We start from the raw sequence: 144,179 nt of genomic DNA, 5'->3' as shown, positions 1-144,179 counted from the left end.
TTAAAATAGAGGAAGATCTATGCACACACTCCTGTGATCGCTATAAAACTCTCTGATGTATACTAACTAATCAAGGGGGCAGACCTGCATCTGTGGCACTGACTGAGACAGATTGCTGCCGTTAATGTGAAGAGCAGATACTAATGCACCAACGTCACTGTCAAGCTGTTTAAAAAACACCTCCGACAGACATGAGTCACTGCCTCCGCTGAAAGATGGAAATGTGTCTCGTCTCTCTTAAAAGCATGGCTCGATCTGAAATGGCATCCTATTCCCTATACTGTGCACTGCTTTTGACTGGAGCAATCTATTATTATAGGGTGTTATACTATGAAAGACAGACAACGTCATCATTGTCTTCCAGTCTGAGTGTTTCTTCAGTGAACTGGGTGATGATGTTTTATTATGCAAGTGGGTCTCCAGCTTCTACACCCTGTGATTATAAACTGCTTATTCACAATTCAATCGTGTGTTTGTATAGCTGCATCAGTGAATGTGAACCCCGAATTTTAATTGGGTTCAGTCACTGGAGCTGTTGTTGATTTCAACGGACCTGCCTTCCACAAGACCAGTTGTCTCGGAAAAGAGACATAATTGTTATTTTCTATAGAAATATGTTTTCAAATGTGCGTGTGTTTGTGTGCGAATGCTAATGCATGTGTATATGCAAGTGTGTGTGCATGTCTGCATAGGTGCATACTGTCTGAGTGTACCATAGGACAGTGTGCCTGCTGGGTCCTTCTCCAGTTTCCAGTCTCTGCTCAGTTTCTGCCTTTTTCAAAGCTGCCTAATTAATCATGCATTATTAAGACAGAGCTGAGCTGGGGAGCGTAATAGCCTTCACTGCAGTCCCAGCACAACACAGGTCCTAATGACTGCTCTGTGTGTGTGCGTGTGTGTCGGTGTGTTGGTGTGTGTGTGTCGGTGTGTGTGTGTTGGTGTGTGTGCGTGCGTGCGTGCGCATGACTTGAAGGGCATCAGCGGTCAGAGAGATAACTTGTAGCAGTACTTGTTACTGCTCTCAGGGGTGAAGCGCTTGAAACCTGCGGTACTTCTCAATGAGCCTCAAATCCATTTTAAATTGCACCATCTGTTATTGGATACACCAGGACACGACCTTAGCTCATCTTTACATTGGTCTCATCATTAGGATGATATATCTCTGTCAACTGAAAAGCAAGGGACATTTGCATATTGAGTGTTCAATTAGGTTACTCTACACTATTCTATTCTATTCCAAACCTAACAGTGGTTCTAAAGCGGAATATAATAGAGGTAAAAATAAGGTAATATTTGTGGTTGTATGGCCTGTCGGTGTGTGTCCATCTCTGACCTGGCTTCTCTCCCCTGACCCAGATGCCAGGGTGTGTGTTAGGGTTAGGGTTGAACCAGGATGTGAATTTGTAAGTCGCTCTGGATAAGAGCGTCTGCTAAATGACTTAAATGTAAATGTAAATGTAAGCTAGGGTTAGGTTTAGGTTTAAGAGGGTTTCTGTTTGTATCAAACCTTGGGTTGCACGGGCCTATTGCAACTTCCTGCTATGTCTGCATATGTATATGGCAGGTCAGTCTGGTCTGGAGAGGATGGGGGAACATGGGCTGGTTATTTGCCTGAGGCATCAATGGAGGCCGAGAGCTCAGAGGGGTCACCTGCGATGGTTCAATGAGAGAAAGACAAGGGTTGATTAAGTGCTGAGGGTAAACAAGTAAAACACATTAGAATAATAAATTATGCAAGCTGGAACAGTAAATTCATAGATAAATCATTGAAAAAGTAAATAATATAGTAAAACTATATTAAAATAAAGGGGTTAAGGGATTAAGTGCTGCAAAAATAAGTGCTTAATATAATAAATAAAAAATATAAAAGACAAAATGTGGAAAACCTGTAACGGTTTTCTTCCGTTGGTGAAGGAGAGGACCAAAATGCAGCACGGCTAGTGTTCAACATGTTTAATAAACAAAGGGACGATGACGATAACGTGAACACTATACAAAATACAAAATAACAAACGTGAAAACCGAGACAGTCCTATCTGGTAAAGAACACAAAGACAGAAAACAACCACCCACAAACCCCAACACAAAACAAGCCACCTAAATATGATTCCCAATCAGAGACAACACAAAACACCTGCCTCTGATTGAGAACCATATTAGGCCAAACATAGAAACAGACAAACTAGACACACAACATAGAATGCCCACCCAGCTCACGTCCTGACCAACACTAAAACAAGTAAAACACACAAGAACTATGGTCAGAACGTGACAAAACCACTGTTTGGAGCGTCAGTCACGCCCCACAACCAGCATTGTAGGCTGCAGCAAGCTAGGCTGCAGGGCTACACCCACACCTGAGGCCACATGGCCTTGTTAGGCTGCAACGCACCTGAGGAAATCTAAGGGGCTGCTTTTGTTCAGTACAGGGGAGCTCCTGGCTGGACGCCGGAGGCTGACTGCTACAGACATTTGTTTAAAGCCCTGGACACTGTGTTTTTCACTGGAAGAAGGGACTGGACCTCAATGTAAGCTGGGTAGCTGTCCAGCAAATGTTCTTTAAAGTTAAGGCTAACTCTAGGTTAGGTTAAGTAGAGTGGGAGAGTGTTTTGTTTTCAGTTAATGTTTGAGAACCAGCTTTGTGAACTTTTTATTTTGAATAATTATGCCAGCCTAGCCTGGTTTAAGCTGTGCCCCTGTGTGTTGGACTTCTGTCATTGTTCCTCCTCGATGCCTTCCTACCAGGCATACCTAGCGAGTCGTTGCAAAAACTGGAGACAAAACAAGGCAGGGAAAATAAATACTTAATTTTTTCCTGATCTTACTCCTGGTGTTGGTGGCCCCTCTGGATCTCCTAATTTGTCCCTGACCGACCCCTACAGGTCAAGGTTAGATATTCTTATTTATTTCCCATTCAAGCCAAGTGGAGCTAAGGTCTTGAGTTTGGCTTTCCACCTGGATTCGGAAGTTCTTCTCTGGGCTATGGTCCAGGAGGCGTTCATCTCCAGACCGGTGATGCTGACAGAGGTCGTGGGGTTGAAAGTTAGGGTTAGGATTTAGGCTCTCTGGCTCTCTCTTCTTCTGTCAGCCTACCTACTCATCAGACACCCTGTCTGGCTGCCAATGTTCTGCCATGCCCCTCTCCTGTTCCTTGTAGAGGCCTTCACGGGTCCAAAAAGTTAGACCCGTTCTGAAATGGATCTAGGGCTTTCCCACCCAGACCCAATAAAGAATTGTTTTAAATATAGCGACCAGTTCCGAAACGGACCCGAGGAAAACTAGACTCGTTACGTATAGAGCTGGTCAGATCAAGACCCGGGCAGATTAGAGCTAACCGCAATTTTTAAAGCGCAAGGGAGAGGAGGTAGAGATAGGTCTCTCTAGCAGGGTCCGTGCTATGTGTGTAGGCTGTGTGTGAGTGTGAACGAGTGACATGGGGAGCAGGGAGGAGGGAGAGGCGTGCGACAGCAACCAACCAAGCAGTGTCTCGACACAATCCTGTCTCAGAGCTCAACGGACAAATCCTTCGACCTCGTGGCTTGGTTTTTGCTCTGACATGTACTGTCAACTGTGAGACCTTATATAGACAGGTGTGTACCTTTCCAAATTATGTCCAATCAATTGAATTTACCACAGGTGGACTCCAATCAAGTTGTAGAAACATCTCAAGGATGATCAATGAAAACAGGATGCACCTGAGCTCAATTTCGAGTCTCACAGCAAAGAGTCTGAATACTTATATAAATAAGGTATTTCTATTTGCAAAAAATTCTAAAAACCTGTTTTCACTTCATCATTACGGGGTATTGTATGTAGATTGATGTCGAAAAATTCAAGGGTTCTGAATACTTTCCGAATGCACTGTAGGTGTGGTGTTAGTTGGTGCAATTTTTTCCTTTCCCCCTTCCTTTTGATTTTTATATTACAAAATGTAACATGATCGACCACACACTCCTGCACATTAGGTGGCAGCATGCACAAACAAAATGTGCCAACATCATGATACCAAAGAAGAAAAAGAAAAAGAAGAAGACGTGGTCCATCAATCCATGTAGCCTATCATGTCTGCCAGTAGCTCTCGAACTCTCTAGGTCGGCATTCTGCCTTCTCCCTACAGCTTTCGGCCATTAGCTTAGCCCACGACTACCCCGTGTGAACTACAATCCTGACGCTGTGTTTTAAAGTTTAGAAACCTCAATAACCATCACTTGTGAAACAGCTTATCTTTCATCAGCGAGAAATAATCCTTAAAATAAAAAACATACACTTACTGTAGCAGTTTTGAACAGATCCATACAGCTATGGTATGGGTGCCTCCATCTGACAAAACTACATTTACGCTACACTTGCCGAGTTACGCTTACACACAGGTGTTTGGACCATGCTAGATAGCTAATTAGCATAGGTGGTTGCCTCTTGTCCTCCGTAAACAAGCACTGTAACATGGAGATATGGCCGTGTGGGAACACTAATCCTATCAAGGTGTGTATCAATTTCATTTTTTGGTTTTTGAAAAAGATTTCACGCTGATATAAAATATAAGCTCCTTATGTTTCCAAAACAGTACCGCAAGCGATGCGTGTTAATGTTCAGACCAAACTTCAAAAAGCCCAGCTTAAAAAATATACTATCGTCAATAGGCGCTAAAGCAGTTAGCATCTATGAATGGGGTATTCTGTCAAAAACAATGTTGAAAGGGGGATAATGTTAGCTACAGTAACTTCGTTAGGTAGGCCTACGTTGGTTGGAGAAAAAAGTACATTAGGTCTTCTTACCCTTATGTTTAGCCAACTGTACAAAGTTTCTATCGGCAAATGCGCCCTTCTGCTGCTTGACTGGCAGAGCCACTATAACCACTATAGTTATTTTGAATTTTTTTGTCAGGTATAGTTAACTTTTATTTTATATCAAATGGCCCGAGTTGCTCGCCTCCTAAGAAAAACACTCAACCCCTCTGACGTCAGAAATTACAGACCAGAACCCTTTTTTATGTTCTTTCCAAAACACTTGACCAACTATCTCGCTCTCTCTCTCTTGACCCTAACCAGTCCTGCTTCACAGCGGGTCACCCAACCGAGACTGCTCTTCTCTGTCAGAGAGTCTCTCCGCACAGCAAAAGCTGACTCTCTCTCCTCTGCTCTCATTCTCTGAGATCTATCCGCTGCCTTCGACACCGTGAACTATCAGATCCTCCTCTCCACCCTCTCACGGCTGGGTGTCTCATGCCCTGCACATTCTTGGATTGCATCCTACCTGGCAGGCCGCTCCTACCAGGTGACGTGGAGAGGATCTGTGTCTGCATCACGTACTCTCACTACTGGTGTCCCCCAGGGCACAGTTCTAGGTACTCTCCTCTTCTCCATATACACCAAGTCACTCGGCTCCGTCATATCCTCACATGGTTTCTCCTATCATTGCTATGCGGATGACACTCAACTACTTTCTCCTTCCCCTCTTCTGACACCCAGGTGACAACATGCATCTCGGAGTGCCTGGCAGATATCCCAGCTTGGATGTCTACCCTCAAGCTCAACGTCAACAAGATGGAGCTGTTCTTCCTCCCGGGGAGGGACTTCCCGCTTCAAGACCTCTCCATCACGGTTGACATCTCCATGGTGTCCCTCTCCCAGAGTGCTAAGAACCTTGGCGTGACGCTGGACAACACCGCGTCATTCTCTGCAAACAACAAAGAAGTGACTCGCTTCTGCAGGTTCATGTTCTACACAACATCCGTAAAGTACGACCCTACCCCACACAGGAAGTGGCGCAGGTCCTAATCCAGGCACTGGTCATCTCCAGTCTAGACTACTGCAACTCACTGTTGGCTGGTATCCCCGCTTGTGCCATCAAACCCCTGCAACTTATCCAGAACGCTGCAGCCTGCCTAGTGTTCGAACTTCTCAAGTTCTCCCACGTCACCCCGCTCCACTGGCTTCCAGTCAAAGCTCACATCCACTACAAGACTATGTTACATGCCTATGGTGCAGCAAGAGGAACTGTCCCTCCCTAACTTTAGGCTATGCTCAACCCTACACTCCAACCTCTGGTTTCTTAGCCCAGTCCAAGCTCTTTTCTGTCCTGGCACCCCAATGCTGGAACCAGCTTCCCCCTGAAACTAGAACAGCATAGTCCTTGCCCATCTTCCAAAAACAACGAAAGCCTACCCTTTCAAAGAGAATCTTAAATAATCCCACAGCACCCCCCCCCCCCCCAAAAAAAAATGTTTTGCCTTTTGTGAACTAACACCTGTACGTTACTTTTTTAATCCCCTTACTAGCTCGGACTTTACTGATAGCTACTTTATTGAGGAAAAATGTACTTACTGTGATATGTGGTTGTCTTAAGATTAATGCACTAAGTGTAAATTGCTCTGGATAAGAGTGTCTGCTAAATGACTAAATGTAAATATCACTCAAATATGCAATTAATGGTGGTTAATATTGAGCAATATATAGAGGCTACCCTCACGCATCTGAAATTATATGCTTAATTGATGTTTACCGATCATGAAAATCATGCAGTTACTTGCTGTATAACTCTGATGGTAGAGCTAAATGTGCACATTTGCTTTTCATGGAATAATTGGACATTTGTAGTTCTGACTATGTGTAATTGGGCGGCAGGTAGCCTAGTGGTTAGAGCGTTGGGCCAGTAACCGAAAGGATGCTAGATCGAGTCCCCTAGCTGACAAGGTAAAAATCAGTCGTTCTGCCCCTGAACAAGGAAGTTAACCCAGTAGGCCATCATTGTAAATAAGAATTTGTTCTTAACAGACATGCCTAGTTAATTAAATAAAAAAATGTATACGCTGCAAGTCAGTAAGCAGGTGCAGAATGTGAGTTTAAGAATAAGACAGATTAACTAAACAGTAGAACGTTTAGCGTACTGAACGTGACCAAAACCAATACTGACTGAGGCTACTGAGGGCTAAATAAAGGCAGAGTAATAAAGAAGATGAGGTCGAGGTGTACATAACGATGGGGACCAGGTGTGTGTAATGATGGTTGCCTGGACTGGTGGTTAGTAGACCGGCGACGTCGAACGCTGGAGCGAGTGAGTGACTGGGAGTAGGCATGACACTATGCTCTTCAAGAACAGATAATATCACAACCAAATATTTATTTAACAATCCCTTGAAAGTGGTACGCAGTTGTCAATGGTTCTCCTTGCCCCCCAGCAGGCAAATCAAACTCTTTGCACCTTATTGTGACGTTTTATTGATAACAATCTATTGCCGTTTGATGACGTTTTTTATTTAATTAATTTAACCTTTATTTAACTGGACAAGTCAGTTAAGAAGAAATTCTCATTTACAATGATGACATATGATTGGCCAACAACAAGCTAAACGCGCCACTCTCGTGAAAAGCAAGAGCAGAAGTATCATACTGTCATGGTTCCTCCTGGCACCAGAGGGCGGCAGTGACCGCCCTAGAGACTTTTATTGGACTGTGTGTGTCTTATTATTTCATGGTTGTGTCCCTGTTAAAAGAGGTGTGTTTTCTGTGGTCCTTTGCAGAAACTTGAATTGTTTACTGTGTGCTTCGGTGCTGCGGCTACCGTATCTTAGTAAAGTATTATGTTTATTCTTAACCACTGATTCCTCGTCTGGTCTCTTCTCTGCACCTGGGTCCAACCTTACCACATCACAGCAAGCTTCTGCCACAACATGGACCCAGCAGAGATCACCCAGATCTGGAATGTGGTAGCCCACCAAGGAGCACTGTTAGGATGGCAGCAAGAGCAGCTCTCACAAATCTCCAGGACCCTTCGGGCACTTACCGAGTCCCTCCAACCACGACACGCCCGAGGAGGAGCCAACGCCCAGGTCTCATCGCCCAGTGCTACAGATGTCGCCGTTGTTCCTCCAGGGAAACTGTACCGGGAACCCAAGATCCCAGCCCCCGAGCGGTATGACGGCCACCCGGGAGGATGCAAGGGGTTCCTCACTCAGTGTTCTCTGGTGTTTGAGCTACAGTCCTCCTCGTTCCACACCGATTGGCCATGATCACCTACATCATCTCTCTACTCTCGGGCAAGGCCCCGGCGTGGGCAACGGCGGTGTGGGAACAGCAGCCACCATCTTGCAGATCCATAGTAGCCTTCACTGATGAGTCTTCGACCACCCAGTCGGCGGACGAGAAGCGGCCAGCCGACTGTTCAACCTCCGCCAAGGGGCCAGACCAGTGCCTGACTTAGCCATTGATTTCCGCACCCTTGCCGCTGAGAGTGGGTGGAATACAGAGGCACTGGTTACTACTTTCCACCATGGTCTGTCTAACTCCATCAAAGATGAACTGGCCGCACGGGAACTGAGAGAGGACCTCGAGTCCATAATAATGCTGGCAATCAGGTTGGACAACCGCATCCGGGAAGGGATGAGACAGCGCTCTTTTGACACCACTCCAGCATTCTGGTTTCCTGAGCACCCCAAGCCCACCGAGCCCAGCATGGAGGATCCCATACAGCTGCGTTACACACGTCTGAGCCCACAGGAGTGTGCCAGGCAAATGAGCGAAGGCTTCTGCCTCTATGGCGGAGGTCTTGGCCTTCTGCTTGCTACCTGCCCAGAGCTGACGGGAAACACCAGGGCTCGCCAGGACAGAAGGAGACTCTGACGAGCTGTGCAGTTACCTCCCGGCTACCCAGTCACCGTCTCTTACTACCCGCAACCCTCCACTGGGACAACCGTCAGCACGAGATTCAAGCCATTGTGGACTCCGGGGCTGCAGATAATTTTATTGATCAATACTTCGCAGGAGAGTTACAGATCCCCTTGCTTGAAATGTCCCATCCCTCTACAGCTTCAAGCCCTCAATTGATGCCCCATTGGCTCCGGTCAGGTGGAATATCCGACCAAGCCCATTCTACTGCAGGTTGGGCTGAACCACTCAGAGACTCTTAGTTTTCAGTTGATAGTTTTCTTATCCTAGGGTACCCCTGGCTAGCGCTACATAACCCACTAGTTTCCTGGTCCATGGGGTAAGGACTGCCAGACTAAATGTCTAAGACCCCCACCAAGAGCCTCGCCATGTCCTCCTGCATCCATTGAAGACCAAGACTTTCCCGCTCTCCCTCCCGAAGACTTCGACCTCCGGGAGGCCTTCAGTAAGAGGCTGGAGGCAGGATTCATTCACCCCTCTACATCCCATGCTGGTGCAGGCTTCTTCTGTTGTAGGTAAGAAGGATGGAGGCCTGCGTCCCTGCATCAACTACAGAGGGCTGAACCAGATTACGATCAAGAATCGCTACCCCCTACCCCTGATGTCCTCTGCATTGGAGTTGGTCCAAGGGGCCCAATTCTTCACCAAACTGGACCTCCGCAACCCTTACAATCTGGTGAGAATCAGGGAGGGAGATGAGTGGAAGACTGCCTTTGACACCCCTAGTGGCCACTATGAGTATTTAGTCATGCCCTTCAGATTATTTAACTCACCGGCAGTCTTTCAAGCATTGGTAAATGACACCCTGAGGGATATATTGAATCGGTTCATCTTTGTTTACCTCAACGACATCTTGATCTTCTCCAAGACCCTTCTGGAACACATACTGCACATCTGCCAAGTCCTAAGATGCCTCCTGCAGAGTCAACTATATGTCAAGATAGAGAAGTGTGAGTTCCACGTATCCCAGGTTTCCTTCCTGGGTCGCATTACCTCTACCACAGGCATCCAAATGGACCCCGTAAAGATGCGGTTGCTGACTGACCCCGTCCCACCTAACGCAAGCAGGTCCAGTATTTCCTCGGGTTTGCCAATTTTTACAGGCGTTTAATAAGCAACTTTGGTGCGGTGTCAGCGCCTCTCACGGTCCTAACCTGCATGTCCCAAACCCGTTTTTGCTGGACCCCCGAGGCTGACAGGGCATTCATGGAGCTCAAGGATTGTTTCACTTCTGGACCCATCCTTGTTCATCCTGATCCGACTCATCCCTTTGTGATGGATGTGGACGCCTCGTGGATGCCTCGGACACCGGAGCAGGGGCGGTCATTTCACAGCAGAACGAGGAGAACAAGAAACTGCACTCGTGCGCCTTTCTCTCCAAGCGGTTCTCGCCAGCGGAACGCAACTGCAATATAGGCAACCTGGAGCTCTTGTCAGTTAAGTGGGCTGTTAAGGGGTGGAGACACTGGTTGGAGGGTGCACCTCATCCTTTCGTGATCTGGACGGACCATGAGAACTTGGTCTCCATTCAAGAAGCCAAGAGCTTGAATGCTCGCCAGGCTAGGTGGGCTCTGTTTTTTATCGGGTTCGATTTCATACTTGCCTATCACCTGGGATCCAAGATTCAGAAGGCAGATGCCCTGACCTGCCAACACAATGTCTCTAACGAGGAGAGGGACCCCGAGCCCATCATCCTCAGCTCACGCATTGTGGCCCCTGTGATATGGAGTATTGAGACCATGGCCCGACAATCACAGTTCCGAGAACCTGACCCCAAGTACTACAATGAGGACACTCTACCCACACTCTAAATTAACTGGGCGTCCAGGTGGAAATTCTGGTGGCCCAACATGATGGAGGATGTGAGATCCTTTGTTGCGGCCTGTTCCATCTGTGCCCAAAGCAAGTCTTCACATCAGCGGCCCTGGTCTCATCTGTCTGTAGACTTTGTCACAGGGTTAACTCCATCTCAAGGGCTTACCACGAGCCTAGTGGTCGTCGATCGGTTTTCCAAGGCAGCCCATTTCATCGCCTTACCCAAGTTGTCTTCAGCGAAGGAGACCGCTGATCTAATGATTATCCATGTCTTTCGACTACACAAACTTCCCCAGGACATTGTCTCAGATTGTGGGCCCCAGTTTTTTGCATGGTATTGGAAGGCATTATGTTCCCTGTTGGGGGCATCGATGAGTCTCTCCTCGGGGTTCCACCCTCAGTCGAATGGGCAAACTGAGCAGGCCAACTAGAAGCTGGAGAAGTTCCCCCGCAGGCCAGCAAACTGGAGCAAATTCCTCGTCTGGGCGGAGTATGCTCATAACACACTGCCGAACTCGTTCACTGGACTGTCACCGTTTGAGTGTCAGTTCGGGTTCACCCCCCCCCCCCCCCCAAAGTGGGGGTGCCATCAGCCGATGCGTTCATTCGACGATGTCGCCACACCTGGATCAGAGCCCTACCCTCCTTGCTCTGCTCCTCTGCCCGACACCAACATTAGGAAAACCGTCACCGAAGACCTCTTCGACTCCTCCAACCAGGCCAATGGGTGTGTCTGTCCATCTGTGATCTTCCCTTAAAGGTGGACTCGTGGAAGCTCACTCCTCGCTACATAGGACCATTCAAGATCCTGAGTCGCATCAATCCGGTCACCTATCATCTCCAGCTTCCCAGGTCCATGAGGGTCTGTTCGTCCTTTCATGTCTCCCGTCTCAACCTGGTAAGGACCAGTCCATTCTCTCCCCCCACACCTGCTCCTCCGCCCCCTCGACTTGTGGATGGCCGCCTGACCTACACAGTCCGGCGTCTGTTGGAGGCTTGTCGGGTCCGAGGAACCGAGCAGTACCACGTGGACTGGGAGGGCTACAGTCCCGAGGAGCGGGTGTGGGTGCCTGCCCAGGACATCCTGGATCTGGGTCTTGTTAGAGACTTCAAACAACAACGTGGTGGTTGGCTGGAGCCGCTCCAAGGGGGGGGGGGGGGGCTGTCATGGTTCCTCCTGGCCCCTAGAGACTTTTTATTATTTCATGATTGTGTCCCTTTGCAGAAGCGTGAATTGTTTACGGTGTTTACGGTGAATTGTTTGTGTTTGTTGTTTTTCAAGTGTACTGTGATCCTGGGCTTTCATATCTTAGTCAAGTATTATGTTTATCCTTACCCACTGATTCCTCGTCTGGTCTCTTCTCTGCACCTGGGTCCAACCTTACTACTTCACACATACAATTTATATCTCTCTCTCTACTGCAGCAGTCACATTCAGATCTGTACAGCTCCTTCCGGACTAGTCAGTTAATAAAATTACACATACCCGAGTCAATCATATCAGATCCAACCCAGTCCCATGACATTATTTAGAATTCTGGATCTGGACCCGCTTGGGTCCCAGATCAGGTCTCGATATTCGAGTACAGATGGATCCGTGAAGAGCTTAAGTTCATTGCTCCCTCCTTTTGAATGTAAAAAAAAGGTCAAATAGGGGGGGCTTATATTTGTATGTAACCTGTACAGTGTAGTGATTTTGCATATCCCACTCCCCCTGAGACACCCTCAGAGAGTGGAGTTACTGCAAACGTACTGTATTTAATGGTGCTATTTCTCGTAAGTTTTCACTACCTTTAATAGTTTAGCCTCCCCCTTGCCCCACCCAGACCAGAAAAAAAGTACCTGTCAGATGTCTTGCTTTCTCTACTGTCTCTGGTATTACTCCCTAAGCTGTATAATAAACATTAATAATGACAAAATTCTTATTTTAGATGAGAACTATTGACCGTTCTTATTTTGCAAAAGGATCTTCTATTGCAGGGGTGTGTGAGTGTTTTTCTTATTAGTGTTTTTCAGACCTTTTCAGACCTTCAGACCCGCATATACAGTCTTTTTATAGGCAGGTGGTCTGGAGAATCCTTGCCTCAGCAGCGGTCTACTTGCTGTCCCTGGTCTCTTTAACCGGCAATAGACGTCTAGTGACATGATAAAAAGCTGGTGAACATCAACAAACTCAACTACGCCTGCAGGAGGCGGGAGCCCCCATTTTTTCGCAAGGCCTATACACAGAATCATACGAACTTAAATGATAACAATCATCACCAATTTTCGATTTTTCCGACAATTTTCCAGAGAACATTCCTTCCCTCCAGAACCATTTATTGAATGGCCCAGGAACACCTTACATCTTCAACATTTCTGTCTGAGCCAATATTTCCTCATTATTTCATCACAATTGATTTGCCTGTGACATTTGAGTGAGACAAAGAACAAAGTATGCCTTTGTGTTTCTTATTTACACAACAACTGAGTATGAACCCTGAGTGAGAGTACGATTCCTTGCTGGAGAAACAGTCTGTACAATAAAGTATAGTGATGAATGCTCCAGACAATAATGAGAATATGATTGATCACAGGAAAGATAATTGAAATGGATTAATAATTTGTGTTTGGAACTTAATCCTTTCAGTCCCTTCGAGTTATTGTGTGTGTGTGTGTGTGTGTGTGTGTTTGTGCGTGTGTGTGTGTTCGTGCATGTGTGTCCGTGTGACTTATAGAAGTGATAGGGGAGAGAGGTAATAACATTCTGAATATCAGCCATGCCCCAGGCCCTCTGATCTTGCTGTGATCAATACCACTACAAAGCTCTCCACATCCAATGATTTGATGGGAAACGTGTTGCTATCCTACCAATCCACCAACAGATATCTTCAACACATCCCAACACTAAGGAAAAATCTGAATTCACACGTTGGCTGTTTTAAACTGTTGTTTGAGTGTCATTTATTTGTGTGTTTTTCCCATCATAGAAACCTGACACATTGCAGAGCATCATGCAGCAGAGTACAGGCCTACCATCGCAGAGCTCTAAGGCTTACAGTCCTTCTGTTGCTCCACTTAGCGGTTCTGATATTAGGCAGGCACACAACACTTTTACCATAAAGATAAATACTTCCCAATTTGGCGGCAGCTGGAGAATCTCTTTAACCTTCAGCTGGTATCATATTTGCTTCAAGAGATGTACAATTCAAGGAGATAGTGGGAGAGTCAGTGTGTATGTGCATGTGTGAGTCCATGCACAAGTGTTAGAGAGATAAGGTCAGAGTGTAAAAAAGGGAGACACTTGTTTACAGGATGTAATATATGTAATATATAGTTATCATGTCCTCTGGCAGGTCAGGGAGACACAGTGACTATGCTTTGTCATCATACATAGACCCCTACAGCATGTTTCTCTTACATGTGTCCCCCTGCCCTTTCAAACTCTGTTAACACCAGGGATGTTGTCACGCCCTGACCATAGATTGCTTTGTATGTTTCTATGTTTTGTTTGGTCAGGGTGTGATGTGGGTGGGCATTCTATGTTGTATGTCTAGGTTGTCTATTTCTATGTGTTTGGCCTAGTATGATTCTCAATCAGAGGCAGGTGTCAGTCGTTGTCTCTGATTGGGAGCCATATTAAGGTAGCCTGTTTTTCATTGTGTTTTGTGGGTGATTATTTTCTGTTCAGTGTTTTTTTGTATTCACCGTTCAGGACTGTTTCGTTTCGTTTCGTTCTCGTTATTTTGTTTTGTGTTCATGATAATAAATTATCAATATGGACACTTACCACGCTGCGCATTGGTCCTCCTCTTCTCATTCCAACGACGAGCGTTACAGATGTTTTTGAGATAAATATAATGTAACATGACTCACAGAGCATAAAGCCGCTGTACTATGTGGTTTAAAATATAGTAAACATTATACCGTTTACAGCCTTCTGACCCTTGCCTGTTTTTTTTTTTATACCCAAAATGTATTGTACTGGTAAGCTCAGTAAGGCGTGGAATGTAGAGTATCTAGGATATTGTCAGAACTAACTGTTGGTAAACAACAGTGCTGTTGCCAAGGCAGTTACAGACCAGTGGAGGCTGCTGAGGGGAGGACGGCTCATGATAATGAATAGAATGGCATAAAACACATAGAAATCATGTGTTTGATGTATTTGATACCATTCCACCTATTCCACTCCCACCATTACCACAAGCCCGTCCTCCCCAATTAAGGAGCCACCAACCTCCTGTGTTACAGACAGACCACTCTGCTCTGTCAAATATTGATCAACAACGAGTGGAGTCAGAAATGTGACAGGGCTATGTTAGGACTTTCGGAATGAGAAATGAAATGCCAACCTGTCTCGATTTCGCTTGCTTTTTTTCAAACTTGTCCTTTAGATGCTGCTATGATAGAAAGAACGAATGCTGTTCAAGAGATTATTTCACAAAAGACCCATTGAGGATTAGATCACAAAGATGTCGGACATATGATCCAGCCTACAGATCAGTCTGTAGATGGCGTAGTCAGCAGTGTGATGTGACTCAGGGGCCAGTACCCCACTGACCCAGATGTCCCCCACCTTGCTGACACTGCTTGGCTTTAGAAGTAGATCAGAGTAATTTTGAGGCCAACAGATGATCCACCTTCAGACCCTCAACCTCCTGAATGACCCCTGACCCCGTGACATGACAGTCACCTAGTGAGAAACCACTATATTTCTGACCTACATATTTAAAAAATTGTAAAACGATCAGCCTGTGCATACATGTGTGTGTGAATGAGTGAGTTTGTTTGTTTACAAAACAACTCTGTGCTGTTAATTGAGCTGTCAGCAGCTGTTTCCAAACAAGCTCTTTCGGACAAGCAAAAATGATTTGCAATTAAGAGGCACCTTACAGCAGGGGTAGGCAACGAGAGTCAGCCGCGGGCTGATTGTTGTCGGAGCGGATGGTCGGGGGGTCCGGAACATAATTAGAATCATTTGTACACTGCAAATGAATCACAACTAAGCCCAAAAATATTTCAGACCTTGAATCACACGATCACATATGTTTCTAGCGAATGGATGTCCTAAATTAAACACATTCTTAGCTGAATTCCTGGTGATTTTACAGTCTTTTTTTTACCACCACAAAAAATGTAAATATAGATTTTTGTTTTTTTTTACTTTGGAAGGGAGGGGGGAGGGGTGGGGTGGGGTCAAAACAAATCATTTGCGGTCTTGTTACCGATCCCTGTTGCCACCCCTGCCTTACAGGCACAAACATACCCACACCTGTTTTCGTAAACACCCACATCAACAAGGAGGCATTATATGAACTATAAAAGACTTACATTATCATATGAATTGAAACCATAAGAGATTAATTAATGCACCATTGTGCTTTCAACCATTTTCCTCTTTTCTTTTCTTTTCTCTTACATCCGTGAGCTGAAGGACCTCTCAATATCTCCATCTCTATTTCGCTCTGTGTGTGAGATAAAAGGATGAAAGGATGTGGATGAAGAAAGGGAGCGACTGCTATTCCTGGCCCACTAGAGAAGTGTACGTCTCAATTAAAGACCAGAGACGTGCATCACAGGTGTGTGTGTGTGTGTGTGTGTGTGTGTGTGTGTGTGTGTGTGTGTGTGTGTGTGTGTGTGTGTGTGTGTGTGTGTGTGCGTGCGTGCGTGCGTGCGTGCGTGCGTGCGTGCGTGCGTGCGTGCGTGCGTGCGTGCGTGCGCACGCGTGTGTGTGTGTGTGCGTGTGCACGTGTGCATGTTTGTAAATGTGAGAGATTTGACTTAGTTTTTCTTTTTTTTCTCGTCATTAGTATAACAAGTGCACTGTAATTGAACTAACCTTCCTCTAAGGAAGAAGAGAGAGAGAGGGAGAGAGAGAGCAGAGAGAGCAGAGGGTGGAGAGAGAGGGACGGAGAGAGAAAAGAGAGAAGAGAAAGAGCTACAGTAGAGAAAGAGAGTGAGGAAGAGAGAAAAGAGAGAGGCAGGGGAGCGAGGTAAATGCGAACATTAATCATCTGTGAGATATACGGCCTGTAAACAGAATTATCCTCTGAATCTCACCATCAGCAACTTAGCATGGCCAGTGGTCATAGCAATACAATTATGGTGGCTGAGATACTGTACTGTATTAAAATATATCTCTGCTACTGATGACTCCTTAGATTGCCTGATGGAAGACAGAGAGAGGGAGAGGGAGGGAGAAAAAGAGAGAGAGAGGGCATTAGTATTGACCTCCAAGTCTGCAGTATTCTAAAAGAGAGAAAGAGGGAAGGAAGAGAGACAAGTCTGAGAGTAGGACAAGTCTGTACAATATGTACACTGAACAAAAATATAAACGCATCATGCAACAATTTCAAAGATTTGACTGAGTTACAGTTCATATAAGGAAATCAGTCAATTTAAATAGATTCATTAGGCCCCAATCTATAGATTTCACGAGTGGGAATACAGATATGCATCTGTCTGTCACAGACACCTTAAAAAAAAAGTAGAGGTATGGATCAGAAAACCAGTCAGTATCTGGGTCGGGTGACCACCAATTTTGCTTCATGCAGTGCGACACATCTCCTTCACATAGATTTGATCAGGTTGTTTATTGTGGCCTGTGGAATGTTGTCCTACTCTTCAATGGCTGTACGAAGTTGCTGGATATTGCAGGAAACTGGAACACGCTGTCATACAAGTCGATCCAGAGCATCCAAAACATGCTCAATGGTCGACATGTCTGGTGAGAATGCAGGTCATGGAAGAACTGGGACATGTTCAGCTTCCAGGAATTGTGTACAGATCCTTGCAACATGGGGCCGTGCATTATCATGCTGAAACATGAGGTGATGGCGACGGATGAATGGCACGACAACGGGCAGTTATGCCTGTCCATACCATAACCCCACCGCCACCATGGGGCACTGTTCACAACGTTGACATCAGCAAATCTGCCCGGTACAGTTGAAACCAGGATTCATCCATGAAGAGGACACTTCTCCAGCGTGCCAGTGGCAAATCAAAGAGGAGCATTTGCCCACTGAAGTCGGTTACAACGCTGATCTGCAGTCAGGTCAGGACCCTAGAGAGGACAATGAGCACGCAGATGAGCTTCCCTGAGACGTTTCTGACAGTTTGTGCAGAAATTCTTCAGTTGTGCAAACCCACAGTTTCATCAGCTGTCTGGGTAGCTGGTCTCAGACGCTCCCACAGGTGAAGAAGCCGTATGTGGAGGTCCTGGGCTGGCGTGGTTACACGTGGTCTGCGGTTGTGAGGCCAGTTGGACATACTGCCAAATTCTCTAAAACGACGTTGGAGGTGGCTTATGGTAGAGAAATGAACATTCAATTCTTTGGCAACAGCTCTGGTGGACATTCCTGCAGTCATCATGCCAATTGGACGCTCCCTCAAAACTTGAGACATCTGTGGCATTGTGTTGTGTGACAAAACTAAAAATTTTAGAGTGGCCTTTTATTGTCCACAGCACAATGTGCACCTGTGTAATGATCATGCTGTTTAATCAGCTTTATATGGCACATCTGTCAGGTGGATGGATTATCTTGGCAAAGGAGAAATGCTCACTAATAGGGATATAAACAAATTTGTGCACACGATTTGAAAGAAATAAGCTTTTTGTGAGCATGGAACATTTCTGGGATCTTTTATTTCAGCTCATGTAACATGGGACTAACACTTTACATGTTGCGTTTATATTTTTGTTCAGTGTAAGTACCCTAACTACAGGAATCAAAGTACTGCTGTTAGAGCTTGGAGCAGAGAGAGAAGTGTTATTGTAATCCTCCGGCAAGAAAACATTGCCCAAGGGTTGTGTAAGAGATATAGAAACACACAGACACACACAGACACACAGACACACACAGTCCGTCATTCAGAGGGACAGCAGGTGGACCAAAGGGCATAGAAAGGTAAGCCAAGGACAGCAAAGCTTCAACCACTCTTAAGGCCAGGATTCAATCAGATCAGCAGTAACCCGCATTAGCCAACATAATGCATAGATTTTCATTGCTTTTGTTTAGGCTGCGAGCGGCTGCTATTGTGGTTATTGTCATGAAATAACACCCCTCTTATATCCCACTGGGGTGAGAAGTTCAGAACACGAAAGTCTATGCTATATAGAAATGATGACCCATTTTTTTTATTTATTATCATAAACAAAATAATAGTGCTTTATATCACCCTAATCGAGGTGTAAATTACATCACATTCCAGGGTTCGAACTTGTAATGCGGCTGTATGGGATATTTATTTGTGGCCTGCTAGAGGTCATTTTGCAGGGCTCTGGCAGTGCTCCTTCTTGCACAAAGGCAGAGGTAGCGGTCCTGCTGCTGGGTTGTTGCCCTCCTACGGCCTCCTCCACGTCTCCTGATGTACTGGCCTGTCTCCTGGTAGCGCCTCCATGCTCTGGACACTACCCTGACAGACACAGCAAACCTTCTTGCCACAGCTCGCATTGATGTGCCATCCTGGATGAGCTGCACTACCTGAGCCACTTGTGTGGGTTGTAGACTCCGTCTCATGCTACCACTAGAGTGAAAGCACCGCCAGCATTCAAAAGTGATCAAAACATCAGCCAGGAAGCATAGGAACTGAGAAGTGGTCTGTGGTCACCACCTGCAGAACCACTCCTTTATTGGGGGTGTCTTGCTAATTGCCTATAATTCCCACCTTTTGTCTATTCCATTTGCACAACAGCATGTGAAATTTATTGTCAATCAGTGTTGCTTCCTAAGTGGACAGTTTGATTTCACAGAAGTGTGATTGACTTGGAGTTACATTGTGTTGTTTAAGTGTTCCCTTTATTTTTTTGAGCAGTGTATATTATACTACTACTGATATTCATTACTGCATTGTTGGGAAAGAGCAAGCAAGAAAAGCATTTCACTGTAGGCCTACTTGTGCAAGTGACAATATCAAATTGAAACATGATACATAAGCCTACTTCAACGTAAAAGAACAGCTGTTAAATTCGACTGTACACTGAGTATACAAAACATTTAGGACACCTGCTCTTTCCATGACATAGACTGACCAGGAGAAAGCTATGATCCCTTGTTGGTGTCACTTGTTAAATCCACTTCAATCAGTGTAGATGAAGAGGAGGAGACAGGTTAAAGAAGGATTTTTAAGCCTTGAGACAATTGAGAGATGGATTGTGCATGTGAATGGTGAATGGGAAAGACAAATATTTAAGTGCCTTTGAACGGGGTATGATAGTAGGTGCCAGGCGCACCGGTGTCAAGAACTGCACCGCTGCTGGGTTTTTCACGCTCAACAGGTTCCCGTGTGTATCAAGAATGGTCCACACCACCCAAAGGACATCCAGCCAACTTGACACAACAGTGGGAAGCATTGGAGTCAACATGAGCCAGCATCCCTGTGGAACACTTTTGAACCCTTGTATTTGCTATTTGATTAGGATCCCCATTGACTGTTGCTAAAGCAGCAGCTACTCTTCCTGGGGTCCACACAAAACATAGAACATGACATAATACAGAACATTACAAGAACAGCTCAAGGACAGAACTACATACATTTAAAAACAGAACATATAGTCAACATATCAGTACATACACATAAAATATCTAGGTCAAATAAGGGAGAGGTGTTGTGCCATGAGACGTTGCCTTATCTCTTTTTTGAAACCAAGTCTGCTGTTAATTTGAGCGTTTGCGATGGAAGTGAGTTCAATGCAATAATGGCTCTATATAATACTGTACGCTTTCTTGAATTTATTCTGGATTTGGGAACTGTGAAAAGACCCCTGGTGGTATGTCTGGTGGGGTAAGTGTGTGTGTCAGAGCTGTGTGTAAGTTGACCTGTAGAGTCCATGCCCCGATTAATTGAGGCTGTTCTGAGGGCAAAATGGTGGGATGCAACTCAATATTAGGAATGTGTACCTAGTGTTTGGTATACTCAGTGTATACCGGTATTATAATCCACGTTGCCTATGATATTGCAGTACTTGAAATACATAGCCTATAGGCTATCTATTTAGGCCTACTAGGCTACTAGGTCTTATTAGATGAGAGATACGCATGGAATTTGTTATATGGCTCCTTCGTGAATATGAACCCATCATGGCCAGCAAAGGTGAGGAATATATTCTGCAATGGTTATGAAAATAAAACAGGAAAAATCAAATGAAATGTATTTAATGTATAAAATTGACCTATGTCTAATTATAATATTCCTATGTCTAATTATAATTTACATATGTCTAATTATAATATTCCTATGTCTAATTATAAGATTCCTATGTCTAATTATAATATTCCTATGTCTAATTATAATATGCCTATGTCTAATTATAAGATTCCTATGTCTAATTATAATATTTCTATGTCTAATTATAATATTCCTATGTCTAATTATAAGATTCCTATGTCTAATTATAATATTCCTATGTCTAATTATAAGATTCCTATGTATAATTATTTTAGATTTTAAAAAATAAAACACAGATTTTCTCTCTTCTCACTAATGGCAAATAATTTATTTCTTGTTAATATGTTTTTCGTTTTTTATGAATAAGCTTTTCATCACATCCCCATTTGCACAAAATACTTACTTGACAGCTTGCAATACAATATCTCAACCACTAGCAGATGTGTGTATGCATGGTCTTAAGTTTGCTGGGAGGTGAGCACATTCTCACTTCAAGTACATGTTTTATAAATGCCAACTTTTGCATGAAAACTGGCGCATACACATTTTGGGCTATATTTGTAAGTAAGCACAGTTCATTAATGAGGCCCCAGGAGCCGCTTGTGGATTTGGCAGCTCTAACACCTCTGACACCGCCTAAACAAAAGCAATGAAAAGCTCTGCGTTTTTATCGACTATCGTGTTAGTACTAATTTGATTGAATCCTGGCCTAACAGTACCTCAGACCAGGGCCAGAGAGGCTCTACCACTATATCACTAGGGTGGTAATGCACTGAGCCTCTTACACACACAGACACACACAAACAGATGAGGTGTCTTCACACTGGGAGCTAAGTCACAGACCCACCCAGAGAACGGGGGAGAGGCACGCACGCACGCACGCACGCACGCACGCACGCACGCACGCACGCACGCACGCACGCACGCACGCACGCACGCACGCACGCACGCACGCACGCACGCACGCACGCACGCACGCACGCACGCACACACACACACACACACACACACACACACACACACACACACACACACACACACACACACACACACACACACACACACACACACACACACACACTGAGAGGGGAAATGCTTACAGGTTTTCCTGAGGCAGCTGAGATTGGCAGGGGCAGGGGAGAAGAGGTGACGAAAGTGGAGGAGAGAAGAGAAGAGAAGAGGAGTAGGAGAGGGTGAGGGGGGTCAGGTGGGGGCCTCCATCAAAGGGCAAAGTTGAGAGAGATGTCCCGACTGTGCAACACCCAGCCCAACCCCCACCCTCCGACCACTCCCACCAACAGCTGTGTGTCATAAACAAGCACACGATCTCTCCTGAACCTCTCCACTCCTCTCTCTCCAAGATCAGAGCAAAGGGTGCAGATCCAAAAACAGGAGGTAATGTAACACATATTTATTTCAAATCTTAATTACAACTGTGCTTTTCCATGAGACTGGACTGTGGGGGTGATTGAACTATGGTAGAACATGATGCATGTGTGTGCGTGTCAGCTTAGTGCCCTTGTTGTTGTGCAACCATGGTGTCATCCTGGTGTCACAGTGCCCTGTATGGCCAACATTTCTCAGTGTGCAGAAAGGCACACAACACCGTGGAGGATGCGATGACAGGGGCAGTGACCTCTCAACATGATTCCATGTTCCTCCGCTCACTTCAATCCGTGGCTGTAACATTTTATAGTGATAGGACCATATGATGATAAAAAACTACGCTCGCATGAACCTTCTGAGATCTGAAGACGGACTTGTGTTAGCTTCTTGAGCTAATGCCTAGGCAGTCTTGAGTTGTGCAACCCAAGTTTGAAAAGGTGATCGGTAACATCTGAGGGTGCTACTTTTAAAATTGGGAAATAATGTGAAGGAGAGATGACAGTATCTGCAGGTAGAAGTCACTAGGGTTGCAACATTCTGGAAACTTTCAATAAATTCCCTGGTTTTTCCAGAAATCCTTTTTATAATTACACACACACACATTTATAATAAAAAAAAAAAAATGAAATATCACATTTACATAAGCATTCAGACCCTTTATTCAGTACTTTGTTGAAGAACCTTTGGCAGCGATTACAGCCTCGAGTCTTCTTGGGTATGACGCTACAAGCTTGGCACACCTGTATTTGGGGAGTTTCTCCCATTCTTCTCTGCAGATCCTCTCAAACTCTGTCAGCTTGGAAGGAGAGAGTCGCTGCACAGCTATTTTCAGGTCTCTCCAGAGATGTTAGATCGGGTTCATGTCCGGGCTCCGGCTGGGCCACTCAAGGCCATTCAGAATCTTGCCCCGAAGCCACTCCTGCGTTGTCTTGGCTGTGTGCTTAGGGTCGTTGTCCTGTTGGAAGGTGAACCTTCGCCCCAGTCTGAGGTCCTAAGCGCTCTGGAGCAGGTTTTCATCAAGGACAACGTAACAATATGTAAAAATGGAAGAGGTCTGAATACTTTCCGAATGCACTGTATAGTATACATTTGTTATATCTGTGTCCATATTGTCCATTAGTTTCTAGAGATAGTTTAAGAGAAAATAGCCAAATTAATGAAAAAAGCATCTAATGTCACACCCTGATCTGTTTCACCTGTCCTTGTGCTTGTCTCCACCCCCCTCCAGGTGTTGCCCATGTTCGCCATTATCCCCTGTGTATTTATACCTGTGTTTTCTGTCTGTCTATGCCAGTTCATCTTGTTTTCCAAGTCAACTAGCGTTTTTTCTCTTAGCTCCTGGTTTTTCCAAGTCTCTGTTTTTCTCTGCCCTGTACCGTTTTGGACTCTGACCTGGTTATGAACTGAACTGTCCCCGACTTGCCTTTTTCCTACTCCTTGGATTATAATAAATATCAGAGCTCAAACCATCTGCCTCCCGCGTCTACATCTGGGTCTCGCCTTGTGTCGTTATATCTAATTAACAATGACATTCTTTTCAATTAACTCTGCAACTCTTCCAACCATTACATATTGGCAGTAAAATAAATAAAAGTATGTAAATATATATAAAGGATATTTCATGCTGCTGAAACATTCATATTAAACACCAATGGTATTCACTAAGTTTCTGGTTTATATTTAAGATGTTATACAGCTTTGGCATTCTATTTATTTTTAAATAATCTTATTTTATTAGTTCATATATTTTACGTGTGATTATGCCACACAGAGGGTCAGAGATAATTACAGACACCTGTGATCATCAGAAGTACCCCAAAAGGCCAATAAAATGCATTGTGATGGATTACAACAAATCCTTGAGAATCACCAAAATTCTGGTAGTTTACTGGTAAAATGTGAAAGTTTCAAGTAATATACCCTCCCTTTTCAAACGTAGTTGCTGATGAAGACCGGTCTGTCTGTAAATATCGGCTGGTGAGGCTATAAATCAGTTGTGTTAATGGGTCTGATCAGAGAGAGAGAGAGAGAGAGAGGAAGACATACATAACATAGTGACATAAGCTTGTTAGTGTAGAGGCTTTCCTTTCTGTATGGGAACATATGGTCCCATTGAGGATCAATGGCATATACAGGCCAGTCTTAGCACAGAGTCTAACATGGCTAATCGGCTAACTTTCTAAGATGTCCTCGCTGCAACAAACACACACGCACACGCACACACACACACACACACACACACACACACACACACACACACACACACACACACACACACACACACACACACACACACACACACACACACACACACACACACACACACACACACACTCTAAAATGACCCCAATCCTCCTGCTCTAGGCCGATGGGTCAGTGAACACTCTAACAGTGTGTAAATTTGTGCGTGCGTCTATTTTCAGTCATGTCTGGCACATTAGTACAACTATTAATACAGCAGCCAATATTTTCCTCTTGCTGCAAATCCATATGGCCAATATACCACGGCTAAGGGCTGTTTTTATGCACGACGCGAAGCAGAGTGCCTGACTACAGCCCTTAGCCGTGGTATATTGGCCATATACCAAAAAACCCTGAGGTGCCTTATTGCATTTCTTGGAGATTGCATTTCTAAATTGCAACATTGTCACTTAGGTTGGAGAGGCAGACAGCAAGGTTCATAAAAACCTCTTGCTTTTTAAGTATTTGTCCAGTAGGTTTCCTCAGGAGTGGGTGGGTCACTCCAGCCCCATCTCTCTCTTTTTCTCTTTCTCTCTCTCTAGTGATCTTCTCTGCAGCATCAGAAGACTCCTCTGGATTCTTACCAACACAGGAATGTGGCAGCAGTGACCCTATAGTCAGTCCTAACCTCCCCCTTCAACTACTCTCTTCTCTCTGGCCCCCTGTATTCCTATAGGCCTAATCACTCCCCTCCCTCAATCCCTCCACAACCTCTCTCTCTCCTTCCTACGATTCCTCTACACCTTCTCTCCTACCTTCATCCCTCTTTCTCTCTCTGGGCAAGGTGAAGAGCAGACAGAAGTGGATTAGGGAGAATCTGATCAGGAGAGAGAGAGTTACTCCTCACTATTCCTTACTCTGCCCACTTGTGGGGGTCAGGACCTCAGGCCTGTTAGGGGGACTAGCAGCCTTTGGCTCGGAAACAGCCATCACTGTCAGCATTGCTCCTAACCATGCCTACCTACTCCGATGTGTTTGAATATACAGTCATTGGTTGATGGTGGTTGGTTGATCAAAGCAACTTATTCACACACAGGTATCATTATCAAACGGTGACCATCTGGCTACTTTTAGGGTTTCGATGGTCTTTTTTGGATGGTTTGTATTCTGTTATGAACCATTACCCCCAGCTGTAAACGTAGTTTGAAATTCTACTACATATCACCATGAGTGTGCTAAATGCCTCGCTATCTGTGCTCACTGGTTCATTTTAGGAAGTAAACAACTTTCACAACCTTGTCTGGGGAAAACCCATGAAGAAAGTTTCAAGGAGTCTTGGTTCACTTTAGGTAACCTTGGTGTGTTAATAGGCGTAATATGTTGTTCAAACTCACTATGGGTTGCATGTTTCCTCACAATATTGTTTTGAACATTCGTTTTAGGACTGAGCATTCTACTCAATGCATTCTCAATGAGCACTGATGGAGATTTCATCAAAAGTGCAACACAGTGGCTTGGAACTACGATGACATTTCAAAAGGAGGCAAATAATTAGTAAGAAAACCTTTTGTCATCATTTTGATGTCGCCAGAGTGACTTTAGATGCAGTATAACGCTAGCTAGCTGGCTAAGATCGAGAGGAGACCACTGGATTTATCATGGTTAGCTATTTTTGACTAACTTTGCTAGCTAATGACGACATTGCCATTTGTCTAAAGTAAATTTGACCACATGATAATGATGGCAAAGTTGTTTCTTACTAAATATTTGCCTACTTTAGCAATGTCGTGGTTATTCCAGTCCACTATACTGTAAATCAGACGAAACAGTCATTAGCCTGCCTTCATAGAATGACTGGGTTTATCACGTAGAGATAGAGGACTCATCTTTATATCTGTGCCGTTATAGCGTCTGTGACAGCACGGGCATCGCCACTGAGGCTACAACCCATAGGAATCCCCACCCAGTTGACATCTTTGATTACTTTAAAATGACCGAAGCAGGGTGGGCGCCCTCAATGGTGCTGGTCATGCTAAAACTGCCAAGAGGCCTCTATCATTCAAATCAAATCAAATCCAACTTTGTCACATGCGCCGAATACAACAAGTGTAGACCTTACCATGAAATGCTTACTTACAAGCCCTTACAAACAGTGCAGTTCAAGAAAGAGTTAAGAAAATAATTAACACAAGTAAAAAATGATAAAAAGGGACACAGTAAAGTAACATTAAAGAGGCTACATACATTCTCTATGGTTATCACGACTTTTGGGCACCACAATGGCAGAGGGCAGCTGGAGAACGGTCATAACAATGGCATGACGCTACCGAGTGACGGAGGCGCAACCTATGAATATTGACCAATAGTTTCTCTGTAATCGTGAGGATTGCTGATGCTATGTAATGGTCAATGAGAGGCTTTGAATCCACCGGCTGCCATATTGGTACTCCTCAGAAGAAGCAGTACTCCATAGTAATGAATGGAATATTACATTATTTCAATAAAATGTTTCAATGACAAAATTACATGTTTTTTAGTATGTATTTGTTTTAGTGGGGCAGTAGCATTGGTACTCTACAAAAATACTTTCAGGAATATGTTTTATATATTTTTTGATGTTCAGTTTACATAATATAATTTAAAAGTATGCATTTAGTGGTAATAGGATATACTTGTCAAAATGTATACATTAATAAATTCAATTATATAGCTACCAAAATCAATTTATTTATTGTTTACTATGGAGGAATACCAAAATATACATATATTGGGTCATTGTGACTCAGCAGCACAGGTGGCAAAGCATTCTGAACATTTATTCTCAACTTTTGAAAGAGCTGTTCTGGAACATTCTCTCCTCAAGCATCATTTTTTGCATGGATTAAATTACATGAAATCGAAGCAATTTATCTTCAAGCTTCCTTATCTGATCATTGAATTTATGCAGATTATGTGTTCATGCTAATTTCCCCTAGTCATATGCTACTGAAAATAGTAGCTGCAAGCATGAAAAACACAAAAACAAACATACCTAAGTTCTATTATGAATAGTATCTAGCTTCTAGTCTCATTCAATGGTCCGTGTGGTACCTAGAGATCTAAGCAAATTCTTTCCATGATACCTTTTTTACAAATCCGTTGGAACATCTTTGAAGTGATTAATCAAAGACAGCATATTTGACTGTTACAGCCTTCTGCATAGTTACAGGGTCTGAAATTACACCTCCGGTAGCTCCTCCAACCTCGTGGCTATCTTCTCAGCTACTGTATCAGGGAAAACATCTATTTTTAGAGTTTTAAACTTATTTGCTCAAGGGCAGGGCAGCGTAAAAGACCTTGAAATAAGGACATGACAGCTGAAATTGGATACTGACTTCAGATGTTAGCATTATCTCAAACCACTGAGTCTGTGCAGCTTTGAGTGGCTTTAGGAGCCTCTTTCACAAATATCTGAGTGTATGGAAGAAAGGGTATTCTATTTCACAAACCCAGCAGAAGCAAATGGCAGGCAAACCAAACCTGAACTTCATCTGTCTATGGCATCCATTTTCAGGTCCAAATTTAGGAGTTGGTCAGCAACTGCTGATTCTCCACTACAGCAGAGGAAGGATGTTTTGGACAATGGATTCCATCACCCGACCTCTCCTTTCAAAATGTCCTGTGTATTCTATTCTGAAATGTTGGTGTTGTTGATTCTATTTTATTATTGTCTATTCTAAAAATCGGTTTTGTTCTCTGCCAGGTCTGAGTGTGTGCGTGTGTCTAGGCCGAGGGCGAGCAGCCTGCATTCTGAAGCTCATTCTCCCAGACACCGTCTCTAGCAGACCCTTTGATGTGCTGTGTCAGCGTGCGCACGCACGCACGCACGCACGCACGCACGCACGCACGCACGCACGCACACACACACACACACACACAGTAGCAAATCCCCTTTGGTGACAGAGCTGGAGAAGGAACACTCAGACATCAGAGGAGGAAGATAAACAGAGAGATGGAGAGAATAAGAAAGAGAGCGACTGCAGCTGTGTGTTTGGGTCCAGTGACACCTATGATCTGAAAGACCCGATGATGACTGTGACACTCAGACACAAACTGCACTCAGCAGAGGGACATAGCTAATGATGAATTGATATGGGTCCTATATGATAGGGTGAGAAACCAAGTCTTTCTCTTACTCCGACCAGTGTATTGTTTAATGAGAGGGTAATGTGGAGTATTTTCTGTGAGTATGATAATGACAACGAGTTATACCTTGTGGTAGAAATACACCATTCAACAGATTCAGCACTCACCTCATTGCACCCATCTGGCCCTGCAATGAAACATATGGGCAGACAACACAGACATGCATGCATGCACTGCAGCCAATGCAGGATTGTTTCAGGCACCTGAGATATTACCCTTTCCATAAAATAGAAAGAGTGATCCCCTCAGTGTTATTGGTTGGACCATAGACAGAGAGGCCTGGGCAGCGGGTAATGGTGTGTGCCTAGACATTCTAGTCATTTAGCAGACACGCTTATCCAGAGCGACTTACGGTAGTGAGTGCATTCATTTTCATACTGGTCCCCCGTGGGAATCGAACCCACAACCCTGGCGTTGCAAGCGTCATGGGGCCAAGGCCAAGCCAACCTCCCCTAGAGACACCAGCTGGCTCATTACATAACCGCTACACCCTGAGAGAGCAGGGAAGCAGGGAGAGGGAGGTGTGTATGTTCTACTGATATGGGTGGTGTAAATGTGTGGGCCAGGGGGGCAGGGGGGCAGCGCAGCAGGCCAGGCATGCGTGACCATTACTATCACCCCCTCCATGTGTCCTGTCCAAAGTCACCATCCATCCTCACACCCTAATACGCACTAACAGAAATGTTATGACATCGTTATTGTCTAGCGGCTAAGTTAAACAATTGTGGCTTTTGCGATAGAGGCACCAAATTTCACACATGGCTATAGTGCCATCGCAGATTTTGTACATTATTGGGATGGAATGGAACATTAAATACATAAATAGAACAGTTAAAAGCCAATTAGAGCAAAGGGAGAGGTGTTTCTATTGGCTTCTAGTAATGTCCCCTTCCAGACGCCACCAGACTGTGGGGCAACACTGACACCTGGTGGCAAGGAAGAAAATTGAATGTGTTTTCTTCAGTGAAGGATTATCTCTTTTCAGGAGTTCAAATAGATTCTGTCCTATTTTGACCTTTATTTAAATAGGCAAGTCAGTTAAGAACAAATTCTTATTTTCAACGACAGCCTAGGAACAGGGGTAAAACGACAGATTTGTACCATGTCAGCTCGGAGATTCAACCTTTTGGTTACTAGTCCAACGCTCTAACCACTAGGCTACCTGCCACCCCTCTATTGCAGTAGGCTAGGCTACAGGTGAGATATTATGGTATGATGCTATATGTAAAAAGTCAATAGTTAAACACTGCATTGAAATCAAGGTGTTTCATTGATTACAGGCACTCTGTCTGGCCTTGCAAGGTTATCATCTATCCAGTTAATGTAGACACACATACAGCAGAGAGATATTATTTCAGGGCAACATGAGACAGCGTTGTGCTAAATGTTGGTTTCTGCCTATCCAAAAGCAATCGATACTGTGGCAGAGCATTAGAGAGAAGAGAGAGCGAAATAGAGAGGGAGAGCGAGCGAGAACGAGAGAGGGTGTCTACCTTCACCAGGCAGCGCTCCACAGCCATAAAAGAAAACCAACCCTCTATCTCCCTGCAGAGTTAACCTCTGGTCATTCTCCAGGGTGCTGGCTACTGCTGAACATGGACAGCCATTGTGTTTGGTTTACACATATGTACGCTGAATGTTTGCTTATCTTTTAAGAGGTTGATTTTAAGTGTACCTCATGTATTGGAAAGAGCCATGTCTGGTAAAGTCAAGAGCACCTAGGAATGATTTCAATAAGTTGGAAAAAGCCAAATAACGAGAGGACACAAGAGTTTCCCCAAAAAAGTCAGTTTAATTGAATGCTAAAAGAACAAGGCTGAGATGCTGTATCAGTACATAGGTGATGCTTCACAGCAACACAACAGTTTTTTATGTGGGGGGGGGAGACACACGACTGTGACCTGTTCATCAACCTCCAGGTTAGAGAAAAAAATAAGCTGATCTTAGGCACTGATCTGTTTTACACATTTCACCTTAGCCGTAATGAAGGATTTTGTAAGGATAAGCTGTTCCTAGATCACTGCCCAATGACAACTCCTACCCAGAACACTCAACCTTCCCCTGTGGATGTAGTGCATAGCTCAGTAGTTTCTCTCTCTAATTCAACCACTCATGTATTGACCATTCCAATAACAATCCTTGTCAAAATAATATCTAATGTAAAAAACACAATTTCAAATTTGTCTACATAAGACCGAATCAAGTCGGTTGCTCACATATATGGTGATATTTCATATTGTACAAAGTTACATTCTGAACTGCAAATGCTCTTTCATAGAAATAAATACTGAAATGGCTAAACTGCAATATGAGGGATCTTCTCCTGGAGAGAAACACACACACACACTTTCACCCCTCAGGACAGACACCAGCTAAATCTGTTGATGCACAGACCAGAGAGACATGAAACCTTACCCCCTTTCTAGTGCACTTCTTTCAACTAGCCTGGCCAAAATAGTGTACTAGATGGGGAATCAATGTGTCATTTTAGATGTCTAAAAAGACTAAATGTACAAAAAGTTAATCAAAATAGGCTTAGTCTGAAAACTTCAGTATCATAGCAACCTATGGGGGGAGCCACCTTGCCCTCTAGTGTACAAAAGGTAGAAGAAAGAAGTTGTTCCTAGACGCTGATCTAAGGTCAGTGTTGAGTTGTTCCCCTTAATGTTTCATGTTGGGATTTAGAGAAGATAAACTGATCCTAGATCTGTGCCTATGGGTAACATCTACTCTCAGCGTACAAAGGATTTCAGAAGCAGAGAAGCCGGCTATTATACACCAACATCTCTGCTCTCGGAGAGTGCTCTTAGTTTATTTGCAGAGATGACAGCTTAAAAATATATCTCTATTCTATACACCATGATCATTTTAACAAAGACGGTCTGGCAAAATGTTATTGTATTTACAGAGAGACGGGGCTGAACATGCTGCTACAAGGCCACACATTACACATTTTCTTTATTTGGTAACCGGCCATGTAACATTCTTTCACATAGGAATAAATAAATCTGTCACACTTAAAGTCCATAATGTAGTTTTCAATATATTTTTTCTCAACTTTCAAACATAAGGCAGCCGTTGATTTTCGTAAAGTGTCTGCAAGCTCTAGCTGGTGGGAGGGAGGGAAGGCGGGAGAGCAGCGGCCCAGAAACTAAAGACGGAAGCCCTGTTCCAACACTCTTGCAATGCAACACTGCCTTCCTTCCGTGAGGTAATAAATGATTAATCTATATGTATCCATCCTATTTAAATCCTGTCAATCATCACCCCTAGAAAGAAAAGGTGCATTTCGAAAGTATTGAAACAAGGCGATTCTCTGCCCCAGCAGCTACGGACATGATTGATCAGAGATCTATTAGGTTAGCCTAAACATAAGCCCAGTAATGGAGGACAACACTGATCCCAGGTCCAGAAAACTCTTACAATTGATTAAAAACTGTCTTTCATACAATCAAGAGCCATGTTCTCACAAAATAAAATCGATCACGCAAGAGTACGTCTGTGTCATTCAGGACACACAGGATTGGCTCACTTGCTGGATTGTCCTGTAATCCCTTCTTTCTTATTGGACGATGTGAGACATCATGGGGTTGATTTGGATTTGCATTTCAAAACACATCATAACCAATAAACCATCATTATTCTCCTGTGAGCAGGTCTCTTATACAGTATTGTCTCCTCTCCGTCTATCTGAAAGAAAGCACAGAGGGGAGGCCAAAGACACACCCTGACCCTGCATTGATTCCACCAATCACCACACAGTATTTGGACAGAGGGGTTGGACCCTAAGCATCCAATAGAAAATCAAGTGCAAAATATGATCTAAGAAAATTAAAATCAATTTTTGTTTTGTTTTCACTAATAATCATTCTAGTAATAATAATAGTAATAATAATAATAATAATAATAATAATAGAAGCACGACAGGCTTGTATCAGATTTAAAATACAATACAATCAGTAAAATAAAACATTTAATTAAAAAAATGTAAAACAAAACAAAGATACAAAACCAAAATTAGAAGAAAATAAATAAACAAAAATAAACATGCAAAAGAGTGAATCTGACTGGACAGCTTGTTCCTGCTTTAAATAGGCTCCTCATCGCCGTGGCATGGTCAGAGGTTAAAGTTCAGTCCTGGCTGTCCATGACCTGCCAGACGATCAGGTGACTCCTCTCAGCTTTGGCCAGGAACGGCTGCAGCTTCAGAGTGGGCTCGTCCAGTGGCTCTTCAGTCTCATCACCTACACACGCACAAAGACACACACACAAAGACACAAAGACACAAAGACACACACACAAAGACACACACACACACACACACACACACACACACACACACACACACACACACACACACACACACACACACACACACACACACACACACACACACACACACACACACTAAGCCACTTCAACTCATACAAATATCTATGTTTTCATGCCCTGCCATATACTGACTGTACTTGTCAGTCTGATGTGATGGTCCATGCCAACTCACCCATCCTGAAGTCGATGTATCCCTCTCCTCCACTCATCACCAGAACAGACTTGCCCAACTGCTTTTGAGGGTTCTCCTCTGCCCCGTTGTCACCCCCCGCCTCCGCTGCTCCGCCTGCACCTGACGGGATCACCTGACCTGGGGGGACCTTCATCAGTTAAAAGGCAGGACGAGGAGGAGAAGAAGAGAGGGAAGAGAAGTGAAGTTACCTGGGACAGCGGTGAAGAACTTGACTGCGTCTCGGTGACCATGGAAACAGAGCTGAGCGTGCACCATGGAGCAGAAGGGTACGAAGGTTCCAGCCGTCACCTTGTCACTGTTCTCATCACCATACACACGGATCACTCCGCCAGGTTTACCTGGCCCTGCCATCACCTTATTGGCTAGAGAGAGAGATTAATCGTTAAATAGAGAGAGGGTGGATAGATGGAAGGATGGAGAGAGATTTTCATTAAATAGAGAATGGGAGGGGAAAGAGAAGGATGGAGAGAGAGATCTATCATTAAATAGAGATTGGGAGGGGAGAGAGAAGGATGGAGAGAGATGCATCATTAAATAGAGATTTGGGGAGAGAGTTGAGGGCATAGAGAGGGGGGTGGAGAGTGGGAGAGATACATAACTTCCCCTTACTGTCAGTGAGAGGTATAGAGATGATGACTCCATTGCCAGTGCCGACCCAAAGACGGTTACAGGACACCGTGAGAGCTGTGATCCTGACAAAGGAGAAGCCCAGCTTCCCCGTACCTGAGGGAGACCAACATGACACATTAAGAAAAGAGGAATAATGGGTCTGTATTTCCTGTATGTCACTTGGGCTTGCTAATGCTGTGAACCCCTGTCCCATATCAGTCAAAACTAGCTAACAACGAGGACACAAACACCACAATCAAGTTGCGTTAGAAGCATAGAACGTAGAACACACAATAACTACATGAAGAGCAACAGGTGTAAATGGCCTTGGTTCCTCACCCAGCATCTTGCTGACGTAGGGCTCTATGTCAACGTCCTGCAGGTGTTGGTGTGTGTGGGAATGGAACAGTCTCAGAGTAGAGTCCAGTCGGATGGACACCCAGATACCATCTCCTTCCCCTGCCAGCTGTCTCACCTGGCTCTCTTTACGGGGGTGGGCATCAAATGACTTCTACAGTGGAGGAGAGTGGGAGGGATGGAAAAGGAGAGGAGGATTACAACTATAATCTGTGGACTGAGCCTGTGTGGGTCCGTGTGTGTGTGTGTGGGTTCTTGTGCGTGCGTGCATCCATGAACGGGTCAGACGTACCTCTATCTTCATGGCTTTGGGCTGGACCACGTAGATCTTGTTCCTGTAGCCACACCAGACCTTGTCGTGAACCACGGTCATACAGCGGACAGAGTGGTGGGGTCTGCCCAGGTCTAGTAGGTGGTAGTTAGTCAGGTCCCACTGACCATCTGGAGAGAGGGAGTGTAAGAGCGGTGTGTAAGCACCAATGTAGGAATCCTTTAATGGATACAGTCACATAAGAAACTAAGAAAACCAATTCAAAGTCACACAAACGTGTAAGAAAACATATCAGCCTTACCCACTCCTCTGTGGAAGATAGCCAGTGTTCCATCAGCCAGAGCCACCAACACTCTCCCCTTCACATGGACAATGCCCAGGACAGAGTCCTTCAGCTTTATAGAGTGGAGACACTTCCTCCACTGGGCCACTGACGAGTGCACGTACACACTGGAACACACACACATTTGACTGATGAGGTCAATATGAGATTGATAAACTGATCTGATTGATTGATTAAATCGATCGGCGTCTCACCATCCGTTCTGTGCCCCAAGCCACATGGTTGGTAAAACACTGCTCATCTTCTGGGCTTCTTCTCTCATCAGGTCCTGTTCCTCCGGGTTAGGGTTGGAGCTAACTCCATCCTTCACCAGATCAGACTCCCTGAGAACAGAAACAGGATGTTAGTGTATGTGTGTGTGTGTGTGTGTGTGTGTGTGTGTGTGTGTGTGTGTGGTGTGTGTGCATCCCTGTATCCCATACCTCTGTGTGTAGTTGGCTGGCGTCTCCCCAGGACTAGTGCTCTGTACTCCCAGAGGGTCAGTGAAGACATGTTCAGTGTAGACTCCCCTCTGACTTAAGTCATGCTCCGGGCCTGCAGGACCCGCACTGGCCTCTGTAGCTTCAGTAGCCTCCTCTGCAGCCTTGGCGTCTACACAGAGAGGAGTGAAGGAGAAACTGTAGGTGTAAGAGCAGAGAATTCAATAGATAATCACTTTTGACTTAGGGAAGGACAGGAGAAGCAAATATTATAGCTTTTTTGCCATAATCACTGATCTGGTCTATGAAAACACCCTTTTTGTTACACACTTAACCAGAACCATGCAAAATGCTCATTCACTAATAAATGACTAACTTCTGGTAGCAGGCGTTAACAATCTCTCAAGCACAGGCCCACCTGCTAGTGAGTAGCCAGCTAATCTTTATATTTAAAGTCTAGCTTTACATGGATCTAGTTGCTTGCTAACAAGGTAGAACAGTCGATCTGTTATGAATGCACCCTCCTGTCCGTCTCCAACTGTTTGAACAGTTCACTTTCTTTAGGATGTTGAAATCCAGTGGCCTACCTGGATAAGAAGATGCTTATTTCGCAGAATGAGAACGAGTTGCCAATTCCGTATTTAAATGCGTATTTTTATGCTCTTTGCACATTTATAAAACACAGGCTAGACAGCTAGCATACAGTCTGGATAATATGCTGCTAGCTGTACATGGTGCCGCGCACGACAGAAACTGAGCATTCATTTTCCACAATCACTTTAATGGATACTCCCATCTTAGTAGGGTCTGCTCTGTTCTACATTTTGGGAGTTGAGACATAAAAGGGCATCGTTGCAAAGGTTACGTTCTCCTCTATTACAGTAAAATAATGTCTCAATGTGTTTCGGTGTCATATGAGTTGACTGCTTGTTGTAAGAGGGAGATGATCTTTCCTCGTTGTGGTGGTGAGTGACAGGGGGAGGGGCTTGGTGTCTGGAGCGAAGGATACGAGACCAAAAATACAAACACACAAACAAACAAAAGGATACATGTGTGTATGTATGTACAGTTGAAGTCAGAGGTTTACATACACCTTAGCCAAATATATTTAAACTCAGTTTCACAATTCCCGACATTTAATCCAAGTAAAAATTCCCTGTCTTAGGATCACCACTTTATTTAAAAAATTTGAAATGTCAGAATAATAACAGAGAGAATGATTTATTTCAGCTTTTATTTCTTTCCTCACATTGCCAGTGGGTCAGAAGTTTACATACACTCAATAAGTATTTGCTAGCATTGCCATTAAATTGTTTAACTTGGGTCAAACATTTTGGGTAGTCTTCCACAAGCTTCCCACAATAAGTTGGGTGAATTCTGGCCCATTGCTCCTGACAGAGCTGGTGTAACTGAGTCAGGTTTGTAGGCCTCCTTGCTCACACACGCTTTTTCAGTTCTGCCCACACATTTTCTATAGGACTGAGGTCAGGGCTTTGTGATGGCCACTCCAATACCTTGACTTTGTCCTTAAGCCATTTTGCCACAACTTTGGAAGAATGCTTGGGGTCATTGTCCATTTAAAAGACCCATTTGCTTCCAAGCTTTAACTTCCTGACTGATGTCTTGAGATGTTGCTTCAATATATCTACATACATTTTCCTACCTCATGATGCCATCTATTTTGTGAAGTGCACCAGTCCCTCCTGCAGCAAAGCACCCCCACAACATGATGCTGCCACCACCGTGCTTCACGGTTGGGATGGTGTTCTTCGGCTTGCAAGCATCCCCCTTTTTCCTCCAAACATAACGATGGTCATTATGGCCAAGCAGTTCTATTTTTGTTTCATCAGACCAGAGGACATTTCTCCAAAAAGTACGATCTTTGTCCCCATGTGCAGTTGCAAAACGTAATCTGGCTTTTTAAAGGCGGTTTTGGAGCAGTGGCTTCTTCCTTGCAGAGCGGCCTTTAAGGTTACGTCGATATAGGACTCGTTTTACTGTGGATATAGATACTTTTGTACCCGTTTCCTCCAGCATCTTCACAAGGTCCTTTGCTGTTATTCTGGGATTGATTTGCACATTTCGCACCAAAGTACGCTCATCTCTAGGAGACAGAACGCGTCTCCTTCCTGAGCGGTATGACGGCTGCGTGGTCCCATGGTGTTTATACTTGTGTACTATTGTTTGTACAGATGAACGTGGTACCTTCAGGCATTTGGAAATTGCTCCCAAGGATGAGCCAGACTTGTGGAGGTCTTGGCTGATCTCTTTTGATTTTCCCATGATGTCAAGCAAAGAGGCACTGAGTTTGAAGGTAGGCCTTGAAATGCATCCACAGGTACACCTCCAATTGACTCAAATGATGTCAATTAGCCTATCAGAAGCTTCTAAAGCCATGACATCATTTTCAGGAATTTTCCAAGCTGTTTAACGGCACAGTCAACTTAGTGTATGTAAACTTCTGACCCACTGGAATTGTGATACAGTGAATTATAAGTGAAATAATCTGTAATCTTGTTGGAAAAATTACTTGTGTCATGCACAAAGTAGATGTCCAAACCGACTTGCCAAAACTATAGTCTGTTAACAAGAAATGTGTGGAGTGGTTGAAAAACGAGTTTTAATGACTCCAACCTAAGTGTATGTAAACTTCCGACTTAGTTTACTTGTATGTAAACTTCCAACTGTATGCCTGCATGGGTGTACTAATCTTACCTGTGTCGGTGTCATTCTCTGCTCCTGCTGTCTGGGGGGTAGCCACTGCCCCCTCTGTAGAGCAGCCAACCACATTGATCCCTGCCAGCACTCCAGCTTCGCCCATTGAGCAACTACTGGTTGTGCTGGCTTGCAAAGTCCCGCCCTCAGCACCCGATCCCGACTCCGCGTCATGGGGCACCTCCTCCCCTGCCGGATAGTCTGTCTCTCTGGCACCTGACACACACACATGTCATATATAAACATGTATAAACAAACATGGTATGATTAGCTGCAATCAAAACAAAAACATTTTGCCTTGTCTTCAGTTTACATCACACAAACGAACACACGCAGACCTGGCACACTGGCGATGCAGAGAACATGGGAGTTGCAGACAAAGAAATTCTCCAGGACGTTCCCAGGCTGGTTGGCATCGATGACGATGACCTTAGTGGTGGCCTGAGTACTGGTACAGATCCACACCAGAGAGGACAGCTCCTCCTGGTGGAGCAGCTCCTTCTCCTGCTCCTACACACACACAATGGAAAAGGATGTATGAGTGTGTGTGTGTCTTTACTGTACGTACACACGTGTGTCTTATGAGCCCGTCTGTCTGTCTATTGTATGAGTGCAAGCATGTGTGTGCTGTATGACCATGTGACTGTGTGTGATGTATATGTACCTTTAGGTCCTGGTCCAGTTTGTCCAGACTGCTCTGTGATCCTGTCTTCCTGAGAGGGCTCTCAGGACCAGTGCTGGTCAGGTCATTGTAGAACACACTGGCACCTACTATAGACCCGCCGTCACGAGTCTTACCCCCCGACAGGTTCACACCCGCAGCACACCACAACTACAGGAGATAAATACACACAGTTACCAATACGCAACATATACAGTGCATTCAGAAAGTAGTCAGACCCCTTGACCTTTTCCACATTTTGTTACGTTACAACCTTATTCTAAAATTGATTAAATATGTTTTTTTCCTCAATCTACACACAATACCCTATAATGACAAAGCAAAAACAGGTTTAGAAATTTTGGCTAATTTATAAAAAATTAAATAAATGAAATATCAAAATGTACATATGTATTCAGACCCTCTACTCAGTACTTTGTTGAAGCACCTTTGGCAGAAATTACAGCCTTGAACCTTCTTGGGTATTTTTCTCATTCTTGGGTTTCTCCCATTATTTTCTGCAGATCCTGTCAAGCTCTGTCAGGTTACATGGGGAACATCGCTGCACGGCTATTTTCAGGTCTCTCCAGAGATGTTTGATCTGGTTCAAGTCTGGGCTCTGGTTGGGACACAAGGACATTCAGAGACTTGTCCCGAAGCCACTCCTGCGTTGTCTTGGCTGTGTGCTTAGGGTCGTTGTCCTTTTGGAAGGTGAACCTTTGCCCCAGTCTGAGGTGCTGAGCACTCTGGAGCAGGTTTTCATCAAGGATCTCTCTGTACTTTGCGCCATTCATCTTTCCCTCGATCCTGACTAGTCTTCCAGTCCCTGCCGCTGAAAAACATCCCCACAGCATGATGCTGCCACCCCCATACTTCACTGCAGGGATGGTGCCAGGTTTCCTCCAGACGTGAGGCTTGCCATTCAGGCAAAGGAGTTAAAGCTTGGTTTCATCAGACCAGAGAATCTTGTTTCTCATGGTCTGAGAGTCCTTTAGGTGCCTTTCGGCAAACTCCAAGTGGGCTGTCGTGCATTTTACTGAGGAGTGGCTTCTGTCTGGCCACTCTACCATAAAGGCCTGATTGGTGGAGTGCTGCAGAATTGTTGTTCTTCTGGAAGGTCTCCCATCTTCACAGAGGAACTCTGGAGCTCTGTCAGAGTGACCATCGGGTTCTTGGTCACCTCCCTGACCAAGGCCCTTCTCCCACCGTTTGCTCAGTTTGGCCGGGCGGCCAGCTCTAGGAAGTGTTAACTCGAAATGATACAACGACAAGGTTCCAGTTTAACAAAGTTTACTCTACTATATGAACACACTACAAGGTAGCCATTACACTCAAGGCTAGGTCCAACAACGAACAAACTTCCTGCGCATGCGCACTCTTGACTGAGTGATAGCCCCGTAATAACAGAAATATAGGGATACTTAAAACATGAACTTAACAATCTCCCCCTTTTCTTTAAAGACAAAAAAAACATCAACAACATAATTAAATGTCCAAGTATTATTCAAGATCCCCATTACAAATGGGTTGTGTGACAGTTTTTATTTGTATTACTCAAGCTGCCACTTTCCATTACTGAGAGCCTGTAGGAGCGAGAGCCTGTAGGAGCACAAGAACGGATGCTCCCTTTTTAGTCAGACAGTCAGCAAGCTGTTCCTTTGTGGTCGACCACAGAATCCGCTGGATTCTCTGTGCTTGAATAAGTTCCTTGATGCTGCTAATCTCAAAGTCTTTTCTCTGTGACAGACTTGGTTGACTTCACAGCATCAACTAATGAGTAGTTGTCAGTGACACAAACTACAGGTAGGAAGTGCCATTTTGTCCCACCAGTGATAACCTAGCGAAGCATCACTGAAGACAACCAGTTTTCAAAGAGTCATCTTTTCCAACATGCTGAAACATTAAAGTCACTTGTTGTGATTTCAGTTTACGAACAACTTTGTTTGCCTCATGAATGGTTTGTACAGTGGCGTGTTTTGTGTTAGATGCCAAGTTGCAACCATCAAACCAGGTCTACTATGTCTCGCAGCCCATAAAATGTGTCCTATCTTTGACCTCAATTGACCAGCTTCAATTCCACATAGAGGGGAATTCCTTTGTACGGCTCTTGAAGAATCCATGTGGATGGGTTGAAGATTCTTGATATAGCTCTCCTGTTGCATCAGTATTTTTCCATCAACTGTAATAAACTCTATGCCAACATAACAAAAATGATCATGCTCCTCACGGCCAACCTAGAAAACAGCTTTGAGGTGTGGAATCACAGTCGAAGCAAAGGTCTGTGAGCCACCCCAGATAAAGTCATCAACATGACAGGCAAGTACTCCAGTCACATTGCAGTCTTGATCAAGCCAATAGAAGACTGCAGGATCCACTTGTGACATTTTTCCACCTGTATTCAGCATTGTTGCCTTGACTTTGTTGTACCAGTAGTGACGCATCTGCCAGTCCATACACACACTTTTTTAGTTTCCAGTGTTCCTTCGCTTTTAGCTTCGGGCGGAGGTCGGATGTGAATGTCCCTTGACAGCTCTGTTCCCTGCAAAAATCCAGATTTGATGTCTATGGAATTAAGTTTCCATTTTTTCTGGCAGATCACTGACATCAGCAATCTGAATGACTCTGATGTCGGTGTGTCTTTTGGGAGTTCTTTAGCAGCCAGCCCCTCAAAACCTCTAGCCACTAGACGTGCTTTGGGCACTATTCCAGTTAAGGATTCTTTAAGGGTACACACCCACCTTGTTGATACGCACTTTTGGCCAATGTCTTTGACTTCCTCAAACACTCCATTTTTCCTCCAATTACTGAGCTCATCTAGCTTAGCTGAGTCAAATGACACGTCCTTTGTTTCAAGTACATCATCATTTTGAATGTCATTCTGTTTTTCTCGATTTTCCATTGATTCAATTCTGATATTATCTACAAGTGACAGGTCAGCTGACCCTGTTGTACCAGAAAGTGTAGCTGGTTCAGAGTACTGCAAGTTGTACCAGTTCTTGTGTTTTACTTTTCCTGCTCGTCCAATGACGGTTGCTGTATGTGGAATACCACTTTCTCTGTCCATGTATTTAACAGTTTGTCCTGTTTTCAGATTGGAACAACCATGTTCTCTTAACACATATGGCTGTTGTTGAATGTTTTCCTCATTTGAACGCTCAATAGTATTACCTGTGGCATGGTTAAAGGTCTCTGCTCCATTTCCTGTGTCAGTTTCAGTGTCCATATCATTGGATGTGACATCTGGTAGGTTTGTGTCTGTTACTGTGTCCTTTTTGTCATTTTCATTAGGAGACTGATTCTCAGCTACAGCCCCTCTATCTTGTTGATCATTTACTTTCCGCAATCTTGAGTGATGCACCCTGACAATCATGCCTTCGTGCCTCACAAATATCACCACACCATCTTGACCAATGACTACTCCCGGTCCTTTCCACTCTTGACAGTCAACTCGTTTGTAGTACACTTTGTTTCCAGTTTCGTACTTCTCATCATCATTATTCCCTGAACTGCTGAGTAACTTCTGAAGTCTGTCAACTGTATCATGTCCAAACTGTTTGTAAAGCTTTTGCAATACTTTGTGTTTTTCTTTAGTGCTCATGTTCTCTGTGACTGTCAGAATCTCCATGTGCTCTGTGTCTGTCAGAATTTCATTTTTGCATGGACTCTGTGAGATGTCTTTGTCTAAAATGTTTACACAATAGTGGCCTGAGGTAGTAAGTTCAAGAGTCACTGGTTGTTTAAACATCACTGCCTTGTCATTTTTTATGTCTAGTACAGCCTCTGCCTTCTTGAGGGAAGCTTTGCTTAATAGTAAGGGGATATCTGTAGGGACCACCTCTGTTTCAATGTGACACTTAGTCTGACCAATTTTTGCTGGTATCTTAACTCTCTTGGTAGAATGGACAATTCTCCCATCTCCAAATTTGAAAGCTCTTTTGCTTGGTGTGTCAATCATATTTTGTACTTCTTTCATATTTAGTTCACTGACATAGCTATCAAGCCATTTTGCGCCACACACTGTCCGTGTACATGCAGTATCAATCACAGCAGATCCTAAGGATTCAACTATAAAAATCTCAGTATCAGATTCATTTGAAAACAGTGTAATGTTACACTGCTCTATCTCTGTGTTTACATTTTCCTCTGTTAGTTTAACTTGTTAATTTTTATGAGGACAGTCTTTAACCCAATGGTAAGTGCTTTGACAAATTGCACGTTTTGATCTCCTTCCATATGTGTCCAGTGGATTTGTGCCGGGAAATGGCGCCCTCTTCTGGTTGTCTTGAGAACGTGACTTGTTAGCGCCTTTTCTGTGCTGCTCGGTGTAATATGCTGCGTCACTCACTTGCATTCCATCTGTTATTGGCGCGACAGACGTCTTCTCACCAAATATTATTTTTAGTGCCGACTTCATAGATGCAAAAGTCAGCACAGTACAAGCAGTCAAAGCCAACTGTTTCTCCCTACCATCTAGACAGGCAGTATCTAGCAACTTGAAAGCTAACACTGCATCTGGGAGAACCATGTCGTACTTGCGCATTCTATTGTACCTCTGTTCTAAATCAATGATGTAGTCCGCCATTGCAACCGAAATATCTCTCGTAACACTGTCAAAGTTTGAATATGCCTCATAGGCACGGTCTTTCTCTTCTTTAAGAAATACAGAATCCAGTGCTGTGATCAAAGTTCCCATACCGTCATCCTTGTTCAAATCCTCAACGGATAGTTCCAGTGCTGTATCTCTCGCTCTTCCCTCGAGCGATAATACCACCGCAAGTGCTTGCTTTTTCGCGTCCAGATTAGTAACGCGTGTCCAGATTCCCAGTTCATTTTTCCAACTTTCGTACGACCTCTTCTCGTCGAAGCGAGGTGGCACGTTGTAGTTAGAAGACATTCTCTGCTACCAATGTTAACTCGAAATGATACAACGACAAGGTTCCAGTTTAACAAAGTTTACTCTACTATATGAACACACTACAAGGTAGCCATTACACTCAAGGCTAGGTCCAACAACGAACAAACTTCCTGCGCATGCGCACTCTTGACTGAGTGATAGCCCCGTAATAACAGAAATATAGGGATACTTAAAACATGAACTTAACAGGAAGAGTCTTGGTGATTCCTAACTTCTTCCATTTAAGAATGATGTAGGCCACTGTGTTCTTGGGGACCTTCAAAGCTGCAGAAATGTTTGGGTACCCTTCCCCAGATCTGTGCCTCGACACAATCCTGTCTCGGAGCTCTACGGACAATTCCTTCAACCTCATGGCTTGGTTTTTGCTCCGACATGCAGTCAACTGTGGGACCTTATATAGACAGGTGTGTGCCTTTCCAAATCATGTCCAATCAATTGAATTTACCACAGGTGGACTCTAATGAAGTTGTAGAAACATCTCAAGGATGATCAATGGAAACCGGATGCACCTAAGCTCAATTTTGAGTCTCATAGCAAAGGTTCTGAATACTTATGTAAATAAGGTATCTGTTTTATATACGTCAAGGGGTCTGAATACTTTCCGAATGTACTGCATGGAGAGAAATACAAGGTAAGGTACACACACACACACACACACACCTTCATGGTAGCATCTTTCTCATCCAGTGGTCGGAGGTAGACAGGTACAGGTAGATTCTTCATCTTGTTCTCTAACGTCTGACCACCGTTGGCCACCTGTAATATAACACAGTGGTCAGCATACCTAGAGTCACTGAACCTAACTTAACACGCAGCCCTCGTCTAGAAAAAGTCTAGTATAAAGTAATGCACTAAGACACTTGTCCTACCTTGAATTTCTGCGGCAGGCTCCACCCGTAGGCCTGTACCCTGCCGTCGTCCTCCTTCTGAACGTGGGCTTTCACCTGTCTGTATTGGGCTCTCTTCTGCTCCCTGCGAGACACCATGTTGCCTGACTCAGACCTGAATTGGGGGAGAAAAAAACCATCTAATCTATTTTGGACATACTGTCCAGTGTAGATGGGTAAATGAATTGAAGAATGGATGGTGGCATGGAGGTGGGGCCAAAGGACGATTGAATCCTTGATGTGTGAAAGACTGGTTGGATCATGAGTGAAATGGACAGATGGGTAGACGTCTCCAACACTCACTCCTCATTGAGGAAGTCGAAAGCCTTGCTCTTGTCGCTGGGTAGCTGTTGCAGAGCTGCGCTCCTCTTCTTCACAGAGGGCTGGACCTGGGAGGAGGGGGCGTTGTACTTCACATTCACTGGCGCAGCCTCCGCAGGCTTCTTAGCCGCTCCTCCACTCGAACTGAACAACCGACTGAAACTGGAGGACGGAGGGAGGGATGGAGGGAGAAGGAAGGAGGGAGAAGGATGGAGGGAGAAGGAAGGAGGAGGTGGAAAGAAAGAACACACAGACACATATAGAGGGGCAGACAAAGCAGCAGCAGCAGGGTTTAAGGGATAAATAATCTAATTAAAGGTTTGATTACCCCCCCGCCCCCCCAAATCACACCTTCAGTACCCATTTCAGTTCCAAAATCACGGCAAAAATCAGAACCATACAGAGCTTGGCAAACTTTCAAAAAGGTCAGAACAATGTTTGTTGTTCCAGTGCCATGATGCAAAGAGACCTTTCTCAATCAGATTGGTTAGATCACACTACACCGACCAAAAGCAGCGAGCGAGTCTCCACTCTGTGATTTTACAGGGGATGGGAGAGCAGGGAATGCATTGGTTAGTACTGTAACACGAACCAGGCAGTTAGTAATTCAACACAGAACACAACACAGTTACAGACTATTGCTGCTTATTCCGGCTCTAGAGACGATGCTTGTTTAGTAACAGAGTGAGATGAAAAGACTAGGTCCATAAATATCAGGATTCTTTCAGTTGAAGATCAAATAGCTACAGACCATCAGGTCAAAACGTATAGATGACTGTATGACCCTCTCCATATAGCAGAAAGTAGCCTCAAGACTAAACTCAGTGTATCAGTTTAGAAATCTGTCCAACCACAGATGACATTCTGATTACAGTATCTGACTCTAGAATACAACTATCCTTTCCACTAGTTATACCCTCTTTCTCCACGCCCATCACCCATCCCAACCACTCCCAACACACCTCCTGCATACAGATAGGACAACAACAACATCAGGCAGGATACAACAGAGAGAGGGACCAAAGGAGCAGAGGGTAACAGGAGACAGAGGATTTCTTCATAAATAAACATGCATTCAATACACACAACCCCTCTCCAACAGCTTAATGCTTTAACCCCTGCCCCAAATAAAAATTCAGCATTAGTCAGATGCATTACACACCATAACCATTCCTGCTGAAACCCAACAGGGGAGCCTAGATCAGGAAATGGCAATTTATAAGACATTTCAGTAAAATAGATGTAATATGTGTACTAAGCTGAAGCACACTGATACGCGTGCACGCTCACAAACACACTTCTGTCTTCCATTTGTAGGTGAATAGTTTTTGAAACGTTTTAAAGCAGATGAAAAGTGTTGGTTTCCCTTGGGAGATTTCACTCAATTTGAACTCACTCCGACTTACAACAAAAACAAAATGACACTTCAACTAAAAAGCCATTCCCTGATCAGGCAGACACTCCCTGGTTTGTTGATTTGTTTGTTAAGAACCAAAATCAAAAAGACCCATTAGCCTATCAAAGGTTTACCTACACACTGGAGATCAAAACGTGAAAAAAAATGAAAAAAAAGAGGGGAAATCAGATTAAATGATCATCAACAATCTTACAGTGGTTTTAGCTATAAGTGTGGTATGACAGCTCCTAGATGTGGAGTGTAAAGAGAAAAGGAGAGCACGCAAAAAAGGAGAGATGTGTGGTAAAGGGGAAGGATTGCATTGAAGGAGTGAAGAAAAGGAGTGATAAAAGGAGTGACTGTAGGAAAGGAGAGACGGTAGGAAAGGAGAGACGGTAGGAAAGGAGAGACGGTAGGAAAGGAGAGACGGTAGCAAAGGAGAGACGGTAGCAAAGGAGAGACGGTAGGAAAGGAGAGACGGTAGGAAAGGAGTGACGGTAGGTAGGAAAGGAGTGACGGTAGGAAAGGAGTGAAGCTTACAACTGCCAGATGCTGGATTTCTTCTTGTCTGCGGTGGCTGGATTCTCTCTCGATGCTCTGAGGGGAAGATTACAACACATTTAATGACTTATCACTATTCAGCTGAGACAAAAACGATCTTGTTACTCAACTAGCTAGAATCGCCCAGGAGAGAAAACACAAAAACACAAACTAGAAGGGGTGCATGTTTATCAGTAAGCACATTGTGTGGTTGGAATACAAAAAGACAAAAACTCTTCAATATGCATAATTTTGTTTTGGACTAGCTGAGCTTGTCACATGATTCCTCTCCCTACCGTATCATCTCTGTCCATCGTACAGCTTCCTGTAGCTCCATCAGTCTCTCTTTGTACTGGTTCCTCTCCATCAGGACTCTGGCCATCTCTACCCTGGTGAACCTCTTCCTCTGGGCCGTGGGAACATCCGCCTGCAATAAATGGTATCAGCAACCTCAGACACACACACACACACACCTCAGAAAACACACACACCTACATACAGTTGAAGTCGGAAGTTTACATACACCTTAGCCAAATACATTTCAACTCAGTTTTCACAATTTAATCCTAGTAGAAATAACCCGTTTTAGGTCAGTTAGGATCACCACTTTATTTTAAGAATGTGAAATGTCAGAATAATAGTAGAGAAAATGAATTATTTCAGCTTTTATTTCTTTCATCACATTCCCAGTGGGTCAGAAGTTTGCATACACACAATAAGTATTTGCTAGCATTGCCTTTAAATTGTTTAACTTGGGTCAAACATTTTGTGTAGCCTTCCACAAGCTTCCCACAATAAGTTGGGTGAATTGTGGTCCATTCCTCCTGACAGAGCTGGTGTAACTGAGTCAGGTTTGTAGGCCTCCTTGCTCACACACGCTTTTTCAGTTCTGCCCACAAATTTTCTATGGGATTGAGGTCAGGGCTTTGTGATGGCCACTCCAAAACCTTGACTTTGTTGTCCTTTAGCCATAACTTTGGAAGTATGCTTGGGGTCATTGTCCATTTGGAAGACCCATTTGCATCCAAGCTTTAACTTCCTGACTGATGTCTTGAGATGTTGCTTCAATATATCCACATAATTTTCCTACCTCATGATGCCATCTATTTTGTGAAGTTCACCAGTCCCTCCTGCAGCAAAGCACACCCACAACATGATGCTTCCACCCCCGTGCTACAGGGTTGGGATGGTGTTCTTCGGCTTGCAAGCGTTCCCCTTTTTCCTCCAAACATAACGATGGTCATTATGGCCAAGCAGTTCCATTTTTGTTTCATCAGACCAGAGGACATTTCTCCAAAAAGTACGATCTTTGTCCCCATGTGCAGTTTCAAACCATAGTCTGGCTTTTTAATGGCAGGTTTTGGAGCAGTGGCTTCTTCCTTGCTGAACGGCCTTTCAGGTTATGTCGATATAGGACTCATTTTACTGTGGATATAGATACTTTTGTACCCGTTTCCTCCAGCATCTTCACAAGGTCCTTTGCTGTTGTTCTGGTATTGATTTGCACTTTTCGCACCAAAGTACGTTCATCTCTAGGAGACAGAATGCGTCTCTTTCCTGAGCGGTATGACGACTGCGTGGTCCCATGGTGTTTATACTTGCGTATTATTGTTTGTACAGTTGAATGTGGTACCTTCAGGTGTTTGGAAATTGCGCCCAAGGATGAACCAGACTTGTGGAGGTCTACAATTTTTTTTCTGGGCTCTTGGCTGATTTCTTTTGATTTTCCCATGATGTCAAGCAAAGAGGCACTGAGTTTGAAGGTAGGCATTGAAATGCATCCACAGGTACACCTCCAATTGACTCAAATTATGTCAATTAGCCTATCAGAAGCTTCTAAAGCCATGACATAATTTTCAGGAATTTTCCAAGCTGTTTAACGGCAGAGTCAACTTAGTGTATGTAAACTTCTGACCCACTGGAATTGTGATACATTGAATTATAAATGAAATAATCTGTCTGTAAACAATTGTTGGAAAAATGACTTGTGTCATGCACAAAGTAGATGTCCTAACCGACTTGCCAAAACTATAGTTTGTTAACAAGAAATTTGTTGAGTGGTTGAAAAATTTGTTTATGACTCGAACCTAAGTGTATGTAAACTTCCGACTTCAACTGTATATCTCAGCAAACACATACACACACATACCTCAGCAAACACATGCACACACTCACAGAACTCACATCTTCCTCATTGTTCTCACTCTTCGTCTTTGTTTTGGCCTCCTCCGCCTCAGCCCGAACCCTACGAGAAACACACACACACACTAGAGATGCCTGGGGATCCTATATTCATCTAAACAGGGAAAGAAAACAGACAGAAGGGTAGAGTAGAGACTGACTTCTTGAGTTCCTCCTCCAGTTCCTTGCTCTTCTCCTCCAGTCTGGTCTTGGCCTGAGTCACAGCCTCCAGCTCTCCCTGCAGCACCTCCTTCTCACACGACAGCTCATCCACACGCGCCATCAGGTCATTCTTCACCAGGTTCAATGCATTTCTGACGAGACGGAGGACAAAGATTAGACGGCGTGATCATCAGGCCCTACACATACTTCCTCTGGGACCTGGGTGAACTCTCTCTGATGAAAGCTAAACCCCTCCGTGAACAACAGGTGGCAGTAGTGTGCTGTCTACTGCACAACGTGGAACATTGTTGCGCTTGATAAATTCATGTTTCGTTGATTTCGTGAGCATGGACGCAGGTGATTTGAAAACACAACTTACTTGGTCTCCAGCAGCTGAGTGTTCTCGTGGATGAGATGCTCCACTTCACGGCCCATACCTTAGGAGGAGAAAGGAGGGATGAAAAGGAAAAAGGAAAAAAAGAGAAGAAATGGAAATTCCTCCTGTCTAAAATGGAATGATATGACACACACACACTCCTTCAGTCTTACCCAGGAAGTTAAGGTCTGAGACCCATGCTGGCAATGTGAGGTGGAAAACAAAACAGATTATCTTGACGATCACCTAACAGTTTAGTTGATTTCGTGAGCATGGACGCATGCTCATAGAATCGCGGGGACTCCAACAGGTCTATACGCAGCCTAAAGAACACTGAACCTACAACCTCACCAAGAGGGAGATCCCACTGTATATTTTAGACATCATTTGGGAGTTTGGGAGCTAAAAGGGGAGAACTAGAGGGAGGGTGGGAGTGTCTTACCCAGCAGGTCAGCCCCCTCGTCCATGTCTGCTATGTCTATTTCCATGTCGGGTCCTGCCGAGGACAGCTCCGCAAACAGAGACTCAGTGTTCCTGTCGAACGCCATGTTCTCTATACCTACTCCTTCAGTAGGAGTACTGGAGAGGGATGTGAGGAGGGAGAAAGGGATGGGGGAGGAGGGGGGGAAGAGATGGATGTGAGGAGGGAGAAAGGGATGGGGGAGGAGGGGGGGAAGGAGAGAGGTCATCTGAGTGAACACAGCTACAATACATTCCATCATAAAATACAATTTGTATAGATTTGTTTTATATATCCGGCTCAAAAGGAACCAAGCTGGAAGGGATTTTCTGTACAGTTTGACACAAATGGAGATTGAGTGTTCAGGATAGAGATGCAGAGATCGAGATAGAAACACTACTTCCTGTTGACCCTACCTGGCGTCTCTGTAGCCGCTAAGGTCCATGTCCAGTTCAGGAGTGGACTCTATGATGGCCTGCACCTCCAATGACTCAGTGTTATCATCTGCTGCGTGTGGAGAGGAAAGAGAACATGTTAGATTACTGTTCTTGTGGGATGCCAAACACATTTTTGGTAGGTTTTACAATACAACTAATCCAAGTCCCCAACATAGCCAATCCCCATGTTATCCCAGTTTATGCCCTGGAGCTGCAGTACTGACCTGTGCGAGGTCCTGACCCTCCTCTCAGTTCTAAGTTTTGTCTTTCTGGACCCTCCTGATCCTCTGGTACTGTGGTGTTCTTACTGCCGATGTTCTCTGGCTTCCTGTTGCTTCTGTCCAGGTTCCTGTTCTTGCCCACTTTCTCAAACTCTTCCTGGAGTGGCGTGCTCACCGATGCCATGGCAACGTCAGACTCGGAAGTAGACATGGGACTGGCCGACATAGACCCGCCCCCTTGAGAAGACAGTGGAATGACCAAATTAGAGCCACCGTTTTGCGTGGACAATGGGGTAAGCGACTTTGAGTCCCCTCCTTGAGATGATATGGGGGTACCCGATTTGGACCCTCGTTGAGAAGACATGGGGGTGCCTGATTTAGAGCCACCTTGTTGTGTGGACATTTTGGAACCTCCTTGAGCGGGAGCCCCAAATGAGGTCCCCGACTTGGAGCCCCCTTTAGGAGACATGGGCGTGTTGGACTTGGAGCCCCCTATAGGAGACATGGGGGTCCCCGACTTGGAGCCCCCTTTAGGAGACATGGGCATGTTGGACTTGGAGCCTCCACGGTTCGCATTAGACATCTCATCCTACAGAAGAGAAAGAAGAGGAAGAGGAAGAGGAGGAATATAAATGAGATCCTGACAGATGGTCAAGGACACAAGGGCCATATTCTAACAGTCTTAGCATCTTTCCCTCAAAAAGGAACAAGGATGTTTGAAAAAAGGTTAGCCAATCCAACACAACCATTAATACCCAGTCAAAATCATCCCTGAACACTCAAACATTCACAAGGCAATGGTATAAAGTGCATAAAACAAAATCAACAAAAACACAAAGTCCCCCCCAAACTCAGTAAATACAATATCTTCCACTGAAACAAAAGGCGAAGTGAAAACCAACCGGAAAAACCACCTCAATTCACATCAAAGTTGTTAGAGCACACAACAAATCAGTTTTAGTCAATTCTACAGCTAAGGCTAGTTGATTAGGTTGAAGTAGAGAGAATTCTACAGCTAAGGCTAGTTGATTAGGTTGAAGTAAAGAGAATTCTACAGCTAAGGCTAGTTGATTAGGTTGAAGTAGAGAGAACGCTCTATGCATTAGTAATCCTAGCAAGCCGACTAACCCTGAAAGGCTGGGTTGCATCTGAAATGGCACCCTACTCCCTATATAGTGCACTACTTTAGGTCAGAGCCCCACAGGGCCGAAAGTAATGCACTACATAGGGAATAGGGGTCATTTTAGATTCAGCCCCACAGTCACACCATTGGCGTCCAGGTGAGTAAGCAGCTTGGGTGGCATACAGCTGGCAGTGAACTGTGTTCTAATGGTGACACAAAGGCTAGATGAAGCTTTTATGGAGACTACATGGTCAACAACACAGCAACTACAGGCCTTAACAACAACAACAACGCGGTAGTTTGGACCTGGTTCTGTTCAGCCTGCTGATTGGCCGAAAGCCTCTGCCCTCTGCTCTGGGAGTCTGGCGCCCCCAACTGGTTTAGAGAAAAATTACAGTGAAGGCCCGTTTTAGAGCAGTGATCACAACTGGAAAGGGGGAGGGGGAGGGAGGAGGGGGGGGGGGGGGGGGGGGGGTGGAGCAGCAGCAGATTTATGTTGAAAAAAAGTATTGCAAATCATGAATTAAGTATAAAGACAGTTGATCAAGTGAAAGGGCCGGTGGAGTCAGACGTGTTGGACTGAAGGTGACAAACGGGTTAGACGTTCTGATGAGCAGCCACTTCCAGAGGTCGTCTACCCAGGCTTTCTACTGCAGTCAACCATTCAACTGATTGCATTACATACTTTATATGGCTTTTTAGAATAGCCTCGGACAAGAGCATTGGCAAAACACTGGCTGACATCCACTACACCAGAGTTTCTCATGTTCTGTCCTTCACTCTCCCCGCCTCTCTTTTCCCTTCTACTTCTTCCTTTACCCTTGGGTGTACTCCCCCGCTTTCCCTCGCTGGCGTTATCCTCTCTGCCGTTGCCATAGTATCACCTGTCAGCCATTCAGAGCCTAGCTTCTCTTCTGTCCATCAGACTGATAAAGCTGACGCTTTCCATGACAAAAAACTCTAAGCTCTGCTGACACAGTGTGTGTCTGTATACAAACCTGAGATAGAGAGAGATATAATTGGCGGGGGTGAGAGAGAAAGAGAGAGAAAGTGGGAGGGGGGACTGTAACCGAAAACTATAAATCTTTGGGAAATGTCGAGTCAGAGGCTGTAACAAAGGCGTCCCTGTGAGTCTGAACTGTGTGTGTGTGTGTGTGTGTGTGTGTGTGTGTGTGTGTGTGTGTGTGTGTGTGTGTGTGTGTGTGTGTGTGTGTGTGTGTGTGTTTAAAAGTCAGCTTAAGAGATCCACCGTGAAAGTGAGAAAGGGATGGTTTAGTGGGATATGGGATAGAGAAAGAAAAGAGGTTTGATAGAGATGAGGATTAAGTAAAAAGATGATTTAGTAGTAGCCAGGGCTGAGCTGAAACGTCGGCAGTTGAGTTTCATCTACTGGTCTCATATGTTATGTCAAATGTTGTCTTGTAACTTCTGACATGAAGCCCCCTCTTCCTGGTATCTGAATCCTTTCTATCTGACCACGAGGAGTAAAATATCACAACAAATGAATACTTAAATCAGCCGATCACTCATTAATATTCATGACGGAACCTTGCTCGCGGCAACCATGGTGAGGTTCTCGTGTGGCCCCAGCAGAAAGCGTCCCTTTGGTCTGCTCAGACACTATGTCCTGTTCCTCTGTTCTCTCCTCTGTTCCCCTCTTCCCCTGCTCCCGGCCCCGAATGGTACCACTTCCATGGGCCCTCAGACAGACACACAAGCCCCCCTGCCCTCCCTCGATGCCTTCTTAGGCATTCTGGGCACACTGATCCAAGTTAACCTCTCAATCGTGCTTTGGTACACACTGAATCAAACTTCCTTCTCAATAAGCCTTCCCGTCCTCTGGCAGAGTGAACGGTTGAAAGTGTCTGTTTCCACACAAGACTATCTCCTCTGGGCCAAATGACCCATCTTATGTCGCCCTTCAGATTCCTGGGAAAAGCTAAGAGGCATGGGGGGTGGGGTCCAGATTCAAACCACCGAGTTCACTTTGTACTCACACAGTGAATTCCTGAAAAGTATGTCCAAAACAGTCAGCGAATGTTAGAATAACGTCTGCATCCGTTTAAAGTGACTGGCAGGTGAGGAGCATATTGATACCTTGAGGCTGGTGTTGGAGCGAGGGTGGCTCAGGTCCTTACATCTCCAGGCTTCAGACGGCGTTTCAACAGCTTCCCTCTGCGAGTCACTGGTCAAATCATATCCTGGTAATGGGAATAACCCCATTGAGATGGGACGCTCCTTCCTGGATTCAGAAAGATAAAAAGAGTGTGAGGTGAAATCCACAGAGAAAGGTGTGACAGTGTTGGATAGTGTAAGAGGGTGAGGTGAAATCCACAGAGAAAGGTGTGACAGTGCTGGATAGTGTAAGAGGGTGAGGTGAAATCCACAGAGAAAGGTGTGACAGTGTTGGATAGTGTAAGAGGGTGAGGTGAAATCCACAGAGAAAGGTGTGACAGTGTTGGATAGTGTAAGAGGGTGAGGTGAAATCCACAGAGAAAGGTGTGACAGTGTTGGATAGTGTAAGAGGGTGAGGTGAAATCCACAGAGAAAGGTGTGACAGTGCTGGATAGTGTAAGAGGGTGAGGTGAAATCCACAGAGAAAGGTGTGACAGTGTTGGATAGTGTAAGAGGGTGAGGTGAAATCCACAGAGAAAGGTGTGACAGTGTTGGATAGTGTAAGAGGGTGAGGTGTGCCCTGTAATAAAGGAGTCACTGAGCTGATTTATAAGCCTTACAGAGGCTGGTCAATGTGTTGTGAGTCAATACTTCTGCTGCAGGCATGAAAGCTGAACATCATGAAGAAATTTCACACCCAAAACATGGCAACAAAAAACAAGACATTAATCATTTGAGACTTTGCAAGGAGGGACTACAGCCGTTTCTATTTGGTGCTTTAGTACGAGGGGTGACATCCCTCTGATCCATTGGTCTCTCAGTAACCTCTGCGTCTCTATATCAGGCCAGTGACTGAAGAGCTGGTAGATTCCCACAGTGGTGGTTCTTCTTTTCCACACATTGCGTCCTCTCTCTAGCTCCCCTCTAATGACAAAACTAATCCTTCATGCACAGCGTACACACTCACCTGCTAGCTTCCACACTTCCATGCTCTCTTTCAGCACCCACAGTTCTCTGATGACCCAATACATCACACACTTTCAAGGATTTTCAAAGTCACATGTTCCATAGACCCTATAGGTCTCTGAAGTGAACAAATATTCCCTTGCTTTAAGCATCAAACATGATCAGCCTCTGAACATCAATGGAAGTGGAGCACAATATCACCCCACCCACATCAATGAGGATCTATCAAAAAGGTACAGTAGGCAGAAACAAAGGCTTCCATGTTGAAAAGAGCAGGCTGTATGGAATGGTAGCAGTCCATAGACAACACACACCACTATAGGCTGATTCCCAAAGAGAGAGAATCAGAGAGTTTCCCATGCCAATAAAGCCCCTTAAATTTAACTGAGAGAAAGAGAGAATAACATTTTTGTTTATTTCACTTCTGTTTATTATCTACTTCACTTGCTTTGGCAATGTTAACATATGTTTCCCATGCCAATAAAGCCCTTAAATTGAAATTGAGGGACAGACAGAGAGCGAGAGAGGGACAGACAGCGAGTGAGATCAGCGAGCGGGACAGAGCACGCGTGAGCGAGACAGAGAGCGAGCGAGATCGAGCGGGACAGACAGCGAGCGGGACAGAGTGCGCGAGAGCGAGACAGAGAGCGAGCGAGATCGAGCGGGACAGACAGCGAGCGGGACAGAGTGCGCGAGAGCGGGACAGACAGCAAGCGCGATCGAGTGGGACAGACAGCGAGCGGGACAGAGAGCGCGGGACCGAGAGCGCAGGACCGAGAGCGCAGGACCGAGAGCGGGGACAGAGAGCGAGCAGAGAGCGCGGGACAGAGAGCGCGGGACAGAGAGTGCGGGACAGAGAGCGCGGGACAGACAGACCGAGGGACCGAGCGAGCGACAGACAGACCAAGGGACCGAGCGAGCGACAGACAGACGGACCGAGTGACCGACAGACGGACCGACCGAGCGAGCGACAGACAGACGGACTGAGGGACCGAGCGAGCGACAGACAGACGGACCGAGCGACAGACAGACAGACGGACCGAGAGGCATGCAGGCAGGCAGGCAGGCAGACAGACAGACCGAGCGACAGACCGAGCGACAGACAGAGGGAGAGCAACAGACCGGGGGAGAGAGAGCGAGAGCACAGACTGCACAAGAGGGACAGAGAGAGAGAGAGACAGGGAGAGGCCTCAGAGGTCAAACTTAGGGCAACAATGTTCACTGTCAATGCCTGCCATTTTGACAAATTGGAGGGTAGCGGAACTAAAGTCAACTATTTTTTTCAACTCTCAAAGAAATATCCAAAACAACCAAAAATAGCATAAAGCTTTGACAGGTCCCTCTGGTATAGGATATTTTTTCCCCTCATTGGGAACAACTGCATAAATAAAGGATAAATTAAAGAAAGTGAGATGTCATGTTATCATGGATATGAGTATTGCTGTGATTTACTGGCTGAGAAGGCTCTTTCTCCTGACCTACTTTCAGCCTGCAGAACCATACTGCCTGGCTGTTTATCTCCAACACAGCAACAGCATGGTAACCACATGTTAAAAGCCTGGCAACTGGGCTTTACCCCACGGCAAGTAAACAAGCAAGGGGAAGAGGGATGAGACGGAGTCAATCGGAGGGGTAAGCAACCATATAAAATAACAAGTGATTGAAGCAGAGATTGGAAAGTGAAGAAAGGAGGAAATGAGAGATGTAGGAGGAGAGAGAGAAAGAGAAGAGACTGGAGAAGAGGACATGGATAAGAGAGAAAGAGAAGAGACTGGAGAAGAGGACATGGAGAAGAGAGAAAGAGAAGAGACTGGAGAAGAGGACATGGAGAAGAGAGAAAGAGAAGAGACTGGAGAAGAGGACAGGATATGTAGGAGAGAGAAAGAGAAGAGACTGGAGAAGAGGACATGGAGAAGAGAGAAAGAGAAGAGACTGGAGAAGAGGACATGGAGAAGAGAGAAAGAGAAGAGACTGGAGAAGAGGACATGGAGAAGAGAGAAAGAGAAGAGACTGGAGAAGAGGAGAAGAGAGAAAGAGAAGAGACTGGAGAAGAGGACATGGAGAAGAGAGAAGAGACTGGAGAAGAGGACATGGAGAAGAGAGAAAGAGAAGAGACTGGAGAAGAGGACATGGAGAAGAGAGAAAGCAAAGAGACTGGAGAAGAGGACATGGAGAAGAGAGAAAGAGAAGAGACTGGAGAAGAAGACATGGAGAAGAGAGAAAGAGAAGAGACTGGAGAAGAGGACATGGAGAAGAGAGAAAGAGAAGAGACTGGAGAAGAGGACATGTAGGAGAGAGAAAGAGAAGAGACTGGAGAAGAGGACATGGAGGAGAGAGAAAGGGAAGAGACTGGAGAAGAGGACATGGAGAAGAGAGAAAGAGAAGAGACTGGAGAAGAGGACATGGAGAAGAGAGAAAGAGAAGAGACTGGAGAAGAGGACATGTAGGAGAGAGAAAGAGAAGAGACTGGAGAAGAGGACATGTAGGAGAGAGAAAGAGAAGAGACTGGAGAAGAGGACATGTAGGAGAGAGAAAGAGAAGAGACTGGAGAAGAGGACATGTAGGAGAGAGAAAGAGAAGAGACTGGAGAAGAGGACATGTAGGAGAGAGAAAGAGAAGAGACTGGAGAAGAGGACATGTAGGAGAGAGAAAGAGAAGAGACTGGAGAAGAGGACATGTAGGAGAGAGAAAGAGAAGAGACTGGAGAAGAGGACATGTAGGAGAGAGAAAGAGAAGAGACTGGAGAAGAGGACATGTAGGAGAGAGAAAGAGAAGAGACTGGAGAAGAGGACATGTAGGAGAGAGAAAGAGAAGAGACTGGAGAAGAGGACATGTAGGAGAGAGAAAGAGAAGAGACTGGAGAAGAGGACATGTAGGAGAGAGAAAGAGAAGAGACTGGAGAAGAGGACATGTAGGAGAGAGAAAGAGAAGAGACTGGAGAAGAGGACATGTAGGAGAGAGAAAGAGAAGAGACTGGAGAAGAGGACATGTAGGAGAGAGAAAGAGAAGAGACTGGAGAAGAGGACATGTAGGAGAGAGAAAGAGAAGAGACTGGAGAAGAGGACATGTAGGAGAGAGAAATAGAAGAGACTGGAGAAGAGGACATGTAGGAGAGAGAAAGAGAAGAGACTGGAGAAGAGGACATGTAGGAGAGAGAAAGAGAAGAGACTGGAGAAGAGGACATGTAGGAGAGAGAAAGAGAAGAGACTGGAGAAGAGGACATGTAGGAGAGAGAAAGAGAAGAGACTGGAGAAGAGGACATGTAGGAGAGAGAAAGAGAAGAGACTGGAGAAGAGGACATGTAGGAGAGAGAAAGAGAAGAGACTGGAGAAGAGGACATGTAGGAGAGAGAAAGAGAAGAGACTGGAGAAGAGGACATGTAGGAGAGAGAAAGAGAAGAGACTGGAGAAGAGGACATGTAGGAGAGAGAAAGAGAAGAGACTGGAGAAGAGGACATGTAGGAGAGAGAAAGAGAAGAGACTGGAGAAGAGGACATGTAGGAGAGAGAAAGAGAAGAGACTGGAGAAGAGGACATGTAGGAGAGAGAAAGAGAAGAGACTGGAGAAGAGGACATATAGGAGAGAGAAAGAGAAGAGACTGGAGAAGAGGACATGTAGGAGAGAGAAAGAGAAGAGACTGGAGAAGAGGACATATAGGAGAGAGAAAGAGAAGAGACTGGAGAAGAGGACATGACATGTAGGAGAGAGAAAGAGAAGAGACTGGAGAAGAGGACAGGACATGGAGAAGAGAAAGAGAAGAGACTGGAGAAGAGTACATATAGGAGAGAGAAAGAGAAGAGACTGGAGAAGAGGACATGTAGGAGAGAGAAAGGAGGTAAACAAACACACCCATCCCTTTCACAGAGAGTTACCTGCAGAAGTGGGGGTGACTTACAGTAGGCTGTGTTTCATTCTCTCTCACACACACACACACACACTACCTGCTGGGTTGTGGCAGGGTGGGCAGGGCAGGGAGGCCAGTGGAGACAGAGTAGTGCACCAGCAGCAGGACAGACAGAGAGACCAGCACGGCAGAGTTAATAACAACGGCTCCCCCAACGAAGCCAAAGACAAACAGCAGCATACACCTCGGGCTCATGACCCCCCCTGAACATGGCCCAGCGCCTCTCACTGCCGGGACCAGGGGAGGGGGGCGACCGCCAGGGGGCTAAAACACACGCCTCTGGGGCTTTTACAAACTGTCCCTTGGATGACGACGCAAACTAGAGTATACTCCTTCTCCCTCTGTCGTCAAAGTACTCCTCACATACACACTCTGTTGCCGTGTGTTGAAGAGAAGAATGCTCAGGTACAGGAGATCTGGAACTCAGGCTGGAGAGTAGAGTGTGTGGCGCGGTGTGTGTTCAGAACAGCGGGCCAACGAGCGACGACCACAGAAACAACAACAGCAGTAATCCCATGAGCAGTAGCAGCAGAGGCAGAGAGAGACAGAGCAGCAGCTGCTACTGTAGAGTGTGGCCGGCTTGAGTTCAACACTGCTGTGACATCATCCAGTGAGAGAGAGAGAAAGAGGGTGGACACTGGCCTTGCAGCAGCCTTCTCCTCGCCTCACTTTTCTTGATGTATTTGTATCCTCTTTCTGGCAGACGATGCTCTTTCTTTACTAAACTGCGACACTGATGTCGCTGAGCAGTCTAGAATTGTCGCCGTCACTCTCACCCTCCCTTTCTCTCCCCTCCCCCTCGCCCTCTCTCCCCTCCCCCTATCGGATGCTGAGGCAGCATCAGAGCTGGTAACATATGCCTCCCCTCAGCTCGATGCTGATTGGCTGAGCCATGGAGAGACTGGGAGGAGGAAAACCCTGTGGGAACTGACAGCGTCTGCTGCTACTGAGAGACTGTAGAAGGCTGCTGACTGACACACATACACACACACACACAGCTAATAATTTTACACACTTCTGTTAGGAAAAACACAGAAATCACTAATTAGTTCCTTGTGAACACAAACATAAATGCTGTTAAAATCTAAAAAGCTACACAAACTGCTTTGGTCTGATGTACTAGTCAAACTAACACCACTCTCTGATCTGCTCAACATGAAGGTTTGCCCAGCAGGAGACCATGGCCTCTTCTTACTGCTGTTTCACTAATCTGATCAGCTGACTAAAACACTACAGCTCTGAATCACTCATCTCCATCACACTGTGGGATTACTGCAGCTGACCAGCTGCCAAAACCTCTGCTTTATATTCAGCTGATTCCATGGCATAATCCCACTCAATATCTATCCCAATCTCTTCATCCTCCTCCCCCCACTTCATCACATATCCCCTAAAAGTTCATCCCCTCCACCTACCACCGTCCCCTCTTTTTTCCATCCCTTTTGCCTCTCCTCCCATCCCCTCCTCCCCCCTTTCCCTTCCTTCTGCCCAGCCCCTCATGCCTACCTCACATCTCTCATCTTCTGTCAGGTTCTGACCTAAAAGGAAATCGTGCCCATGGAGAGCAGAGAGCGCAGTAGTGGCGCCTGCAGTGATGAAGCACGTCACATCAACGTACTCTCTCACAAACACACTGAGTCAGGGTGAGGAGCCAACTAAGCCAATGAATGTTAGTGTGCAATACTGTATAATAAAATACAAAACACCTACACACGAGCCACTATTAATACACTATTAACACTGTTATATGAGAGTGTTTGTGTACAACTTCAGATACTGTCCACGCAGTGATCTCCGTATGGGACTTAGTTTTATGAATAATTGTAGAATAGTTGTATGATCTTACCGTGATCTGCTTGTGCTTGTGTCTGTAGGCGCCTCTTGCACCGCCACGTGCTGCTGGTGTTTGGTACGTTCCAAGTGCTCCATGTAGCTGTGGATCATCTGCATGGGACATACCACATAGGGAGATTAGGGGGTTAGCGTGGACAGGGAGTGGTCCTATTCAAATAATTATTTGAACATGGCCATGATGCCTGCTGTTTCTTAGATGAGTTTTTTTGTGTTGATGTACAGCTGGAACAGACAGCCTCCCAGCCTGTGGAGTATTTCGCTGTCACTGTGCGTTTGTGTGAGCTTCTAAAATCACGTTTCCGTCCATATTTAAAATGTCATGGTCTCTATGCAGGCTTGTTTGTTTTGGCGTCTGGGCCAATGTGTTAGTAATAGATTGGAGAACAGACTTTAGGCAGACTGAGTTGAGGCAACTTGACAACATACTTAATACTGGGAAAATTGCTCCAATCTCCTTAAACTGACCCAATTCTAACTCCCTCTTTCTCCTTCCCGCTCTCCTGCATCTTGCATCCTCCATCCCTCACCATCCTCATCCCTCCCTCCCCCTCCCTCCGTCCTCTGTTGTAGTGTGAATTCCCTGAATGCTGGAAATAGCATCTTGTCTTGGTTCACTGTCGGTTAAACATCAATGGGATCCACTAGTCTGCCGACCTATGTCTAAAACATATTATACATACATTCTAGCCATTTAGCAGACCCAACTCTCTTAACCGCTAGGCTACCTGCTGCATAGGCAACCTGCCATCCAGGTGCGTGTGTGTGTGTGTGTGTGTGTGTGTGTGTGTGTGTGTGTGTGTGTGTGTGTGTGTGTGTGTGTGTGTGTGTGTGTGTGTGTGTGTGTGTGTGTGTGTGTGTCTTCAAATCCCTGTTCACCCACGAATGCGTGGCAGCGCATGCCTCCAACAGCATCATTATGTTTGACAGATGTCAAACACTTACCAATACTAGAGTTTCACTTGTCTTTTTTACCTCCAATTTTGTGATATCCAATTGCGATCTTGTCTCATCACTGCAATTCCCCAACGGGCTCGGGAGGCGAAGGCCGAGTCATGATTCCTCTGAAACATGACTCCTCTGAACATGACTCGACAAACCGCGCTTCTTAACACCCGCCCGCTTAACCCAGAAGCCAGCTGCACCAATGTGTCGGAGGAAACAGCGTTCAACTGACGATCGAAGTCAGCCTGCAGGCGCCCGGTCCGCCACAAGGAGTCCGCCCGGGTCTGTAGTGACGCCTCAAGCACTGACCGCCTTAGACCGCTGCCCCACTCGGGAAGCCCTGAGTTTTACATGATTTCTACTAAACAAAAATATAAATGCAACATGAAACAATTTACTGAGTTACAGTGCATTTAAGGAAATCGGTCAATTGAAATATATTCATTAGGGCCTAATCTATGGATTTCACATGTCTGGTCAGGGGCACAGGTGCAGAAGCTGGATGTGGAGGTCCTGGGCTGGCGTGGTTACACGTGTTTCTGCGGTTGTGAGGGCGGTTGGACCTACTGTCAAATTCTCTAAAACAACGTTGGAGGTGGCTTATGGTAGAGAAATTAACATTAAATTCTCTGTCAACAGCTGTGGTGGACATTGATGCAGTTAGCATACCAATTGCACTCTCCCTCAAAACATCTGTGGCGTTGTGTTGTGTGACAACACAGCACATTTTAGAGAGGCCTTTTATTGTCCCCAGCACAAGTGTAATGATCATGCCGTTTAATCAGCTTCTTGATATGCCACACCTGTCAGGTGGATGGATTATCTTTACAAAGGAGAAATGATCACTAACAGAATTGTAAACAAATTTGTGCCCAGAATTTGATAGAAATAAGATTTTTGTGCATATGGAACATTTCTGGGATTTTTTGTTTCAGCTCATGAAACCAACACTTTACATGTTGCGTTTATATTTTTGTTCAGTATAGTTTGCCCAGTAGACCTACAAAGGAACAGTCCCAACACGCACTTAAATAGACAAAACACTATCTTCCCCTCCCCCATACCTCTGTGTGTCTCTGGTGGAGGGCATTGTACTCTTTCTTCAGCTCGGCTTCTCGTTCCTCCAATCTGCCAACTGAAAGAGAAAACGGTTAGATGTGTGATCTCAGTCAAACAGAACTACATGGTTAATGAGGGAAAAGAACCCTAAAAAAACTGTTATAGGGTCATTCCAAGGGTTGCAAAGCAACCGGTAATTTGGGTAATAAACAGAAAATCTATGGCAATCTATGGTAATTTAGGTAATTTATACTTTGAATAGCTTTTTTTTTTAAATTATTTTCTTTTTTATCTCCATGTCCACGAATTTCTAGTAGATAGACTATATGGTTCAAGAGAAATTGCCTAATTAATGAAAAAAAGCATCTAAAATCAACAATGGCATTATTTTCACCTCAACTCATCCAACTATTGAATTTTGTTTCCACAACTGCCACCTGTTTAGACATAGACATAGTCAAATAAATTGTAATTTTGGTGGGGGAAATTTGATATTTCATGCTGAAAACCCTCATTAAAAACACCAATTGGTATTCACTAGGTTTATGGTTTATATTTAGGATAATGTTTTACAGCTTTGTCATTCAAATGTTTTTATTTTGAAATAATCTTATTTAATGATTTCAGATATTTTAAATGTGGTAAGGCCACATAGGGCCAGAGAACTGCAGACACCTGTGATCATCTGAAGTACCCAAATTTGGGTAGTTTACTGGTAAAATTTCCAGTAATATACCCTCCTTTTGCAACCCTAGTCATTCCATTTTGTTTCAACCACTTTTTGAGCGCACCCCTTTTTATTTGAACAAATACTTTTCATACATACATACAGTGCCTTCAGAAAGTGGAGGCAGATAGCCTAGCAGTTCAAACCCCCCTATGGTCGATGTCCGTGCTCCAGCGTGAATCTAATTAGCATCATTTAAAAAATATCCATTAAAAACAAATGTCAGTTTAAGAGAGATGTTTTTATTTTATTTTTTCAATTGGATGCATCTCAATCCACCGCATCCACCTATGCAACACTTCCGCACCTGCGGTGAAAGGTGACAGAGCTAGAGCGGTGTTTGTCAGACCATGAGACATCCCGAAAATCAGTCTTCTCACAAAATCGTCTTTTGCGTCTGAACGGTTTGGCCTACAAAACTATGATGACCGCTCTGGAAAGATGAGACTCACGCACACGCTGGTGTTCTCCGACTCCCACATGCTTATTGGGATTCGTCTGAAGTCGGTACAGCAGATCTGCCAACTTCTGTCTGTAGTCTTCTGTGTAAAGGTGAGACCCTCACGAACATGTCAGTTGTTGTGCTCTCTAGGAATGCTCACAGGCCTTACAAGACTCGTCTGAAGGTCCCCAGTCAATCTGTTTTATGGAAGTATGTATATGGAGACTGTTTAGTGACAAAAATAAGGTGTTTAATACAAGTTTTAAAAAATGAGTATCTCAAATATAGGATAGAAACTTCAGAACAGACAGACTGTTGTTCCATATAGTGACTCTGTTATTCAATGTGTTTGTATGGGCTAATAGCAGTAAGGCCAAATATATATATATATTTTTTTATACTTCAAGAGTCTTAACATTTCAAATCAAATAGCAACATGATCCTTGGTATGACCTTCTTAAAACAATTCCATATAGCTTAGTAGAACCCCCCCCCCTGGATGCAGAGACATACAAATGGTATCCATGAGTTCATCTGACTCTGGGGAAGTAGATGAAGGGCTTCATTGCCAAAATCCTGAAGTAATCCTTTAATGCAATCTGGGAACATTACTAATATCTGTCAGTGACCAAGTTTCAAGTTTTATTAGTCATATGTACGGGATACATCGTACAACGAAATGCTTACTTGCAGGTTCCTTTGACAAAGCAATAACAATACGAACAAAGCAAATAGCTCAGTAGAATAAACCTTTTTAGCATAACTAACACAGGATGGCACAATTTATAGGCCAATATTTATTTACAAGTGTATTGGGGAAGGGGGGGGGGGGGGGGGGCAGTGTATAAACTGAGCAGTATAATAAGAGTCTGGTAGCAGCAGTTGTGGTGTGTGTAGCATGAATGTATGTGTGTGTGTGCGCTAAGGTGCGGAGAATCAGAGCAGGTGATCACTCCAGTTCAACTGTTCAGCAGTCTGATGGCTTGTAGATAGAAACGGTCTCTGAGCCTTTTGGTATCAGACCTCATGCTCTGATATCGTCTGCTAGACGGTACGGGAGAGAACAGCTCGTGGCTGGGTTGTGTGGGGTCCTTGATGCTGCGTTCCTTCCTCAGGCACCGTTTCGAATATATGTCCTGGATGGGTGGCCGCACGGTCCAATTACTGATGCCAATCAGTAATATCTGTCCCAAACCAGGGCCATGTTTAGCAGGACACAACATTTGCCAACATTCAGATAGAAATGTATGATGTAGAACAGACATACCTCTTTGCTATTTGGAATAAGGAATCACGTCAGCTCTATTTTTAACAGTTCTTGCTTTGAATATTGAGGTTACAAAGGGTCTCTCTATAACTGTGATTGGCTGTTATAGATCCCCCTCTGCTCTTGGTGATGCATTGTCTTCTCTGATGCACCTTACTGCTAAACTTCTTTACAGTGAAATGATCTTGATTGGTGATCTCAACTGGTGTTGGTTAAAGCCGGTGTCTGATGATTTAAAAATGTTTTGTAATTCTATGAATCTTACCCTGTTGATTAACTAACCCACTCGCCCAAATCTCAAATGTCCAGAGGAATCTACTAAATAAATCATTACAAAAAAACAACAACCATAGAATATTTAAGAGACCGTTGTGCTGTTGTTGCTGTTAGAAATACTAAGACAAAACCACGCTTTACTCGTAAGAGAAATTTGAAGAGTTTTGATGAGCAGGCTCTCTTTCATGATTTGTTTTATTTTGACTGGAGCAAGATTGATCTTATTCCTGATGTGGAAACTGCCTGGAAATTCTTTCATTATGTTTTTTCCCAAATAGTAAACAAACATGCTCCATTCCACAGGTTCAGAGTTAAAGGGAGGGATAATCCATGGTTTTCTGAGCTGTCTTGTATTATTCACAACCGTAATCTATCCTGGGCTAAGGCAAAGAAATCATGTTATGATGCTGATTGGCAAATTTTTAGGCAGTTACGAAACAAGTGTTCTTTTCTTCTCAGGAAGGCCAAGTCTGAATATTTTATTTCTGTTATGACTGATAACCTGTATGACCCTAGAAAGTTTTAGAAGAATATTAAGTCTATGTCTGGTAACAGTAATGTTAATGAATTACCGTCATCTGTATTGAAGGACTTTGTTGCTGTATATGACAAAACTGAAATGTTGAATTGTTTCAATGAGCACTTTGTATCATCTGGTAGGCTGTTTGATTCAGTGTCCTCTGTCTCTGTACAACCCTGTGTGGATGAAGCAGTGAGAGCTGGTCAAACATTTAGCAGTTTGCCATTCTCAGTGAAGGAGATACATAAAGCCCTGAAATCCTTAGATCTGAGAAAGCCTGCAGGTCCTGATTTTCTTGATGCCTGCTTTTTAAATCTGGCAGCTGATTTCATAGCTGAACCACTTACATATTTTCTATCTAACTCTGGAATGTAATGAAATTCCAAAGATCTAGAAATCACCATTTGTCTACCACTTTTAAAAAGGGGGAGATCAAACTCTTAAATAATTATAGGTCCATCTCAAAGCTGTCACCCCTGGTGAAAATACTTGAAACCCGTGAGTGAACAGCTAAAAAAAAAGTTTTTATATACTAACTCTATTTTATCAATGTACGAATTGGGCTTCAGGAAGAAGCATACCACAATTACAGCAGCCATGAAGGTTTTAAATGATATCACTGAAGCCCTTGACAAAAAACAGCACTGTGTCTCACTTTTTATTGATCTCGCTAAGGCTTTTGATACAGTTGTTCATGCTATTCTGGAGGCAGAGATTGTTGAGTGTAGGTCCTGCGGAGCATGCAGTTGCATGGTTTGCTAACTATCTGTCTGATAGAACTCAGTGCACTCAATTTGATGGGCTTATGTCTGTTAAATTGTCTGTCTGTAATGGTATACCCCAGGGCTCTGTACTTGGTCCCCTCTTATTCACTCTTTATATAAAAAATGTAGACAAAAATGTGCAAAATGCGCAACTTCACTTTTATGCTGATGATACTGTTATTTACTGTTGTACCTCGTCTCTCACAAAAGATTTCCAGAACTTGCTAACTGCTTTTTATACTGTTCAACATACCTTGTCAATTGAAGCTTATCCTCAATACTGACAAAACTAAACTAATGGTGTTTTCTAAAGCAAGAAATAGACCTCTGAACCTTTCACCTATTACTACCGGTCAGGGTAATGAGATTGAGATTGTAACCTCATAAAAATCTTGGAATTTTAATTGATGATGGCCTCTTTTAAAATGGCATATTCAACAACTTACAAAGAAATTGAAGCTGAAGTTATTTTAGGAATAAGGCCCATTTTTCTTTTGAAGCCAGAAGGAGGCTAGTATCAGCTACATTTATGCCCTTACTAGACTATGGGGATATTTTATATATGAACGCTTCAGCTCAGTGTTTGAGATCAATTGACACCCTTTACCATTGCGTATTGAGATGTATTTTAAACTGCAAAACCCTTATGCACCACTGCACTTTATATACCAGGGTTGGTTGGTCTTCTCTAGTCACTCGTAGGCTCAGTCACTGGTACACTTTTATTTACAAAGCCATTTTGGGTTTACTACCATTTTATTTGGGCATTTTTATTGTTCATAAATGTGGTGGGTACTCTCTTCGTTCGCTGGACTTTATCCTGCGAACTGTTCCAAATGTCCCAACTGAATTTGGTAAAAGGGCTTTTATGTACTCTGCGCCATCGTCTTGGAACGCCTTACAAAATACTTGTAAACTGGAAGAACTTGTCCCGATTGGTGTTTTTAAATCACTGATGAAGGATTTTGAGGCTGATTCCCTGACCTGTCAATGTTTTTAATTTGCTGTTTTATGATTTTGTTATACTCTTGTGAATCCTATGGTTTTTACTAGATTACTTGTAGTTTTTCATGTCTGTCTGAAATTGTGTAACGACTTGGTGCTGCCCATCTTGACCAGGACGCTCTTAAAAAAGAGATTTTAAATCTCAATGAGCCCTTCCTGGTTAAATAAAGGTTCAATTTAAAAAAAATCTCTAGTCATGGTATTTCTATCCACAACATTCAAGGTTTTCCAACTGAACATGGCCGAGGCTTCAGATGAGAAACCAAGTAAGGTTTTAAACTGCTGTCAGTTGTAGTAGCAACGCATGACCACCAGGTGTCATTAGCACACTAGTAAAATACACTGGCTGGCTCAAACGCTCAAATATTTTGGGTTAAGGGTCACTGAGTAACCATAATCCTATGGAAAACATTAGGAATTCTAAGCCATTTCGTCCAGTCATCACACACACACACACACTCGGAAGCCATGTTTAAACTTTAAGACTAAAAAGCACACGCAGGAAGCCAAACATACTAGAAACAGACTTAGAATCCACTCTATTTGAGTAAAGGATAGGGTCTTGAGCCATGTTACTTATTCCACTTTGTTGGCAACTTGGCTGGCATGGACTGTTTATAGTGAAAACACCCTGACAACGTTCTGTGTGTACGCGCAGATGATTGCCCAGCCTAACAATATCCTCTCACAAAGGCAGTGTGTGTGAGACTGAGACACTAACCCAAGCAGGCCTACCATCTGGTCATTGACAATGACCCTCCCAACACAGCATCAGGAGTTAATGTCACTAACTGCCAACACAGTTATCTAATATAATCTGCTACCTCCACACATCTCTATGGTAGCCTGGCTAACAACACCAGACTGTTGTCATTGGATTTTTGGAGTTGGCTTTTAGTAGAATGAGACATACGACAGGGATTTGATTCAGAACAACAGAAAAGAGACTTGTTAGGTCAGGCTTTTAACTCAGACCGTCGTAGGTGGTTAGGAGAATGCCTAGGAATTAGCTCAGCTGGCTATGTGATTTGTAAGTTATTTGTTACCATGACTAATGACTATCAGTAGACAATGAGGAACCAACTAGAGAATGTACAGACAGAAATAACCCTTTAGGAAACCACCTGATGTGTGTGTGTGGGCTTTTATTACTATCCTCGTTGGTACTATGCTAGAAAATTCTCCCTCGTGGGGACACTTCCCAGGACCTCATGAGGACAAAGGTTATTATTAGCTTAGGGAAAATAGGGTTTTGAATGGAAATTAATTTTAGGTCCCCACAAGGATAGTAAAACATATGTGTATTGGGAAGTGGAAGTACTGTATGTTTACGGCTTGCGGTCTATTATATGTCCAGTTCATCATCTACAGTCTACACACACATGCTGAGCAATCTGGACTATGAGCTAGCCTAGATTTCACATCTAAATGACTCAAGAGTATTACTGCTCTGCCTCTCCCTATCTAGTTTAAGGAGAGAGAAGACCGAGAGTGAAAATTGTTCAAGTAGGAAAGAACTGAAAGTGAAAAAAAAAGAAAGATGTAGTAACAGTGGAAGAGAGAGAAAAACTGAATAGGAAAGAACAAGAACTATGGACTTGGCTGTGAGCACTAGTGAATATCAAGTCAGGTGATGCGTGCGTGTACTCAGTCAGGGTCAGCTGGCAGACACCCATAAAGTAGCTACTTAACCCAAACAGAGTCCTGATGGTTCACACCAACTCAGCAGATCAGAATAAACTGAGTTGAGATGTGATGCAAGGATTTAAAAACAAAATTAAAATCTCCAATCAAGACTCGCTTAGACTGCACTTACACAGACACCTCCAAACTGTCACCTCTTGAGTTTATTCCTTATGTAATGACCTTCCCACGGTTCGTGAGGGTGTGTTTGGCAGCATCGTGTGGGTTGTTTGTTTCTATGGCCTGCAGATACAGTATAACCCAGTAAACATATTGGTCTTCCAGCCCCAAGTGATGCGCACATTCCTGAGCCCTTCACTTGTAATGTCTTTCTCAGTATTCCTTCCATTAGGGTTCACCCCTCCAGTCCTAGAAGCCATAATGATTGACTCACTCTGGTCCGAGTAGTTCCTGGTCTTGAGCTCCATTTGACGTGTTTGTGACTCCAGCATGACCAGTCGACTCTGAAGGTCCTTCTTCTCTGTCTCCTGACTGTCCTCAAACACCATGTACCTCTACAGAGACAGAAACAGAAAGATATTAAAACACTGAATAACACAACGGCATGTGTCTGTGTGCGTTAAAGGCCCAGTCCTGTCAAAAACGTGATTGTCCTGTGTTTCATGTATAGGTAACTGCCAAAATAAATGGAAACACTTGAGTAAATGAGGGATACAAAGTATATTGAAAGCAGGTGCTTCCACACAGGTGTGGTTCCTGAGCTAATTAAGCAAATCACATCCCATCATGCATAGGGTCATGTATAAAAAATACTGGGCAGCTCATTATTGACTACCATGGCCCCATAAGATGACAATACCCCACCATCCACAGGGTACAAGTGGTCACTGAATGGTTTGATGAGAATGAAAACAATACAAACTATATGGCATGACCGTCTCAGGGACCAGACCTCAACCCAATACAACACTTATGGGAGATTCTAGAACGGCTCCTGAGACAGCATTTTCCACCACCATCAACAAAACCAGATAGTGAGACTAAGCGGAAACCAGATGGGATGGCGTATCGCTGTAGAATGCGGTGTAACCATGCTGGTTAAGTGTGCCTTGAATTATAAATAAGTCACTGACAGTGTCACCAGCAAAGCACCCCTACACCATCACACCTTCTCCTCCATGCTTCACGGTGGGAATCACACATGCAGAGATCATCCATTCACCTACTCCGCGTCTCACAAAGACACAGTGGTTGGAACCAAAAATCTGAACTTTGGACCTCATCAGAGCAAAAGACAGATTTCCACCGGTCTAATGTCCATTGCTCGTGTTTCTTGGCCCAAGCAAGTGTCTTCTTATTGGTGTTCTTTAGTAGTGGTTTCTTTGCAACAATTCAACCGCGAAGGCCTGATTCCCGCAGTCTTCTCTGAACAGTTGATGTTGAGATGTGTCTGTTACTTGAACTCTGTGAGGTGCAATCTGAGGTGCAGTTCATTGCCGATTTCTGAGGCTGGTAAGTAATGAAATTATCCTCTGCAACAGTGGTAAGTCTGGGTTTTTCTTTCCTGTGGCAGTCCTCATGAGACAGTCTCATCATATCGCATGATGGTTTTAGCTACTGCACTTGAAGAAAATGTCAAAGTTCTTGAAATTTTCCGTATTGACTGACCTTCATGTCTTAAAGTTATGATGGACTGTAGTTTCTCTCTGTTTACACCATTCCATCAGGTTTGGGAATAGTGGGACCACCATCTGTTTTTCAACAGGACAATGACCCAAAACACACCTCCAGGCTGTGTAAGTGCTATTTGACCAAGGAGAGTGATGGAATGCTGCATCAGATGACCTGGTCTCCACAATCACCCAACCTCAACCCAATTGAGATGGTTTGGGATGAGTTGGACCGCAGAGTGATGGGAAAGCTGTCAAGGCAAAAAGGTGGCTACTTTAAAGAATCAAAAATATTAAATATTGGTTACTACATGATTCCATATGTTAATTCATAGTGTATGTCTTAAATATTATTCTACAATGTAGAAAATAGTAAAAATAAAGAAAGACCCTGGAATGAGTAGGTGTCCAAACTTTGGACTGGGACTAATATACATATATATATACACACACACACAGTTGAAGATGGAAGTTTCCATACATTTAGGTTGGAGTCATTAAAACTCGTTTTTCAACCACTCCACAAATTTCTTTTAAACCTTTTGTCAATATGGGGGCGCTGTTTTCACTTTGTAAAAAATCGTTCCCAAATTAAACTGCCTCGTACTCAATTCTTGCTCGTACAATATGCATATTATTATTACTATTGGATAGAAAACACTCTCTAGTTTCTAAAACCGTTTGAATTATATCTGTGAGTAAAACAGAACTCATTTTGCAGCAAAAATCTGAAATCGAGGCTCTGTTCCAGGGCCATCCTATTAATTTGCCTGAAATCTATGGATCTACATGCACTGCATACGCCTTCCACTAGATGTCAATAGGCTGTGAGAGGTGGAATGGGGTGTATAGCTTGATCTGAGGTCAAATGAGAGCTCTTGGAATGACATGACCCCAAGTTTCCTTTGTTCAGCAAGGCGCGGGAAGGACCCATGGATTGCATCTGAAAAGCTTTCGTTATAGACGTTAGATATCTCCGGCTCTGATTTTATTTGATATATGTGTTAAAAACATCATAAAGTAGTTATTTTAAACCGAGTTATATCAGTTTATTGCGATTTTTGGCATTTTCTTTGTTTTGCGTTATGGTGAATTTGGACACTCCTGCGCCACATGGCTAGCTTTGGTTGCTAATTCGACAGATGAAGAGGACATTCTACAACCGAACAACGATTATTCTGGACAAAGGACACCTTGTACAAGATTCTGATGGAAGCTCATCAAATAGTAGGAACCATTTATGATGTTATTTCGTATTTCTGTCGAAAATGTGTAGTCGTATTTTTCGCCCTGATTTTGGGCGCTGTCTCGCTATAACGTAAGCTGTATGTCGTACTAAAGTTATTTTTTTAAATCTAACACAGCGGTTGCATTAAGAACTAGTGTATCTTTCATTTGCTGTCCAACATGTATTTTTTAGTAAAGTTTATGATTAGTTATTTGATTAGATTAGGTGCCTCTCCAAGATTTCTCCGGACAATATTTTTGCATTTTGACTACGTATTCACATTGTAAAACCACGATTTGTCCCGCTAAATATGCACATTTTCAAACAAACCATATATGTATTGTGTAATATGATGTTATAGGACTGTCATCTGATGAAGATTGTGAAGGTTAGTGAATAAATTTATATCTTTTGCTGGTTTATTCGCTATCGCTAACGTGCATGAATCAATGCTGCTGTGTGGTTGGCTATTGTAGTAAGCTAATATAATGCTAAATTGTGTTTTCGCTGTAGAACACTTAAAAAATCTGAAATATTGTCTGGATTCACAAGATCTTTGTCTTTCATTTGCTGTACGCTGTGTATTTTTCATAAATGTTTTATGATGAGTATTTAGGTAATTCACGTTGGTCTCTGTAGTTATTCTAGCTGCTTTGGTGAGATTTTGTGATGGTGGCTGCAATGTAAAACTATGATTTATACCTGAAATATGCACATTTTTCGAACAAAACATATGCTATACAATAAATCTGTTATAAGACTGTCATCTGATGAAGTTGTTTCTTGGTTAGTGACTATTTATATCTTTATTTGGTCGAATTTGTGATAGCTACCTATGCGGTAAAAAAATGGTGAAAATATGCGGTTGAGTCTTTTGCTATCGTGGTTAGCTAATAGAAATACATATTGTGTTTTCGCTGTAAAACATTTTAAAAATCGGAAATGATGGCTGGATTCACAAGATGTGTATCTTTCATCTGGTGTTTTGGACTTGTGATTTCATGATATTTAGATGCTAGTATTTACTTGTGGCGCTATGCTAGGCTATGCTAGTCAGCTTTTTTACTGATGAGGGTGCTCCCGGATCCGGGATGGTGACTCGTGAGAAGTTATCAAACTATAGTTTTGGCACGTCGGTTAGGACATCTACTTTGTGCATGACACAAGTAATTTTTCCAACAATTGTTAACAGACAGATTATTTCACTTAATCACAATTCCAGTGGGTGAGAAGTTTACATAGACTAAGTTGACTGCCTTTAACCTTTCAGTGATACCCATCCCGGATCCGGGAGCATCCTCATCAAAAAAGCTGACTAGCATAGCCTAGCCTAACGGGACAGGGATATCATATAATATAATTTTCATGAAATCACCAGTCCAATACAGCAAATGAAAGATAAACATCTAGTGAATCCAGCCATCATTTCCGATTTTTAAAATGTTTTACAGCGAAAACACAATATGTATTTATATTAGCTAACCACAATAGCCAAACACACAACGGCATATTTTCACCATGTTTCCACCGCATAGGTAGCTTTCACAAAACCCACAAATAGAGACAAAATTAATCACTAACCTTGAACAACTTCATCAGATGACAGTCTTATAACATCATGTTATACAATACATTTATGTTTTGTTCAAAAATGTGCATATTTATAGCTACAAATCCTGGTTTTACATTGCAGCCACCATCACAAATAGCACCAAAGCAGCCAGAATAATTACAGAGAGCAACGTGAAATACATAAATACTCATCATAAAACATTTATGAAAAATACATGGTGTACAGCAAATGAAAGATAAACATCCAAAAACATGAATCCAGCCAATATTTCCGATTTTTTAAGTGTTTTACAGCGAAAACACAATATAGAATTATATTAGCTCACTACAATAGGCAAACACATAACGCCATTTACTCCCCGCCAAAATAGCTTTCACAAAACTGACAAATAGAGATAAAATTAATCACTAACCTTGAACAACTTCATCAGATGACAGTCTTATAACATCATGTTATACAATACATTTATGTTTTGTTCGAAAATGTGCATATTTAGAGCTGCAAATCGTGGTTATACATTGTGAATACGTAGCAACAATTCACCAGAATGTCCGGAGATATTTTGGACACTCACCTAATCTGACCAAAGAACTCATCATAAACTTTACATAAAAATACTTGTTGTATGGCAAATGAAAGATACACTGGTTCTTAATGCAACCGCTGTGTTAGATTTTTTAAAATAACTTTACCACAACGCTCACCTATTCTCCGCGGTGTTGGAGTCAACATATTACACAGAAATACGAAATAACATCATAAATGTTGTCTTACTTTTGCTGTTCTTCCATCAGAATGTTGTGCAAGGAGTCCTAGGTCCAGAATAAATCGTTGTTTGGTTTTAGAATGTCCATTTCTTCTGTCGAATTAGCAACTTTGGCTAGCCATGTGGCGCGAACATGCCCATCATCTCTTGGAACGAAAAATTCCAAAATTCCCAATAAACTTCGAATAAACTGGTCAAACTCAGTTGAAAATCCTACTTTATGATGTTCTTCTCATATGTATCCAATAAAATGAGAGCCGGAGCAATTGGTGGTGTATACTGAACGCTTTTCAGAAGACAATGTGGAGCTCCCTCGCGCGCCGTTGAAAACAGACAAAAGGGCAGACCTGTCACTACAAAAGCTCTTATTCGGCCTCAGATCAAGCTAGACACCCCATTCAACCTTCCACTGCCTGTTGACATCTAGTGGAAGGCGTATGAAGTGCATACATATCGATAAATAAAAGCCAATTGAATAGGCAAGCCCTGACACAGAGCCTCGTTTTCAGATTTTTCACTTCCTGTATGGAAGTTTGCTGCCAAATGAGTTCTGTTTTACTCACAGATATAATTCAAACAGTTTTAGAAACTTCTGAGTGTTTTCTATCCAATAGTAATAATAATATGCATATTGTATGATCTAGAACAGAGTACGAGGCCGTTTAATTTGGGCACGATTTTATCCAAAGTGAAAACAGCGTCCCCCTATTCACAAGAAGTTTTAAACAGCTTGGAAAATTCCAGAAAATTATGTCATGGCTTTAGAAGCTTCTGATAAAATTATGGCAATTAGCCTGAGTCAGTTGGAGGTGTACCTGTGGATGTATTTCAAGGCCTACCTTCAAACTCAGTGCCTCCTCGCTTGACATCCATGGGAAAATCAAAAGACATCAGCCAAGACCTCAGAAATAAATAGTAGACCTCCACAAGTCTGTTTCATCCTTGGGAGCAATTTCCAAATGCCTGAAGATACCACGTTCATTTGTACAAACAATAGCACGCAAGTATAAACACCATGAGACCACCCAGCCGTCATACTGCTCAGGAAGGAGACGCATTCTGTCTCCTAGAGATGAACGTAATTTGGTACAAAAAGTGCAAATCAATCCCAGAACACCAGCAAAGGACCTTGTGAAGATGCTGGAGGAAACAGGTACAAAAGTATCTATATCCACAGCAAAAACGAGTCATATATCGACGTAACCTGAAAGGCCGTTCAGCAAGGAAGAAGCCACTGCTCCAAAACCGCCATAAAAAAGCCAGACTACGGTTTGCAACTGCACATGGGGACAAAGATCGCACTTTTTGGAGAAATGTCCTCTGGTGTGATCAAACAAAAATAGAACTCTTTGGCCATAATGACCATCGTTATGTTTGGAGGAAAAAGGGGGAGGCTTGCAAGCCGAAGAACACCATCCCAACCGTTAAGCATGGGGCTGGCAGCATCATGTTGTGGGGGTGCTTTGCTACAGGAGGGACTGGTGCTCTTCACAAAATAGATGGCATCATGAGGTAGGAAAATTATGTGGATATATTGAAGCACCATCTCAAGACATCAGTCAGGAAGTTAAAGCTTGGTCGCAAATGGGTCTTCCAAATGGACAATGACCCCAAGCATACTTCCAAAGTTGTGGCCAAATGGCTTAAGGAAAACGAAGTCAAGGTATTGGAGTGGCCATCACAAAGCCCTGACCTCAGTCCTATAGAAAATGTGTGGGCAGAACTGAAAAAGCGTGTGCGAGCAAGGAGGCCTACAAACCTGACTCAGTTACACCAGCTCTGTCAGGAGGAATGGGCCAAAATTCACCCAACTTATTGTGGTGGGTGGTGGGTAGTGGTGGGTAGTATATGGGGCTTTGGTGACAAAACGGATGGCACTGTGATAGACTGCATCCAATTTATTGAGTAGGGTTTTGGAGGCTATTTTGTAAATGACATCACCGAAGTCGAGGATTGGTAGGATGGTCAGTTTTACAAGGGTATGTTTGGCAGCATGAGTGAAGGATGCTTTGTTGCGGAATAGGAAGCCAATTCTAGATTTAACTTTGGATTGGAGATGTTTGATGTGAGTCTGGAAGGAGAGTTTACAGTCTAACCAGACACCTAGGTATTTGTAGTTGTCCACATATTCTAGGTCAGAGCCGTCCAGAGTAGTGATGTTGGACAGGCGGGCAGGTGCAGGCAGCGATCGGTTGAAGAGCATGCATTTAGTTTTACTTGTATTTAAGAGCAATTGGAGGCCACGGAAGGAGAGTTGTATGGCATTGAAGTTCGCCTGGAGGGTTGTTAACACAGTGTCAAAAGAAGGGCCAGAAGTATACAGAATAGTGTCGTCTGCGTAGAGGTGGATCAGAGAATCACCAGCAGCAAGAGCGACATCATTGATGTATACAGAGAAGAGAGTCGGTCCAAGAATTGAACCCTGTGGCACCCCCATGGAGACTGCCAGAGGCCCGGACAACAGACCCTCCGATTTGACACACTGAACTCGATCAGAGAAGTAGTTGGTGAACCAGGCGAGGCAATCATTAGAGAAACCAAGGCTGTCGAGTCTGCCGATGAGGATGTGGTGATTGACAGAGTCAAAAGCCTTGGCCAGGTCAATGAATACGGCTGCACAGTATTGTTTCCTATCGATGGCGGTTAAGATATCGTTTATGACCTTGAGCGTGGCTGAGGTGCACCCATGACCAGCTCTGAAACCAGATTGCATAGCGGAGAAGGTATGGTGGGATTCGAAATGGTCGGTAATAGTCATAGTTGAAGTGTACCTATGATGAAAATTACAGGCCTCTCTCATCTTTTTAAGTGGGAGAACTTGCACAATTGGTGGCTGACTAAATACTTTTTTGCCCCACTGTATCTATATATATATAAATACATACTTTATGTTGCTCTTTCCTTTATTTAGGCAGTTACTTGTATATTTCCACACTATGAGGTTGGAATAATACTGTGAAATTGTAAAATTATGATAATGTCCTTTTTGTGAAAGAGCTTTGTTTGAAAATACCGCCTGAAATTTCAGCCTGTTTTGGTAGGATGGCATTTTGGCCTGCCTGGTGACATCACCAGGTGGTAAATGAGTTAATATACCAATAAGAAAGCGTTTCAAACATCTCTCCCAATACCAGCTAGTTTTCACCTCACCACTGAGACAGTCCTAGCAAAATTATTGCTTGATTTTTGACCATTTTAATTGAAAATGGTCACAGTAAGGTACTTGTTACCCAGAAATGATTTGATATCGAGATTAAAAGACCTGCATTGGACCTTTAAGTACATGTAAGAAAAGGTCATTGACCACTAGCCAACAGACAGGAGGGTGAGCTGTTTGCATCATGTTCATGTGAGATTCCTCCTGTCACCACTTCCTGCGATCCTTAGTGTCACTCACTACTACACAGTGAAAGAACGAGAGAAGAGACTAATGGGGAGAGACTCTAGGGATAGCTCTAAGGTCTCGCTAACTCATAAATATGGACTGAGATCAATGGGACAAAACCCACCCGTCTGCCTGTGTGGCTTTCTGCTGCTCCATTGAGCGTGTGTGTATCAGGTCTGAGATCATCATGACGAGTCAGTCGGTCTTCAGTTCCATTCACTGGGTGTCAGACAACAGGTGCAGAGCGCTAACCCCTTGGCGCACATGTGCACACACCCACAGCTTTTGAGTGCGTTTATGCGTTATACCGACATATCAGTGTCAGGCAGTGAGTCTTATTCTTGTTGTCCGTTAGATCTCAGTAACTTCTTTCAGATCAAAACTCACAACAATTTTCCATGGGAATGAGAGAGAAACACACACACAGACAGAACTGCATATCACCTAGCTTATTAGCAACATACAGTAAGAGCTGAACCAGCAGCTTTGGCTGAACCAGCCTGTGACTGTTAATAGAGACCTGTTAGAGCAGTGTTGCAGGCTTTCGTCCTAGCCCGGCACTAACACACATGACACTAGACTGAGTTGAATCTTGTGTTATAACACTAGGCTGGAACTAAAGTTTGTGCTCATTAGTCCGACACACGTAAAACAGTCTTGAGTCTTGTGATCATGGAGCTCAGCCAGCCCATCGGCTGGGATGAAGTCATCTGCTGGTGGAGACCATCACCCGAGACCCTTGCTCTGCCGGAGGCCTACTGGAACTAATAGGCTCTTCTCTACATGAACGCCACTTTATGTGTCAAAGAGCAGACGTAAGCTAGGCCAAATGCGCTCGGAGAATGTCTGTGACCTGCTTAATTGCCTACACTGATATAAAGCAACTCGTTTTGGCTGTAGGCGTAGTCAAGGCCCTGTTCAAATGGTTCTGAAAGCATAAGCCTAGCGAGCGAGAGAGAGAAAGGGATAAAAAAAACTATGTGGGAATGTGGGAAGGTATGAGAAAGGGTCTGAAAGGCAGTAAGGCACAGACTTCACAGTAAATCTAATAAGAGCATTAGGCTACATGAAGCCTGGACTGAACAAGGGGCTGGGAGAGGGAGGGAGGGGGTATTGGGACTTAAATCTGTCAACAGCACTAAACACAAGGCTGCAAGTCACACAGAAATATACTATCATAAAAGCATAATGCCCAACATCCCTCCATAGAACCTAACCGCCTTCTCCTATTGACTTACACACACACACACACACACACACACTTTCTCCGTGCTGCTGATCATATGACCCATAGTTGGGTGTTCATATGATAACGAGTAGAACTCTTTCTCTGCTGTGCTATCTGCCTCTTTCTCTTCCCTCTCTCCTCCTGAACACGCATAATGCTCCCTTTGTCCCTTCACACACACAGTGCCCCAGTGTATGAACATTCTATTGACAGGGAGTTTTATTAAGTGCACTGCGTCTTCTTTGGGTCTCGCCTGGGCATAACTGGGCCGCTGGGATAGCAAGATGGTTCTGACAAAAAGGGTAGGAGATTGATTGGCCAAGATCAGATATCACATACTGAAAGTCACTAAAAAAAAGGCCATGCATCTGTGGTTAGCTAGATCGTAAGGTTGTCAGTCAGGGTTAGATTTCAAATCAAATGATACAGTGGTGCAAAAAAGTATTTAGTCAGGACAGAGGAGCCTCTTAAAGAAGAAGTTACAGGTCTGTGAGAGCCAGAAATCTTGCTTGTTTGTAGGTGACCAAATACTTATTCTCCACCATAATTTGCAAATTAATTCATTTAAAATTCTTTCAATGTGAATTTCTGGATTTTTTTCCCTCATTTTGTCATAGTTGAAGTGTACCTATGATGAAAATTACAGGCCTCTCTCATCTTTTTAAGTGGGAGAACTTGCACAATTGGTGGCTGACTAAATACTTTTTTGCCCCACTGTATTTGTCACGGGCCGAATACAACAGGTGTAGACTTTACCGTGAAAAGCTTACTTACAAGGCCTTAACCAACAATGCAGTTCAATAAATAAATCAACTAAAGTTTTCAAAAATGTAATCAATCAAAAAGTAACAATACATTTACGAGGCTATATACAGGGGGTACCGGTACCAAGTGAATGTGCGGGGGTACAGGTTAATCAAGGTAATTGGTAAAGTGACTATGCATAGATAATAAACAGCAAGTAGCAGCAGTGTAAAAACAAAGGGGGGGTATTCAATCAGAGAAAGGCAGAAAAGTTTGTGCGTGTGTGTCTTCAAATCCCAAATCCCTGTTCACTCACGACTGCATGGCTGTGCACGACTCCAGCACCATCATTATGTTTGCAGACGACACAAAGGTGGTAGGCCTGATCACAGACGACGATGAGACAGCCTATAGGGAGGAGGTCAGAGACCTGGGAGTGTAGTGCCAGGACAACAACCTCTCCCTCAACGTCCACAAGACAAAGGAGCTGATCCTGGACTGCAGAAAATAGAGGGCCGAGCACACCCCCATCCTCATCAATGGGGCTGTAGTGGAGCGGGTCGAGAGCTTCAAGTTCCTCAGTATCCACATCACTAAGGAATTATCATAGTCCACACACACACACACACACACAGAGTCGTGAAGAGGGTACGACAATGCCTCTTCTCCCTCAGGAGGCTGAAAAGATTTTCCAATGGCCCGCAGATCCTCAAAAAGTTCTACAGCTGCACCATTGAGAGCATGTTGACTGCCTGCATCACCACTTGGTATGGCAAATGCTTGGCAGCCAACTGCAAGGCGCTGCAGACATTAATACGTGCAGCCCAGTACGTCACTGGGGCCGATCTCTGTGCCATCCAGGACCTCTGTGCCAGGTGGTGTCAGAGGAAGGCCCTAAAAATTGTCAAAGACTTGAGCCACCCAAATCAGACTGTTCGCGCTGCTACTGCAGGGCAAGCGGTACCGGTGCAACAAGCCTGAAGTCTGGAACCAACAGGACCCTGAACAGCTTCTACCCCCAAGCCATAAGACTGCTAAATAGTTAGTTAAACAGTTAACTACCAGCTACCCGGACTATGTGCATTGACCCATTTTGCACTAACTGTTTTAACTCATCACATACGCTGCAGTTACTGTTTATTAGGGATGCACAATATATCGGAAGATATTAGCTAAAAATGCCAACATCGGCTCTATGTATAGTTTAAACACCGATGTGCAAAACCGAAGTCAAAGCTGACGTGCATACCTGTATAACGTAGGTAGATGACGCAATGACGCCACGAAAAATACAGCGCTACACGTGCAACACAGCATTCCTAACCTAGCCCACAATGTCTTCTGTGTGGATCTATTTTGATGTTTCAAAGGAAGATGACAAAAAGGCCATATGCAACGTTCGTGCTGCTATTATTTCCAGAGGGGAGAAAGTGAAATCTTTCAATACCACAAACCTAATTACTAATTTGAAACTTCATCACCCCCAGACGTTCAGCGACTAAAACTAAGCTCACACTTCCAACAACTAAACAAGTTCAAGTCGAGCAGTCATTTGAAAGAGTAAGACCATTTCAGCGAGACAACTCAAAAGGCAAAATGCATTAACGCCAAGATAATGGAATTCATTGCCCTTGACAATCAACCGTTCTCTGTCGTGGATGATGTTGGCTTTTGCCGACTGGTCGAGCACCTCGAGCCCCGGCACACACTACCAAGTAGGCGCTATTTTTCAGATGTTGCCCTACCGGAGTTACACAGAATTGTTGAAACGCACATCCATGAGCTACTTGCTATGGGCGTCACAGCTATTAGCTTCACGACTGACATTTGGACCAGCGATGTCAGCCCCATGAGCATGCTGAGTCTGACAACACAGTGGGTCGACAAAGACTTCGTACTGAGGAAAGATGTATTGCACGCTCAAGAATGTGCTGCTTGTCATACCGCCTGCTGCCACTTCAATGGCTTTTGAGAACATGTTTGAAACTTGGAAAATCCCCAAGAACAAAGTACACGCTGTGCTAAGTGATAATCCACAGAACATGACAAAGGCTTTGGAAGAATGCGGAGTCGCCAGTTTGCCATGCATGGCACACACGCTGCAACTGGCTGTGAACGAAGGTGTTTTGACCCAACGCAGCATATCTGACACAGTGGCAACAGGTAGGAAGATAGTGGGTCATTTGAAACACTCACAGCTAGCATACAGCCACTTTCAAGCAATACAGGGGCAGCTTGGAGTGAAAACAAAAAGGCTTAAGCTAGACGTTTCCACCAGATGGAATAGTACTTTTTACATGACGGAGAGCCTGCTGGAACAAAAACGAATGCTTGGCGTGTACGCAACCGACTATGAGTTACCTGCAACAATCACTACAAATCAGTGGACTCTCATTGAAAACATGAACACATATTCCTAGCTCCGTTTCAACAACTGACTGGAGAAATAAGCTCATCAACTGTGCCTGCAGAAGACGTGATAACCTGTCATGGCATTGAAACGCCTGCTCAACAAAACTGCCGACAGAACGTGGGGTTAAAACTTACAAAAGTACTCTACTAGAGGCTGTGAACAAGTAATCCGGTGGCATTCTCTCTGAGCCTCTTTACGGTGTCGCCACCATGCTCGATGCTAGGTACAAGGACAGCTACTTCGATGCAGACAAGAAACAGGGTTTACATGAAATGTTAGACACAGCTGGACAAGATGGAAACGGACACAGCGACAGTCCACACCGAGAAAGAGGACCCACGACAGAAAAGGCCACAGATGGAGCTGAAACATCACTGCTTGACATGTATGATGAAAACCTGGTTGAGAATGAAACGACTGAACAAATGAACAACGAAACAGCAGAGCAAGTAAGTGAAAGAAATAGGTTTTGATTATGTTTTACTGGTAATGGGGACATACGTAAATGCCAACAAAATTACTTTTTGGTCAGTGTGTGTGTGTGTGTGTCAACTATTTAAACTGTACTAGAATAGTTGAAAGGCCTCTAAAATTGTAAATATCGGTCATCGGTATTTGTTTTTTTGGCGAGGAAAAGATCGGTATCGGCCAAAAATGTCATATCGGTGCATCCCTACTGTTTATTATCCATCCTGTTGCCTAGTCACTTTATCCCTACATATGTAAATATCTACCGCAATGCCCTTGTTTACCTACACATTGACCCGGTACTGGTACCACATGTACACAGACAAGATATGCTTACTCATTGTTTATTTAGTCCTTGTGTTATTATTTTTTCGATTATTTGTCTTTGCATTGTTAGGAAAGGCCCGTATGTAACCATTTCACTGTTAGTCTACACCTGTTGTTTACGAAGCATGTGACAAATAAACATTTGATTGATTTAATATTAAATCATAACTTAGATCAACATCAAACATCCGGATAAATTGTCCTAATCAACAAACCATACAAATGGTCTGGGCCGTGACATCCAATTATGGGGCTAACAGGTTCGGTCTTGATTTAAAATAATGAACCGGGTTCAATAGAGGGCTGTGACAATACCAGTATCGCAATATTTCTTCCTTGGCGAAAATGAAAACATGAAGCAGACTGTACTCTTTGTTCCTTTAAAAACCTGCTGTATGTAAAATATTGTGTGCTATAGCTTTGAAAATAAATCAAGAGGCGCTTTGTTTTCTGGGACAAGGAATGGGGATGTAGCCTATTACAGTTGACTCTTGAACCATGCACTTTAGATAAACACCCCCGACCTCTGTTTTCCAGCCCCAAATCAATGACATGCTTTTACGCTTTCAAATTGCTCCTGATAAATGCTGTGTGATAACAGATACCTGGCACAAGAAACAGGGGCTTTTTGGTTAGAGCCTGACTGACATTGGCAGGAATGACACGACTCTCTGACGTCGCCTTCTAAGTTCTGACATCACCCTGTGACATTATCATTATGAACCGTGACCCTATGATGTCAGGGGTCAGGGGGAATGGGTGGGAGGAGCATCCTGGCCGCAGAGAGGGACTCACTAAGTCTTGTTTTCCCAGCAATTTCCTGCCTGGCCCTGCCCTCTTCCTGTCTTTAGTGTAGAGTCACAGTCCGTCTAGGAAGAGTTACACTGGACTTACTAGGACTGTTTGTGTCTGGCAGTTGAGTCACAACAGCATTGAATGGGTTGTCCCAAGAAGTACTTGGGGCGTCTGTCTGCAGTGTTGTTCACTGGCTGAGAAATATTGTCTTTACTTATAGTCTAGTAGGCAGGTGTTTGGGTTTTTACAGCCATGGGCATGTGGATTGGATAGTTTTCTAGAGCCTAATGACCAACATGACTGATGTCATTGAGTTAGCCAGGCGTGTGTAAAGCCAATTAAGCATAGTGTTTTTCAACCTCATGGTAAACACCTAGGCCTAACACTGGTGAAGAATCTAACACAGGACAACTGGTTTCTCAACTCTTCTGAACTGTAGAGTGTAGAAAATCATTGTACCATCTAAACCGCTGTGAAATATATTTTCCAGAATCAAAAATCTAGTATTTTCAGCTGTTTGAAGCTGGTGTACACAAAAAAAAGCAAAAAAAAACAAACCTTAATAATGGGAAGCATAGAAAGTGCATATAGAACAGATCAACCGCTTCTTGTACTTGTTTTCAATGAGAATGACAGATCTATAACACATTTCTATGTGAATTTTGTCAGGTCGTCTAAAAAGTGACATATATATTGCAGCTTTAAACTACTTATGAAGCTTTATGACCAGACTCTGAGCTCGTCTTTCCAAACTCCACTGAACTGCAGCTCTGAGGAGAAAGTCAAGCCTGAGCAGTGCAAAGCAAATTACTTCAGGGAGACACAAACGCGTTAATCAGTCCCCACCCAGCCCCACCCTAGTTTTCAAATCATGACATGTCGAATCAAAACTAGGCCTTGTACTCAATGTACTACATAAGCTCTCATTCTGGTGGCAAGGAAAGCAGTTAGCGCTAGCAATGCCCTTTGACAGGACAAAGTGAAGGATCAGACAGATTTGTAACATTACCACTGTGACCTTCAATTGTTGTCTAAGTGGTGTTATAATGTCCTAGTTAACACTAATCCATTTTTTTTTTATGCACACCTCGCTGATGTAAAGGAAGTTGAAAGGGCAGACCACCTGACACACACAAGCCATAACCAACACTACAACAGAGGTCTCCTAAACCGTGTTCATGTACAGTACTGTCTGGCAGGCTGAGAGAAAGCTAAACATGGCTAAATTACAGCTTAAAAACACAGATGCAGGACCAGCCTACAGCACTGCTGCTGCTAACAAAGGATCACTTGACCTGTTAACCCATCTTTAGGAGAGGATAGGAGCTTTCACTTTGGCAGTTATGGGAATAAAGAGATTAACGACATGGGGGGGGGGGGGGGGGGGGCGAATCACAACAGCACTAGAACAGTGTGATGAGACAGAGAGACAGACATGCAGATAGCCTAGTGCAGCCAAACTCAACGGGCGGAAAGCGGGTCAATACGGACCAGACAACACATTTTGTTACATAAAAAAAATATATAAAATATTTTTGGACAGCTTTATAAAAAAAAAAATTAAAATCACCCGGGCGCTGCGGCCTCTCTAACTCAGCAACCTCTCTCTCTCTCGAAGCAACGCCCACATTTACTAGTGCCACGTCTAATCCAAACATGTGGTTATATGCAAATACAAGAGGCCACTTCTTACCCAATCACATCAATCCAAATATCCTCTGCAGAAGCTTGGGACAAGCAAGCAGAAAGAAACAGAAAGATTTGACTGACAGCAGGCATAGTGATTTCGATCAAACGTATCCCCTGAACACGGAAGTGAGAACAAACAAGATTAACCAACTCCAATATGAGAGGTCCACCAAAGTCCTTGTCAATTCCCTGACAGTCCAACAACGTGCAATGAGTGTTTACTGAGGATAGCTTGGGTTTTGGGAAAACATTTTCAGACACTGAGATGGTAAAATAATATTTGTGAAGGTGCTGACACCTTGCTTGAAGGTAAACAAAAAGATGAGCTCTGGGAAAAGATCAAACAGATCCCACTGTCAGATTCCACAGCAATGAGGAGAAGTGAAATACTAGCTGAATATTTAACTTCACAACGTTCAGGCCATTCAGAAATTCAGCATGCATTTCATTAGCTGTGGACAAACAGATAACACTGACAAACAAACACTGACAATAACCAGCTTCTGGTGTTTGTCAGATTTTATAACAAAACAAAGAAGGAATTCTGTGAGGAGCTGTTGGGCTTAACAAATCTAGAAGCACACACATGGGGAGAGGATATCCATGATGCCATCAAAGGGATGCCGACAAAAAGGTGGATAGATCTAAAGTCAGTGGTCCCATCACCACAGATGGAGCTCCAGCCATGATAGGAAGAGGGAGGGGACTGGTTGCACGTTTGAAAGAGGACCACCCTGACCTGACATCATAACACTGCATTATCCATCAATCTGTCCTGTGTGCCAGTCTGGGAAAAGAGTATTCTGAAGTCATGACAACGATGATGAAACTGATCAACTTTTTGAGAGCTACAGTATCCCAACCAAACTGCCTGATACGAGGCATTCTGAGAGGCCAATGCCAGTTGATGACTTACTACTGCACAACAATATCAAATGGCTCAGCAAAGGCAGGGTTTTGGAATGCTTTTGGGCCATTAGGGAGGGAATCAAAGCTTTCTTATCAGAGCAAAAGAGTGACAAGGCAACTCAGTTTTTGGAAGATGAGAAGACGAAAACAGTTGCATTTTTGACAGACATTACATCACACCTTAATCAACTGAATGTTAAGCTGCAGGAACGGGACAACACCGTGTGTGATATGATAACAGCAGTCCGGACTTTCCAGAAGAAATTTGAGCTTTTCAAGAATGATCTCTAGGGAACATTTGTCCACTTCCCAATCTTCTCGTATAAATGCAGGGAGACAAAGACGTTACCAACCATGTTGATTTCATCCAGAAGCTGATGGATAACTTCAAGGCTCGCTTTGATGACATCACTGTTGGACGAGAGCTGCTGCTGCTCATCCCCAGAACCCTTTATTGGTCACAAATGTGACAAAGTTATCAGAAGAAACAAAAACAGATCTTCAGATGGGTAGATGCTGCATCACTGCAAAAGGGAGTTGATTGAGTTGCAAGAAAATGTGTCTTTGAAGGAGTAGGCTGGTGATTGTGACCCTGTCACTTTCTGGGAAATGATGGTGCCTGCAGCCGATGTCCCTGTTCTCAAGAAACTGGCACTATACATCCTGACCATGTTTGGCTCCACATACAGCTGTGAATCAGCCTTCCCCACAATTGTTTTAATTTAACTAGGCAAGTTAGTTAAGAACAAATTCTTATTTACAATGACGGCCTACCCCGGCCAAGCACCAACGCCGCTGGGCCAATTGTGCGCTGCCCACGGCCGGTTGTGATACAGCCTGGAATCAAACCAGGGTCTGTAGTGACACCTCTAGCACTGAGATGCAGGGCCTTAGACCGCTGTGCCTAACTTTTTGAACTTTATTCAAAACAAATACCGCACCAGGCTCACCAATGAACACCTGCACCAGTGTCTCAGAGATGCTTTCACACCATTTGTGGCAAAGTTCAAAGTATTGGCAGGAGACAAAGTGTAATTTCTCTCATTGATGCAAGGGCAAGGCTCAGAGTGACACATGAATATTGCATGGCCCACAGTGACATTTTGTGCATTCAGATTATTATTTTCGGTTGAACTCTCCTTTGTTCTCCAGAAAACATGCACTTTATTTAATTTATATATTTTTTTATTCAAGGGCCATGTGCAATGGTTCACAGTGAACTTTTTGCATAGACAATTATGCATCCGCCTTTATTCTTCAGCAATGTTGCACATGTTTACATTCAAAATAAAGTTGTAATAAATTCAAATTCTTAGTCTCATTTAATATACATTTTATATAACAACATGTTCGCTAAGTCGTAGACGACTACGTTTGTTACTACGTCGTAACACAGCGCCAATAACAGATGAAATTCATCCGGACTTTTGCCACCTAGGAAATGTCACTGGACCTCAAATAGTAGTTGAGTACCCCTGGCCTAGTGGGTGAAAGGCAGGGGGATGGGGGAGAAAGAGAGAGGGGGGAGCGAGAGAGAACGAAAGAGAGGGACAGAAAGAGAGTAGTCTCATTGTCTGGAGTGACTGCAGTGTGTGGTGGCAGAACAAACAAACAGGAGAGAGAGAGAAAAGAGACAAGGTGGCGCTCAAACTTCCAATGACACTCCTGTTTTGGATTTGGACGTTATGGCCAAATCTCATTTGGCAACTGCTCTTATGGTCGATCTGACTCTACCAAGTCAACCAGAAATGTTTTTAGCCAGAAATCTGTACGGCTAGGTTCAAACTATCTAGAGCAGTGACCTAAAGGGACCCACCACTGGGTCCTGACCCATCATCTGAGAAACACTGACAGGTTTGGAATATACTGTCAACGTAATTCCCTTTGGGTGTAGCTCCATGTGTATGCTGACTAGTGCATGGCTGCAAGAGTTTGCATCCAGTTTGGACCGCGGGCATGAAATTAAGCAAATTAGTCTACAAAAAGAAATGTGCATACAAAACCACCCATGAAGCAAATTACTTTAGTGTCACCACCCACAATATTAGCAACAGTGTCAAATGAGTAATATGTAACCTTGTCATCAGCTGTTGCTACCAGATGACATATCCTGCTAGCTTCAGAATGCTATAGCTTTATAAGATTAGCCTGTGCAGCTTACCAACATTGACTTTCGGGGTTTAAAGCTAGCAAGCAATCTAGTCCATACATAACTGTTTGCAAGTTCTCACAGGCAATAGGCCCTGCTATGTGCAAATTAACCTCATGGGAATAGTAGCTACAGTATTGGGTACAGTCTGTGCTTGTTGTTGAACATTACTTGCGCTTGAACTGTCAAAGCTATCTTGAGTGGCCTAGCAGTAGCAATCCGTTTTTCGATCAGTTTCGTGGTCTGTCTGCGAAAGTTGTCTTTCTCTCCCCCTTTCTTTGACAGTCGAAGACTCAAACCCACCTCTTCTGCAGATTTTCTGAGCGATTTCTCCCGTTCATACTGGGTAACAAGTTGTTCGTTGTCTTCTTTTAGGAGCTCCAACTCAACTTCGTGCTCCTGGTTCTCCGCGAACACCGCGTCCAAGTTCTCCAACACCGCGACGACGAGCGGCATGAGTTCTTTCACAACGTCCTCGTCGTACTGACCGATCAACCGTTCAAACTCCCGGTAAATGGAGCTCGCCAGACCAGACACCCGTTCGGACATCATCGCCGAACTACCAGCGTCGTCCTGGTAGAGAACTCCATCGTCCAACTCCATGTTCTTGCCTCCTTTTCTTCTCGCAAACTAAGGTTAGCAGGTTAGCCGAGGAAAAAGCTACTTGGGAAAGCCTGCCAGCAGCAACCTGCCTTATCCTTATTTGTGAAGCGAGACCAAATAGTGTCCCTTAAATATAGCTAACTGAGCTACCGTTGGCTACTTTTTTTAAAGAGAAAAGGAAACGACGTTAAACAAGTTGCAGTCCCTATCTCCTATGGACGGTTGACTTATAAGGGGGTTAAATAGAAAAGTCTCTACTTGGCTCCGGGTTTCTACAGTTAGTTCTCCTCCCGACTTCCCAACAGATGAGCTTCTGTGTTCTTGTTGACGACTGGCTCGTCACGCTGACGTCACATGCTATAAGAGGGCTGGGAGGGATCTAGGGAAGAAAATGTACCGGTAATCCGTTTGAAGTGTTTTTCATTCAATAGCACTGTCCACATCAATATTGTTAACTCTAATTTGCCAACTTTATTCAATGTGCCTCATCACTGTACTGTTGCTTTATTAACTCAACAGGTAGTCTCTAAAAATTGCTTGGGGACTTTGCAAATGTTTCGTAAATAATGTACACTACCAGTCAAAAGTTTTAGGACACCTACTCATTCAAGGGTTTTCCTTTATTTTTTACAATTTTCTACATTGTAGAATAATAGTGAATACATTTAAACTATGAAATTACACATATGGAATCATGTAGTAGCCAAAAGTGTTCAACAAATCAAAATATATTTTATATTTTAGATTCTTCAAAGAGCCACCCTTTGCCTTGATGACAGCTTTGCACACTCTTGGCATTCTTAACCAGCTTCATGAGGTAGTCACCTGGAATGTATTTCAATTAACAGGTGTGCCTTCTTAAAAGTTAATTTGTGGAATTTCTTTCCTTCTTAATGCGTTTGAGCCAATCAATTGTGTTGTGACAAGGTGGGGGGTGGGTATACAGAAGATAGAGCTATTTGGTAAAAGACCAAGTCCATATTATGGCAAGAACAACTCAAATAAGCAACGAGAAACGACAGTCCATCATAACTTTAAGACATGAAGGTCAATCAATAAGGAGAATTAAGAACTTTGAATGTTTCTTCAAGTGCAGTTGCAAAAACCATCAAGCGCAATGATGAAACTGGCTCTGATGAGGACCGCCACAGGAATGGAAGACCCAGAGTTACCTCTGCTGCAGAAGATAAGTTCATTAGTTACCAGCCTCAGAAATTGCGGCCCAAATGCTTTACAGAGTTCAAGTAACAGACGCATCTAAACATCAACTGTTCAGAGGAGACTGTGTGAATCAGGCCTTCATGGTCGGTGTGTTGCAAAGAAACCACTACTAAAGGACACCAATAAGAAGATACTTGCTTGGACCAAGAAACACGACCAATGGACATTAGACCGGTGGAAATTTGTCCTTTGGTCTGATGAGTCCAAATTTGTGATTTTTGGTTCTAACCGCCGTGTCTTTGTGAGACACGGTGTGGGTGAAGGTGATCTCCGCATGTGTATTTCCCACCGTAAAGCATGGCAGAGGTGTTATGGTGTGGGGGTGCTTTGCTGGTGATACTGTCAGCATGGCTACCACAGCATTCTGCAGCGATACGCCATCCCATTTGGTTTGGGCTTAGTGGGACTATCATTTGTTTTTCAACAGGACATTGAACCAACACACCTCCAGGCTGTGTAAGGGCTATTTGACCAATGAGAGTGATGGTGTGCTGCATCAGATGACCTGGCCTCCACAATCCCCTGACCTCAACCAAATTGAGACGGTTTGGAATGAGTTGGACCGCAGAGTGAAGGAAAAGCAGCCAGCAAGTGCTCAGCATATGTGGGAACTCCTTCAAGACTGTTGGAAAAGCATTCCAGGTGAAGCTGGTTGAGAGAATGCCAAGTGTGTGCAAAGCTGTCATCAAGGCAAAGGGTGGCTATTTGAAGAATCTGAAATATAAAATATTTTGATTTGTTTAACACTTTTTGGTTACAACATGATTCCATATGTGTTATTTCATAGTTGTCTTCACTATTATTCTACAATGTAGAAAATAGTAAAAAAAATAAAGAAAAACCCTTGAATGAGTAGGTGTGTACAAACTTTTGACTGGTAGTGTAAGTAAACCAGCCTCCAAATACACAAATAACTGCAGTGACTATTGACAAGTTTATTTGTATGATGAGTCTCATCACAAATACAGGATTCAAGACGTAAACCATTACTTTGACTTTCGTTTTTCAATGTTTAATTACCTTATAAAGTATGTATATGGCATGTTAACAGAACATGTGTCATGAAACTGGTGTCATTTAGGCTACCTGATATCACCTAGAAGTCGTTTTCATACCAATTAACTAATTTGTTTTCATATATGGGGCAAAACAAACTGGTCAAGCATTGGTGAGACTTGTTGATCTGCGATGCATAGGCCAATAAGGCCCTGATTTTTGACACTGATACAAGGTCAGATATTGCTCTTCACCCACCCTAAGGAGTGGGGGGGGTCATCTGATCTTAGATCTGTGGTCTAAGATCAGGACAACTTCTACCTCAAGCAATTTCAAAGTCTTAGACATTCAACACAAGACAAAGCACAGTTACATAATCAAAAAATAATCTCAAAACCAGCAGCCAAAAAAAAACTACTAAAGAAAATAAAATCTGAATGTACACTTTTGAAATTACAGTAACACTGCAATGCTATCTAAGTATGTGCACAGAGCACAATGGATGATAAGGACAGTTCATGGAATTACTCAAAAGATAGCAATAACCAATGAAATGGCAACAAATGTTTACTACATAAATAAATAATCAAATAACAACCCCCTTTCCAAAGGCCTAATGAGAAAGACAGTCCTGCACAGTCCTTTAATTGAGGAGTCCAATTGTCTTGTTCCTTTGTCTTCGCTGTTGAGTATCCTGGTCATGGACTAGGGACAAAACAGGGACAGAAACTGGGGGGGGGGGGGGGGTGGAATTGAGACGGGGTGGGAAGAGATGAAACTGGAACCAAAGGACTGGGGACAGCCTTGCAACAGACAGTCAGGCTCGCCCTGTCCAGGTGTGTGTATGTGTGTAGCAGTGTGACTCAGATGACGTTGAGGTGGCTGTTGCTAAGCGACGAGGGGCAGAGGTTGAAGGGCCTGTCCTGTGTCATACTGTGGAGAGATCGGAGTACAGCATCAGGCATGTGGTCTGCGATCATCCTAGGACTGATGAGAACACTCCGGAACGCTGTCTCACTGGACCACTCCGCCCGGTAACGCACCTGGGAAAAACAGGACCTGGAGAAGCGATGAAGGAGGGAAGGGAAAGAAAAAGTGGAAAACAAAAACTTTGGTCAATGACAAAGGCAGACATGGGTGTAATGTATTTTGTGTGTGTGTGTGTGTGTGTGTGTGTGTGTGTGTGTCTGTGTCGTCTGTGTGTGTGTGTGCCATACACACCTCCGTGATGGGCCGTCCTCTGTAATGTGCAGTATACGTCCCGGTAAATAAAGTGGCAGGTGGGCGCAGTGTACCGGAGAGTCCTCGGAAGCCAGGCTGTGATAGGATGAGGAGCCACGAATCAGTGTCTCCTCCCCCAGGAGCGGCTGGCTTAGTTCCTCCTCCCTTCTGTCCATCTCAGTAGGGAAGTCATCAGGATCTCCCCCAAACAACTCATACCAACAGCCCTGGAGTAGGATACGGTACTGAGGGAGACGGAGAGAAAGAGAAGTCATCAGGGTCCCTCTCCAAAGTTAGGATTCTGCCCAACTTATTTGATTCATAAACTCAATTTTGGATTAGAATTTTATTGTTCTCACCTTGGGCTTATTGCAATTAGAAACCATTTTTAATATTCTCCTTTTCAAGTCCTCCATGTTGGGATAACTCAACCTGAGAGATGGAAGTGGAGGAGAGAAAGGAAAAATGAATGAAATCTGTGCTTTCAACAAAACACAGAACAAGCACTTGAACTCCAACTCAGAGAGGAGAGCGAGAGGGAGAGAGAAAAGAGTGAGAGGGCGGGAGAGTTGCTCTCATTTTCTATGTGCCTGTAATAAGGGGGCAGATCCTAAATATAGCGTCTCCATCGTTCAGAGTCAGGAATAGCCTCTACACCACAGCACTTTCACATTCAGACTCAGAAACCAGGACTTTCCACTTGAGTTGACACACTGACACATGAATATAACAAGAGTTTCCGAATCCCTATCCTGGTCCACTGTGTGTACTAGTATAATAATGTGTAATAGTGAGAAACTCATTAATAGAACACAGTTTGTTTCGGGGGAACCTTTTGTCTGAGATAAACATGGGAGTACAGAGCACATGACAGGAGGAGGGGGGCATCTCAGTCTAAAGTGGCTCCTCACCTTGGCACCAAGTCCTTGCCCAACACCACAGACACCACAAAGTCTTTGGAATATTCCGCCAGGGCTTTACTGCAGAGGGAGCACAAAGGGAAATTAATTTGAATAATACTAAGTACATTACACAAACTTAAATCCTCACTTGATGTAATGCCAGGCATTAATTATTTGAATGTGTGTGTTGGTACCTCATAAGTCCCCCTGGTGGAGAGAAAGCATAACACTGTAGGGTGGGGAAGGAGCTACGTAATAGAATGGCCAGGAGAGAGGCTGTACCCCCTCCAAGACTGTGGCCTGTGATGACTAGCTTGTACTCCTGAAAACACACACACAGTTAGGGCTTCTAAGGTTACAAGAAATGTACTTTTTCGGAGAGAGGACAGGTAAGGAGACTTACAGGTGCGATGGTGAAAGCCTGGTTTAGAATGCCATCGTTGAGGAGCTTCTTATAGATGTAGCCGGCTGCCTGAGACATGCCCTGTGAAACACAGAGGTTACAACTCCTATCTACAAATAAATAATGCTCTGATAGAAATTCATAGAAATGTAAATTCAATAGATGAAGTAATGTGACTATTCTATCCACCTTGTGAGCATAGCATGTTCCTGACACTCCCTCTACTGGGAGGTTCTCACAGTCTGCAGACAGGTCAGTCAGCAAATCCTACACAGAAATGTACATGAGTGAGTGAGAGAGAGAGAGCAATAGATAGATAGGTGGAACGGAGTGATGGAGGAGTCTCACCCGGAGTGACAGTGTTCCTCTGATAGCCACCAATACTGCCTCTCTCTTATGGTCCAGAGCCACAAAGAATGGAATTTCATAGATCTGGAACACACAGGGTTACATTTCATCAGTAGAGAATTCAGTACTGGCCAAAGGTAGCAAACTAATTTGGGAATAGGATCTCACTTGAGATTTGCCCTGAGTCGAAGTACCTGGTTGTGAAAGCTAACGTAGATGAAGTCTCTGTACTGTAGGCCGGTGCTGTGGAGGATGGAGGAGAAATGGCAGCCCATGTTGTCTCCTCCGACAATGTCATACTCAGCAGACTGGGTCTTACAGCTGAAACACACAGTAGACGGGCATATAAGTATTTACAGTGCCTATGTAGGTATGCTTGTGTTTTTGTTTATGTAGTTATTTAATACACTGGTGTCCACTCCTCTAGATATTGCTGTTAACAAATAGGAGGCCAAATTAGTTTCACTCCCCAGCTCAAAAATCGAGAAGGATGAGCACGTTAAATTAGAGGTGTAACAGTCTTACCAGTTCCCACTGAGTTTGCAGGCTCCAGTGAGTGGGTTGGAGTAGACATACATGGGCCAGCCATACGCTGCTATAGCAAATTGCATACAGTGGGCTGCCTTCTCCAGCTCTGCCTCAAGATCCTCCGCCTGCAGAGTACACACAGAAATAGTAATTGATTAATTTAATGGCTCACTGATTATTTTTGGACGGATTGACAGACTTATTGACTGACTCCAGTACTTACGATAGGTGATGAGGGGCTGTGAGGCAGGACTTCGTCTGGATCCCTACACTGCTCCTTCTTATCCTGCTCCTGATGTAGCAGAGCCAGACCCACTGCGATGTCACTGGGAACCAGGTCTGTATCCTAACACAATGAAAACATGATTAGTTTAAAAAAAACTTTAGTCTCACACTGACCGACAAGATGTACACAGACACACCCTGTTTCCCTTACTCACCGAGAAGAATCCGCTGACTAGCTGAGCTATGCTGGAGAAGGCAGCTCTGTGGCTCTCATCCTGAGGCAGGCAGCAGCAGAGGAGCCTCAGCCTGCTCTCCCACACCCTGACAGCCAGGGAGCGGGCGGTGGACAGGAGCTGGGAGCCCTCACTGCTCTCCAGGTCCCTTACCCCTATCTGCTCCTGGGACGGAGGCCCAGGAAGGCGGCTGCCCAGCGGGTCGAACACAAACAGCACTCCCACCCCTGTGGACAGCAGCAGGATCCAACTGCCAGGGAGGGAGATGAATGTTTCACACAATGTAAACTGCCAATGTACTGTATATTCAGGTAGGATGTAGGCCTATATGGGCGATTCCTCACGAAACTAGAACAAAACAGGACAGTGATGTTTTGGATTTTCACAAAATGTAATCTATAGAAGGGTCCTTTGGAGGAAGGATTGTTGACATACACTGAGTGTTCTTTCCATGACAAAGACTGACCAGGTGAATCCAGGTGAAAGCAGTGCTTGTAGTCCATGCCCGGACGAATTCAGACTGTTCTGGAGGGCAAAAGGCTGTGCAACTAAATATTAGGAACTGGGGGGGCAAAATATATTTCTCCCATGGGCAAAGAAATTCAAAAGGGGTGATGGTTTTAATTAACAATAATTTTGATCCAAATGTGCAAATTGTCCAAACAGATCCTCAAGGTAGATGGATTATTTTAAATATGTTATTGGACAATAAACAAATATGGCTTGTTAACCTATACGGTAAGAATAATGATGATCCAAGCTTCTTTGAAAATATATATAAGAATTTATCAACTCTACAAGCAACACTAGACTCTATTATTATAGTGGGAGATTTTAATACGGTCTTAAATACCTCTATAGACCGGAAAGGAAATCACACTACAAACTATCACCCTCAGGCACTTAAGGAAATCATGAATGTCATGGATATATTGGAATTAGTGGATATATGGAGACTTAAATACCCTGATTTAGTGAGATATACATGGCGGAGGCTGAATCAAGCTAGTCGTCTTGACTACTTTCTTATACCATTCTCTCTGGCACCAAAAGTTTAAAAAGTGTTGATAGGGGACAGAATGCGGTCGGATCATCACATAATTGGCATATATATTTCTCTTACAGAATTTCCACGTGGACGAGGATATTGGAAATTTAATCAAAGTCTACTAGATGATAAATTGTTTAGAACTAGGACAGAAGATTTTATAACTGACTTTTTCAGACATAACATAGGTACAGCAGATCCCCTTATTGTATGGGACACTTTTAAGTGTGCCTTTAGAGGCCATGCAATTCAGTACTCATCTATAAAACAAAGGGAATATAGATCAAAAGAGTCCATATTAACAAAGGAAATTGAAGGACTAACAGTACAGTTAGATAGCAATAAAAACGGTACCATAGAGGCACAGAATAAGTTAGAGGAAAAACAAAAAGAAATGGAGGAACTTATTCAAGAAAGATCCAGTGTAATATATTATAAAAATAAAGCGAACTGGATGGAATATGGGGAAAAATGCACCAAATTCTTTTTCAATCTTCAATATAGAAATGCTACCAATTTTTTTTAATTAAAACTTGTTACAAATGATGGAGTCACGCATGATTCACCAAATGATATTTTGAAAGAGGAAGTAAAGTACTTTAAGAATATGTTTTCGTTTCAGGCTCCTCCATCTCCACTAACTGAAACTAATTGTATGGATTTTTTTCCTATTAATAATGTAAAATTAACATCTGTACAGAAAGACTCATGTGAAGGCCAAATTACAGAGGAGGAACTGCTTGATGCAATTGGGGCCTTTAAGGATGGGAAAACTCCAGGGCTGGATGGCATACCAGTGGAAGTATACAAAACTTTTTTTGATATACTCAAAGGACCATTATTAGCTTGTTTTAACCACTCCTATATAAATGGTAGATTATCAGACACGCAACAAGAAGGTCTGATATCGTTATTACTGAAACAGGACCCAAGTGGTATATATAAAGATCCAGTCCAATTAAAAAACTGGAGACCTCTTACACTTCAGTGTTGTGATGCAAAAATCCTAGCAAAATGCTTGGCGCATAGAATAAAAAAAGTTGTCAGATATTATTCATCCTAATCAGACAGGTTTTTTACATGGACGATACATTGGAGATAATATAAGGCAAGTACTGGAAACAATAGAACACTATGAAATATCGGGGACACCAGGCCTGGTTTTCATAGCTGATTTTGAAAAGGCTTTTGATAAAGTACGACTGGAGTTTATATATAAATGCCTAGAATATTTCAATTTTGGGGAATCTCTTATAAAATGGGTTAAAATTATGTATAGTAACCCTAGGTGTAAAATAGTAAATAATGGCTACATCTCAGAAAATTTTAAACTATCTAGAGGAGTAAAACAAGGTTGTCCACTATCGGCATATCTATTTATTATTGCCATCGAAATGTTAGCTGTTAAAATTAGATCAAACATTAATATTAATGGATTAGAAATCCGTGGCTTAAAAACTAAGGTGTCATTGTACGCTGATGATTCATGTTTTCTTTTAAAACCACAACTAGAGTCTCTCCAGGGCCTCATAGAGGATCTAGATACCTTTGCTATCCTCTCTGGATTAAAACCAAATTATGATAAATGTACCATATTACGTATTGGATCACTAAAAAATACACATTTTATATTGCCATGTAGTTTACCAATTAAATGGTCTGACGGAGATGTGGACATACTCGGTATAAAAATCCCAAAAGAAAGAAATGATCTCACTCCAATAAATTTTTATAGAAAGTTAGCAAAAATAGATAAGATCTTGCTACCATGGAAAGGAAAATACCTGTCTATTTGTGGAAAAATCACCCTGATTAACTCTTTAGTCATATCACAGTTTACCTATTTGCTTATGGTTTTGCCTACACCTAGTGACCTGCTTTTTAAATTATATGAACAAAAAATATTCCATTTTATTTGGAACGGCAAGCCAGATAAAATTAAAAGGGCCTATTTATATAACGAATATGAATTCGGAGGGCAGAAATTATTAAATATTAAAGCATTAGACCTCTCACTAAAGGCATCAGTCATACAAAAGTTATACTTAAATCCAAACTGGTTCTCTAGTAAATTGGTACGAATGTCTCTGCTCACTTTCGGTTGTTTGAAAAGGAAATAATCTCCAAAATATCCTTATTTTTTAAACAAGCCTTAGAAAGTTGGTTGCAATTTCAGTTTAATACACCTGAAAGGACGGAACAAATAGTACAACAAATATTGTGGTTAAATTCAAAAATATAGTAATTTAAAAAAAATGTATTTATCGAAGAAATGTTTAAAAAAGGTATAATTTTTGTGAATGATATCATAAATAGGACTGGTGGAGTTATGTCACACATGCAGCTAACACAGACATATGGAAATGTCTGCTCTACCCAAAATTACAACCAATTAATTGCAGCATTACCACAAAAATGGAAGAGGCAAGTAGAAGGGGAAAAAAGTAAGGAACTTGTATGTCGGCCCTGTATTAAAGAACATAAATGGTTAAAGAAAAGTGTGATAAATAAAAACATATACCAATTTCATTTAAGGACCAAAAAACTGACAGCTGTGCCATATAAATTGCAAAATAGTTGGGAAGAGATTTTCGATGTACCCATTCCATGGCACATGGTTTATGAATTGATACGCAAAACAACGCCTGATTCAAAACTTCGAATTTTTCTATTTAAATTACTGTACAAAATTCTTGCAACTAATAGAATGTTATATATATGGGGTATACAATCTTCCCAGCTCTGCAGATTCTGTTGTGAGGAGGCAGAGTCATTAGATCATTTATTTTGGTATTGTCCATATGTAGCTCGTTTTTGGTCACAGGTCCAGGAATGGCTGAAGAATTGCAACATTTGCCAAGAACTAACGCTACAGATAGCAATACTGGGGGATTTGAAAAGCCATAGTCAATCAATCAATAATATAATAATTATTTTAGCAAAAATGTTTATTTTTAATTTACAATCTGTAGAAGCTATGAGAATAGGAAGGTTCAAATCTTTTGTGAAGCATCACAGCACAGTTGAAAAATATATGGCAAATAAAAATCCGAAATGGATGATGTTGGAAGATAGATGGGAAGGGTTGAGTGGAACTGAAGGGTGGGACTAATAACAAGATAAACAATGTAAGTCATACGGGATCTGTGAAATGTGTATAGGTGCGGAGCTTTTGTGAAATAGCACAGTTACAAGTGGAAATAAAATTGGATGGACAACAGAAATAGAGGAAGGACTAAGAACAAACAAGAGAGAACTATTATAAAGTAGACTGTGTCTGTAAAATGGGTATAAGATGTATAAATTGAAGGTAAAAGCAGAAGTGTTTATTAGTTTACTCCAATTGGGGGATCGGTGGTAGGGTTGCGGGGATTAATAATAAAGGTATATTCTTTAAAAAAGTATGTATGTCTATATAGGTATGTGTATGTATATATGTGTATATGTATGCATGCGTGTATGGATATATATATTTACCCCAAAAAATATGGGGGATTGGAAATGATGCAGACAATTACATTGGAAGCAACATTCTTTCCGCAATATTAAGCTGATCCACCCCTAAAAAAAAAAAAAAAAAAAAAAAAAAAAAAAAAATTATATTAGGAAGTGTATTAGAGCGGCTCACAATAGGCTCAGCGTCGTCCGGTCTAGATTAAAGTTTGGCCGGGGTAGGCCGTCATTCTAAAATAATAATTAGTTCTTAACTGACTTGCCTAATTAAATAAAGGTTAAATAAAAAAAATATTTAGAGAAGTCAAATTAATGGGCTGCTGCACAGTCACTATGGGAGCTCTTTCTAGAGCGCCAGGTTAAGTTGTGCATAAAATACTCGTTTAACCATTTAGAGATTTTAAAAAGTAAGAAATCTGTGATTATTGAACAAATCTGTGAGTTTTCATTTGAATTATCTTGCCATATCTAATTAATGTATACAACGCTACTTTCCATGATGTGTTACTATACTGAACAAAAATTAGAAACGCAACCATTTCAAATATTTTACTGTGTTACAGTTCATATAAGGAAATCAGTCAAGTGAAATAAAATCATTATGTCCTAATCTATGGATTGAACATGACTGGGAATACAGACATGCATCCGTTGGCCACAGATAACAGATACGGTAGGGGCGTGGATCAGAAAACCAGTCAGTATCTGGTGTGACCACCATTTGCCTTATTTATCTCCTTCACATAGAGTTTATCAGGCTGTTGATTGTGGCCTGTGGAATGTTGTTCCACTCCTCTTCAATGGCTGTGAGAAGTTGCTGGATATTTGTGGAAACTCGAACATGCAGTTATACACGCCAATCCAGAGCATCCCAAACGTGCTCAATGAGTGACATGTCTGGTGAGTATGCAGGCCACGGAAGAAGACTTTTTCAGCTTCCAGGAAGTGTGTACAGATCCTTCCGACATGGGGCCCGTGCATTATCATGCTGAAACATGAGGTGATGGCGGCGGATGAATGGCACGACAATGGGTCTCGTCACGGTATCACTGTGCATTCAAATTGCCATCGATAAAATGCAATTGTGTTCGTTGTACATAGCTTAAGCCTGGCCACACCATAACCCCATCGCCACCATGGGTCACTCTGTTCACAACCTTGACATCAGCAAAGTGCTCGCCCCCACACGACACAATACATGTGGTCTGCGGTTGTGAGGTCGGTTGGACGTACTGCCAAATTCTCAAAAACAACATTGGAGGCAGTTTATGGTAGAGAAACAAACATTACACTCCTGCAGTCAGCATGCCAATTGCACGATCAATCAAAACTGGAGACATTGTGGCATTGTGTTGTGTGACAAAACTGCACATTTTAAAGTGATCTTTTATTGTCCCCAGCAGTAGGTGCACCTCTGTAATCTTCATGCTGTTTAATCAGCTCATTGATATGCCACACCTGTCAGGTGGATGGATAATCTTGGCAAAGGAGAAATGCTCACTAACAGGGATGTAAACAAATTTGTGCACAATATTTGAGAGAAATACACTTTTTGTTTGTATGGAAAATGTCAGGGATATTTTAATTCAGCTCATGAAACATGTGACCAACACTTTACATGATGTGTTTGTATTTTGTTTCAGTGTACACAAGCTGACGTTTGGACCACATCGAATTGGGGCGAATTACACATCCTTTAAACCTCAGATTGGTGATGTTAGTGTAAAAGTTTATAGTCAACATGGTGACACCAGATCGATTGCTTAAAACAGATCAATATCTTTGGTTTTGTACTGTTGATTTTGTCATATGCACTGGGGGTCGCAGGATATAGAACGCAGATATCAATTTATTTCTCAAATGGCACGAATAACTCAGGGCGGTCTCTTTATAAAAGCTGCTGGTCACACACACCAATAAACAAATGTAACAGTCCAACTATCCCTTAAATAACAGCCAACCGTTGTCACTGTTGATATACTATGGCGGGTCGTGATTCGTTGAAGTTAACAGAAGTGGTTTGTTCCCTTTTCAGTGATGGCAGCCTCCCGAAATCAACATCCTCCATTCCAAAATATAAATAGAAGCCTTCTACAAATTCTAATCTAACCAAACATGTATAGGTTACTCCGTGTGGCCTTTGAATAGTGTTAGTTTAAACAGCGCTACACCAAACGATTGCCTGATTTCAGAGTGATATCGATGGAAGTGATTCACTTTTTATTTTATTTTTAAGTGTAACACCAAAAATTATCCTCTAACCAGTGATGTACAAATTATTCCCAGATTCTGTGTGTGTTTTTCAGCTGTGTTAGTTAACAGGACGTGCAACCTCATATCCCCCCTCTCGCACAATTGATTTCAAAGTGATAATGGATAGGATTAATTGACAAAACAGTGTTGCGTTTCCCTTTCTGTTTTGGTGACCCCGTATCCAGAGGTGGAATTTATTTATTTAACTAGGCAAGTCAGTTAAGAACAAATTCTTATTTACAATGACGGCCTAGGAACAGTGGGTTAAACTGTCTTGTTCAAGAGCAGAACGACAGATTTTAACCGTGTCAGCTCGGGGATTCAATCTAGCAACCTTTCGGTTACTGGCCCAACGCTCTAACCAAAAGCGGAAAGAGTACCCAATTGTCATACTTGAGTAAAAGTAATGATAGCTTAATAAAAAATTACTCAAGTAAAAGTGAAAGTCACCCAGTAAAATACTACTTCAGTAAAAGTCTGAAAGTATTTAGTTTTAAATATACTTAAGTACCAAAAGTAAATGTAAATGCTAAAATATACTTAAGTATTGAAAGTAAAAGTATAAATGACTTCCAATTCCCTATATTAAGCAGACCTGACGGCACCATGTTCTTATTTTTTTATGTACGGAGAGCTAGGGGCACAACACAATTTACAAATGAAGCATTTGTGTTCAGTGAGTCCACCAGATCAGAGGCAGTGTTCAGATCAGTAGTGTTCTCTTGATAAGGGTGTAAATTGGACCATTTTCCTGTCCTGCTAGCCATTCAAAATGTAACGAGTACTTTTGGGTGTCAGGGAAAATGTATGGAGTAAAAGGTTTATTATTTTCTTTAGGAATGTAGTGAAGTAAAAGTTGTCAAAAATATAAATAGTAAAGTACAGATACCCAAAAAAACCTACTTAAGTAGTACTTTAAAGTATTTTTACACCACTGCCCGTATCAAAATGCAACATTTCAAAATGTAACTGACTGTTCTGCAGGTTATCCTCTAACTAGTGATGTATTTTTTCTTCGTGGTAGTTTCAACAGCGCATCCCCCCTAATTGATGAGTGATTTTCGCCATTTGTCAAAACAAAATGATTGTGTCCAGTTGATATGGTGCTCGTTAGAAATAAATACAAGTAATATGATTACATGTGTAGATAGAATATTTTAGGTTTTCAATATAGTACAAACTCTTTCTGAATATCGTTTATTGATTTGGACACAAACTGTGTTTTGACATTGGGCTATTATCAATATGTCTTGTTAACAGGAAGCAGCGAAAGCATCATTTTCAACTTAAGTTTTAGGTATATAAATAAAACTTTCAACATACATTTCCAATGGTATTGTACTTAATCTGGTAAAAACTGCTGAATGAGTAAAAACGTCCTTGATGATATACCATAAAAATCAACAAAACAGGTTTGCCCTGCCTAAAATATGACGTTTGTATCTTAAAGCATAATTGAGAAATAATTCATTTAATTTACCCAGGCCTCCTTTAAGACAGCATAATGTTTCATCTGTATGTGCTACAAAGCAAAAATGTGTGTCATGAAGCTTTACCGCTTGCTCTGTAATATGAGTAGTATTTTGATTGATAAAAAAATGAATATTGAAGAATATAAACATGAATATTCAAAATATACCATTCTTAGATTGTCACATTTTAAAATATATTGTTTAACATACTCTACAGGCATATCAAAGTTCCAGAGTGGGATCTCTACTAGATGTAGAGTTATGATCCAATTTATAAGCGTTACCATAGCGAATTTTTTAATGAATCCAAATGGTCGCCCTCTGCTGGTGTTTTTGTTTTTTTTAAGTAAAAAAAACTTAGGGGGTGGATCAGCTTTAATATTGCGGATAGATTGTTGCTTCCATCAATGTAATTGTCTGCATCAATTCCAATCCCCCATATATTTTGGGGGTAAATATATACACTACCGTACACTTAGAAATGTCCTTGTTTTTGAAAGAACATCAAATTAAATCAGAAATACAGTGTAGACATTGTTAATGTTGTAAATGACTATTGTAGCTGGAAACAGCTGATTACTAATGGAATATCTACATAGGCGTACAGAGGCCCATTATCAGCAACCATCACTCCTGTGTTCCAATGGCACGTTGAGTTAGCTAATCCAAGTTGATCATTTTAAAAGGCTAATTGATAATTAGAAAACCCTTTTGCAATTATGTTAGCACAGCTGAAAACTGTGGTCCTGATTAAAGAAGCAATAAAACTGGCCTTCTTTGGACTAGTTGAGTAACTGGAGCGTCAGCATTTCTGGGTTTGATTACAGGCTCAAAATGTCCAGAAACAAAGAACTTCTGAAACTCGTCAGTCTATTCTTGTTCTGAGAAACGAAGGCTATTCCATGAGAGAAATTGCCAAAAAACTGAAGATCTAGTACAACGCTGTGTACTACTCCCTTCACAGAACAGCGCAAACTGGCGCTAACCAGAATAGAAAGAGTGGGAGGCCCCGATGCACAACTGAGCAAGAGGACAAGTACATTAGTGTCTAGTTTGAGAAACAGACGCCTCACAAGTCCTCAACTGGCAGCTTCATTAAATTGTACCCGCAAAACACCAGACTCCATTTTGCTCCTGCCTTCCTATAGGCAGAGACTCAAACAGGATGTACCCGGGATAAGGACTATTCAACGCTGGTCTGACCAATCGGAATCCACACTTCAAGATTGTTTTGATCACGCGGACTGGGACATGTTCCTGGTAGCCTCAGAGAATAATATCGACGTATACGCCGATTCGGTGGGTGAGTTGATAAGGAAGTGCACAGGAGATGTTGTACCCACTGACTATTACAACCTACCCTAACCAGAAATCGTGGATAGATGACGGCATACGCACAAAATTGAAAGCGCGAACCACCGCATTTAACCATGGAAAGGTGACTGGGAATATGGCAAATACAAAACAGTGTAGTTATTCCCTCCGCAAGGCAATCAAACAAGCGAAATGTTAGTATAGAGGCAAAGTGGAGTCGCAATTCAACGGCTCAGACACAAGACGTATGTGGCAAGGTCTACAGACAATCATGGACTACAAAAAGAAAACCAGCCACGTCACGGACACCGACATCTTGCTTCCAAACAAACTAAGCACCTTCTTTGCCCGCTTTGAGGATAATATAGTGCCACCGACGCAGCCCGCTACCAAGGACTGTGGGCTCTCCTATTCTGTGGCAACCGTGAGTAAGACATTTAAACGTGTTAAGCCTCGCAAGGCCGCCCCCAGGTGGTGAAGGTAGGAAACATCTCCACTTCGCTGATCCTCAACACTGGGGCCCCCACAAGGGTGCATTCTCAGCCCCCTCCTGTACTCCCTGTTTACCCATGACTGCGTGGCAATGCACGCCTCCAACTCAATCATCAAGTTTGCAGACGACACTACAGTGGTAGGCTTGATTACCAACAACGACGAGAGAGCCTTCAGGGAGGTGGTGAGGGCCCTCGGAGTGTGGTGTCAGGAAAACAACCTCTCACTCAAAGTCAACAAAACAAAGGAGATGATCATGGACTTCAGGAAACAGTAGAGGGAGCAGCCCCTTATCCACATCAATGGGACAGTAGTGGAGAAGGTGAAAAGTTAAGTTCCTCGGCGTACACACCACAGACAAACTGAAATGGTCCACCCACACAGACAGTGTGGTGAAGAAGGCGCAACAGCTGAGCATGCACCCTTGTGGGGCCCCAGTGTTGAGGATCAGCAAAGTGGAGATGTTGTTTCCTAGCGTCATAGGGCGGCGCACAGGGTTTGGTAGGCCATCATTATAAATGAGAATTTGTTCTTAACTAACTTGCCTAGTTAAAGGTTAAATCATTTTTTATTTTTTTATATAATTCAACCTCAGGAGGCTGAAGAAATTTGGCTTGTCACCTAGAACCCTCAAACTTCTACAGATGCACAATTGAGAGCATCCTGTCAGGCTGTATCACCGCCTGGTACGGCAACTGCAATGACCACAACCGCAAGGCTCTCCAGAGGGTGGTGCGGTCTGCAGAACGCATCACCGGGAGCAAATTACCTGCCCTCCAGGACACCTACAGCACCCGATGTCACAGGAAGGCTAAAAAGATCATTAAGGACAACAACCCGAGCCACTGCCTGTTAACCCCGCTACCATCCAGAAGGCGAGGTCAGTACAGGTGCATCAAAGTGGGGACCGAGAGACTGAAAAAAAGCTTCTATCTCAAGGCCATCAGACTGTTAAACAGCAACCACTAACACAGAGGCTGCTGCTTACATACAGACTTGAAATCATTGACCACTTTAAAAACATTTACATACAGTTGAAGTCAGAAGTTTACATACACCTTAACCAAATATATTTAAACTCAGTTTTTCACAATTCCTGACATTTAATCCTAGTAAGAATTCCCTGTCTTAGGTCAGTTAGGATCACCACTTTATTTTAAGGATGTGAAATGTCAGAATAATAAGAGAGAATAATTTATTTAAGCTTTTATTTCTTTCATCACATTCACAGTGGGTCAGAAGTTTACATACACTCAATTAGTATTTGGTAGCATTGCCTTTAAATTGTTTAACTTGGGTCAAACATTTTGGGTAGCCTTCCACAAGCTTCCCACAATAAGTTGGGTGAATTTTGGCCCATTCCTCCTGACAGAGCTGGTGTAACCGAGTCAGGTTTGTAGGCTGCCTTGCTCGCACATGCTTTTTCAGTTCTGCCCATACATTTTCCATGGTATTGAGGTCAGGGCTTTGTGATGGCCACTCCAATACCTTGACTTGGTTGTCCTTAAGCCATTTTGCCACAACTTTGGAAGTATACTTGGGGTCATTGTCCATTTGGAAGACCAATTTGCGACCAAGCTTTAACTTCCTGACTGATGTCTTGAGATGTTGCTTCAATAAATCCACATAATTTTCCTTCCTCATGACACCATCTATTTTGTGAAGTGACCAGTCCCTCCTGCAGCAAAGCACCCCCACAACATGATGCTGCCACCCCCGTGCTTCACGGTTGGGATGGTGTTCTTTGGCTTGCTGGCCTCCCCCTTTTTCCTCCAAACATAACGATGGTCATTTTGGCCAAACAGTTCTATTTTTGTTTCATCAGACCAGAGGACATTTCTCAAAAAAGTACGATCTTTGTCCCCAAGTGCAGTTGCAAACCGTAGTCTGGCTTTTTATGGCGGTTTTGGAGCAGTGGCTTCTTCCTTGCTGAGCGGCCTTTCACGACTCGTTTTACTGTGGATATAGATACTTTTGTACCCGTTTCCTCCAGCATTTTCACAAGGGCCTTTGCTGTTGTTGAATTGATTTGCACTTTTCGCACCAAAGTACATTCATCTCTAGGAGACAGAACACGTCTCCTTCCTGAGCGGTATGACGATTGCGTGGTACCATGGAGTTTATACTTGCGTACTACTGTTTGTACAGATGAACGTGGTACCTTCAGGCATTTGGAAATTGCTCCCAAGGATGAGCCAGACTTGGAGGTCTACTATTTTTTTTCTGAGGTCTTGGCTGATTTCTTTTGATTTTCCCATGTCAAGCAAAGAGGCACTGAGTTTGAAGGTAGGCCTTAAAATACATCCACAGTTACACCTCCAATTAACTCAAATGACGTCAATTAGCCTATCAGAAGCTTCTAAAGCCATGACATCATTTTCTGGAATTTTCCAAGCTGTTTAAAGGCACAGTCAACTTAGTGTATGTAAACTTCTGACCCACTGGAATTGTGATACAGTGAATTATAAGTGAAATAATCTGTCTGTAAACAATTGTTGGAAAAATGACTAGTGTCATGCACAAAGTAGATGTCCTAACCGACTTGCCAAAACTATAGTTTGTTGACAAGAAATTTGTGGAGTGGTTGAAAAACGAGTTTTAATGACTCCAACCTAAGTGTATGTAAACTTCCGACTTCAACTGTATCTTGCATTACTCATCTCATATGTATATACTGTATTTTATACCATCTACTGCATCTTGCCTATGCTGCTCGGTCATTGCTCATCCATACATTTATAAACTTAGCAAAAAAAGAAACATCCTGTGTCAACTGCTTTTATTTTCAGCAAACTTAACATGTGTAAATATTTGTATGAACATAAGATTCAACAACTGAGACAAACTGAACAAGTTCCACAGACATGTGACTAACAGAAATTGAATAATGTGTCCCTGGACAAGGGGGGGGGGGGGGGGGGTGTCAAAATCAAAAGTAAGACAGTTTCTGGTTTCCGGCCACTCGCTGCATTTAGTACTGCAGTGCATCTCCTCCTCATGGACTGCACCAAATTTGCCAGTTCTTGCTGTGAGATGTTACCCCACTCTTCCACCAACATTTCTGGGGGGAATGGCCCTAGCTTTCAATCTCCGATCCAACAGGTCCCAGACGTGCTCAATGTGATTGAGATCCGGCTCTTTGCTGGCCATGGCAGAACACTGACATTCCTGTCTTGCAGGAAATCACGCACAGAACGAACAGTATGGCTGGTGGCATTGTCATGCTGGAGGGTCAGGTCAGGATGAGCCTGCAGGAAGGGTACCACATGAGGGAGGAGGATGTCTTCCCTGTAACGCACAGCATTGAGATTGCCTGCAATGACAACAAGCTCAGTCCGAGGATGCTATGACACACCGCCCCAGACCATGACGGATCCTCCCCCTTTAAAAATCGATCCCGCTCCAGAGTACAGGCCTCGGTGTTCCGCACATTCCTTCGACAATAAACGCAAATACGACGATCAACACTGGTGAGACAAACCCGCGACTCGTCAGTGAAGAGCACTTTTGCCAGTCCTGTCTGGTCCAGTGACGGTGGGTTTGTGCCCATAGGCGATGCTGTTGCCAGTGATGTCTGGTGAGGACCTGCCTTACAACAGGCCTACCAAGCCCTCAGTCTAGCCTCTCTCAGCCTATTGCGGACAGTCTGAGCACTAATGAGGGATTGTGCGTTCCTGGTGTAACTCGGGCAGTTGTTGTTGCCATCCTGTACTTGTCCCGCAGGTGTGATGTTCGAATGTACCGATCCTGTGCAGGTGTTGTTACACGTGGTCTGCCACTGCGAGGACGATTAGCTGTCCATCCTGTCTCCCTGTAGCATTGTCTTAGGCGTCTCACAGTACTGCCATTGCAATTTATTGCCCTGGCTATATCTGCAGTCCTCATGCCTCCTTGCAGCATGCCTAAGGCACGTTCACGCAGATGAGCAGGGACCCTGGGCATCTTTCTTTTGGTGTTTTTCAGAGTCGGTAGAAAGGCCTCTTTAGTGTCCTAAGTTTTCATAACTGTGACCTTAATTGCCTTAATTGCCTTACCTGTACATAGCCCATCTATAATTTAGCTCAAACAACTACCTCTTTACCTACTGTATTTATTTATTTTGCTCCTTTGCACCCCATTATTTCTATCTCTACTTTACACTTTCTTCCACTGCAAACCAACCATTCCAGTGTTTTTTTTTTATTTTTTACTTGCTATATTACATTTACTTCGCCACCATGGCCTTTTTATATTTTTATTTATTTATATATATATTTTGTTTGCCTTCACCTCCCTTATCTCACCTCACTTGCTCACATTGTATATAGACTTATTTTTCACTGTATTATTGACTGTATGTTTGTTTTACTCCATGTGTAACTATGTGTTGTTGTATGTGTCGAACTGCTTTGCTTTATCTTGGCCAGGTCGCAATTGTAAATGAGAACGTGTTCTCAATTTGCCTACCTGGTTAAATAAAGGTTAAATAAAAAATAAAATAAATAAAGCTGTTAGTGTCTTAACGACCGTTCCACAGGTGCATGTTCATTAATTGTTTATGGTTCATTGAACAAGCATGGGAAACAGTGTTAAAAACCCTTTGCAATGAAGATCTGTGAAGTTATTTGGATTTTTACAAATTATCTTTGAAAAACAGGGTCCTGAAAATGGGGCGTTTCTTTTTTTGCTGAGTTGATGTATATATTCTTATTCCATTCCTTAGATTTGTGTGTATTAGGTAGTTGTTGTGGAATTGTTAGATTACTTGTTAGATATTGCTTCACTGTTGGAACTAGAAGCACAAGCATTTCGCAACACTCGCAATAACATCTGCTGTGTGTTGGTGACCAATGAAAATATGATTTGATACATGTAAAAGGAAGGCTGTGATTTCCTACTATACAAATGTCTCTGTATAAAATGGGCCATAAACATTTGCAGAAATCGCACTTTGATATGCTCGTAGAGTATATTATGTTCAACAATATGAAATATGTTCCTAATCAAAAATGGTATATTATCAATATTTATGTTTAGATTTTTCAATATCCATATATTAATGTAAGGACATTGTTATTGAAATCAAAATATTACTCATAATACAGAGAAAGTGGTAAAGCTTCATATGACACCAATTTTCATTTGTAGCACATACAGATGAAACATTATGGAGTCAAAAAAGGTCCCTTCTATGGATTAAATTTCATGAAAATCCCCAAAATCATACCACAGTATACGTACAGGACAAAACATTCTTCCCACCCACCTGGCGACCACTGCAGCAATGACGGCCCCCACCTCAGCAGGCTCACAGCCCCGGCTGTCATCAGACACCCAGATCGCACCCAGGATGGCCCAGATCAGCTCAGGGACGTACAGCATCGCCCGCACATACACCAGCACCGGGATGGAGCGTCGCGGGCCCGGGTTTGTGATGGTCCCTGGGGAAACAGAGACAATCAGAGATGTTGACAACGTAAAACTCTGAGTCATGCTGAAGAGGATTATGTCATGATAACCAGACCTATTTATTGCACTGAATATATTACTATAAGTGGTAAACAAAAAAAATTACTAAAATATATCACACCAATTCTAAACCCAATGTATAATACAGTAAATTAATGTAAATTCCTTTCATCACGTCATAGCAGTAAAAGTGTGCAAGATTCACCTTGAGCGCTGACGTAGACGATGGCACATAAAGACAGGATGATGAAAGCCAACAGGACCAGTAAAACCACCAGGTAGCTGTGTAGAACTCTCCCACCAGAACAGTCAAACTTCCCCTTATGGAGAGTGTACAGAGCCAGCGTCCCGATCCACCTGTAGGGCAGTGAAGAGATACAGCATGATTGATTCTATTTTTTTTTTAGATCATTAAAACACATCAAAGCAATACCTGGGGTGTAATCATTAGTCCAAACACTTACAAAACAGAACAAGAGTTTCTATTGTACAAATTCCGTTGGGACCCTCCCGTTTCTCTCCTTTTGCTTAACGTTTTGCAACATATCCGGCATAATGAATACACCCCAATAGAGGTCAGTGCAGCAACCTTTACCAGGTTGTGGGTTGGGCACAGCAGGGAGGATAACGTTGTGTATTTCATGCTTGTATAATAAATAAAAGTGAAATACAAACAATGAGAGAATACTGAGTGTGGGATCTATGTAGCTACGACTACTGACAGCTACGTTTACAGCTGTCATTTACTGAACGTGGTATGATATAACAACAGTTATGCATCATCCCTCCCTTTGCTTTGAATATCGTTCCATTAATGTTGAGCTCACTTACCATAGAACCCTGACGAACAGCTCAAAAGAGCCGGAGAAGACCAGATCGTCGCTTGCGATGCCCCATCGCCGACCAAACGCTATCATTCCAGGCATGACAAATAGCTACAATACAATCAGTCAGTAACGAGAGAAATAACCTTTCCTATTTAGCTAACTTGACAACGTTCTGATTTGTTATCTTTCGGAGAAGCAATACTGCTTTTTTAAGATGGCCATTTCGCAACACCTTCGATCGTGAAATTACTGTTATTGCCGTAAAAGGGAAGGTAGTTACTTTGTTGCCATTTGCTTTCGTCGAATATATGCTAACGCGCTTTGCTAGCTATTAGATAGAACCTCTTGGCTAGCTAGCATGTCCCCTCAATAAGAGCCCGTGTATAACTAAATGACCGCACACTTGTTCACAATCTAATTGTAATGTCACAGATTTGTAAAAATAAACAATTATTTATTTTGCTTCGTTGAATTCGATTTGCTACGTTAGCTAGCAAGGAGTGGGCTGACGATACCATTGCTATTGCGCACCATCTTCACCCGTCATTTAATTCCTGGTATATTCCTGGAAGCCATCGTCAACAACATGGGTTTACATATTTATCTGAGGAAAATAAAAACTCCCCAATATAATGAATATAGGTAGCAGGCTGCCAGTACAGTACAGAAGCAAACAAAGCTGCTCGAAGTGTTTTGTTTTCTTCCAGTGATTGTGTCTACTTAAAAAAAAACTGTCGAACCATGTGCTGTGAAAATAAAGTTCCGCTTCTCGTTTCGTTATCAGTTGCTTCCACTGTTTTGTGGTCTAGGCCAAGACAATTAAAAAAATACTTGATTGTAACATTAATATTGTTTTAATTATTAAAAAGCCATAATAATATAGAATCAGATCATTGAATATGTTGATTAATCCCATGAACATCTGTATGTGGAAAAATTCCAATCTGTTTTTTCGCCTGCAATACACCAGCACCGGGGTGGAGCGCTGGGCCCGGATTATTGATGGATGGTCCCTAAGGAAACGAAGACAATCAGAGATGAGTTACATGTTGACGATGTAAAACTCTTTAAATACATGGTGAAGAAGAGGGTTGTTATTATGTTATGATAACCAGACCTTTTTAATCGCACTGAATATATTACTATGAGTAGGGGCGCAACTTTCACTGGGAACATGTCCCCCCCACATTCTGAAATTGCATTTTTGTCCCCCCCAGTTGTATAATTTGAATGTGATACAAAACGAGGCAACGATGTACTGTAGGACCATGCGGACGCCTCCGAGCGGTCAGGTAGGCTGTTTGGAGTGTTTATCCGATTGAATAAAAATATATAATAATGTATGCCCCCCCACCCCACTTCTAAAACCAAAGTTGCACCCCTGACTATGAGTGGTAAACAACAAAATGTGGTAAATTATTTTAGAGCCATTGCAGATGCCAAACAGTTCTCTGTCCTTGTACTCTTGTCTTTAAGTGCTGTATTCGACACTGTTGACCATGATGTCCTTCTGGACAGATTGGAGAGGTGGGTTGGCCTCTCCAGTCCAGTTCTAAATTGTTTTAGGAACTATTTAACCAGTTGAGATTTTGTCAACCTTGGTGAACACAACTCAAACAAAATGCATATCACAGGTGGCGTTCCACAAGGTTCAATTTTTGGTCCGGTACTGTTCAGTTTATATATGTTACCCCTTGGCAGCGTTATCAGAAAGCACAGCATTGATTTTCACTGCTACGCAGACGATACACGACTTTACATTTCTGTGTCACCAGAGGATTTATCTCCACGTATAAATAAGACTGTATTAGTGATTTAAATATTTGGATTGCTCACAACTTCCTCCAGCTAAATCAAGACGAGATAAAGACAAGATAAAAGGTACTTAATTGTTGGAGCCTATGCACAGGGAGAGAATCTGTGTGACTTTGAGTGAGCAGAACTGCATTTCCACACGCAGGAAATATATAAAAGCAGAGATTTTTGTTTGCCTAAAGAAATACTTACATGTCAAGACTCAGAAATGACTGCACACTTAAATACGCCACGTCCACACACTGATGTCTTTTCTCCCTCTCACACCAATTAACCAGTTTGGTCTCCAAAATCCATTTGCTCTCGCAACTACTTACTCTAATTTTATAATAGGGGGAAATTCTAGCCAAAGAACATTGCCTGTAGCAGTCTACTATAACACAATTGGTTAGGTTTTTGGACCAATTACAGCTTCACAGCTCTCTAACCAGATTTTTTACCAGAGAGATGAAGGAGTACGGTGAAAGGTGAACAATGGCTGACAATAAAGAAGTCAGCCTAAGATGGATAGTTTTTCAGTAGAGAAACTAGCTAACCAACTAGCTAGCTAATCAACTATGATTTCGACATTAAAATAGGTAGTTATTTGAACTTCTGCTATTAAAGCCGCTATTGATGGGGCAATATAGGTTAACGGCAGCTCACTAGAAAGCTAACGTTAGCTAGCTAACTAAGCTAGCTAACTAACCACAGAGTTTTTGTACTGTCTTTGAAACTAACTTTAGCTAGTTCGCGAATGTTTAACCAAAGCCAATGTGGTTTTGTTTTCTATACTATCTCTGGTTTAACTAAGAACATTGTAGTGAAGTCAAGGATGCCAGGGTTTAGTAAAGGAGGAGGACTTTGAAGACCAGCATGACTGAGTGGCAGAAAAGGGTGAGAACAGACAGGAAAGGGAGGTCAGTGATTGTCTATGACTAGGGTGGCTGGAGTCTTGATAATGTTTAGGGCCTTCCTCTGACACCGCCTGGTATAGAGGTCCTGGATGGCAGGAAGCTTGGCCCCAGTGACGTACTGGGCCGTACGCACTACCCTCTGTAGTGCCTTGCGGTTGGAGGCCAAGCAGTTGCCATACCAGGCAGTGATGCAACCAGTCAAGATGCTCTCGATGGTGCAGCTGTAGAACTTTGAGGATCTGAGGGCCCATGAGGAACTTGAAGCTCTCGACCTACTCCACTACAGCCCCGCCGATGATAATGGGGGCGTGCTCGGCCCTCATTTTCCAGTAGTCCACAATCATCTCCTTTGTCTTGATCACGTTGAGGAAGAGATTGTTGTCCTGGCACCACACGGCCAGGTCTCGGACCTCCTCCCTATAGGCTGTCTCATCGTTGTCGGTGATCAGGTGTTGTGTCATCGGCAAATGTAATGATGGTGTTGGAGTCATGCCTGGCCATGCAGTCATGAGTGAACAGGGAGTACAGGAGGGGACTGAGCACGCACCCCCGAGGTGCCCTCGTGTTGAGGATTAGCATGGCGGATGTGTTACCTACCTTACCACCTGGGGGCGGCACATCAGGAAGTCCAGAATACAGTTGCAGAGGGAGGTGTTTTGTCCCAGGGTCCTTAGCTTGGTGATGAGCTTTGGGGGGGCAAAATGGTGTAGAACACTGAGTTGTAGTCAATGAATAGCATTCTCACATTAGGTGTTCCGTTTGTCCAGGTGGGAAAGAGCAGTGTGGAGTGCAATAGAGATTGTACCATCTGTGGATCTGTTGGGGCAGTATGCAAATTGGAGTGGGTCTAGGGTTTCTGGGATAATGGTGTTGCTGTGGGCCATGACCAGCCTTTCAAAGCACTTCATGGCTACAGAAGTGAGTGCTACGGGTCAGTAGTCATTTCGGCAGGATACCTTAGTTCCTGTGCACAAGAACACTATGGTGGTCTGCTTGAAACATGTTGGTATTACAGACTGGGACAGGGAGAGGTTGAAAATGTCAGTGAATACACTTGCCAGTTGGTCAGCGCATGCTCAGAGTACACGTCCTGGTAATCCGTCTGGCCCTGTGAATGATGACCTGTTTGAAGGTCTTTCATCAGCTGCGGAGAGCGTGATCACAGTCGTCCGGAACAGCTGATGCTCTCATGCATTTTTCAGTGTTACTTGCCTCAAAGCAAGCATAGAAGTAATTTAGCTCGTCTGGTAGGCTCGTGTCACCAGGCAGCTTGCCGCTGTGCTTCCATTTGTGGTCTATAATAGTTTGCAAGCTTTGTCACATCCCAACGAGCATCAGAGTCGGTGTAGTACAATTCGATCTTAGTCCTGTATTGACGCTTTGCCTGTTTGATGGTTCGTCGGAGGGAATATCGAGATTTCTTATAAGCCTCCAGGTTAGAGTCCCGCTCCTTGAAAGCGGCAGCTCTAGCGTTTAGCTCAGTATGGATGTTGCCTGTAATCCATGGTTTCTGGTTGAGGTATGTACGTACGGTCACTGTGGGACGATGTCATCGATGCACTTATTGATGAAGCCAGTGACTGATGTGGTGTACTCCTCAATGCCATCGGAAGAATCCCGGAACATATTCCAGTCTGTGCTAGCAAAACAGTCCTGTAGCTTAGCATCTGCTTCATCTGACCACTTTTTTATTGACCGAGTCACTAGTGCTTCCTGCTTTAGTTTTTGCTTGTAAGCTGGAATCATGATAGAATTATGGTCAGATTTGCCAAAATGGAGGGCGAGAGAGAGCTTTGTATGCCTCTCTGTGTGTAGAGTAAAGGTGGTTTCGTTTTTTTTACCCCCTCTGATTGCACATTTAACATGCTGGTAGAAATTAGGTAAAACGCCTCTGGATGAGCGTTTTCCTGTTTGCTTACGGCTGTATACAGGTCATTGAGTGTGGTCTTAATACCTGCATCGATTTGTGGTGGTAAATAGACAGCTACGAAGAATATAGATGACAACTCTTGGTAAATAGTGTGGTCTACAGCTTATTGTGAGATACTCTACCTCAGGCGAGCAAAACCTCGAGACTTCCTTAGATATCGTGCACCAGCTGTTGTTTACAAATATACATAGACCGCCACTCCTTGTCTTACCAGAGGCTACTGTTCTATCCTGCCGATACAGTGTATAACCCGCCAGCTGTATGTTATTCATGTTGTAGTTCAGCCATGACTCGGTGAAACATAAGATACTACAGTTAATGTCCCGTTGGTAGGATATACGTGCTTGTAGTTAGTCTATTTTATTATTCAATTATTGTACGTTGGCTAATAGTATAACAACACAGGGCGAGACAGATGCAGACACCGGAGGCAGATGGTTCGAGCCTCTGCTATTTATTGAAAAACTAGGGGTGGGCAAGAGGCAGGCAGAAGTTCACAAACCAGGTCAGAGTCCAGAAGGTGCAGGGTGGCATCCAGGCTCGAGATCAGGGCAGGCTGAATGGTCAGGCAGGCAGGTACAGTGTCAGGACAGGCAAAGGGTCAGAACTGGGAGGACTAGAAAAACAGACTATGGAAAACCAGGAACACAGAAAAACACGCTGGTTGACTTGACAAAACGAACTGGCAACAGACAGAGGACACCGGTATAAATACACAGGGAATAACAGGAACAAATGGGAGACACCTGGTGGGGAGAGGAGACAAGCAAAAGACAGGTGAAACAGATCAGGGTGTGACAATTAGGACCAATGGTAAAGGCAAATTATCCACTCGCTGACAGATCCTTACAAGGCATCCCGACCTTTGTCCTCGATATCTCCGTCTTTGTCTCCTGTGAATGACGGGGATGAAGGCCAGCATTTCGGAGTCGCTTCTAAACTGTTGACGTTGAGACTGGTGTTTTGTGGGTACTATTTAATGAAGCTGCCAGTTGAGGACTTGTGAGGCGTCTGTTCCTCACACTAGACACTCCTCTTTCTATTCTGGTTAGAGACAGTTTGCGCTGTTCTGAAGGGAGTAGTACACAGCGTTGTACGAGATCTTCAGTTTCTTGGCAATTTCTCACATGGAATAGCCTTCATTTCTCAGAGCAAGAATAGATTGACGAGTTTCAGAAGAAAGGTCTTTGTTTCTGGCCATTTTGAGCCTGTAATCGAACCCCCAAATGCTGATGCTACAGATACTCAACTAGTCTAAAGGCCAGTTGTATTGCTTCTTTAAATCAGTACAACAGTTTTCAGCTGTGCTAACATAATTACAAAAGGGTTTTCTAATGATCAATTAGCCTTTTAAAATTATAAACTTGGATTAGCTAACACAACGTGCCATTGGAAAACAGGAGTGATGGTTGCTGATAATGGGCCTTTGTACGCCTATGTAGATATTTCATAAAAAATCTGCCGTTTCCAGCTACAATAGTCATTTACAACATTAACAATGTCTACACTGTATTTCTGATCAATTTGATGTTATTTTAATGTACAAAAAAAGATTTTCTTTCAAAAACAAGGACATATCTCAGTGACCCCAAACTTTTGAACACTAGTATACGTTTTGTCAACAACAGGTTATGGTCAATAATATCAAAGGGTGCACTGAAATCTAACAGTACAGCTCCCACAATCTTTTTATAATAATTTTTTCAACCAATCAGTCATTTGTATCAGTGCAGTACCTCACAGGCTACTTTGACACAGAATCTGAGCTCAATTAAAAACAACCTTGACTTGAATCCATCAAGTCAATGCTGTGTGGCGACACGCATTGTAGGATACAATGAGGAAATTATAATCCTAAAAATGCTTTTGTTTCACTGACTCAATGTGCAGCTCACTCTCCAGTGATGGCCGATGCGTTCGTGCCAAAAGCCTCTCCCTCTGTTGTTTTACTTTGTATCAGAGCAGAGAGAGATCATGGAAAGTATTTCTGTGAGAGATACAGGGGAGTGGGGTGGGGGTTGTTTGACAGATTTTAAAGAAAGTAAATTCTGAGTTTCAGCATCTGTTATCATGGAATTGCCCTACAGCTCGGCTCAATCCAGTCCCACATCGTATGTTATCATTTATTTGGCTAAATTATTATCCATAGTTGCCTCTTGACAGTCTTGGACTGTTACCTTGAATGCAACATTAAGTAGTTAAAACATGTAAACTCCAATTGAACTCGGTCTGTGACATTTCCTGACATCTTGTTTTCCACCCGCTCACTCCAGTTGTTTTCAGGAGACCGGTCATTGTGTTCTCCAGTTGTTTTCAGGAGACCGGTCATTGTGTTCTCCAGTTGTTTTCAGGAGACCGGTCATTGTGTACTCCAGTTGTTTTCAGGAGACCGGTCATTGTGTTCTCCAGTTGTTTTCAGGAGACCGGTCATTGTGTTCTCCAGTTGTTTTCAGGAGACCGGTCATAGTGTTCTCCAGTTGTTTTCAGGAGACCGGTCATTGTGTTCTCCAGTTGTTTTCAGGAGACCGGTCATTGTGTTCTCCAGTTGTTTTCAGGAGACCGGTCATTGTGTTCTCCAGTTGTTTTCAGGAGACCGGTCATTGTGTTCTCCAGTTGTTTTCAGGAGACCGGTCGTTGTGTTGAGAGAACAATGTTTGACCAGGTGGAGTCAGGCTTCTACTTCATCGCCCCGGACCACACCAATGAGGCAGAGAACACCAAGTTTGGACCAGTGAGTCAGTCACCAACTCATCTTATGCCTTATACAACTTAGCACATATTGCTCCACCTTCCTCAAAATCGTGCCCTACTTTTGTTGACCTTTTGACCAATATCTATGGATTGTACAAGGACTCTAAATTTGGATTTCAACTCCATATTAAATCTAATTCCATCTCCTGTATTGTTCTGCCCTCTATAGATTACGCAGATTCACCACTTGAAGAACCTGGAGATCTTCACTGGATCTGAGGGATGGGGCTGGAGAAATGTAAGCACTCAAATTCAGACAGAGCTATGGATACAAGGACTGACCATTGCGTTTCCTTCTAAAACCCCATTGGAGACGACCCTAGGTTCCTCGCCTCAGACCTCCTCCAATGAGTTTTGAGGAGGATGTGAGTAGTGAGGAGTTGAGCAGAGATTAATTGGGACAGTGCTCATGTCATTGTTTAAGGTGGAATTTAACTCTTTTTTTTTGTTGATCTGTGACAATGTTCTGCTCACTCAGTCACACTTGCAAGCTCTCAAGTTTAATTTGTACTCTCGACTGGCTTGCGCACTCGCAGGACGCCTCTGCCCGCTTGATCATACACTGCTCAAAAAAATAAAGGGAACACTTAAACAACACAATGTAACTCCAAGTCAATCACACTTCTGTGAAATCAAACTGTCCACTTAGGAAGCAACACTGATTGACAATAAATTTCACATGCTGTTGTGCAAATGGAATAGACAAAAGGTGGAAATTATAAGCAATTAGCAAGACACCCCCAATAAAGCAGTGGTTCTGCAGGTGGTGACCACAGACCACTTCTCAGTTCCTATGCTTCCTGGCTGATGTTTTGGTCACTTTTGAATGCTGGCGGTGCTTTCACTCGTGGTAGCATGAGACGGAGTCTACAACCCACACAAGTGGCTCAGGTAGTGCAGCTCATCCAGGATGACACATCAATGCGAGCTGTGGCAAGAAGGTTTGCTGTGTCTGTCAGCATAGTGTCCAGAGCATGGAGGCGCTACCAGGAGACAGGCCAGTACATCAGGAGACGTGGAGGAGGCCGTAGGAGGGCAACAACCCAGCAGCAGGACCGCTACCTCCGCCAACACCGTGCAGGACGTTTGGCATTTGCCAGAGAACACCAAGATTGGCAAATTCGCCACTGGCGCCCTGTGCTCTTCACAGATGAAAGCAGGTCCACACTGAGCACATGAGCACGTGACAGAGTCTGGAGACGCCGTGGAGAACGTTCTGCTGCCTGCAACATCCTCCAGCATGACCAGTTTGGCGGTGGGTCAGTCATGGTGTGGGGTGGCATTTCTTTGGGGGGCCGCACAGCCCTCCATGTGCTTGCCAGAGGTAGCCTGACTGCCATTAGGTACCGAGATGAGATCCTCAGACCCCTTGTGAGACTATATGCTGGTGCGGTTGGCCCTGGGTTCCTCCTAATGCAAGACAATGCTAGACCTCATGTGGCTGGAGTGTGTCAGCAGTTCCTGCAAGAGGAAGGCATTGATGCTATGGACTGGCCCGCCCGTTCCCCAGACCTGAATCCAATTGAGCACATCCTGTCTCGCTCCATCCACCAACGCCACGTTGCACCACAGACTGTCCAGGAGTTGGCGGATGCTTTAGTCCAGGTCTGGAAGGAGATCCCTCAGGAGACCATCCGCCACCTCATCAGGAGCATGCCCAGGCGTTGTAGGGAGGTCATACAGGCACGTGGAGGCCACACACACTACTGAGCCTCATTTTGACTTGTTTTAAGGACATTACATCAAAGTTGGATCAGCCTGTAGTGTGGTTTTCCACTTTAATTTTGAGTGTGACTCCAAATCCAGACCTCCATGGGTTGATAAATTAGATTTACATTGATCATTGTGTAATTTTGTTGTCAGCACATTCAACTACGTAAAGAAAAAAGTATTTAATAAGAATATTTCATTCATTCAGATCTAGGATGTGTTATTTTAGTGTTCCCTTTATTTTTTTGAGCAGTGTATTTCTTCTCTCTCGATGGTCGGGCAATGTTGTTTCATCTGGCTCACGCGCCATTTTGTGCGTGTTCAACTTTTGAATTGGATTTGACACCATACATGTGATTACTACAAACCTAGACAGGGATGTGTGCGCATATGTAGCCATAGACGTGTTGGTTGTTTAGCAACAAGACCGACTCATGCGCAACTATGGGGCAAAACAGACGGGGTTGGCTTAGAATGTTGACATGTAATCTGCATTTCATCTCCAATGTTTATTGAAAGCATTTGCACAATAAGCACTTCTCTCATATCACTACAGTTGTTGATAATATGGCTAAAATTAGCTAGCTAAGCATTGATATGAAATCAGTCCGATACCCCACATGGCAGTTTGTCATTCTTGCTAGCAATCTAGCCATCCAGAATCACAACATGCTGACTTCTGCCCCATGGAAGCACACACATGGTTTAGCTAACATCGTCACGAAAACAATCCAAAGGCCGGCAGATAGCGATTTTGAGTCTTTTCACCTTATCATCCAGAGAATTGATGCAGCCGGTACACTCATATCCCGTGGACTTGTTTGTACATAAAACATTCTCCATTCAGGCTGCAACGGTATGGATTTCCTCATTTACCCGATCTAATGGCGAGAAGGTGAAAAAATAGAAAATATGCACTCATTACGAAACTCAATTTCCCACCTGCTAATGCTACTTCCTGACATTGTGTACAGCGTTCAGACCTAGTGTAAACCGAGTGCTGCAACCTGATTGGCTGAATGTGATACACAACATCTGGGACTAGCATTTAGCCACTCTAGCATGGTGGTGGAAAATGGTGTTTCATCAAGTCTCCATATTTTCACCATTAAATCGAGTTAAGGAAATCTACACCTTTGCAGCCTAAATGGAGAATGTTTTACGTACGAACCAGTCCGTGGGGATAGGTGTAGAGCCGGCTGCATAGATTCCTTTTGGACGGTAAGATGAAACAACTCAATATCGCCATCTGCCAGCCTTTCGGGCAACAGTAGCCGATGTGAAATGACTAACCAGGTTGAGACAAGGAGAGGGCCTGAAAGAACAGTGTTATACATACACAAAACCATAACACCAACTATTTTATTCTACTTTTATTTAGTTTCACTTATACTTTTCTCTCATAACTGTAGTTATATGAAAAGGGGAAACATTTTATTGACTGGCCACAACAAAAAATTACAAAAATAAAGTGTGAGATGCACTCAGGCCACAATCTTATCAAATGTACATCTTGTTACATTAAAGCACAATTGTGGGGCAGGAGGGATTAACATTTCAATAGTGATGTACATGATCGTTTATGTACATTCAACAGAGTTTTACGTTCGAAAGCTTTTCCACAGTCCAAGCATTTATAAGGCTTCTCGTTTGAGTGTGTAGACATGTGTCTCTTCAGGGAGTCATGGTAGTTAAAGCTTTTGTCACAGAGGGAACATGAATACGGCTTTTCCCCTGTATGAGTCCGGTAGTGCGTAGTGAGATAATTGGCTTGAACAAAGCCCTTTCCACAGACGTTGCACTTGAACGGCCGCTCTCCAGTATGGTATCTCGTGTGTATCCTCAGTTCAGCTCTCGACCTGAAAGCCTTATCACAACTCTTATGATTGCATTTAAAAGGTCTCTCCCCCGTGTGAATCAGATCATGCCTTTTCAATGCATTTGCACAAACAAACTGCTTGCCACAGTACGTACACGGGTAACGCACCCCGCCATGCTTAGTCTTCTCGTGGTTCGCACGGGAATTACTAAGCCTGAAGGGTTTCCCACAATGGCGACACGGGAAACGACACTCTGTGGATTTTTCACCATGGCTATTCTGCATGTGTTGTTTTAGGTCAATGTTGGTACAGAAGGCCTTACCACACTCCCAGCAGAGACAAGGCCTGTCGTCAGAGTGCCTTTTCTCATGTTCGACTAGGTCGTAATTGTAGATGAATCTCTTTGGACACTGGGAGCACTGTAAGGGGAGGTTCCCGGTGTGAACCATCTCGTGTTTGATGAGTGAATGGAACTTCTTGTAGCTTTTCGGACAGTGGGTGCAGACGAACGGTCCGCTGAACTTATGGACATCCAGATAGTGTGTTCTAAGGTTTGTAAGCATGAAGCTCTCCTCACACATGCTGCACTGAACGGGCCTGTGCCAAAGCTTGTGTCTGGTTAAAGTTTCTAAGTCAGGCAATACCTTCCTGCACCCTGTGCAGTAGAGCGGGCCGTGGATAAGTTTGTGTTTCCTCAGTTTTGATTGGATCGTGAATGTCTTCTCACATTTGTCACACTCAAAACGTATGTTGAAGCTGTCGAGCTCAGCAGCGTCAACTGTCCGAACCTTGCAATAGCGTCTGAGATGGACCCTCAAACCTCCGCTGTGTATGAACTTCATCCCACACTGAGGATGAGGGCAGGAGAAAGGGCGCTCGCCTGAGTGAGTTCTCATGTGATACTCAAAGGCTCCAGCAGTCACGTATTTACCACAAATACGGCACATATGTTTTGGTTTTTGGAAGGTTTTTCGGTTTGACTTCTTTGCTGTGCTGGAGCACTTTGGTCTTTTGATCTGGCTGAGTTCTGGGTCGTAAGATGGGTCCTGGGGAGCACTGGTGGAGGATGAGTCACTGTCCTCAAGTCTTGCCTCAAGAGTAACACCACTGGACGGCTCTGTGTCTTCTCCCTCAGCTGACGGTTTCTGGACTGCTTTCGCTTCTTCGAGTGAATAGTGACGATTCGCAGAGTGAATCTTCATGTGGGTACTCAAGTATCCAATGCGATGCACAATCTTGCCGCACACCTTGCACGTTCTACGGTCTATTGAGGATTGTGCGAATTCTGCCTCACACATAGTAAACGGAGCACTACTGCCCTCTCCAGAGGGAACCTCCTCTTGTTGCCCAGTTCCAAACAGACATGACTTTCTGTGAGTTTGCAAAGTGTACAAGTGCTTGAAAGTCTTCTGACAATTGCGACACTGATAGGTGCGACCGTTCTTATGGGTTTGCATGTGCTTTTTCATGTCTGAAAAGCGGGATAAGACACGTCCACACACTGTGCACATATTGGGGTTTTGGGGTGTTTTAACTCTCTTGCAGACACGTTTTTTCTGTTCTGAAAATTCAGTTTTGGTTTGTTTCAATTCTCGTGCTAGCAATGTCTTCATCTTACGCCCCCTGTTTCTTCTCACTGGTTTTAAGGGCAATGTCAGGTTAGCGGTGTCAATCCTTTGTAGCTCCACTGAGGGCTTGTGAAGCATGGACGATATGATCGTATCAGACAGGTCTATGCTATTCATTTGTGGAGGGCTAGGTGTTCGGTGTTTTTTCCCATCAGGTATGCCACTGGCGTCATTTCTTTCTCTTTTGAGCCCTTTGAGTTTATTGGTTTTGACTAAAGGCGCCATCTTCCCATCTTCCCCTAAAACCAACACTGTTTCATACACTGGTTCCACCTGTTCAGTCTCAGCAAACTCTGAATGATCTTCTTCCTCATCATCATTAATAACTGAGGATGCTTTTTCCTTTCTCTTACATTCCACCCTCTCCTCTTCTGTTACATCCATACTTGTCCCGGGTTCCATCTCTGTGTACTTTGCCAGTGTTGCTGAGTCCACCTCCAACTCTTTGGTGAATGTATCCATAAAGACGTTCAAGGATGATACGTGCGTTTCTGAATCTGTCTGTTCGGTTGCAATCACCACCCTTTCTACTGGAGGGAGACAGAGAGCTGAGAGAATGCAGTCCCCATCGGAAGAAGACAGAGTATCTAGAAAGGGAAGAGGATAAATAACTTTGTATAGTGAAATTTTTTTTGTCCCTACAGAAGAAACGCCAACATATACATGGGTCCTGTGAAATTGCCTACCATGGTTGTCCAGCTGGCCGAGGTCTCTGTGGTACTGAAGCAGGGTTTTCAGCTGCTGAGGGTGAGACACTGACTCAACACATTCCTCAAGAAGAGAGGGGGAGTCGCTGAGCAGCAAGGCAGCCTGACACAATGAGGAATACAGAGTTAGAAGGAATATAGGTAGAATTCACAATTGCGTAAGTGTCAAGTCCATGGTTCCTCTATATAATTGTATTTCTACTAGTACCTGTTGGAAGTTTGACACAGGAAGTAGCTTCTCCAGTCTCGAAAGGAATTGCCACATGAGTTTCTGTATGGCTGCATCATAACTGGGACCAAATTCTACAGGAAAAACTTCCTAAAAGAGAGTTTTTTTAAATTGTATTATTTCACCTTTATTTAACCAGGTAGGCCAGTTGAGAACAAGTTCGCATTTACAATTGCGACCTGGTCAAGATAAAGCAATGCAGTGCGACAAAAAAAAAACAGTTACACATGGGATAAACAAACACAGTCAATAACACAATAGAAAGTATATATACAGTGTGTGCAAATGTAGTAAGATTAGGGCGGTATGGCAATAAATAGGCCATATTGGCAAAATAATTACAATTTAGCAATTAAACACTGGCGTGATAGATGTGCAAGTAGAGATAATGGGGTGCAAAGGAGCAAAAAATAAATAACATGGGGATGAGGTAGTTGGGTGGGTTATTTACAGATGGGCTGTGAACAGGTGCAATGATCGGTAAGCTGCTCTGACAGCTGATGCTTAAAGTTAGTGAGGGAGATGAGTCTCCAACGTCAGTGATTTTTGCATTTAATTCCAGTCACTGGCAGCAGAGAACTGGAAAGAAAGGCAGCCAAAGGAGTTGGCTTTGGGGATGACCAGTGAAACAAACCTGCTGGAGCACGTGCTGCTATGGTGACCAGTGAGCTGAGATAAGGCGGGGCTTTACCGTGCAAAGACTTAGATGACCTGGAGCCAGTGGGTTTGGCAACGAATATGAAGCGAGGGCCAGCCAACGAGAGCATACAAGTTGCAGTGGTGGGTAGTATATGGGGCTTTGGTGACGAAACGGATGGCACTGTGATAGAAAATTGGATGTAGTCTGAGTAGAGAGTTGGAGGCTATTTTGTAAATGACATCACCAAAGTCAAGGATCGGTAGGATAGTCAGTTTTACGAGGGTATGTTTGGCAGCATGAGTGAAGGATGCTTTGTTGCGAAATAGGAAGCCGATTCTAGATTTAATTTTGGATTGGAGATGCTTAATATGAGTCTGGAAGGAGAGTTTACAGTTTAACCAGACACTTAGAATATGTGGACAACTACAAATACCTAAGTCAGAACCATCCAGAGTAGTGATGCTAGACTGTGTTTCCTAGCCTCAGTGCAGTGGGCAGCTGGGAGGAGGTGCTCTTATTCTCAAATGGACTTTAGTGTCTGAGAACTTTTTGGAGTTTGTGCTACAGGATGCAAATTTCTGTTTGAAAAAGCTAGAATTAGCTTTCCTAACTGCCTGTGTATATTGGTTCCTAACTTCCCTGAAAAGTTGCATAGCGTGGGGGCTATTCGATGCTAATGCAGTACGCCACAGGATGTTTTTGTGCTGGTCAAGGGCAGTCAAGTCTGAAGTGAACCAAGGGCTATATCTGTTCTTAGTTCAACATTTTTTGAATGGGGCATGCTTATTTAAGATGGTGAGGAAAGCACTTTTAAAGAATAACCAGGCATCCTCTACTGACGGAATGAGGTCAATATTCTTCCAGGATACCTGTGCCAGGTCGATTAGAAAGGCCTTCTCGCTGAAGTGTTTTAGGGAGCATTTGACAGTGATGACGGGTGGTCGTTTGACCGCGGACCCATAACGGACACAGGCAATGAGGCAGTGATCGCTGAGATCCTGGTTGAAGACAGCAGAGGTGTATTTAGAGGGCAGGTTGGTCAGGATGATATCTTTACTCATATTCCTATGAGTAAAGGAATATGAGCCATCTCCTGAGATTTTTCATTTGTGGAAACACACAGCAGTCACATGGAAATGACCCACAACTATTCCATACCCACTGACCTGGAAGAAATGTTCCCTCTCCTCTGGGTCTTTCAGAAGGGTTTGAACCAGCCCCAGGAAGTTGGATTCAGATAATCCTACCTCTGCATCAGTCGCCTTAAACACAGAATATAAATGTTTCCTTAAATCAGGACATCCTAAATGATAGCTTTTCATTTAGGCTGCATATGTTTTTGACATAATGGATCAGTCATATCAGAAATATTTATGACTGACAGACATTAGCGGATTCTCTGCCCGTGAGGAACTCACTTGTGTCCTCCAGAGAGGTGTAAGGGTCTGTATCCTGTCCAGGTGTGGCTGAATGGTCTGGAGGTCTGTGAACGGCTTCGAGAGACACAACTCCAGGACCAGCTGAAAGCAGAGCAAACCAGTCAGAAAATGTAGAGGGGAAGACATACATGACTAAAAATGTTCATCTCATCTTTCCCCACATGAGCACTAGTTCCGTCCCTCCCTCTCACCCGTGCTCGAAGACCCAGAATAAGTTGGGCCCTCTGACTGTCATTCAGAAGCTCTGGAACCATCTCTGTAACCATGGTAACAAACTCCTCCAGCATCCCATAATCCATCACGTGTCTCTGCTGGATCGTTTGCCAGATGGCTGCTGAGACCAGCCGCAGTGGTGGGACCATGAGGCGCAGAGCGGGGAGAGGAAGAGGTGGAACTGAAATAGAGAATTTGGTTTTGATGAGGACAGCAATGCATTTTGTTACAACTGATTCAGTTACGTTCAGGGTTGAACAACGCAAAAATGGGTGCTAGTGGTAAAAATAAAATGTGTTTGAGCCAATACTAGCCAGATCGTTCTGACCTGAGATTCAGGCAGTAAATACAAACTTTCAGGTCGGAACGCTCGGCTGCCTAAATGAGGGAAGTGTGGAGCCGGCACGGGATATGGCTGAGAAAACGTACCTCATCCAGAGATGAAAGATGTCGCTGTACTCCTAATTATCCTATTATCCAAAATGATATTTCAAGAAGATTGAACACTGCTAGTTCTTAATTAAAACTGCCTGTGTCCTCATGCTAGGTAGCAGAAGCCACAGCAGCTATTTTGGAATGACACGTTGCGTTGAGCAACAAAGGATAGTCAGACAATCAGGCTCCTTTGTTGTTTAGCACAACATTATGTGCCATTCCAAAATGGCTGCTGTGGCTTCTGCTACCTAGCATGCGGATGAAAAAGGCAGTTTAATTACAAACTAGCAATATTTCAATATTCAATTTAGGATAATTAGGAGGACAGCGACATCTTCGATCTCTGGATTGAGGTAAATTTTCCCAGCCATATCCCGCCCTGCACTGTCCACCTTAAACCCCAAGACCCAACATTGGAAAAACAAGTTTCCTAAATTGCATCCTGTATAGGTCCTAATTTTTTTTTTTTTAAGTCAAACATTACATAGTGCATCTCCTTAGACCCAGATGTATCCATTAGTAGTATTTGTTATGTGTCAGTATATTTGTGGCATCATCCCCCAGTCGGGGAAAAGCCCACTCAGTTTTCCCCGAGTTCCAGTTGTTTTGAACACTGCAATTGTTATCTTGGTGCTGTTGAAAATTGTGTTTTACCGGAATAAAAAGTCAGTTACCTGAGACAATTCTCATCTGGCTATAACCTACCTGCTGAAAAGGAGCTTACAATAGATTTGATTTCGACTGTTCAGGTTCACTATTGACAGGTTTTGCTTTATACAAAAGTGTATACGGTCATTTTTAGATGAACAGGGTAAAGTTGATAATTTCATGACGAGGAATCACTTTTTCAAGGTGCACTGCATGGCCAAAGCGGGAGGTGAAAAGAAGCTCAACTTCCAAACGGTCAAAACCATTTGATTTCAAGATGGGGAGGTGAAATCCAAAGTTGTACTAAACATTGGGGGGTTGGGGTAGAGCAACATTAATAGCACAGACAGATTTGAGCTCCCATCAATGTAATTGCATCATTTCCAATCCCCAATATATTTTGTTATAATACACACACACACACACACACACTACCAGTCGTAAGTTTGGACACACCAACTCATTCAAGGGTTTTTCTTTTTTTATTACAATTTTATACATTGTAGAATAATAGTGAAGACATCAAAACTATGAAATAACACAAGGAATCATGTAGTAACCAAAACAGTCTTACACAAATAAAAATCTTATATTTGAGATTCTTCAAAGTAGCCACCCTTTGCCTTGACATCTTTGCCCACTCTTGGCATTCTCTCAACCAGCTTCACCTGGATTGCTTTTCCAACAGTTTTGAAGGAGTTCCCACATATGCTGAGCACTTGCTGGCTGCTTTTCCGTCACTCTTCGGTCCAAATCATCCCAAACCATCTCAATTGGGTTGAGGTCAGGTGATTGTGGAGGCCAGGTCATCTGATGCAGCACTCCATCACCTTACTTCTTGGTCAAATAGCCCTTACACGGCTGGAGGTGTGTTTTGGGTCATTGTCCCGTTGAAAAACAAATGAATGTCCCACTAAGCCTAAACCAGATGGAATGGCGTATTGCTGCAGAATACTGTGGTAGCCATGCTGGTTAAGTGTGCCTTGAATTCTAAATAAATCACAGACAGCGTCACCAGCAAAGCATCCCCACACCATAACACCACCTCCTCCATGCTTCACGGTGGGAACCACCACCAAACAGACCTCTGTTTAAAAGCTGACAGTGTTTTTATATTATTTTATTTTATTTTGAATCCTGCGTCTGTTGGGCTAAATTGCTGTGAGCACTGCTATCGGTCCCGGGATCCTGCCAGATTCCATATAGGGGGAGAGGCACGAAAGCCCAGCTAGCCTAGCTGGCTCGGCGGTCTCAAACGGAGGCCGCTATTGAACGTTTCCAACATTGCAGGAGCTGCGTTTACTTTGTTTTGTTCCGAGACAATGTGGACCGCGTTGACTTTCAATGTAGCAACTGCTTGCGGAGGACTACAGGAGCGAAGTAGCTACTCTTAGCAAGCAAGTAGCAAACCTACATAAGCTACTGGGGAACCCACACCCACCTACTTTTTCTATCACCCCAGTTTATTGAATCAGATGGCTCATTCATCACAAAGCCCACTGATATTGCAAACTACTTTAATGACTTTTTCATTGTCAAGATAAGCAAACATAGGGATGGCATGCCAGCAACAAAACGCTGACACTACACATCCAAGTATATCGGACCAAATTATGAAAGACAAGAATTGTACTTTTGAATTCCGTAAAGTCAGTGTGGAAGAGGTGAAAAAAAATTGTTGTCTATCAAGAATGACAATCTAGATGAAAAATTACTGAGGATAATAGCAGACGACATTGCCACTCCTATTTGCCACATTTTCAATTTATGCCTACTAGAGAACGTGTGCCCTCAGGCCTGGAGGGAAGCTAAAGTCATTCCGCTACCCAAGAATAGTAAAGCCCCCTTCACTGGCTCAAATAGCCGACCAATCAGCCGGTTACCAACCCATAGTAAACTTCTGGGGGGGAAAAAATGGTGTTTGACCAGATACAATGCTATTTTACAGTAAGCACATTGACAACAGAATTTCAGCATGCTTATAGGGAAGGACACTCAACAAGCACAGCACTTACACAAATGACTGAGGGGACTGTGAAGCAACAAACATTGGCACACACACAGATTTAGTAATGTAGATATGTGGTAGTGATGTAGTAGGGGCCTGAGTGCACACAGTGTGTTGTGAAATCTGAATGTATTGTAATGTTTTAAATTTGTATAAACTGCCTTAAATTTTGCTGGACCCCAGGAAGAGTAGCTGATGGGGATCCATAATAAATACAAAATACATAACTTTAACCCATTTCATAAGAGATGCACCAAAATTGAAATATTCCAGACATTTATAAATAAATTCCAGTCATACTTTATCAACAGCCTTTTCAGCTATGAATACAAAGCCAGGTTTCCCAGATTTGTCATAGTGTTCTATTGTTTGCAGTACTCGTCTTATATTATCTCCAATGTATCATCCATGTAAAAAACCTGTCCGATTAGGATGAATAATATCCAACAATAGCTTTTTAATTCTATGCGCTATGCATTTTGCTCAAATTTGTAAGAGGCCTCCAATTTTTTCAATGGACTAGATATTTATATTTACAATTATCTTCAGTTAGTGGAGATAGGGATATACGAAAAATGTGCTTAAAGTACTTTGCCTCTCAAAATATATTTGGTGAACCATGGGTGACTCCATTTGTAACAAGTTTCAGTAAATTCTTTTTGGTAGCATTTCTAGGTTGATGGAAAAAATTATTTCATGCATTTTCCCCACATTCCACCGAGTTTGCTTTATTTTTATAATATATATTACACGTGATCTTTCTTGAATAAGTTTCCATTTATTTTTCATCCAACTCACTCTGTGCCTCTATGGTACAGTTTATTGCTATCTGTACCATGAGTCCTTCCATTTCCTTTTTAAAATATGGACTTTTTCTACCTGAATTGCTTTTGTTTTAGTACTGAATTGCATAGCCTCTAAAGACATTTAAAAAGTGTCCTATACAGTAAGGTGATCTGCTGTACCTATGTCTGAAAAAGTCTGTTATAAATTCTTTCCTAATGAACTTGTTTTTAATCATCCAATAGGCTTTGATGATAACATTTCCAATATCCTCACCCATGTGGAAATTCTGTAAGAGTAATATATGCCAATTATTTGATGGTCTGACCGCATTCTGTCCCCAATCAACACTGTATACACACACACATATCTCACTAGGTCAGGATATTAAGCCTCCATATATCTACGAGTTCCAATATAGCCATGACATTCGTGATTTCCTTAAGTGCACGAGGGTGATAGTTTGTAGAGTGATTTCCTTTACGGTCCATTTCATGCATTTAAAACCGTATTATAATCTCCCACCATAATAGTCTTGTATTGATTGTAGGTTTGATAAGATATATTTTCAAAGAAGCATGGATTTCAGTTGTACAACTGACTAGGTATCCTCCTTTCCCTTTCATCATTATTTGGACCGTATAGATGTATTTATTAGGGATCCCATTAGCTGCTGCCAAGGGGTCCAAACACACCAAAGCACCCACATTACATATAAAACAAAACACAGTGACCTGTGTTTGTCCTGAATGAGCTAAAGATAACAGTACATCATATAACATCCCTACACCACCACATATTCACACCACCACCATACAACAATGTGTCTCTTCACAGTCCCCGTTGTTCCATAAGGTGTATTTTTTCCTGCTTTTTAAACCTGGTATTCTCCTGCTTGCATCAGTTACATGATGTGGAATAGAGTTCCATGTAGTCATGGCTCTATGTAGTACTGTGCGCCTCCCATAGTCTGTTCTGGACTTGGTGACTGTAAAGAGACCTCTGGTGGCATGTCTTGTGGGGTATGCATGGGTGTCCGAGCTGTGTGCCAGTACTTTAAAAAACAGACAGCTCGGTATATTCAGCATGTCAACACCTCTTACGAAAACAAGTAATGAAGTCAATCTTTTCCACTTTGAGCCATTAAGAGATTGACATGCATGTCATTAATGTTAGCTCTCCGTATACTTTTAAGGGCCAGCTGTGCTGCCCTGTACTGAGCCAACTGCAACTTTCCCAAGTCCCTCTTTGTGGCACCTGACCACACGACTGAACAGTAGTCTAGGTGCGACAAAACCAGGGCCTGGAGGACCTGCCTTGTTGATAGTGTTGTTAAGGCATAGCAGAGCTTTATTATGGACAGACTTCTCTCCATCTTAGCTATTTTTGTAAACTCATGGTCAAAATACATTGATACAATCCAGGATTACTCCAAGCAGTTTAGTCACCTCAACTTGCTCAATTTCCACATTATTCATTAGGAGACATCACGCCTGTAAACAAATTAGTGTTCAAAAACCATATTAGATAGATTTTTATAAATAATGTTTTGTTGTTGCATTTAACTGCTGAAAATGCTGTTATCAAGGTAATTTCCTTAATAGGTGAAGTCAAAGGTCACCATGTGGGAGACGTCAGAGCTCAGGAATGATAATTAGTAGTAATTACCAGCTGGAGGGGCGTTCAGGTGGATTTTCCCTGTTTGTGTTAAATACCTCCTTCCCACTTCACTTGGTTATGCACGCAGGTTTAAAGTTAAATAAATACAATTAAAAGAGGTATGTTTCCCTGCTCAGGCATTACATGCGTCAACCAATGGTTGCATGCTACGTCATCGACTGCGCAGTCAGGCAACAGATTGCTATAACATAATGGTTAGCTGATACGTAAAATACAATTACGGGCGCTGTAAGATCTGGCATGCGTCCGCAACGCCGGGCAAAGGATCGCGGCCTAACTCTGAGGTTCAGATGTATTTGCTGCCTAAATCAGGTCGGAAAAGTCTGGTTCAGCCAATAATATAATATTGCCAATACATGACTAGCTTGTTGTATTTATTAGGTAAGAGAATAAGCTAATAAAAAAGAGCTATTTGACCCGCACTGTTCCCTAAACTTAGCAAATAGAAAAGGAAGTGAACTTAACTGATAACGTTAGCTAAATAGCTACTATAGCTAGCTTGTCTGTACTAACTAGCTAGGATCAGAATGATTACAAATTGTACTGCATTTTACCATTTTTTACTGAAATGTGTCCTCTCATCGTGCGATCCAAGCTGCAGTCACGTCTATACTTAAGAACTGGGGTGACGTAAGGTTTATCAAAGTTCTTGAATGTGAAGCGCCAAATATTTTCCTCTTCCTCCCTGGAAGCGGGTCATTGCTAGAAGGGATACAATTTATGTCGACGTGATGTCAAATTCCCGCGAGAGTTTGAAATTTGCCTGCAAAAATTGGGACTTCGAAATGTTAAGAATCATTCGGTATACTGAACAAAAATACAAACGTAACATGTAAAGTGTTGGTTTCATGAGCTGAAATAGAATATCCCAGACATTTTCCATAAGCTTATTTTCTCTCAAATTCTATGCACAAATGTGTTTACATCCCTGCTAGTGAGCATTTCTCCTTTGCCAAAATAATCCATCCACCTGACAGGTGTGGAAAATCAAGAAGCTGATTTCAACAGCATGATCATTACACAGGTACACCTTGCGCTTGGGACAATAAAAGGCCACTCTAAAATGTGCAACACAATGCCACAGATGTGCCCAATAATGTTTGTACCCTGTTTTGTGTTGCTACCATGTTGTGTTGCTACCATGCTATGTTGTTGTCTTAGGTCTCTCATTATGTACTGTTGTATGTTTTGTCCTATATTTTTATTTAATTTATTTGTATTTTTAATCCCAGGCCCCCATCACCGCAGGAGGCCTTTTGCCTTTTGGTAGGCCATCATTGTAAATAAGAATTTGTTCTTAACTGACTTGCCTAGTGAAATAAAGGTTAAATAAAATAAATAAATAAAGATGTCTCAAGTTTTGAGGGGGTGTGCAATTGGCATGCTGACTACAGGAATGTCCACCAGAGCTGTTGCCAGATCATTGAATGTTCATTTCTCTACCATAAACTGCCTCCAACATCGTTTTAGAGAATTTGGCAGTACGTCCAACTGGCCTCACAACTGCAGACTGCGTATATTTCTGTCTGTAATAAAACCCTTTTGTGGGGAAAAACTCATTCTGATTGGCTGGGCCTGGCTCCACAGTGGGTAGCCTTGCTACCAGTTGATAACCATTGCTATGAATGCTAAGAAGCCAACCTTACTGAAGCATATATCACTCGTTGGCCTATCCCTCTGTGCTGGCACACAATCCCCACTAACATGGACAACCCTAGAGTTGACACACACAACTTTATCCATTGAAAGTACACAATCCTCTATCCCATGCATCTCCAGCACACTTCCCACATTTTGGAATCTCCCTCCTACAAACTGCTGCCGCATGGCCATAAACGTTGCACCTGAAACAGCGCAGTGGATTCGGCATAAAAGCTCTAACAGGATGATATATCCTAACATGACTTTGTCTGGTAAAGACTCTGACTCAAAACTTAAAAGGACTGTTAGTGACTCCTCTGTTTCACCACGTTCAACACCGGGTCTGCGTCGCACAAAACGGCAGGCATCACAAACACCAGGAATCTTCAACTTCAATTGCTCCACCTCCACACTTAACACTAGCCCAGAAATCACTCATTTTAATGGCACACTCTTCCTAAGAGCAAAGCAAGAAACAGATATTAACCCAAGTTGCGTAACACAGAGCACCTGCTCCCTCTGGTCAGAAGAAACACAAAATAAATACAGTATCACAACAGGTTACCTTCACTGATTCAACTGCACCCAAGTCCTTTCCCACCCACCCTGAAACCACAAATGTATCTGCCAAAAGGCAAGGATACGCTTTGTCCAAAAATGTCACTCCTACTGGACCAGATTCTTCTATATCATGTCCATTGATGCCAGGCTCAGGTTCTGAGCTCTTCACCACACCTTCACTTAACTTGCCTTCATTCACTTCCATTTCACCTCCAGAACTCGGTCTGGTGCACGGCTCACTCTGTTTGCACTTGACACCAATTTTCTTCAACAGTCCATCTCCATTTTTTAGCGCTGTCTTCCTCAAATTCAAATCCAACCTCTGCTTTCCTCATTCTCTTCAACCTCTTTTCCCTTCCATTCTTCCTCAGAAATCCACCTTTATTTGTCCCTGTCCCAATACTCCTCTTCTCCCGACTTTGCTTGCGGCCCGGTTGCATCCCGATGTAATTTAATCTCATAATCGTCTTGCTCACCTCGAAAACGTGTTTCCTCCAGGCGCCAACATTTTGAGAGCATGAGCAGTGGCCACACAGAAAAACGAGACCCAAACTCAACTCTGTTCTACTGCCATTGCGGCGGAAAACCTTTAGTTCTCCCCAATGGGATGGTACCGAGAGGATCCCGAGTTATGCCAGAGACAATTAGGACCCAACCAAATTTCATCAGAGAACCAAAGACAGACTTTCATGGTGAAAATCACTACAGTCACGGTTGTCCACAACAATCGGATGTTCTGGTTTTCAGGGGAAATGGAAAGAAAGCCTGTGACACATCTTCCTCTTTTGGACATTAACAAGGGATAAGGACACGCCTGACGCCGAAACCGATAATTAATTTCAGAATTTATTAAAATTAGGTAAGGGTTTGGTTAAAGTTAGGTTTGAGGTAAGGGTCAGTTTTAGGTTTTGGCTAGGCGATTTAAGCTTCAGCTGTGTCCTTATAGTGTCTCAGTTAACAAGGCAACACTCCATCTTAACTCCTCCTCCACATTTACTGGATTGGTTGAACAGTGCAGAAGAGAACCTCTTCCAACATTTTTTATTTTCTTGTCAAGACCAGTTTGTAGGGGATCTAGTTTGAGGCGTTTCTTTTATGCCTTAGGTTACCCAGGCTCAGGTTCCGAGCTTCTTCACACTGGCTACACTAGCTAACGTTAGCTAGTACTTCCCTCACCGTACTGTGGGACAGCAGGGAAGAGCGAAGGACACTGTGCCCGGACAGCCCGGTTGTTGTGTTGCTGGCATAATATTACCTTTTCCATTGCACTATTACATTAATATTACCTTTTGTCCTCTGCATTGGCCGTGCAGCATTGATGGTGATACGGCCTCTGCAGAAGTCAGGGCATTCATACTTCTGCTTCGCGGAACATTGCAGCAGTGGCGATTTCAGCATGTAAATCTTGGTGAGGCAAACTCCCAAAATATTTTGAGGATGCATGCTAGCAAAGCCACTATACAACACAACACTAAACAATACATTAATAGCACTATAACGGTGACAAACGGTGCCCACAAACTGTTAGGACCTACATGAAGCTGTCCCAACAGCAGAGCTTTCTTTCAGCGCTATGGAGTGGATCGTTACCACCTCTACACCTGGCTATCAGCGGAGCCTTGTCTGGCAGCGAAACAGTTCACTCAGCCTCATTTACTGCCTTTAAAAAAACCATAGCTGATATGGCTGACTTGTTTAAACAAATGTGGATTCTACTGACAATTGAGATGTACAAACTATGGCATAAGGGAACGGCGAGCGGATAAGAGGCAATCCGTAATTTCGATTAAGAAATTAATGAGCGAGCTAGAATGGACATAGTCAATATAACTATTTGTTCAGCACTTTCGAAATGTACAGCGACAGAATTCAGAACATGGGCCGTTCTTACAGTGTTCTCCCTGTACACCAGTCAGAACCATAGGATAAATTAAAGGGGCATATAAACAGACAATGAAAGCTCTTACAATATTCAATGATGGCATTTCTCTAAAACAGGCTATAGGCTACATGTGCACCACCAAGTCAGAACAGTATGCTAAGTTATGAGGGGGAAAGGGACCAAATTATTAGGGTGAGGCTCATGGGCTACTAACAGCTTACCTCACAATATACAGTTAGTGTTACTTTCTTAGCTACACTATACATATCTCCCTGGCATATTACATAATTTATGTAGCAGCATACAATACTTGAACAGGAAGGTGGCGCGGCGGTCCTTCTTGTGGGCAAATTTGTCATCAAACTTTGTCATCAATGTCTGGCATTCTATGGATTAACTGGGAACTCAGAAAAAAACAAGGTTGCCTCATGACGTCAGTGATCTCCGGTTGGAGCTCTAGAAAGAGGCCAGAGTTTCCGACTTGGAATTCCGAGTTGGATGATCGTTCAAAACGTGTTATAACAGTATTATAACAGTCAGAGCTAGTTTTTTTTCCAGAGTTCCCAGTTGTCTTGAACTCACGGAAGTCTGAGGTTTCCCTGTTCAGAGTTTCTAGTTGTTTTGAACGCGGCAGAAGTCATGCTGGATTGACAGCATGGCTGTCAATCTTTTCTGGTCCATGGCATGTGAATGTTTATCCTTTAAAGCTTGGAAAAGAGATCCTTAAACCCAGACTTGGACCACGCACCCACTCCACTGACTTGCTTTGCAACGCTTGCAGTTAGCCAATGATTCCTTCCAAACCACTCATTGTTGAATTTGCGATTTCCAAATTGTTGTGTAATGTTTATGTCCAAGGATTTGCCAGTAGATTGTCGACTTGATTCCTGATGATGACTGCTTGTCTTGCTTGCTAGCTAAGATTTTGAAAGTATAATGTTGACACGATCAGTCCAATCAAAGCAATTTGACATTATTTTATCTGTGGCAAATGACCTTGATGGAAATGGAAATCTATGGCTTGAATTTTTGAGCTCTTCCTGTAGATTTTGCTGTGATGTCATGTCCCAATGAGTGAAAGAACACTGAGAAACTAGAGAACATTAGCAACCCCTATGCTCCGTATTTTCCGCTGGCTGCCACAGAAAGCACTGAGCTAGGCTGAAACACCTGCATTTTGGAGCTGCCTTACTCAAGAAAGAGCACATGTTTGTGGCTTTATTAATTCAATTATATATATATTTTTTTTACATTGTTTGCAAACTGTTTTTTGTTTTTAACTAAGCAAGTCAGTTAAGAACAAATTATTGAATTTGTGGGTTAACTGCCTTGTTCAGGGGCAGAACGAGAGATGTTTACCTTGTCAACTCGGGGATTTGATCTAGCAACCTTTTGGTTACTGGCACAACGCTCTAACCACTAGGCTACCTGCCGCCCCATGACATGTGGCAGGTATTAATGCCACATTTTTTAAATATTTTTTTTTAGCTAAATGGGTGGGACTCAGAACAGGTGGAGCCCTTCCCAATCGGGTCGCCACTGCAGCGCAGAGATGTTTTCAAGGAAGTGAGTTGGTGTTTACACACCTATCGACGATAGTATCGTCATTCAATCATGTCGATGCGGAGCCCTCCACATTCCTACAACATTTGTGAGACGCACAGCGATGCGGTACGGAGCTCAATTTGGCATCTGTATGCATACGGAGCCTCCGAACACATTTTCATATCAAGCATAAATTGGCTTTTAAGGTTAGGGTTTAGGGAACCTACCAGGTACAACCCCAAATCCGTAAACACGGGCACCCTCATAGATATCATCCTAACTAACTCGCCCTCCAAATACACCTCTGCTGTTTTCAACCAAGATCTCAGCGATCACTGCCTCATTGCCTGCATCCGTAATGGGTCTGCAGTCAAACGACCACCCCTCATCACTGGCAAAAGCTCCCTAAAACACTTCTGCGAACAGGCCTTTCTAATTGACCTGGCCGGGGTATCCTGGAATGACATTGACTTCATCCCGCCAGAAGAGGATGCCTGGTTATTCTTTAAAAGTGCCTTCCTCACCATCTTAAATAAGCATGCTCCTTTCAAAAAAAATTGAACTAGGAATAGATATAGCCCTTGGTTCACTCCAGACCTGTCTGCCCTTGACCAGCACAAAAACATCCTGTGGCGTTCTGCATTAGCATTGAATAGCCCCCGTGATATGCAACTTTTTAGGGAAGTTAGGAACCAATATACACATGCAGTTAGATAAGCTAAGGCTAGCTTTTTCAAACAGAAATTTGCATCCGGTAGTACAAACTCCCAAAAATTCTGGGACACTGTAAAGTCTATGGAGAATAAGAGCACCTCCTCCCAGCTGCCCACTGCACTGAGGCTAGGAAACACTGTCACTACCAATAAATCCACAAGAATTGAGAATTTCAATAAGCATTTTTCTACGGCTGGCCATGCTTTCCACCTGGCTACCCCTACCCCGGTCAACAGCCCTGCGCTCCCCACAGCAACTCGCCCAAACCTCCACAACTTCTCCTTCACCCAAATCCAGATAGCTGATGTTCTGAAAGAGCTGCAAAATCTGGACCCCTACAAATCACCCGGGCTAGACAATCTGGACCCTCTCTTTCTAAAATTATTTGCCAAAATTATTAAAACCCCTATTACTAGCCTGTTCAACCTCTCTTTCGTATCGTCTGAAATTCCCATAGATTGGAAAGCTGCCGCGGTCATCCCCCTCTTCAAAGGGGGAGACACTCTAGACCCAAACTGCTACAGACCTATATCTATTCTACCCTGCCTTTCTAAGGACTTTGAAAGCCAAGTTAACAAACAGATTACTGACCATTTCGAATCTCACCGTACCTTCTCCGCAATGCAATCTGGTTTCAGAGCTGGTCATGGGTGCACCTCAGCCACGCTCAAGGTCCTAAACGATATCATAACCGCCATCGATAAGAGACATCACCGTGCAGCCGTATTCATCGACCTGGCTATGGCTTTCGACTCTGTCAATCACAACATTCTTATTGGCAGACTCAACAGCCTTTGTTTCTCAAACGATTGCCTTGCTTGGTTCACCAACTACTTCTCCGATAGAGTTCAGTATGTCAAATCGGAGGACCTGTTGTCCGGACCTCTGGCAGTCTCTATGGGGATGCCACAGGGTTAAATTCTCGGGCCAACTCTCTTCTCTGTATACATCAATGATGTCGCTCTTGCTACTGGTGATTCTTTGATCCACCTCTACGCAGACGACACCATTCTGTATACCTCTGGCCCTTCGTTGGACACTGTGTTAACGAACCTCCAGATGAGCTTCAATGCCATACAGCTCTCCTCCCATGGCCTCCAACTGCTCTTAAATGCAAGTAAAACTAAATGCATGCTCTTCAACCGATCGCTGCCCGCACCTGCCTGCCCGTCCAGTATCACTACTCTGGATGGTTCTGACTTAGAATATGTGGACAACTACAAATATCTAGGTGTCTGGTTAGACTGTAAACTCTCCTTCCAGACTCACATTAAACACCTCCAGTCCAAAATTAAATCTAGAATCGGCTTCCTATTTCGCAACAATGCATCCTTCACTCATGCTGCCAAACATACCCTCGTAAAACTGACCATCCTACCTGATCCTCGACTTCTGCAATGTCATTTACAAAATAGCCTGCAACACTCTACTCAACAACTTGGATGCAGTCTATCACAGTGCCATCCGTTTTGTCACCAAAGCCCCATATACTACCCACCACTGCAACCTGTATGATCTCGTTGGCTGGCACTCGCTTCATACTCGTCGCCAAACCCACTGGCTCAAGGTCACCTACAAGTCTCTGCTAGGTAAAGCCCCGCCTTATCTCAGCTCACTGGTCACCATAGCAGCAACCACCCGTAGCATGCGCTCCAGCAGGTATATCTCACTGGTCACCCCCAAAGCCAATTCCGCCTCTCCTTCCAGTTCTCTGCTGACAATGACTGGAACGAACTGCAAAAATCTCTGAAGCTGGAGACTCTTACCTCCCTCACTAGCTTTAGGCACCAGCTGTCAGAGCAGCTCACAGATCACTGCACCTGTACATAGCTCATCTGTAAATAGCCCATCCAATCTACCTCATCCCCATACTGTATTTATTTATTTATTTTGCTCCTATGCACCCCAGTATCTCAACTTGCACATTCATCTTCTGCACATCCTACCATTCCAGTGTTTAATTGCTATTGTAACAGATGTATAATGTACTCTCCATGCGTTGTGTTTTCTCAAAATAAATCACTTCGGCCAGTGGTCCCAGTTGAGCATCATTTATTTCTGTTGTTAAATAGGAAACAGCACGTTAGTTGTGCAGGGCTTAACAGTATTGATGGCTGTCGATGGCAAAATCCCTTGCATCACATTTTCCTACTGGGCGAACAAAATACAAAAATACAATAAAAAATATAACATGTGTAAATACCTTTTGTTAAATAGGAAACAGCACGTTAGTTGTGCAGGGCTTAACAGTATTGATGGCTGTCGATGGCAAAATCTGTAGCATGAAGACAACTGTGTTAGCAGTGGCTTATGTGACCATGACATCGGTGTATGCTAGCTAACACACTTATTTACAGCAATCATATGCCAAAGCACATCCCAGAAAGCCCCTCAATCCCTAACAGGTACCATATACCCACACATGTATAAATCAGTAACGTACAGCAAACTTGTACACATTGTAAAATAGAAAACAGTATTCAGAACGTGACCTACCCCTTGCATCACATTTTCCTACTGGGAAGACCTGACGTTCGCGATCTCCCCCTATCTGCAAGCGGGGCCAATCACAACACACCTTATTGTCATCAGAGTTGAACTAACCAATACGAATGCTTGAACATTAAATACACATTTCTTTAGAGGCAAGTGGAAACATAACCAACCCTGTTACACTATATTGTAATTACTTTGCCACCATGGCCTATTTATTGCCTTACCTCTCTTATTCTACCTCATTTGTACATGCTGTATATACATTTTTCTACTGTATTATTGATTGTATGTCTGTTTATTCCATGTGTAACTCTGTGTTGTATGTGTCGAACTGCTTTGCTTTATCTTGGCCAGGTCGCAGTTGCAAATCAGAACTTGTTCTCAACTAGCCTACCTGGTTAAATAAAGGTGAGGGGGGGAAAGGGTAGGGACGTCCCAAGGATTCTGGGTAGCACTAACCGTATTATTAGTAATGAAATCGATGTTCGGCAGTCCTACTCTAAAATTATTCCGTATGGAATTGATTGCGCTGCTCAAATTTTCCGCTCCAGCGAACTTGTATCGGAACTATTACACTGTCGAAATAGCTTCCACACGGATGTAAAAGCGAGACATTTCGTATTTTGCAAACTTGGAGTAAACGTGGATATTATTAACCTCATTATCATACCAAACGTTTTCGGATGTAACTGCAAGGAACACTCAAGATGGAAAAACGCATCCGTGGGGCAAAAGGTAAAAACATACTCATCTAAGGAAGGTATATAGCTATAGTGGATAGACAGCTGTAGTAACCAGCAACATGGCGAGTGAGCTAGCTAGCTAAGTGGCTAACTTCCTGAAACCGAATGTTGATTAACATGAACACAACATTCTTATAAACCAACTTTCACAAGGTAGGTTCTATGTCGAGGTAGATGTTGTAATAGACGATTCCCCCCCATCGTGAATTGAAAATATTGTTCCGATTGTTCAGGCAGTTGTCACAGACTTCAATAGGGTGGAATAATGTTTGAGATTACATTTGTAGGACACAATTTGTCCTTGCAAATTGTGAAGAAAGTTGACATTATAGGCCATTTAGACTTACACATGCCTCCTGTAAGATCCTATGATCCGTGAACAGTAGCTACATGATACAGACAACTTGGTATCATTATACTCATTATAGTGTGGTCCCAAATATGGAGTAAGTCTAGATTCTGAAATAATTGTTTACGAAGAACTTATTCAACATATTAATATGAATATCTCAAAAGTACAATATACTCTTCAAATATGTCAAATTTACAAAGTGTGCTATCTGGTACTTTTGAAAATATTACCCATTTTATACTTAAAAATGTAACCAATCAGACCTCATATGCTCATATAATTGATCATTACTTAAAACGTAGCAGTGAGCTCACTCTGGAAATGGTATCTACTTATAGAGTGTAGTGTTTTAAACGGTCTAAAAATGAACCAAATCAAAAAGGTACTTTTGATATTTTTTATGTTTAACAAATTTTCACATATATATTTCAGAATGTAGACTTACATATTTTAGAGCACACTATAAGGAGTATAATGACAGCAAGATGATGTCTGTATCATGTACGTTTCACAGATCGTAGGGTCTTACAGGAGGCATGTATAAGCTCATGTATAGGCAGAGGCTAATGCTCTCCATCACTGCAACGGATTTCCATCATATGGATTCTAGAGAGGTCGTTTTTGTGATCTGTGTAGATCCGCAATAAAAAATCTCCAGGGGGGATGGTTTGGAGATGACATTGCCTAATACAGACAGAAGCATGTCTGTTCTACGAAATATATTCCCAAATAAATGTATTCTCCCCAAAAAATAGCTGCTCTGTGCACTGAACTGACATGCATTATTGTTGATGAAACTCTGATGTTAAAATGTAGGGAAATAAATAGTCTATAATGCACTGCTCAACTGCTGGCAAAGTAATTCAAAGCCTATACACTTTCACTCAGGATGTATCTTTCCAGTGCTGCTATTTTTGCCATGTAATGCTGTTATTAAAACAAAATCGGACAACCCCATAGAAGAATAGTTTTATCTAGTTGGCTTGTGTGTTCTATGAGAGATAAATATTCCTCTCGAGGCGCATTCTAGTTACGAGAGCCATAGGAGGGAAATATGTGTTCTGACAAGCCGTCAAATGCACAGAAATTCTTAGTGCAATCGCGGAAAAAACTTTTGAAAGCAGTTTTGGCAACTGTAGTTGAAGTCGATAGTTTACATACACCTTAGCCAAATACATTTTAACTCAGTTTTTCACAATTCCTGACATTTAATCCTAGTAAAAATGTCCTGTCTTAGATCAGTTAGGATCACCACTTTATTTTAAGAATGTGAAATGTCAGAATAATAGTAGAGAGAATGATTTCTTTCAGCTTTTATTTCTTTCGTCACATTCCCAGTGGGTCGCACGTTTACACACACTCAATTAGTATTTGGTAGCATTGCCTTTAAATTGTGTAACTTGGGTCAAACGTTTCAGGTAGCCTTCCACAAGCTTCCCACAATAAGTTGGGTGAATTTGCCCCATTCCTCCTGACAGAGCTGGTGTAACTGAGTCAGGTTTGTAGGCCTCCTTACTCGCACACGCTTTTTCAGTTCTGCCCACAAATGTTCTATAGGATTGAGGTCAGGGCTTTGTGATGGCCACTCCAATACCTTGCCTTTGTTGTCCTTAAACCATTTTGCCACAACTTTGGAAGTGTGCTTGGGGTCATTGTCCATTTGGAAGACCCATTTACGACCAAGCTTTAACTTCCTGACTGATTGCTTCAATATATCCACAAAATGTTCCTTCTCATGATGCCATATATTTTGTGAAGTGCACCAGTTACTCCTGCAGCAAAGCACCCCCACAACATGAT

General features: G+C 43.2%; 4 protein-coding genes across 9 annotated transcripts in view; 1 reads left to right on the top strand and 3 right to left on the bottom strand.

Moving 5' to 3' along the window:
• Positions 1-30,151: 30,151 nt before the first annotated feature.
• Positions 30,152-89,100, bottom strand: LOC139580769 (C-Jun-amino-terminal kinase-interacting protein 4-like). 6 transcript variants are annotated; one of them, XM_071409763.1, is made up of 29 exons: positions 88,430-89,100; positions 69,216-69,336; positions 62,143-62,213; positions 60,129-60,226; positions 53,396-53,540; positions 51,605-51,673; positions 50,179-50,764; positions 49,934-50,024; positions 49,500-49,636; positions 49,061-49,118; positions 48,681-48,833; positions 48,523-48,583; positions 46,635-46,765; positions 46,339-46,395; positions 44,385-44,564; positions 44,064-44,196; positions 43,855-43,950; positions 38,283-38,450; positions 37,957-38,128; positions 37,619-37,834; positions 34,907-35,075; positions 34,679-34,807; positions 34,443-34,591; positions 34,163-34,311; positions 33,853-34,024; positions 33,514-33,627; positions 33,093-33,266; positions 32,884-33,021; positions 30,152-32,623 (listed from the first exon to the last, which is right to left on the bottom strand). In XM_071409763.1, exons 1-29 carry the CDS (start codon positions 88,727-88,729, stop codon positions 32,511-32,513), a joined length of 4,350 nt encoding a protein of 1,449 aa, XP_071265864.1. In that variant the 5' UTR covers positions 88,730-89,100; the 3' UTR covers positions 30,152-32,510. The 6 variants fall into 6 exon arrangements, with proteins under 6 accessions (XP_071265864.1, XP_071265865.1, XP_071265869.1 ...); XM_071409764.1 differs by having other exon boundaries at positions 44,385-44,566; positions 46,338-46,395; positions 49,934-50,021; XM_071409768.1 differs by lacking the exon at positions 51,605-51,673.
• Positions 89,101-90,870: 1,770 nt separating this feature from the next.
• Positions 90,871-111,831, bottom strand: LOC139580758 (diacylglycerol lipase-beta-like). The gene is made up of 15 exons (XM_071409741.1): positions 111,118-111,831; positions 110,492-110,643; positions 110,084-110,258; positions 94,789-95,056; positions 94,572-94,694; positions 94,346-94,473; positions 94,015-94,141; positions 93,821-93,904; positions 93,662-93,739; positions 93,473-93,553; positions 93,264-93,391; positions 93,079-93,147; positions 92,527-92,599; positions 92,168-92,412; positions 90,871-92,005 (listed from the first exon to the last, which is right to left on the bottom strand). The coding sequence occupies exons 1-15, from the start codon at positions 111,210-111,212 to the stop codon at positions 91,810-91,812; spliced, it is 2,022 nt and encodes a 673-aa protein (XP_071265842.1). The 5' UTR covers positions 111,213-111,831; the 3' UTR covers positions 90,871-91,809.
• Positions 111,832-121,573: 9,742 nt separating this feature from the next.
• On the bottom strand, positions 121,574-133,152 carry LOC139580768 (zinc finger protein 709-like). Its single transcript, XM_071409762.1, has 7 exons — positions 133,000-133,152; positions 126,870-127,072; positions 126,658-126,759; positions 126,406-126,501; positions 124,579-124,689; positions 124,350-124,473; positions 121,574-124,250 (listed from the first exon to the last, which is right to left on the bottom strand). The coding sequence occupies exons 1-7, from the start codon at positions 133,025-133,027 to the stop codon at positions 121,765-121,767; spliced, it is 3,150 nt and encodes a 1,049-aa protein (XP_071265863.1). The 5' UTR covers positions 133,028-133,152; the 3' UTR covers positions 121,574-121,764.
• Positions 133,153-141,711: 8,559 nt separating this feature from the next.
• LOC139580167 (zinc finger protein 11-like) overlaps positions 141,712-144,179 on the top strand; it is a 13,357-nt gene continuing 10,889 nt past the window's right edge. The window contains exon 1 of the mRNA XM_071408720.1: positions 141,712-142,019. Within this exon, the coding sequence (XP_071264821.1) occupies positions 141,992-142,019 (28 nt within the window). The 5' untranslated portion in view covers positions 141,712-141,991. The remainder of the gene's footprint in view (positions 142,020-144,179) is intronic.

Source organism: Salvelinus alpinus, chromosome 7 (genome assembly GCF_045679555.1).
Source record: "Salvelinus alpinus chromosome 7, SLU_Salpinus.1, whole genome shotgun sequence".
Lineage (NCBI taxonomy): Eukaryota > Metazoa > Chordata > Actinopteri > Salmoniformes > Salmonidae > Salvelinus > Salvelinus alpinus.
Note: the sequence above shows the minus strand (reverse complement) of the source record. Positions and strands in the feature narration are given on the sequence as shown.

Excerpts from the sequence above, each read along its gene's own strand:
- LOC139580769 (XM_071409763.1), bottom strand. The coding sequence starts at position 88,729 with ATGGAGTTGGACGATGGAGTTCTCTACCAGGACGACGCTGGTAGTTCG. Across the intron at positions 38,451-43,854 it reads AGAAAGATGCTACCATGAAG|TTGTGGTGTGCTGCGGGTGT; the intron begins GTGTGTGTGTGT and ends TATCTCCTGTAG. Across the intron at positions 34,808-34,906 it reads CCAGCCAACTACACACAGAG|GGAGTCTGATCTGGTGAAGG; the intron begins GTATGGGATACA and ends TTCTGTTCTCAG.
- LOC139580768 (XM_071409762.1), bottom strand. The coding sequence starts at position 133,027 with ATGAGAGGACACATTTCAGTAAAAAATG. Across the intron at positions 126,760-126,869 it reads TTCTGGGTCTTCGAGCACGG|CTGGTCCTGGAGTTGTGTCT; the intron begins GTGAGAGGGAGG and ends CTCTGCTTTCAG. Across the intron at positions 124,474-124,578 it reads CTGTGTCAAACTTCCAACAG|GCTGCCTTGCTGCTCAGCGA; the intron begins GTACTAGTAGAA and ends TCATTGTGTCAG.
- LOC139580758 (XM_071409741.1), bottom strand. The coding sequence starts at position 111,212 with ATGCCTGGAATGATAGCGTTTGGTCGGCGATGGGGCATCGCAAGCGAC. Across the intron at positions 95,057-110,083 it reads ATTGCTGCAGTGGTCGCCAG|TTGGATCCTGCTGCTGTCCA; the intron begins GTGGGTGGGAAG and ends CCTCCCTGGCAG. Across the intron at positions 93,740-93,820 it reads GAGGAACACTGTCACTCCGG|GATTTGCTGACTGACCTGTC; the intron begins GTGAGACTCCTC and ends ATTTCTGTGTAG.